We start from the raw sequence: 120,960 nt of genomic DNA, 5'->3' as shown, positions 1-120,960 counted from the left end.
CATGTCACTTTTTTCAGTGCCTTTCAGTGGTGGGTTACAGGCGGTAGAGTGTACCGGAGCCTGCCTGGAGCACTGGGTACCGTTTTAGTACGGTGCTCCGGAGGGCCCACCTGAGCTCCTTACCTGTCCGCCTTTGGCGCTTCCGCGCATGGCACATACAACACCTGCGTGACGCTCCGCCAAGCAGCTGGAGTATCGCAGAGGCTTGCTGGAAGGTATGGCACATGCGCACGCCGCGGGCGGAACCCACCACTGGTGCCTTTGTAACTGAATGGTCACCAAACAAAAGACTGTAAGTTGAGGACTACCTGTTTTCTGTTAAAATTCTGAAGATATAAAAGACTTCACATTAATATTCTGGGTAAGGTGAGATCATTTCTGATCTCCTTTTGCTAATATATAAATCTGTTACCCTGCTTATTTTATACATTGGAGAAACTGCAATTTATACATTAGATAACAAATTTGAGCTGTAGAGTATACATATTGGAGTTTTAGATTATGAACATTCTTAAAACTCTATATTTTAAGATTACCTGGTTTTCTTACAATATGGAAGATATTCTACATCAACTGAGAACATTAGTGTATTATTTAGTGTAAGATTTGGACAGTTATTTTTTTAGGCATTCAATTTCAATTTTTATTTTATCCGATAACTTTAAAAAGTGCCCATGCGCTGCTGTCCATAAGATGCCCCTGCAACTTCTGGATTCAGTTTGGAAAGTGGAGGTGGTTTGGACCTGCAGGCCCTTTCTGGGGATCTAAGCCGAAGTATCATTGAGGCTCAGTATTTTGGGTGGTTGCAGTTGCAGGGGGGAAAAGGTGGCTGAGAAATGGACCACACCACAGAGAGAGAATAGAAGGGAAAGGAATAGGGAATAGAATACAGCATACCACAGCACAGTGCAAGGGTGTCAAACTCGATTTCATTGAGGGCCACCTTGGGAGGGGGGCTAGGGTGGGTGTGGCCAGTTTGATGACACTCGTGTCTGGGGCCCAAGCGCTCTGCCAGTGAAAACGGGCTCCCAAGGTCTGTTTTTGGCTGTGATGGCTTCCTGCAACCCTTTGCCAGCGAAAACGGAGTTTGGGGAGGCCACACATGCCCCCCCCCCCCCCCGGCCAATGTTTGGTCACAACAGCCTCCTTCAGCTCACTGCCAGCAAAAAGGGATCTCAGGGGCCATGCGAGGACAAAAACGAATTTTTGCTGGCAGAGGCACTGTGGAGCCAATTTGTTTCCAGGGCGGCCCCACGGCCAAATCCAGCCCACAGCCCTTGAGTTTGACACCCCTGGAATAGAGTAACAGAGTTGGAAGGGACCTTGAAGGTCTTCTAATCTAACCCCCTGTTCAGGAAGGAAACCCTATACCATTTTTAAATAAATGGTTGTCCAATCTCTTCTTAAAAACTTCCAGTATTGGAGCATTCACAACTTCTGGAGGCAAGTTGTTCCACCAATTGTTCTCTCAGGAAATTTCTCCTTAGTTCTAGGTTGTTTCTCTCCTTGATTAGTTTCCATACATTGTTTCTCGTCTTGCCTTCAGCTGCTTTGGAGAAGAGTTTCACCCCGTCTTCTTTGTGGCAACCCCCGAGATATTGGACCACTGCTATCTTGTCACACCTGGTTCCCCTTTTCATTAAACTGGGCATATCCAAATTCCTGCAACCGTTCATGTTTTAGCGTCCAGTCCCCTAACCATCTTTGTTGTTTCTTCTCTGCACTCTTTCCAGAATGTCAGCATCTTTTTTACATCATGGCGGCCAAAACGGGATGCAATATCCCAAGTGCGGATCTTACCAAGGCATTATCAAATGGCATCAACACTTCGCCCGATCTTGATTCTATCCTTCTGTTAATGCAGCCTTGGACTTTTTTGGCAGATGCAGCACATACTGCTAGCTCATTTTTTTCCCATTAAAACAGATGGCTGGAAAAGCCCCCCCACCCCCCCACCCAAAAATCGGACGAGCCATCCGGGCAGGCAAATTTGGCGGTTGCCCTCTGGACAGACTGACGACGAACAAATGAAGAGTGAAAGGCGTCCCGGCCTAAGAACATATGTGTGTGGGGGAGAATGGCACCGCAATTCCCTGGCGAAGCGTTGCCTCAGGTGAGGCGCCTAACCCCCCTCAGAGCCAACCCTTCCCGCCACTTTCCGAGCCGCGCAAGGATCGGAGCGCCGCATCCCTAAGCAACCGGACTCGCCCGTTTGTCGCGTCACAAAGGGCGGGAGAGGACGGGTTAAGGCGCCGCCCCTTCGCCGCCGGGCGGAGGGAACGGGCCCTCCCGTGGGGCTGAATGTCTTCCGCTCGCCGTCGTCTTCTCCGCTCCATGGCTGCCTCGGCAGCTCCCTGAAAGGGGGAGGCGGCGCGTCGGCCCCTCCCGCGGGGCCTTGCGTGGCGGGAAACGGCAGGTGAGGAGGACGGGTCTCCACACCTGGCCGCCTTGGGGAGGGGGGGCGAAGCAGGCGTGGCAGCGCCCGCCCGTTTCTCCTCTTTCCCCCCTCAGCGTTCCCCACGAGCCGGTGCCCCGGTGGCCATCAAGGCTTCAATGGAGGCTCCGAAGTGGGGCCTGTTATCTTCCTTTGCCTGGGAATAGTTAGACTAGGGAGGCCGCTTTCTTCCCTTCGGGCGAGCTGGGAAGCGAGAGGCTCCCCGGGAAGGGCCTGCTGGCGAAAGAGCCCAGCCCTGTAAAGGACAGTTTAGTTCCCTTCGGCGCTTCCATCTTGAGGCTTTTTGTTTATGGCGTCCTCTTGATGGTTTCCTGGGTTTCGGGGCTCTTTCCCGCCCTGGCCGTAACAACAAAAAGGGTCGCAACTATCAAGTTTTTTTTTTTAATTTCCCCGATCCTGGGTGTGTGGGGAGGCTGTTTCTGCAAATGGAGTTGGCACCAGGGTTAAATAATCGCACCAAAAAGGCTCTTATTTATTCTGCAGGTTGGCCTATTCTCTATAATTGTAGATGGGAGAGAGGAGGGTTGAGTCAGAAAAGGCCCGGTTCTTTTGCTGGATAGTTCTGTACACTCAAAACATTGGAGCTTATTTTATTTTTTATTTTTCAGTGTGGCATATGCAGTAGTGATGATTAGAGATAAAGAACATAAGTAACCTTTGGTAATATACAGGTAGTCCTCGACTTACAACAGTTCATGTATTGACCGTTCAAAGTTACAACGGCGCTTGAAAAAGTGACATGACTATTTTTCATAGTTACGACTTTTGCAGCATTCCCATAATCGCATGATCAAAATTCAGATACTTGGCAACTGGCTCACGTTTATGCCCGTTCCTGTGTCCCAAGGTCATCTAATCACCTTTTGTGACCACCTGACCAGCAAAGTCAATGGGGAAACCAGATTCACTTAACAACCAGGTTTCTAATATATCAACTGCAGTGTTTTACTGATCAACTGTGGTAAGAAAGGTGGTAAAATGAGGCAAAATTCACAACAATTGTCTCACTTAACAACAGAAATGTTGGGCTCTATTGTGGTCATAAGTCAAGGATTACCTGTAGTGATTATTAGAGATAAAGGACATAAATAAGGTTTGGTAATGCACAGGGTTAATATACCTGCATGACTACGCATGGTGGAGGGCAAGAATTATTTTGACTCAACTGATAGATTGTCAAGTCCATCTAAAAAAGCCGGAAACCTGTATGTTAACTTAAGGCAAAAAAATCACAAGAGCTTATCAATTTCTTTGGTTCCATGGAAACAATAACAGTTTTCTACTACTTGACTGTTTGTGAAATCACATATGTGATTTTCCAGAGTGCTTAGCATGGGATCGATCAGCAAGACCAAAATGGCAATTGTAACTCAGTAACTGAATTCTGGCTGTGTTTCAAACATTTTAGTGCAGTTCTGCATCTTATTTTGCAATAAGAGCTTTTACAAAAACATACAGGAAACAATTTGTGCCATTCAGCATAGGTAGAATATTCTGAGTACACTGCTGGCAGGAGTACAAACATCTTCCATTTGTAATAGTAAATGGTTCACATAATAGTTTTTTATCTTCTATGGTTATATAATTCCCAATTGTAATGATCATTATACTACACTTGATCTTTATTATTTTCATTGCTTGGGAATTGGCTGTTGACATTAATGGAAATGCTTTTCTCTATTGGCTTGTTTTTCCGGGAGCAGTATTCTAACCTCACAAATGTTTAGATTCTTCCCACATGTAGGAATTTTGGGCTGGAAATGTTTTTAAGATATCTATTACAAAATTGATCTCAGTTGATTCAGTTTCCTAAATTATTAGTGTAATGTAGATTTCCATCTACTTATTTGCTTGCACTATAGTGGTCTTTTTGTAAGGAAAATCTTAATTATCTTTCTTCGGTGAGACTTATTTTCATGCGAAGAATTGCTCTGAATCATAATATAAATATAAGGAATATAAGTCCTTCCTTTCCCCACCATTCAGCCATAACTGAAGAAGCTTCTCGGTTGAGAAGCAAAGCATTTTCAAGAGAAAAAAGCTAAAAAAGTTGAGTAGCCTTTTGAAAAGCATCTTTTGCACAACCATGACCTGGATGATTGAGAATCTCCATAGACAATTATAATTGTCTGAATTTTAATTTTTAGTGTAATTTTTCTGTTATAATAATAAATTAATAATATAGTGAAAGAAGTCATTTATTTACAGGTATTTACATTTTTTGCCTTTAAATGTGTACTTCTGGTGAAAAAAATAGAATGAAATTTGTTTTGTTGCTTTAGTACATTTACTAAAGAATGCTTTAATAGATGTTAATATTATTTCCTAAATGTTATGACAACAGATCTTGTGTTATTCTTAACCTTGAAACATGAACAAAACCAAAGATTTCCTGTTTAGAGCTGACTTGAGTTAAAATTGAGATATAATGCCCAACTGATTTTTTTCACAAGGAATACTAGAATGGCCAGCAAGAAGGAGCCCCCTTTCTTCAATGAGGATAATGTTGGATCATGTCATTGCAAACTTACTTTCTATGAGACCATGGAGCTCTTCATTGAAACTCTTACAGGAACATGCTTTGAATTGCGAGTGTCTCCTTTCGAAACAGTTATTTCTGTGAAAGCTAAAATCCAGAGACTGGAAGGTACATGTTCGTTTTACATCAGGATTTAGTTTTGAAATTTAAAAGTACAATTTTAGAGGGAATACCAATAGAATTAAATGTCTGGTCAAAAAATTGAACATAAAATATTTTATATTGACGTTCTTGAAATAAATTTGGATGAAAATTTAACAAATATATAATTGCTTGGGTCAAAATATCAGTACAAATGCAAAAATATTTGTATTTTTATAAAAGCTCAAATTATAATAACATTTGTCAATCAACAATATGAGGTAAGGATGATGAATGACTGTTCTGTGTAGGATACCTTTTGCAAACACAGGTAGTCCTCATTTAATAATCACAATTGAGACCAGCAACTTGGTTGCTAAGTGATGCAGTCACTAAAGGAAATCACATGACCACAACTGATTTTAGCTCAGTTTTCCTTTTTCTCCCCCACCCTTTTAGATGCTCATTGGAATAATTAGCAAAAAGAAAATTGATGTTTGTATTTAGATTCATTGGAAAGAAAGGGAATGCAATAGTATAAGCAGGCACATGGTAGGAAATGCAGATCCAAAGGAATGTTCTAGCACCAGCATGCTTCCAGCTCCCAGTCCCGAGCATAGTAGGCAAACAGCCAGAGTAGCACATTCATTTCAGTGTGTACCTGATTGTGTATCTGCTTACTATCTTATAATCTCGTTTTCTCCAACCTCTCTGTTCTGTGAGGGGACAAAAACCAACCAGGCCCATTATATGTACTAACTAGTGGCAGATATGTGATTATGAGATGCTACAAATGTCCTGAGTGTGCAAAGTTATGTTCTCAGCATCATTATAACTTTGATCACTGCATAAGGCAATTGATAAGTGAGGTCCATCTGTAATGTTTGTTCTTCAAATATCCTTCTCAAAAACGTTCTTGCAATGGATCATATCAACTCATTTTTGAAGCTCATGAAATGTGAGATAATATGAAAATGATATAAATTTCAGCATTCCATTGTAGTGAAGCATTTATTATGGCCATAGATTTATAAGTAATTATTACAGAGTACTTTTTATTTTATTTCTTTTATCCATTGCATTATGTCAATATTTTTTGGCTTTATGACAATGTCACTTAGCGACAGGGTTCTCAGTCCCAGTGATTATTACCTAAGGGCTACCTGCATATTATGTCTACAGAATTCCACAATACACCAGAAAATTAACCAAAAAATACAAGTAGTCCTCAAGACACAATTATTCGTTCAGCAATTGTTTGGAATTACAATGGTGCTTAACAAAGGAACCAGCCCAACCAGATGTTCCAGCTGTTGCATGCCCCCACAGTCACATGAACAATATTTGAGAGCTTGGCAACCAGCTTGCAGTTTTGATTGGTTACAACATCCTAAAATAACAGGATTGTTGTTGATCTTCTGCGCCAGCTTCTCATTAGCAAAATTAATGGGAAGTTGGCAGGAAATGTGACAAATAGCCTAGGTAAATGTGTCCCCTGCCGCCCATCCTTTCTTTGCATGCACCAGCACCCTCTTTCCCCCTTTGCATGCTCACACCCGCCGTCAGCCTCCTTCCTGGTCTCCCTGCACCCACATACAGGCATGCATCCACCAACACTCTCCTTCCCTGGATCTCCACATATTTGTACAGAGGAATGCACCCCCGCATCTTCCTTCCCTATTCCTCACTGCACTCGTACAAGGGTACTCTAGATTTTTTTACAATTGCTTTTTGCAGCCTGTTGGACAGCTAATAAACTGATTGCTGTTTTTTTGTTTTAAACATATCCCAACTTATGCAAATAAATTTCCTAGCATTTGTCACCCATACCAGCTCATTGTCATCTTTAGCTCTCCTATGTAAAGAATCCAAACCTTTGCAGCTACATTGAAATACAACATTTTTACCTTCTTATCAGTGAGAAAGGAGGTTAGAAAACAGCAGTGAGCAATCGAATTCTATAGTACATGAACAGGTGAGTCCAGGAGGGAAGTGAGCGGAATGGGGGGGGGGGGTGAGGGAACAAGCTATTCCAGTAGAGGGTTGTTTTATTGCAACGGTCGCGGGGAGGGGGGGATGCGAGGACAAGAGAAGATCACAAGGTCGGTTGGGAGACCGTGGCTGCTGGCTACGCCCGGTCGTTTGTACCAACCCCCGCAACCTAGGTGGTCGGGAACTACAGAGACAGGGCCTGCGGCTGATGCTTTGCAATGCAAGGTCCGTGACCAATAAGGCCCCCCTCATTAATGAGTTGATCTCTGAGGGGGAGCTGGACCTTGCAGGAATAACGGAGACCTGGTTGGGTCACGAGGGTGGTTTACCCCTCGTGGAAATGTGCCCACCAGGTTTCCATGCATTCCATCAGCCTCGGGCCCTGGGTAAGGGTGGAGGGGTGGCGGTAGTTATACGGGATGGTCTAGAGCCGAGGGAGTTCACTGTTCCTCAGATATCCGGGTGTGAGTCACTTGGTGTGAAATGGGGCCCAGGGAGGCAGTGGGGTTTGCTGATTGTATACTTGGCTCCTCGCTATACGTCAGCAACCCTGCCCGAGCTCCTCGAGCTGATCTCGGAGACAGCGGTGGAGATCTCCAAACTTTTAGTTATGGGGGACTTCAACCTGCCGTCGACGGGAGCAGCATCCGAGGTAGCTCGGGAGTTCATGGCTTCCATGACAGCCATGGGCCTGACCCAACTAATTCAGGGCCCCACACACGAAGGTGGTCACACACTGGACCTTGTTTTTGTATCTGAGCAGTGGACGAGTGATCTGGGAATAGGGGATTTAGATATTACCCCCCTGTCATGGTCAGATCACTCATGTCTCCGTCTGGACTTCCCTGGCGCTACCCCCCACCGCGAGGAGGCAGAGCCAGTTCGTCCAAGCTGGTACCGCCCCAAGCAGCTGATGGAACCAGATAGGTTCCAGACGGAGCTTGGGCCATTACCTGTAGCCCTGACCCGCGCTCGGTCAGAGGACCTAGTGGCTGTCTGGAATAGGGCGACAGCTGGGGCCTTGGACCGGGTTGCGCCTTTGCGACCTCTCCTACGGCAGCGACTCACCCGGGCACCTTGGTATACCGAGGAGCTCAGGGTGATGAAGCACCATAGAAGACGTCTAGAGAGCAGGTGGAGGTCCTCACGCTCCGAGTCTGACCGAACACAGGTAAGAGCCTATTTACGGACCTACCTTGTGGCATTGAGAGCGGCCAAACGTAGACATTGCGCCGCTCTTATTGCGTCTGCGGATAACCGCCCTGCCGCCCTGTTTAGGGTGACCCACTCCCTCCTGGTTCAGGAGACGCGGGGGGCACCCTTACAGGGAAGAGCAGAGGAGTTTGGAGAATATCTACAGAACAAAGTCGCTCAGATCCGAAGCGGATGGGCCCCCTCCAGTGGTCTGGACGGGCCGTCAACAGCGAGTCTTGTGAGTCCACTCTGGGAGGAGTTTGACTCTGTTGCCCCCGAGGATTTGGACAGGTTGCGTGGATGGCTGCGACCCACCACATGTTCATTGGACCCGTGTCCCTCCTGGTTGGTACTGGCATCCTGGGAGGTGACACGAGGCTGGCTTCTGGGCCTGGTGAATGCCACGTTGGGGGAGGGATCCTTACCATCTGCCTTGAAAGAGGCGGTGGTGAGGCCCTTACTCAAGGGGTCTTCGCTTGACCCAATGGAGCTAGCTAATTATCATCCAGTCTCCAACCTTCCCTTTCTGGCGAAGGTTGTTGAGAATGTGGTGGCGCAGCAATTTCCACGTCACCTTGATGAATCCGACTATCTAGACCCACGCCAGTCCGGCTTCCGACCCGGACACAGCACAGAGACAGCCTTGGTCGCGTTGGTCGACGATCTCTGGAGGGCCAGAGATAGAGGTTATTCCTCTATCCTGGTCCTATTAGACCTCTCAGCGGCTTTTGATACCATCGACCATGGTATCCTACTGCGCCGGCTGGAGGGGATGGGAGTCGGAGGCACCGTTTTGCGGTGGTTCGGCTCCTACCTCTCCGGCCGGATGCAATATGTGTTGACGGGGGGGCAGAGATCGACCCTGAGGCCACTCTCTTGTGGAGTGCCGCAGGGGTCGGTCCTCTCGCCCCTTCTGTTCAATGCATATGTGAAGCCGCTGGGCGAGATCATCCGTGGTTTTGGGGTTGAATACCATCTGTACACTGACGACACTCAGCTGTACATTTCAACCCCAAGCCACCCCAACGAGGCTGTTGAAGTGATGTCCCGGTGTTTGGAAGCCGTCGGGGTCTGGATGGGGGACAACAGACTCAAACTCAACCCCTCCAAGACTGAGTGGCTGTGGCTACCGGCGCCTCGGTTCAGCCAGCTGACCCCACCGCTGGCCATAGGGGGCAAGCAATTGCCCCCTGTGGAACGGGTGCGCAATTTGGGCATCCTCCTAGATGCCCGGCTGTCAATGGATGACCATGTGGCAGCCGTGGCAAGGGGGGCGTTCCACCAGGTTCGCCTGGTGCACCAATTACGCCCCCTTCTGGATCGGGATGCCCTACGCACAGTCACTCATGCGCTGGTGACGTCTCGCCTAGACTACTGTAACGCTCTCTACATGGGGCTTCCCTTGAGACGCGCCCGGAGACTGCAGCTAGTCCAGAACGCGGCCGCGCGGGTTGTCATGGGGAGCTCTAGATACTCCCATGTAACACCACTCCTGCGCGAGCTGCACTGGCTACCTGTGGTTTTTCGGGTGCATTTCAAGGTCCTGATTACCATCTTTAAAGCGCTCCATGGCACAGGACCTAGTTACTTGCGGGATCGCATCCTCCCACATACATCCCTGCGGCCAATCCGCTCTCACAGGGAGGGGCTTCTCCAGGTGCCGTCCACTAGGCAATGCCAGCAGGCGGCGCCAAGGAGTAGAGCCTTCTCTGTGATGGGCCCAACCCTCTGGAATGACCTCCCCCCCAATATCAGAACCACCACAGACTTCCGCTCCTTCCGACAAAAATTGAAGACTCACCTATTTCGATTAGCTAGCCTGGCATAATTATAATTGTGACAACTGTTACCTCCTGGAAACATATTCTTACCTGGTTATTTATAGGGTACGGTTTTAAATTTAACTGATTTTAGGGTTTTTAGAACCATATTTATATTCTTCCGTACAGTTCTTTTAAATTTTTAACCTCCTCCTTATGTGTATTTATATCTGTATTTATATTTATATTTAATACTTGTTATTTGTTGTGTGGACTGTACACCGCCCCGAGTCCTTTTTGGGAGAGGGGGCGGTCTAGAAATGCGAAGAAAATAAAATAAATAAATAAAGTATAACAATCTTGGATTTAAGACAGTTCTCTTAAGTATCATTTTCATGTAATTAAATGAAAGCAGAATAAAATGCTAGTAATTTGCAAATTACTTCATTAAGTGAGAAGCATTACTGCATTTTCTCTCAGAATACTGCATGCTGATCATAAACCTGATCATTTTCTTTATTCCTCACTTACAAATTGCATGTTGTTGTAAATACAAGAACTAAGGACTAATTTGACAAGCCCTTCCTTAGGGTTAATGTGGATTATTCTGACTGGGAAAAAATATTTTCAAATCCTTAATTCCAAATGAATTTTACCAAATGTCTTATAATACTTGCAGCCTAATTACTTCATCGAGCTACAAGGATAAAATGAAAGGAACAATCATATATACTACCTTGATCAAATTGAGGAATTGTAGGGCAGTAGTTAATGAAATTAACCCTGATGTTGGTGAGGTAATATAAGATTATTGTTATTTCTTTCTACTAACCAACTGGTATTAACTGCCTTACTTAAAGGCAATTTTTACTATTATTTGGATTTAATCTTGGCCCTAAAAATAAGGAGTTTAAGTCAGGAATGTTGTCCATCATACAAGTTAAAATCATTTTTCATTTAAAATGTGATAATTTTTTTTAATTTTCAAAACAAACATAACACATCCTTCTTTACATACTGTAGAAAGTGTATCAGTTGGTTACAAAAAGGCTTTCGTGCATCTCTTCCACAGTCAACGAACATAATTCATATCAACTCAAGTTTTTTAACTCAGATATTTATAAATGTTACCATCATCATACCTCCATTTTCATTTGACTATAATTGTTTAAACGTCCTTCATCATAAAATATACCAAGATTTAATATATAACCACATACTGGCATTTCATTTACTATTTCTAAAATCCTCCAATAACACTGAATCCTTATGTCCTATTCTAACTAAACATCCATAATATTTAATAACAAAATTTTCTTATCCTCCTTTCCAAATCAGTGTTTACAATCTACATCCAGTTTCCTTATGTTGTACCCATACCTATATATACATTGTTATCATTATCCCTCCTTTATTTAACTATATCCTGCATCATAACATTTTCCCCCTAATCAAGATTTAACTGTATCTAATTTAGTTCTTTTTTATTAACCTTTATATATAATCCAAAAGGATTTCTAATCTTCCTTTCATGGATACCATTCAATATTCATATCCAATTATTCTCATAACACTACACATTGTATACATTATTATCATTATCAGTTATTTATTTAACTTTATCTATTGTCACTAAATTTCACTAAGTTTAACTAGTTTTAAATTATACTCTTCCATCTATCAACCTGTATCTTTCCAGTAGCAAAACAGTCCCACATCTTTTGCCATTTGTGGTGTCAGTCCTCTAATCATCTCCTTAATCAAATTTGTATGGACTCCTCTTAGCAACTCCTTGCTTATAAAATCTCATGTAATTTCGATGCCCTTCTGTTTCCTTAATCATCTTATCTTTGTGGTAATTTCTGAGGAATATATATCCAAATAAATATATATTTTAGTAATTTTAGTCATAGTTTTGCAAAGTAAATATATCCATTCAATTTTACTAATATTTCAAGGTATCCCTGTATCTCAGCAGCATTTAATCTGGAATAATGTGGAGTTGGAGGATGACTATTCTTTGAATGATTACCAGTGAGTATTCAAATGTGATTATTCAAGTGTTTCTGAATATGTCTTGATTGTATTAAAAAAGAGCTGGAAGCGACCTTGGAGGTGTTCTAATCCAATCCCTATACCATTCTGAACAAGTAGTTGTCCACTCTCTTCTTAAAAACCTCCAGTGATGGAGCACCCAGAACTTCGGGGGGCTAGTCATTCCACTGATTAATTATTCCCACTAACAGGAAATTTCTCCCTAGGTCTAGGTTGGATCTCTCTCTTTGATAAGTTTCCATCCGTTAAATTCTTGTTTTGCCTTCAGGTGCTTTAGAGAATAAGTTGTCCCTCTCTTTTTTGTAACAGCTTCTCAAATATTGGAAAACTATTATCATGTCAACCCTCATTCTTCTCTTTGTTAGATTAGACATGCCCAGTTCCTGCAACCATTCATCATATGTTTTAGCCTCCAGACTTCTAATCATCTTTTCTCTGCACTCTTTCTAGAAGAAAAACTTACAAAATATGTCTCATTGATTGTTTACAGCATTTCAGAAGGATGTACTTTGAAGCTGATCTTAGCAATGCGTGGTGGTCCTATTAATACAAAAAGAGGTAGGCCGTTTTATATTTAATCTTTGTGTTTTTACAGAGAGCATAAACTAAAATTATGCTTATCATTTCCTAATGAATGGGAAAAGATTAGGGCTAGTACAGTGTATGATTTATCTCGCCATCTGTTTTAATTTAATAACATACTACCATATGCACTATAAAGGTAATTCCCATTTAGCTACCACATTTGGGACCAGCAGTTTGGTCAATAAGCAAAGTGGAAAAAAACACCTGACCACAACAGTATTGTACGTTAGCTTTCCTATGTTTTAGAGTGATAGAAGTCTACAACGTCAAACAGATAAATAAGGCCAAACTACAAGAAACCTTTTCAAAACTTGAAGCCAAATCTTATTATCCTTTTTCCTTTATTCCCTCATGGTGGAATGTTCACCCCAGCACTGGGATGATGAGGATGATTTATTAAGAAAATTAATGTTTGTGTATACATTAATTGAAAGAATTGCTCTTAAAAGCAGACACACAGTGAGCAATACACATCCAAAGGAATGCACTGACATTGGCTATTTTCCTAACATGCTAGCTACAGGGATTAAATATTAGGGTCTTGTCAGTTTCAAGAAGCAGCTGCAAGAAAGCTAATTACAAGTAATCCTCACTTAACACCCCAATTGGTTCTGGAATTTTGGTCACTGATGTAGATATTAAGCAATCATTATGTGATCAGACCCCATTTTGCGACACTTTTTTACCACAGGTAAGGGGATCACATGGTTGTTAAGCTTCCTCAATTGACCTTGCTTGTCAGAAGCCAACTGGGCAGGTTACAGATTGTGATCAGGTGATCTCATCAGATGCTGCAACAATTGTAAAAATACCTCTTCTCACCCAACAAGGTTTTTTGAGCCTTCTCTACATATTAAAGACATAGACAATTTTGCCTAAACAATTTTTGAGATCATTTCTTCATGTGAAAAGTTGCAACTCCTAACTAATTAAAATCAATAGGTAAAATCCAGTTTAATTTTTGGTCTTACTCCAGTCAGTTATTGAAGTATATTTGTAGTATACAATTCAAGCTATGAGCCTAATCTAAATAAGTTGCAACTTCTAAATTATAACAAAAAGTACTGGTAGAGCACCCTGACGTTTTATCATTAAATGTTACAGCGCTGGTGAATTTCAAAATGACTAATTCAGCAAATACAAATATTTGTTCTCTCTGTCAATCTTTCAAGATAGACAAGAATAGAAAAATCAAAGTTCTGAATTCTAATACTGTTTTCACTTTATTTTTTAAATTCATTTTACTTTTAGGATTACAGTTAACAGAATCTTGCAAACCAGAAAGTGCCTCCCTTTATTTTTAAGAAAACTAGGGAAGGTTACTTCTCAGAAATTTTCTTAAATTGCATTTTTGTCTTGGGCTTACATTTTTTTATCTGACCATTGTCTTGGTTGCAGCTTTTCCTCTTCTTTCTCAAGGGCTATTCTTATAGCCCATTACATCTTCTGAATCTGGTTTAGTTCTGTGTGAAAGATTTCACACCATATGTCTGTAACCAATATACTGAGAACGTGTTCTAATGAACATTAATGAACCATTATTATATCTCATCAAGACTGATGGGAGAAAAGAGTACAGGCAGTCCTTACTTAATGACCGGTCACTTAGCAACTATTGAAATTACAACTGTACCACAGCTACTGTATTTTTTGGAGTATAAGATGCACTGGAGTATAAGACGCAGCAAGGTTTGGAAGAGGAAAATTTAAAAAAAAACTTTTTGCACTCTGCAAGCCTCCCAAAAATGGCCCGTTTTTCGCGAAAACAGGCCCATTTTTTCCCCAAAAAGGGGCATGAATAGCCCTTAGGAGGCTTGTAGAGTGCTCTGGAGGGGAGGCAAAAAGGAGCAAAAAATGGCCCATTTTTCACAAAAACGGGCCCGTTTTTTGTCAAAAAAAGGGCATGGATAACCTTTAGGAAGCTTCGGGGGGGGGGGGGGCAAAAAATGGGCAGTTTTTTGCTCATTTCTGCCTTCCCCAGCCCCCAGGAGATCTCTGAAAGCCTTCTAAAAGCTATGCATGGCCATTTTGGTGAAGGGGCGGAGTTTCAGGGAGCAAAAAATGCTATATTCAATGTATAAGACGCATCCAGGTTTTCAGCCTCTCTTGAGGGAAAAAGGTCTGTCTTATACTCCGAAAAGTATGGTACTTTGTTTCAAAATTCAAGTGGTTGCAAACACATACACCCATGGTCACGTGATCTCAGTCACCCAAGACTGATTTTTGGCAATTTGGGATGTATACTTCTGGTTTCTGGCAAAAAACCCACCCATTATGGAAAACATGTTTGCTTAACCATCACCACCACAAAAATGCTAATAAAATCAAGCGCAGTTATGTATTGATCCACTTAATTTCTCAATTATTACGATTGTAAGTCAAGGACCACCTGTACACAATTTTGTTACATGTTTTCATGGCTGTGACAACAAATTTTTTTCTTATTTGTTTCACTATGTCACTTTTATGCTTGAATGGAAACACATAACTTGTGAATTGTGGATTGTAGTACATCAGCAAAGACTTGGAGAAAATACCAGGTTATGAAGATTATAGCTATCACTTTTCCAGAGAATTATGCAATTATGAAAAGGGCGTTGATGCTGTTGGTCTGTACCTGAAAACTTATATGCTCCATGATGCTTTTGATGTTACTGATCTTCCTAATATAAAAAGAAAACTTTAAATTTTGTAAAGCAGTAGAAATGTTAGTTGATATTCAGCACCTTCAAGCCAGTTTTATTTCTATTTTAAAATAGGGTTTTGTGACTAAATCTGATATATTTAATAAGGTTGCATAACGCTTTACTTGGTTCATTAGAAACAAGAGTTTCTGTAAACATGTCCTTCATGTCAGCATTCAGATGCAAACGTAGTCCCTTTTAAACCATCTTTTTTCTTCATGTTTCTTTTCTTGGTAGTTCCTTTGGAAGACCCAATTAAAGAAATAGCAGAATACATGGGGCCCTGTCGAGATGATGTCTGGGAAAAGGTTCCATCCAGTAAACATGTTACATTCTTGGTCTACCAGGAAGGAGACCAGCTGAACTTTTTTCGAGTTGTGGACAGGGGAGATGGAACTTTAACACCATTATCTGAATCTTTAAGGTATGTTATTTGTAATGTTAAGGATAGTCAAATGTTATTGAAAAATCTAAGCACACTTGCAATTAACACAGGTTCCAGTGCATTCTGCTCCTGGAAGAACTTTCAGAGCCATTATATGTTTAGCTCTTAAAATAGTCATAAAAGCATAATATGAACCAGTGACGTGCAGTGAGGTTTATGACTGGTGAGGCTGGTGACGTCATCAAACCGCATGGTTGCTCCGATTGCACGGGCGCAGCCCAAACGGAGAAGTTTCTCTTCTCAGAAATGTCAGAAAGGGACAGACAGGCTGCCGCAGCTCCGCTGAGAAGACATTTCTGAGAAGAGAAACTTCTCCTTTCTCCTCCTCCCCCCCCCCCCTCTAGCACTGATGATGTTACCTAGGCATTTTTTGCATTGGGCGAGCCCGGGATCCTTGTAAGGGGAATGGGACCACGTGTGCAGGCGGCTCCTCAGCAGCGCACAGCCTCAGATTAGCACAGCCGTGATCCCCTTCCCCTGCACACGTGGTCCCATTCCCCTCCTTCCTAAGCCAACATGAAGGGGACCGCGGTTGCGCTGATCTGAGGCTGGCATTGAGAAGCCACCTGCACATGTGGTCCCATTCCCTTTGCAAGGATCCTGGGCTTGCCCGATGCAAAAAATGCCTAGGTAACATCATCAGTGCTAGAAGGGAATGGGCAGGGAGAAGGAGGAGAAAGGAGAAGTTTCTCTTCTCAGAAATGTCAGAAAGGGACAGACAGGCTGCCGCAGCTCCACTGAAAAGACATTTCTGAGAAGAGAAACTTCTCCTTTCTCCTCCTCCCCCCCCCCCTTTCTAGCACTGATTATGTTACCTAGGCATTTTTTGCATCGGGTGAGCCCGGGATCCTTGCCAGGGGAATGGGACCACGTGTGCAGGCGGCTCCTCAGCAGCGCACAGCCTCAGATTAGCACAGCCGCGATCCCCTTCCCCTGCACACATGGTCCCATTCCCCTCCTTCCTAAGCCAACATGAAGGGGACCGCGGGTGCGCTGATCTGAGGCTGGCATTGAGGAGCCGCCTGCACACGTGGTCCCATTCCCCTTGCAAGGATCCCGGGCTCACCCGATGCAAAAAATGGCGAGATCGGCACACTTGGGGCTGCTGCTGAGATGTCCAGGGAGGCTAAACCAAGCCGCACGCCTCTCCCAGCCACTTTCACGGCTTCCCGGAGTAATTTTTTTTATTTTCATGATGAGAGCGGTGAGGCTCTGCCTCCCCTGCCTCCCCTGACTGCACGTCACTGATATGAACTGAAGAAAACAAGGTACATAATAAAGAATAAAAATGTTGCTATGATAAATGCGAGATTAAGCACATTAGGGCATCAAAAATAATGATCAGATTGACTGATATTAAGAAAAATAGTAGAAATAGAAAAAAATACAATGCAGAATTAAAGTTAAAACATAAAATAAAAATTCAAACAATAAATAAAGCATATAAATATAAGAAGTATATAGGTGGCCCTAGTTTAATAACCACGTTCAGCAAATGTGTAAACTTGCAAACTAGCTGGTCCCAATTACAGTAGCATTGTTAGAATGAGAACAATCTCTTATATTACTAAAACTTGCTTAATATTACTTAAAATCTAAAAGCCCATAGGAATAAAAATATTTTTACTCGCTGGTGAACATGTATTCTCAAAAATTGTTTAATGCCAATTGTGTGATAACAATATCTTGTCCTGGTTGATTTTTAATATATTTGTATTGATTAAACAATGAAAAATGACCAGTGAATGGTATCTGAAGGAAAAGAGAAAAGGAGATTGTTACATTCATTAAAAATGTCTACAATGTTTTTCCTACACGTGTATATATTCGCATATAGAGAGAGTCCCTTTTTTGTTAGAAGGTGCTATTTCATTTGGCACATACAAGGGCAGGTTCTCAAGTAAAAATTAGATCTAAAAATATTTGATATAAAAGTGCTTTTGAAATATAAAAATATCACTATTTTGTTTCAGAAACTCTTTTGCTATATTTTTGTAATTCTGACTTACAAAGTGTTAACATGTACAGTACTAGACCACATCTGAATTTTCTTCTTGCCACAGTGGTGGTTCTGTTTATAATTTTTATGCTGATGACGATGAAGATACAGAAATATCTCCTTCTGGGCAACAGATTATTGAGAACTCCATTACAATGAATAAAATGAAGCTGCTAAAGGCAAAGATGGAAAACATGAATCTTAATAAAAAGGTAAAGTCATAAAATATAAGATCATCTCTAGATATCAGTAAAGAACAATGAAAAACCTCTTTAAATAACTTGTCCCATAACAGATATTACTCAATAAAAAGTATAACATCCAAAATTAATTTATATAAGCTGTACACAATCCATGTGCCATATTTTACCATTATAATGTACTTTTCCAAAAAAAGAAAAACATGAATCTGTCATGAAATTACCATGTCAGGAGACTATCATACCAGCTGTCATTTTTAAAAAGTTTTTTATTTTTAAACAAACACAAACCAAACAAAAAACAAAACTATCATCCATTACAAATTGCAGGTTGTGTGTCGGTTGGTTGCAAGATTTATGTGCATCCCTTCCATAGCCATCACTTACATTTCTTATCAACTCACATATTATTAAATCAAATATATTTATATACGTTACTATTATTGTACCTCATTTATATCTCATTTAATTGACTATTACCATCCCTCTTACAATTTAAACAAATTCTCGTATCCTCAATCCAATATATATATGTATGTATGTATGTATGTATGTATGAATGTATGAATGTATGTATTTGTGTTACAACCCCTGGTATGACTAAATATGGGAGGAAGGTCACTACTCCCTCTTTCTGTCCTTCGGCTTATCACAAAGACCATGCAGGCAGAAAACCATATTTTTATTTTTACTGTTGCCTTTTTATATTTGTGTTGTAATTGTACTGATAAATAAATAAATAAGTAAGGGTATGGCTAGCTGATGAGAGCTAATTAGCTCAAAATAGATCTATCCTAGTCTCCCTTTATTTATTTATCAGTACAATTACAATATATATATATATATATATATATATATATATATATATATATATATATATATATATATATATATATATATATATATATATATATATATATATATATATATATATATATATATATATATATATATAATTATTAAACATTCATTTGACTATAACTGTTATTACATCCTTTTATATAAAATATTCTAAATTTAAAGTAAAACTATATAATGGCATTCCATTACATCCTCCTAAAATCATCCAGTGACATTTCATCTTTATAGCATATTCTAATTAAAAATCGATTGTATTTAATAGCAAGACTTTTAAGCATCCTCTCATAGTCCTCATTTACAATTTATATAAAATTTCATATTATCAAACTAGTATACATGTATGTGTGTATGTATGTATGTATGTATGTATGTATGTATGTGTGTTACAACCCCTGATATGCCCAAATATGGGAGGGAACTCACTGCTCCCCCTTTCTGTCTTTCGGCTCACTGCAGGAGACCATCCAGGCCATCACACCAGCTAGCTGATGAGAGCTAAATAGCTTGAAATAGATCTATACTAGTCTCCCTTTATTTATTTATCAGCACAAATACAACATAAATATAACAAAGGCAACATTAAAAATATGGTTTTATGCCTGGATGGTCTCCTGCAGTGAGCCAAAAGACAGAAAGGGGGGGCAGTGAGTTCCCTCCCATATTTGGGCATACTCAGGGTTTGTAACACAAATACATACCTATTTCCCTGGCTCAGCTGGTAAGGAGGAGAGCCTGTGGCTTAGTGGCTAATACATCTGCCTAATATGTAAGCACAAATACAAGACACACACACACACACACATACATACATTATTATGTATATCAACAGAGGGATAGAATCAAGATCATGTGAAGTGTTAATACCACTTTATAATGCCTTGGTAAGGCCACACTTGGAATACTGCATTCAGTTTTGGTCGCCACAATGTAGAAAAGATGTGGAGACTCTAGAAAGAGTGCAGAGAAGAGCAACAAAGATGATTAGGGGACAAGACTAAAATATATGAAGAACGGTTGCAGGAACTGGGTATGTCTAGTCTGATGAAAAGAAGGACCAGGGGAGACATGATGGCAGTGTTCCAATATCTCAGGGGTTGCCACAAAGAAGAGGGAGTCAAACTATTCTCCAAGGCACCTGAGGGTAGAATAAGAAGCAATGGGTGGAAACTAATCAAGGAGAGAAGCAACTTAGAACTGAGGAGAAATTTCCTGACAATTAGGACAATTAATCAGTGGAACAGCTCCAGAAGTTGTGAATGCCCCAACACTGGAAGCCTTTAAGAAGATGATGGATAGACATTTGTCTGAAATGGTATGGGGTTTCCTGCCTAGGCAGGGGGTTGGACTAGAAGATCTCCAAGGTCCCTTCCAACTATTGTATTGTATTGTATTGTATTGTTATCATTGTTACTCATTTAATTGACTATAACTATTATCACTCCATTTTATACATAATGCTCTAAATGTAACTAAGCGTAACTTGATTTTTATTATGAACTTTCATTACATCAATCTGTGTCCTTCCAATAATAGTGCAGTCTTATATCTCTTGCTATTTGTAGTATTAATATTCTGGTTGCTTTCTTGGTAAGTCTTGTATGGACTTCTCTTCGCAACTTGTTGCTCATTGCGTATCTTATAAAAACTCGAGACCCTCCATCTGTTCCTTCCATCAGCTTGTCTTTGATTATCACCGATGCTTCTGTCAGAATTTCTGTCCTTTCTTCCATCCAATTTTCTCATTTCTTCTTCTATACTTTGAGGTCTGAGATAGAGTTCCAATCCATCGATCCCCCCTTTCCATATTCCACGCTTGCCATTTCCAACCCAGCTCAATTTACTATTGGTATCAACATTTTTTTTATCTCTTTGCTCATTTTTTCTTCAATTTTTAGAACTCTGTCCTCAACTTTCATCATTGAATAAGCATCCTCAGTTTTTCCATCTATTTTTTGCCTTGAAATATACAGTGGGGCAAAAAAGTATTTAGTCAACCACCAATTGTGCAAGTTCTCCCACTTAAAAAGATGAGAGAGGCCTGTAATTGGCATCATAGGTAGACCTCAACTGTGAGAGACAAAATGTAAAAAAAAAAGACCAAACAATCACATTGGCTGATTTGGAAATAATTTATTTGCAAATTATGGTGGAAAATAAGTATTTGGTCACCTACAAACAAGCAAGATTTCTGGCTCTCACAGACCTGTACCTTCTTCTTTAGGAGGCTCCTCTGTCCTGCACTCATTACCTGTATCAATGGCACCCGTTCGAACTTGTCATCAGTATAAAAGACACCTGTCCACAACCTCAAACAGTCACACTCCAAACTCCACTATGGTGAAGACCAAAGAGCTGTCAAAGGACACCAGAAACAAAATTGTAGACCTGCACCAGGCTGGGAAGACTGAACCTGCAATAGGCAAGCAGCTTGGTGTGAACAAATCAATTGTGGGAGCAATAATTAGAAAATGGAAGACATACAAGACCACTGATAATCTCCCTCGATCTGGGGCTCCACGCAAGATCTCACCCCGTGGGCTCAAAATGATCCCAAGAACGGTGAGCAAAAATCCCAGGATCACACGGGGGGGCCTAGTGAATGACCTGCAGAGAGCTGGGACCAACGTAACAAAGGCTACCATCAGTAACACACTACGCCGCCAGGGACTCAGATCCTGCAGTGCCAGACGTGTCCCCCTGCTTAAGTCAGTCCATGTCCGGGCCCATCTGAAGTTTGCTAGAGAGCATTTGAATGATCCAGAAGAGGATTGGGAGAATGTCATATGGTCAGATGAAACCAAAATAGAACTGTTTGGTAGAAACACAACTCGTCGTGTTTGGAGGAGAGAGAATGCTGAGTTGCATCCAAAGAACACCATACCTACTGTGAAGCACGGGGGTGGCAACATCATGCTTTGGGGCTGTTTTTCTGCAAAGGGACTAGGACGACTGATCCGTGTACAGGACAGAATGAATGGGGCCATGTATTGTGAGATTTTGAGTGCAAACCTCCTTCCATCAGCAAGGGCATTGAAGATGAAACGTGGCTGGGTCTTTTAACATGACAATGATTCCAAACATACTGCCCGGGCAATGAAGGAGTGGCTTTGTAAGAAGGTCCTGGAGTGGCCTAGCCAGTCTCCAGATCTCAACCCCATAGAAAACCTTTGGAGGGAGTTGAAAGTCCGTGTTGCCCAGCGACAGCCCCAAAACATCACTGCTTTAGAGGAGATCTGCATGGAGGAATAGGCCAACATACCAGCAACAGTGTGTGCCAACGTTGTGAAGACTTACAGAAAACGTTTGACCTCTGTCATTGCCAACAAAGGATATATAACGAAATATTGAGATGAACTTTTGATACTGACCAAATACTTATTTTCCAGCATAATTTGCAAATAAATTATTTCCAAATCAGCCAATGTGATTGTTTGGTCTTTTTTTTTACATTTTGTCTCTCACAGTTGTGGTCTACCTATGATGCCAATTACAGGCCTCTCTCATCTTTTTAAGTGGGAGAACTTGCACAATTGGTGGTTGACTAAATACTTTTTTGCCCCACTGTAAATGATCAAAGAGAAGAGAGAAAAAACAATGTTTCCAAGCCTCCAGCCTCTAAGTGGCGGTGTTACTTCTTTTTCCTCTGTTGTTAGAGCCCTCTTTATATTCCAAGCTTGAGGAGAAAAATTCTTTTTAAAAAAATCCAATCAAGTATTGTGGAAAAAAAGAAATTTTTAATCCATAGGTATATATATATATATATATATATATATATATATATATATATATATATATATATATATATATATATATATATATATATATATATATATATATATATATATATATATATATATATATATATATATATATATATATATATATATATAAACTAAAGAAAAACTAACCCATCCAATTTAAAAAATAGTAAACATTTGTGAAGATTCCATCCGTAAAAAGAAAACATTAAAAAAGATAACACACTCAGTTTAATATGGCTTAATCTCGTCACTTACTCTCTTCTGTCTTCAATTTTAATTTAACTTTTAATTTTTTGGGGGTAGTCTCTTTTCTAATAATAAAATTTCCTCACCAATTCGACACACTTTCTCTTCCGCTTTCCTTCCATTCTGGAGCTGTCTCAACTTCAGCAGTTTCTATGACTGCGTCTCTGTCACTGGAGAAAAGAACTTCTCCTGGATCAATCAGGGACTTTGCGGTGTCCCTGAGATCAGCAGGACGTGCTCTTCTCTGTCACCGTCTCTACGGGACGGTTTAGGTCCAAAAGGATCATCCAGCAGCCAAAATATCAACTGCGATCTTGGAGCTCCAAGATCATGTGTCATATCATTGCTACGTTAGCTCCCCCCCCAGCTGTCATTTTTAATGATTACTAAATATTGTGATATTTTCATCATTCCAATCCAGAGTTTTTCCAACTGATCTATAGAACCATATTGACAAGTACAATTGGACAAGAAGTCAAGGACAAAAAATAGTTCACTTGAAATCAGTCTATTTTCTACCGTTTTTTGAAGAAACATCTTCAAAAGACATGCCTTTTGATCCAGATTTTTTTTTACCAAATAGATTCAACAGCCTGAGAAACGTTGAAAATCCTCTTCCAATTGGATAGAGATTACTGATTAGAATCACTATTGAAAGGAAAGCAAGTTATTTTTGAGTCTGGATATCGAATAATATTTAAGTATTATGAAATTCTTCAAATTGAAATATAAAAGAGAGTTAATGCTACAGTGCAAAACTAGTGGAGAAATACATAGGGCTTCTGTAGTTGCGCTATAGTTAAAACTAATCACTTTTCCATTTTTTCCCCACAGCCTAAGATCAAAGTGAACCCCCATTCTCCAGTGGTCCTTCATCCATCTAGTGGCTCGCTTGCAGCTGTTCGTCATAATTTTCTACGAGCACTTCCTCATATTGGGCAATCTTGTCTGCCTCCTGAAAATTTACATAACTCAGGAATATCTCCGAATGCCTTTTCAACCCTAGCACATACTGATAAAAAAGTGTCATCCATTACTAGAAACTTTCTTAAAGAAAATGACAAATGGGAGAATATTTCATCATCTCAATCAATTAACAGCATGGCAATGTCTTCCAAAATATCATCTGTAGAAAAGGGAGAGGCAAAACTTTCTGAAAACAATGTAGTTCCTCAAGTGACAACTGCACTCGCAAATTTGGAAAAAAATGCACAAAGTGGTGTATCATTCAATGAAAGATGTCCTTTCTGGTATCCAGATCTCACAAATGTAAATCTGTATACTGCAGAAAAAAATGTTCTACCAAACAAGGAGTCTCTTGCCTTGGTATCAGAAGCAACTTGCAGTGACTCATATAGCAAAATGCCTGGATCAGAAGAAGGGAATACCACGCTTCAGTTACCGCAGGAGCATCAAAACAAATCCATCGCAAAAACTTTGACTTTTGGAACAGCAGATAATAGTATTTTTAACTCTCATGAATTTAATCTGAAGAAAACACGCCTGTCACCTCTTCATTGTTCATCACAGATGGCGCATTACAGTCCTCAGAAATCTCAAGCTCACTCCAAATATTTTGAAGAAGCTGGCTTGAGGCCCACTATTTCCCCAAACATTCTACAGTCATTGGAGGTGCACAGTTTAGCAGATTCCTCTTATTCAAGAACATCTAGATTTCATGGCATTGGTTTGGATTTACCTAGCAAAAGGCCTGATCCCCATTCTAAAGTGGAAGCAAGGGATATCACAGAAGTAGCAATTAAGGCTTCCAAAGACCCTGTTGTTTCTGTAAATAACATAGGTTTGCTAAGTTCATTTACCCGAAGCACAAATAGAGATGGCTTACCGAATTCCTGTGGCACAAGCAGGTTTCGGACTTCTGGTATTTCATTAACTACCAACTTTCAACATTTTCCAGAAGAAAATTTTAGAACAGCTTCTCCTCCCAATGACATGCCTGGATATTTTTTAGTAAGTATTCATACTTTTATTTATTTATTTATTTATTTATTTACTTACTTACTTACTTACTTACTTATTTATGATTTGTACTTGTAGTAGGGTTTACTCCCTATGTATTGGTCAAGAATCAAAACTGGCAACTTGTCAAATTGGAAAACCTCAATATATATCAATATTTAAATAAGCTTTAATTTTGGCTTTCAAAATTTTGACGTTACCATTCAATAAATGTTCCATTCTTGGATGTGTTAGTTTTTTTAAACAATGGCCATTTTTCTGAGGCAGATTAGTCATGTTTTATTTTTACGGACAGATTTGTAAATTATGTCTGGTTTTCTAGTAAATACTGTAGTTTACTGTGAAGTTACTATATAAATATTCCTTCCCTTAGAAGAATCGTAATACATTTCCAAAATGATTGAGACAGCCAATTTTAGATTTTTTGTATTAGAACATTCTATTTTCAAAGTGCTTTACATTCAAATGTTTGCACATATTCATTAACTGTGAGTTTTATATTTTAACATGTTGACAATATGTTTTGTATATTTACCCTATATTTAGCTAATGTATATGTTCTGAACTTTTGTTTCTCAGACATGTTTCACTGAGATTGAAGGCATTTACCTCCCAATTTTAGATAAACAGACATCGTTCAGATGTCATTCAGTAACTATTTCCAGATAATGCTCACTCACAGCTTGAGGGGGAAGATGAAAAGAAACAAAAGCATGAATTTGTTTTTTCTTCATATATAATCTGACCTTAGACTTGAATGGAAGAATCCTTTTACAGAACCTATTCATATATTTTCCATTTATTTGATTAGTGATCACATGCAAGAGAGCAGAGAGGTTCTCAGGCCAGAATAACTAGTTAGTCCTCAATTTACAACCACAGTTGAGCCCAACATTTATGTTATTGTTAAATAAGAAATTTGTTAAGTGAATTTTATCCCATTTTACGACTTTTCTTGGCACATTTGTTAAGTCAATCTCTGCAGTTGTTAAATTAGTAATACGGTTGTTAAGTGAATCTGTCTATCCCACTGACTTTGCTTGTCAAGAGGTTTGCAAAAAGTGATCACATGACCCTGGGACACTGCAACAGTCATAAATGTGAGTCAGTTGTCAAGCATCTGAATATAAATCACGTGACCATGGGGATAACTGCAATGGTCGTGTGAAAAATAGTCATGTCACTTTTTTGGTACTTTGTAACTTCAGACGGTCACTGAGTGAACTGTTATAAGTCGAGGACTACCAGTATTTCTTAGCATTTGCTTTCACTATTCATCCATTGGCAGAAAATCTGGGGAAAAAAGCCTGCAAAATTTCATATGACCTCCCCCATGTGAAAAGAAGGAACTAATACATTGTGAGAAAGGATCTTCTGCCCTATTTTCCCCCAAGAATGCATCAGACAAAAAGGGCACAAATAGAACAATTTATAAGAAGCAATAAAGCAGAAAGGTTGTTTTTATGTGCCAACATACAAATTATACAAATAGGACTTCAATGGGAGATAGCAATGACTTCATCATTAAAAACTAGGAGTTCAGATTATTCATAATTAGAAGCCAAGGACATTAAGGATAATTCCACAATAAAATAATCAGTGAGTTAAGTGCAAGAGGTCAATTAAGTTTACATTACTGATTTTGCAGAGCAATTTTTTTAAAATTACAATGAAAAGCCACAAGGCAGGAAGAAACACAATGCAGAAAATGCATTCCTGCATCATTTCCTACCTTTTCCCTTTATTATGGCTTGCAGCACTGGTACTAATAAAAAGGATGGTATGGCATTTGTAGTTACGTTGCATGATGAAGTGGCGGATATGTGAATTAGAGAAAGGATAAGCAATGGCATGACTGCAGATAGGGAGACATGAAAGTCCAGGAAAAAGTGACAGTTGGAGAGGGAAGGGGCAGAAAAGCCAGGGATAGTATCAGCAGCCCCCTTCAACCAGTAACAGACATGGCAATTAAGCCAGTCTATTCAAGTCAGCAATACTAGGAGCAGCTGCATTGTCCCAGCAATGGAAGTGCCAATCTAGCCACAGCCACAAGTCAACAAGACTGGTTTTTGCAACAGCAGTCAAACACTGTCTGTAGCAGCAAACCCCTGACAATGCCAGAAAGCCCTGGAAAGTCTGGCAGGGGGCCCAGTGGTACCAATAGGCAATAAAAGACCATCCAATAGCAGTGCTTGTCCAAAGGAAGGTTGACTAAAAGTTATTTGAATTGGACCTGAGAAGATTCTGCTCTCATTCCCAAAGTTTGGGCTGAATCAGCAAGAGATTGTGAAGGATGCTGGGAAAAGAAAAGGAAGCAGAAGTAGAAGGTACTCAAATGAAACTTAAAATAAATGATAATAGTGAATAGAAGTTTTTATAGGAATAGACTATAGCAGAAGTCCACAACCCCTGGGCTGTGGCCCCTTCAGAACTGGGTCACGAAAGTGGCAGGCAAATAGCACATGTGTTCACAACTCCCTTGTGTGAGCAGCAAGCAAATGCACGAACACAAAGCTCCATTGTGTGAGCGACAAGTGTACATTCCCACCGCTTGCCCAAATGGAGGTGTGCACATTCACCACTCGTCCAGACCATTCCCTCTCCCCTCTTTCTTGTCCATGCCAGAAAGGTTGGGGACCTCTGGATTGTAGGACTATCATACAATTTATTGATAGGTTAATGGTGGGTAGAGACAATGTTGACAGCATAGATTCATACAATCAATTACACATTTATAAAAAAGAGTATTTAAATAATAAAAATATATCTGTTGGAAATCAAAAGTCTTTCCTGTATATGTTCAATGTATCATCTCAAAAAAATGTTGGTGAAGAAAAAGAAAATACAGGAAATCTCTACAAAACCCAAACTGTATAAACCACTGTTTCCTCATTTTGGCAGTTTACAGGTGTGTGGACTTCAAATCCCAAAATTCCACCACCAGCATGGACATTAATGAAAATTCTAGGAATTGAAGTCCACAAACATAGAAGTTGCCAAGGTTGGGATACAGTGATATAAACGATAGATGAGAATGAACCGTAGATAAGATTGAAATTCAGGGGATGTCAAATGCATCTCAACTAAGAGGGAGGAAGAGAGAGAGCATTCCGTATCACACAGTATGGCATTGGGGCATTCTGCAGGTGATGCTTTATTCTCAAGGGAAGCCTCATGAAGATCAGATTGTAATGTGGTGGTTCATGTGGCCCTTTGGAAATGTGAATAACCTACATATGCTCCAAGGACACACAGTGGTATGAAGCAGCCATCCCAAACACCTGGGAAGACCCAGCCAAGCCTCCCTAGTTACCATACACTCTGTACCATGCCAGCTGACCTTCACCACGTTCTTTGTCCCACTATTTAGAAGGTGCACCCAAGGTAACTCTTTGTGAACAAGAAAAATAAATGCTAAAATAATATACATTATATATTAAATTAAAAATGTATCTTTAAGAGCTCTTTCCCTCCCATGTTAGTATGCTTGAAACCATCTCTGGTGCTCCACCCCACCTGGGAGCAGAGGAAAGGGGCATTTTAAGACATTAATGAGTGGCTGCCTTCCTCAATTATTTTTCTTCCTTTTCCCCCGGAAAGGGCCAGGCTGGACATTCCTCAGTAAATAGTGAGATGAAGAAAGTGGTGAAGGTCAGTTGACATGGTACATTGCAGGTATCTCTGCTGGGCTAGAGTTTTCCACCTTTTCGAGGATTCATGTGTGTTTGTGTGGGAGTCTTTAGGGTGTTTGGAACTTCCTGCAAAGCAACTGCTTTGGTCCCACTGTGGAGACTTCTGGGGCTTGGTTGTATATGTGTGTGTGTGTGTGTGCTTTGCCTTGTGCTACTAAAGCTTTCCTTGCATTTTTAAATGCATAGATTAGGGGGAGAGATAGGCAGGTGTGAAGAATTGCAGCACCTCTGCAGGTGGTTGCAGTTTTGATCATGTAACTATGGGGGTGCTGCAACAGCCATAATTTCAGGAAGTAGTTATAACTCCATTCACCATCATAATTTTGAACAATTGCTGAACAAGCAATCATAAGTTGACCTCCTGTGTAGTACCACGATAAATATATGATACTAATAATATATACACCATCTCTTGGCTGCCTATGACTGTAGCACATCTGCAAGAAGTACATATAAAATTTTACATGCAGAACTGTAACTCTGTAATTTAGCCATTTTAGCTCACATAAAAACCTCTTGGTATAATGCCACTGCCTGAAGATGCTCATATTTTTTCGTGTATGTCAGTGGTGTCAAACTCAAGTCTGCAGGCTGCTTAGGTCTGACCTGCGGGGCCATCCTGCTAACAGCGAAGGACCAGCCTGCAGTGCCTCTGCCAGTGAAAACAGAGCTTGGGAGGGCCGCGGTCGGTGAACTTAGCTTGCAAAGAATACAATGAACATGGTTTCTGGATTTAAGCTGAGCTCTGGTTATACTTGTGGCACACTCACCAGAATGTGATCATGCTGAACAGTTTGACATCCTGCTATTACAAGGAAGTTGGATAACTATAGATAATAATAAGTCAAGCTTTCCTCTTATTTGGCTTTTAAAATGTTTTACTCAACCAAACTGATTTATCTTCTCATTGTTTGACAATTTCATTATATATCAGAGAGTAATAATAAGAGGCACCTCCATTCACTACAGCAAAATGTGGTCTGAGGTTTCCTGGTGATTCACAAAATCTAAATTATTTGCCAGCCTATGTTAAAAAATAATACAATATTAAAATCCCATCAAACAATTGTGAGAGCGAATACTGCAATATTAATTTTTAATATGGTAAATATTGATTAAATAACCCATAGAAATAAAAGAATATCTGGAAAATGAAATGAAAAATTTTTTTTTTCAGTTTTCCAGCATGGAATAAGGACTTCTGCCTTAGGCAAGAGGTTGGACTAGAAGATCTCCAAGGTTTCTTTCAGACGTATGATTCTATGACGTTGTGCCTAGAATTGTACAACCTCATATGAATCTTCTGGGAAGAAAAACTAGGCATAAACTAGGAAACAATGGAAAGTGCTCATATGTGCTTAAGGAAATGGAAGACTAACACAATTATCAAGAAACCATATAGCAAGTAGTTAATACTTGCGGATATCAAGTCATAAAGGCTAGAATGCAACAGGAATGTAGACTCACAAGAGAAGCTAAAGTCAACAATGTCAGTAACAAAAGAAAGGAAGGGGTGGGGCCACTGTGGAAAAATAAGATGGTAACTAGTGATGAGATGGCAGAGCTTCTCAACGACTACTTTGCTTCGGTCTTCTTTCTAAAGGGAAAACTGTTCAAATGAACCTAAGAAGACCAATTAAGGAGGAAGTGGCAATCCAGGTAAGTAAAGAGATTGTTAGGGAACATCAAAGAAACTGAAGACTACAGTACCAAATCAAATACATCTTAAGAATTTCTGAAGATTCATTTCTGAGAACCTTTCACATCTTTGACAAATCATAGCAGTCAAGCGTAGTGCTGGAGAACTGAAGAAAGGCAAATATTGTACCTCTTTTCAAAGAAAGAGAAAAAAAAGAGGATCTGGATAACTGCACCTAATATGGGCAAAACTCTCGAACAGATTGAGTTTGCGAAAATAATAAATTGCTTAGCAGAAATTATCATGATTATAAATAACAAATCATTTTACAAATCATTTTTGGTACTCATGCACTTTCCAGAGCCAATTAATGATAAGTACTGAGGTACCATGGTAGAAGGCAGCTTGAGTTGTGCAAAAAATAAGTGAGATATAAGTTTTAGTCAAATTCATTTAATGCTTATGTTTAATTGGATTTTTAAAAATCCTTCATGCTATGCTAAACGTGTGTGATGTCCTAGCCACTTGTATTCTCTATTTACATGTTATACAATGAACTTTATTAAGTTGTGTACAGAACACATTTGCATTTCTTTTTTTTCTCTACTATTAGAATTCAGTTGTTTGCAATCAGACATTTAATATTCAGATTTGTAGAAGAAATTTATTTAAAATATTTTAATTCATTTATTCATTGCTTGTGTTCACATTCATTATCCTTTCCACCCTTTATATTTTAGTCTCCTGGAGTTGGATTGAATGGAAATATTGTGGCTTCAGGAAAAAGAATGGGTGAGTAACCAATCTGGAATCTTCAGAAATTGCCATTTATAGTGGTTCCCTATTTAAATAAACACAGGAAGGAGAATTGTATAAGACTTTTCTGTAAATCATAGATTTATCAAATGTCACATACTGTATCTGCAAGTGTAGAGGCTCCTTCAGTTAGCTGCTGCTAACGCATCAAGTGCAGATACGTGGCTTTCAATTCCCATTCAGTGTGAAAAACAGTCTCCATAACTAGCCAGTGTAAGACAGAATATAGATAGTCTCTGAGTTACAACTGCAATTAGGTTCAGTATTTCCACTGCTAAGCAATGTGTTTGATGTCACATGATTTCATCACTTAACAAGGCAATCCAGGAAGTCCCGTTACCTTTGTAAAGGCATGCAAGTACAGGGAGGCCCAGGGAAGAGAATGTGTGTGAGAGAGAGAGAGAGATGAGAAGCTTTGGGAAGAAAGCTGAGACATATACCATGCTGAGCAGATCCCATTAGAGGAGCCAGATGTAGTGTCTCCCTCCATAAACAATATACAATATAATATAAGTGTACAATGTAAGTGTACAGATACCCATACCAGATCACTTGTCACCAATGCCAACAAGCACTGCATTAGGTGTTGGGGTTTCTGGGCATTTGGTGACAAATGAGGCTATAAGACTCAAAACTATTGACCAGCAGCTGCAAGACCACCGGAAGAAAGGTTGCTTGCCTGTCACAAATGTACAAAGACTTTTTAAAAAGCAATAATCTATGATTACAAATAAAATCCAACAAGAATATCTGAAAAGAAGGCACCATTTCTGGGGAAAAAGAGCCAACATGCAAAAATTATGGAACAGGTTAGCAGACCAAAGTTGATTTATAATATGAAATATGGTGCCAGCTCTCCTTCATGTGTGGAAGGGAACTCCTTTGGCAAGGTACAGAACAGAACTCAGATATTCAGGGACAAGAAGAAATCCTCTTAGCAGGTGCTTTCAACCTTCCCTACCAGCTTCCCCAGTGACTCTCTGGAAGCCGGCAGAGAAGATTGCAAATGGCGAACATACCATTTCAGAGTGCTTGTCAACCAGTTGTAAGTGCAAACAGGTTGTCAAGTACCCAGATTGTGATTGTGTGACCACTAGTGGGTCAGCATAATGTTTTATGATAGCTGGAAGTGCTTTATGGACCACCCTTTCTCTGGCCATACTAACTTCAAACAGTCATTGAACAACTGGCCACAAGTCAAGAACTACGTGTAGATAGTTCATGACTTCAAAAAACTATAGTGGATTAAAGATTTTAGGTAGAGGAAAGATGTACAGGCCAAGATGATGCAAAATGTGAGAGTAAAAATACTGAAAGAAACTTTGGAAGCATAAAAGCAGAAAATAGTAGCCAAAATAACAACAGTGTTAGTAATGATGTCTGTTTTTAATAGACTTTTGGGGGGGGGGGAAGTTTGACTTCCTCTTCTTTGTGGCAACCCCTGAGGTATTGGAACACTGCTATCATGTCTCCCTTAGTCCTTCTTTTCACTAAACTAGACATACCCAGTTCCTGCAACCGTTCTTCATATGTTTTACTTCTAACCATCTTAATCTTTACTTCGTTCAAATACTATCATGTAATTTGATTTATCTTCATTTCTTAGTTGTCCCATTTAACAAGCCTTTTTTGTAAATCCAACAGGAAAAAAATTAACCAGGACACTCCCTTGGTTTGTCATTTGCAGATATAGTAAAACACCCTTTTCTAAATAATTCTCTTGGTCTGTCAATTGTAAACCAACTTTCAATATCTCTATCTTGCCAGATAAAATTTGTTCTACATCCAACACATAAATAATATTTCTCAAAGCACCAGAAGGTAGAACAAAAAGCAATGGGTGGAAACTAATCAAGGAGAGAAGCAACTTAGAACTGAGGAGAAATTTCCTGATAGAACAATTAATCAATGGAACAACTTGCCTCCAGAAGTTGTGAATGCTCCAACACTGGAAGTTTTTAAGAAGCTGTTGAATAACCATTTGACTGAAGTGGTGTAGAGTTTCCTCTCTAGGCAGTGGGTTGGACTAGAAGACATCCAAGGTCCCTTCCAACTCTGTTATTCTGTATTCTAAAAGGAAGAAATATAGAATTGGCTTATTTGATGAAGGTTAAAATACCCAGAATTCTATTCTTTAAATAAGGCAGAATCTTCCACACTTACAGCTGATTATCATCCCATTGGTTGAAAAACCTGACTAGTTTTAAATGAACTGATAATCCTAGCAGTTCTCATACTTTTGCCACATACAAACATCTAGCTTTACATCATTTTCTACAATAAATAAATGAACCAATTTGCTTTTGACTCATTTGTTTAATTACGACTTTGTCTAGTTTTATGATTTGTATGTAGAACACATGACTCATTTTGGGTCATATTTATGCAGAAATACTGAAAATTAAAAAGCATTCACAAACTTTTAAGTACATATAGATAAGCTAAATATCATTGTTGGTTTTAATTATATGGAACTGTAAATATATTATCTCCATCTTCAAATGAAGAGTAGCTTCTATACTATAAAGTATCACTGTGGTTTATTGTCTATCAAATATTTCCATGAACTTATTTAACATGCCAACTTGTATTCTTTCACCAATCCATTGAGTAAAACAGAAAAGTTCCATGTGGGCCCTTTAGACAAGCTTTGCTCAGTCTGTGTCTCCTCAAAATAAGATATTCAGTAACCTTTGATTCACATAGTAGGTCCCAATAACCCAGTGGTGGGTTCCTGCTGGATCGCACCGGATCGCGCGCGCTCCCTTTCAGCGCTCCACCTGGCTTGCGCGCTCCCTTTCAGCGCTCCACCTGGCTTGCGCGCTCCCTTTCAGCGCTCCACCTGGCTCTCGCGCTCCCTTCCGGCGCTCCACCTGGCTCTCGCGCTCCCTTCCGGCGCTGAAACCGGAAGTACAGTTTTGCCCGGCCCTGGCGAAGCAACGACGCCTGCCTGCGCTCCACCAGCTCGGCTGGGAACGGAGATGTTTCCTCAGCGGAGCGGAGCGCCTGAAAGTCTTTTCAGGCGCTCCGCTCCGCTGAGGAAACATCTCCGTTCCCAGCCGAGCTGGTGGAGCGCAGGCAGGCGTCGTTGCTTCGCCAGGGCCGGGCAAAACTGTACTTCCGGTTTCAGCGCCGGAAGGGAGCGCGAGAGCCAGGTAGAGCGCTGAAAGGGAGCGCGCAAGCCAGGTGGAGCGCTGAAAGGGAGCGCGCAAGCCAGGTGGAGCGCTGAAAGGGAGCGCGCGCGATCCGGTGCGATCCAGCAGGAACCCACCACTGCAATAACCCCTATCCTGTTTTTGTTCATAGAATGCTTAAAGCATAAATTTCATTTTTATAATACTATACTAGTTGTCAGGTTGAAATTGCATATTTAACAATACAAATCCTAAGCAAGAAGCAGTTCACCTATCTCTTAGCATCATCTCTATCTGTATCTTGTCTTTATGAATGGAAACATTCTATTGAGTTTTCTTTTTTATTACTTAATTCAGAAGAAACGGAATGAAGTTGGAGAAGTAACCTTTTGATGCTTTACAGCCTTTGTAAACTCAAGTATAACTGATTTCTCAAAAACCACAAGCAGTGCACAAAATGAATGTTGATGGTTTTGAATTAGCAAATCAGCACTATACTATTAATCCATATTGATGTAGAACTATCAGTACAATAATTTTGTAAGTTTTTTAAATGAACAGGTTTTAATTAACAGGTATGGTCCAACAGATATGCAATATAACTTTACAGTTGTTTAATATACTATATTAACTTGTTTAAAAAAAGGTAAATTAAACATTTACTGCTGCCTGAGAAAACCAGTAATATGCCATATTTTGATTTTTAAAAAAACCCATAGGTGTTTCTTGACAGCTGCTTTTCCCTTGTATCATTTATTTCATAGCAAATGTACAAAATAATTATGAATATTTTACTTTTTTGAAAGCAGGTGATACAACTCATCTTCCACCTGTGAATTGTTCTATTCAGCATAAAAAGAAAATTGCAAAACATTGCTTCCTATGTGGAAAGAAAACTGGATTAGCAACTAGCTATGAATGTAGGTAGGTTGAATTTGCATCCTAAAACCACTTACCATTATTCAAGTAAAAAAATGGAAAGAGATTAGTTGAGATAAGTGCTAAATTATTTATTGAGATAAATAATGCTGCCAAGACCAATCTTTCACTTTTCAACCAGTAGATTCTAAAATAAAAGGAATTTAACCTGTAATTAAAAATTAACAGAAGCAGGTTTCTTCTCCGCCATTCTCTTTCATTGTCTCTATGTAAATATGAAGGTGACCTTAAATTTAGCAGTGCTTGACTATAATTGAAGGGTTATTGTATTCACTGCTAATTCCATGAACTAAATTTACATCAAGAAATATCCTGTTTCCTTACAAATTGGATTTTATTCCCTCTAAAATAATAACTGTTTCCAAATAGAGAATTATTATAAATAAATGAGATGACACGAAACCAGCAGAATGGTATGAATAGAAAAATAGCATATATTTTGAATTAAAAGGGTAAAATACAATATTTAAAAATCTGTGTTTACAGTTTCTCTTATCTGCCAGGTTTGTTGTTTCAAACATTGGAAAATTAAACTAGTAATTTCCATTGGTTTAGTATATTTAAAAAATGGGGAATTGCTCGGACAAGAAAGTTATAGAGCAAAGTTTTGAAAAAACTGACAATGGAAAATAATTTGTTGAAATGTGGTCTCTATTGCTTTATTTAACTTTTTTTTCTAGTAAATTATATGTTTCTGCATAGACAGAAAGGTTGAATATGAGTGTTTGAAATGTTAAAATGTTCTTTTTATAATTGCATACTCACACACCCGCTTACATCCATGCCCATACAGTTTGAGTTGCTCTTTTTTTTTGTCTTGTTTTTGAAGATTTGTAAACTTTTTTTTTTGTCTTCATATTTTCTAACCCTTCGGGTTTTTTTCTTCAGATGTGGAAACAACTTCTGCGCAACTCATCGCTATGCAGAGACTCACACCTGTACCTATGACTACAAGAATGCAGGAAGGAGATTCTTGCAGGACTCCAATCCTGTTGTCAGTGCACCAAAGCTTCCCAAAATCTAAGCATAATTTTATGATCCGTGACTGAACTGTTTTTCTTTACTGTATTTCAAATCTAAAGATTGGCAAGTAACAAGATCATCCAAAGCTCTATAATTCTGAAGAATGATGTAACACTCTTGTAACTGACATCTTTTATTCTTTAGTGAATCAAAATTTAAACATTAGTTTTTAAAAATGTACATTCTGATTTAACAATTATTATATATCTTGTGTTAAGTATTTTATAATTGAAAATGTCCTTTCACTCGTCAAGTCTTAAAAGATGCACTTTAGAATACATGCATACATACAAATATATATGTATATATGTGTGTGTGTGTCTGTGTTTGTATGTACACAGACACATTATAAATGAGACTTGACAGGATTCTGTATTGAAAATATCTTATAATCCCTTGGTTTTCAAATATGTTCTTTTAGTTTTTAGTATGGAGGTTTCATTGTACTAGGCCAACTTTCTCATAGTGAAGGGCCTTGTATTCCATCAAACCAGCTGAAAACCATGTTTCTGTTCTGGAAGTAACATATCATGTTAGATCATTATTCTTATCTGGCAGATTAAAAAGCAAAAACAAAGGAAGGATTTTCTTGTTATTAAATAGAAGATGCTTTAATTATTGTGATTTGTGTTTTTTTAAGGATCTTACAACACTGTTTCAGATATTGTTATAAAAAAGAATAAATATGCTTTTTTATGTAATAAGTAGAGTAAGTGACTTGCTGTTTTACAGCATGCTGGCAGTTGGAGGAATATAAAAAATGCTTAAGGCTTGGTATCAAAGGTGCTTTTTCAAAAGGCAACTGGAATGTTTTTCCTTGAGGAAGAAGAAAAATGTTTTTTTTCATATCCACTAAGCATCGGTTGTGATGGTGAGGTGATGGAAGGATAGATTCTGACAAGATGGTGGGTGGGGATGGAAGGATGGTATTTCTTTGCAGCTATCTGGTTGTTAGCATTCTATCTGAAAGCTGTTGAGGCCACTTGTGGGGTTTATCTGTGCACTAGAGATCATCTGAATCAGAATGCAATTGTGGAATTTTCTTGGAACTGCGAAAGGGCTGCGTTGTAGACGAGATAAGTAGTGTCTTATTCCTCCCCCTCTGTTGAGGGAGGGGTGTTTAGTTCTAAGATGGATGGATGGATTCTTTTACTCTTCTTTCAAACAATTGGTCCTCTGTCTGATATGTGGACTTTGCTGTCTTCAAAAAAGTGACCTTTGTCTTTCAAATGCAGATGGGTCGCTGAATCTTGTCCTGCCGTGCACTTATGAAGTGGTTTTGTTTCATCAGTGTACAGATTTGCACATCTCACTGCATTGAATTGCATATATCACATTACTCAGTTTGCGTTGGGTGTTTTATCCTTAGGGTGGACAAGCTTCTGTATTAGTTTATTCTTGAGTGTAGGGTCTACATGTATGATGTGCTGGTTGAAAATTCTCCTGAACTTTTCAGATATTCCTGCAATGTATGGAATGACAATGTTGCTACGTTTATTGTTCCTTCCCCCCCCCCCCCTTATAATGGAAGAGTTGGATCTTTTTTTTTTAATTTGATGAAGACCCAGTTAGGATAAGTTCTAACATATTTTAGTTATTTTTCTTTTCCCTGGTAGGCAAAGTTTCAGCCTGGTGGTTTAGGGTTCTGATCACTCCCATTTTTGTGCTTCAAGGGGTGGTGAGAATGAAAAAATATTGATCTCTGGGGAGGGGGGTTTCGGTAAACCTCAATGCTAAGGCTGTTGTCTTCCTTAATGTGCACTGCACAGTCCTCCTTCAACAGAGGAGGAATAAGACACCACCTATCTCCAGTCTACAATGCAGCCCTTTCAGCAGTTCTGTTCTTAACTTAGCAGAACCAATAAACAGACTCCTTGTCCCAAAAAAACCTTTTATTTATCTCCTGTGAATTGCATTCACCCACTGAAAGTCCAGGCAATAGTCCTGCAAAGAGTTAACTGCAGTAACTGACCTTATCAGTTCTTTGAGATAATTGCCAGACCTTGAGCTCCCAGCAGAAATGCTGCAAATTAAGTTCTGGCAAGCAATCTCTAAGGCACAAAACATGATTCAAATCTTCTGAAATCCAAACTGATGTCTCCTACGACCACCACTCCGCTTTTCTTCTATTTTTCCCACAGCCAGGGAGGGGCCATTCAGCATCCAATGTGTGCCTTGCTTCCCAAGTCGACTCCTTATCCTCAGTTGTTCTCCTCTCCTAACAGTTCTCAGCCTCCATTTGCAACTGACTCTCTAGTGGCTGCGAAATGTCGGACAGCACTGGCTCTATCTCTGCATCCGACGCAGAACATCCATCAGAGCCTTCCTCAGACTCCAGAACTGTCCCAGGTTCCTCCCCAACCTCCTCATTGTCCGAGTCTGCCCCCAACTCCAATGGTAGCTGGCGATGATTCACAACCAATTGCACTCTGATTCAGGTGACCCTGAGGCCAGATAAACCCCCAAGTGGCCTCAATGGCTCTGAGAGAGAGTACTAACGAGCAGATGACTGCAAAGAAATACTTCCATCCCCACCCACCATCCTTTCAGTATCTACTTCGTCAAGGAAAAATAGTCCAGTTGCCTGTGAGAAAGCACTTTTGGGATGACGATGACCTGAATGACTATCTACTCACATTAAGGTTTGATAGCAGACCAATGACCCAGAGCATATTAATGCTGGTGCAGGGTGGATAGCGCTGGACTGGTAGAAGTCAGTGAATAAATCTTATCAAGACTTGGACCAATCCAAAAAAGGATTCTGACCTTTTCCAAAACTTCCAATCAGCACACAGGGCCATCTGTTGTTTCTATAACTGCATAGAAAGGGCAAAGCCAGCCTTAGAAATGTTTTTGTGTTGCTTATAATGAAAGTTCTTGATTGTCGATTCTGATCAGGGACAAATGTGTTTTCTTCTGCCCAGAGTGAGCTAATTTTAGGGAAAGGGGGTTATTTTTTCCTCCTGCTGAGACTTGTAGAAGCAGTTCGTCCCTCTGGTCTGGGGGAATTATTTGGGCATAATAATAAGATGGTGACACTGATTTTCTCAGTACAAGTTCACCTGGAGCAGTGTCATAGAGTCAAAAGTAAAAAAGCATCTCACAGTGAGTGTCCCAATGGAGCATATAATAGAAAATACATGTGCAGTTCAAAGTTATAGTGCTGAATAATGAAGATTAAGGGCTGTTTCAGATGCAATCAAAAGAAAACTAAGAAATTAGTTTCTCACCAAATGTTAACTAGAGAGAATTCAAAGATAGAGCTATGTTTTGGCTCCATTCCCTCCCATAAGTATGTACTGGTGTATGTTGAAAATAGAGGATAGTGGATTAAATTGAACAACTTTCACAATGCACATGTCTTTTTTTCAAAGTTCTCACCTTTTTATTTTTAGATCTCAATAATTCTATTCAGCATACTCGTCATACCTTTCTCTTGAAATGATGTTCAATGCCTCTGTATGACCAAACTGGCTTGAAATACATATTTCCTGCACTGGCTGTTTTTGTATTTAGTCCACTTCCATTCATCACCTGTTTATTCTTAAGCCTATCTCTAGTTTTACCATACATCTTAAGTAACCCCTTCCTATTGCACTCCGCTTTAATATCTGTGAACAGATGCAGCTCCTTTCTAGAGAGGAGCAAAACTTTTATTCAACAGCCACCACCAAACTGAAAAATACTTTAAAGCTATTTTAATGCATCCACAAATAAAATGAGAGAGATTTGAGGCAGAAAGGGTGTCTTTTCCAGTTAGACCAGACAGATGACCCAATTCTACTTTATAGCAAAGCTACATTAACAGTCTTGCAAGTCTGAATGTACAATTTTCTTTACTGTCGATGCAACAATGGAGTTACAGTATATCCAGTTAAAATATGCTTGACCTTTCAACATGGATCTGACGCTTTAGCAACTTCTAAAATACTCAATATGTTATTAATACTAAATAATTAATTTCAGAATCCAAACCTACTTCTTTCTTTTGTCAAAAGTTAAAGAAATGGTTTAAAATATGTACAAGCTCAAAATCAACAACTGGAAACTCTGGTTCTGTCAAAGGACTCAATGGATTTGTGTTTTGAAAAATACAAAGTTTATGCCCTATGAATTAAAGCTTAAATTAATCCATCAAAATATTAATCTCTATGGGACAGTATGTAGAATATTTTGTAAAGGATGGATTATCATTTGTTAGTGTTGCAAGAAATTCAAGAACATCTTAACTCTCACGTTTTGATCATGTTCTTTATATCCCCTTTTGGAGTAATGTTATAAAGTTGATTGATTGATTGATTGATTGATTGATTGAATTGGTTTCTGTAGCCGTCCCAAATCAACAAATGACACTGGGCAGTGTGCATAATAAAATGTTACTGATCTGGCTAGAACTAAAGATTAAATGGGAAAATGGGGGTTTCTCCCTGAGGATGAAGATATTCACTGTAAATGTGGCACTATCCAAACAAGTATCTATTTTTTACAGTGCCCTCTGGGACCGATTTGCACACAGAACGACTTGCTGGCCGGAAATGTTCCTGCCACTAACATGGCCCATTCTTGAGCTAGAATTATAGCAATAGCACATATCACCCCATGGTTCTTCCCAGCAATCTCTGGGCATATTGCCCACAACCATCTGGATGCTCATTTTACCAAAGAACGTAAGCCTGAGATAGTCTCGAGCCCCATCAGGATCAAACTACAATCTATGGACAGAGTTGGCCTGCAGTACTGTATTGTAACCAGAATTTTAATTATGTTTTATGAAAGCTTTTAATTTTTTAAATATTAAATAATGTCCCTCCTCTTTCTAGATCCTGCATTTCTGACATGAGATAAGACATAATAAAAGCAAACCTATTAATAAAACAGTTCAAAATAAATATAAATGACACTGACTAAAAGTGTTCTTATAGATGCAGCCAGCAAACAGGGCTCTTAACACACTCGGGTCCCCAGGCCCAAGTAACACAACCAAATCTTCACGACCTTACAAAAAAGCCAAGATCAGGGTCATCCTAACATTTCAGGGGAGAATATTCCAGAAGGATGGGACCCTAGTAGAAAAGTCTGATGTTGGAAAGCTTCATATTATATCGAATTACATACAATTATACAATACTAACGGCCCTCATAAAATAAAATCATTGAAGAAATTCATCTGGAATATCTGCTTAAATGAAAAAATATTTTAAAATATTAAAATGCATTTATTTGTCTCCTTTTTATTTGAAAAACATAATATTTAAAAAGTACCACACATTTGTTTTGAAAACTAGTATTACTTATAATAGCTAATTTTTGTAAAGCATTATAATTCTAAAAACAGCTGCCAGTTAGTAGCCATATCTAAAGTGTAAAGTAGTTCAAGAAATCAGAAATTGAGTAGTAAATGTCTAATAAGCAGCAGTATATCTAGAAACAATTTTGTCTTAATATACAAACAGTGGTTCCAGTTCTCAAAGCTTCATTTAGCATCATTTGTTGAGCTTTATCTCTAGACATAAGACCATGCTGAAGCATTTTAAATTGCTGTTGTCGACTTTCTTCCAATTTCTTCCAGTGATCCTCTCCTCGAGATTTCTGTAAAAGCAAAATATAGAGTATGCTAATATTAATTCAAACATGTTAAATAAAATAATCATTACATGCTCTACATGAGGCGGCTCTTGAAGGCCATCCAGATGTCGCAAGTGGTCCACAATGCTGATTGAGGTACCCCACCATACACATTTCCTTCAACATCCCTAAGGTTTGTTAATACATCCCTAATATCCTGCACCTGGGTCACCTGGTAATGGTTTGACTACAAAGTCTCAGTGAAACTTGGAAAAGATTGGGAAGACACAAGAAAAAATAACCCTTTTATGTGACCCTTCATCAAGCTATCTAAAATTCTCCTGATTGTTTTATTGCAATAAATTGAAGTGGCCTCTCTTCTTTCTTCATTGGGGCAGCTGGTATTTGGTATTCCAAATATTTCCTAGGTACTTGAGTGACAGGAAGAGCTTGAATTTTTCAAGCCCTGCATTGTTCACCTTTATCACTTTCTGGAAAGCCAATTCAAATAAACTCCCATGGACTGAACTTCTCAGATCAAAATGATCACAGAGGGGTCAGGATTTTTTTAAAAAAAATACTAAAAAATGCAAACATTTGCTAACAGTGTCATTCCTTGCTTCAGTTCTACATGCACTACATTGCCTCCTTAGAAATTCTATGTCAAAAGAATGAAATGCCATTTCCAATCTGAAACAACTAAGCACTGGACTAGGTTATCTCAACAATGAACTGAGAGTGAGATCAATGTAATGTGGACACATCCTGCAAAAAATAATTAGTTCAGGGATGCCATGAAGTTCCTTGTGAAGGTGAGCTTGCAAATGTAATTTTAGACCCCTTTCTCTGAAAGTTCCTCATGCAAATGGATATGGTAATAGCAATAGCACTTAGACTTATATACTGCTTCATAGTACTTTCCAAACCTCTCTAAGCGATTTACAAAGTCAGCATATTGTCCCCAACTGGATCCTCATTTTACCGACCTCAGAAGGAAGGCTGAGTCAACCTTGAGCCACTCAGAATTGAATTGCAGTAAGCCGTGAGTTATCCTACAGTACTGCATTCTAACCACTGCGCCACCACGGTAACATAGGATGGGAGAAGGTGCTGTTGTTTTGTCTTCAAATAACAGGAAAAAAGCTGTTATTTGAAAACAACAAACTTAAGACAAAATTCTAGAACCGACTATTAAGCAATTACTATGTAGGCATTGAGGGATGCGGTTGCTCAGTGGCTAAGATGTTGAGCTTGTCGATCAGAAGGTCGGCAGTTCAGCGGTTCAAATCCCTAATGCCGCGTAATGGAGCGAGCTCCTGTTACTTGTCCCAGCTTCTGCCAACCTAACAGTTCGAAAGCACGTAAAAAAATGCAAGTAGAAAAATAGGAACCACCTTTGGTGGGAAGGTCTTTGGCTTAGAAACGGAGATGAGCACCGCCCCTAGAGACGGAAACGATTAGCACGCATGTGCTATGTAGGCATTTTAAAATTAAAGCATTGCTTGTCAGAAAGCAAAGCTGTGTGGAATTGCGAGTGTCCTCATTAAGTGTTCAGCAGAGCACTTCTCTCCTTGCTCATCAGGTGAGATAGACCCAGAACCACCAGTGAGGAGAGGATGCTTCTTGTGATTGCCCTATTACCCAGCAGCAGGCTACTGTTGCCAATTTAAATTCAAAAAACCAATATTTTCCTCCAGATGAAGATGTCATCTTAAAGCCAATTCTGCAAATCCCACTTCACCAATGGTTTCACCTTGGCTTGAACATGCGCATTGCTTGCCTTGTGCCTTCTGAAGGAGGGGCAAAGAGAAGAGTGATACCTTCCAAGCAGTTGGGATTAATGTGTACGTGATGGCTACTCCACTCATCTGCACTGATGGAATAAAATTGGGAAATGATGGCCTTATAGTAAATTTGAAAAGCAATTAAAAGAGAACAAAAGGACAAAAATGCTCTTTAGTTATTTAAGAACATTTTTTGTCCTTTCTATTTTTCTCTTTGAAAATGTAAGTTTCAAAAAGTTTCAGATATTAATCAAGTACTGAAGTATGTGTTGAAATTATACTTTAAATTTCAACATATATTTACACGATTAACATTTGAATCAGCTGTTTTATACAAATTTTAACTTTTTTGAAACCTCATGTCATATTTTCATGCATATTATGAGTGTTACATATGAGGAATGGAAATGTATGTTCTACGACCAAGATATAGAATATATTAAATGTATGGGTGTATGCTTAATTTTTTAAAGTGTAAAACAAGAATATAGAATTTTTCCAATTTCCACACATGCTTCAAAGACCCATTAAATTAAGAGAGGACAGTCTGATTGTTTTATAAAATGCAAAAGAAAGGGCTATTTTCCTTTCCTTACTTTGTCTAACTTCCAAAGTTGCTTTGATTTCCCATTAGACTTCATAGATTTAGTTTTTAAATATTCAGATTGCATTTTACGTTCAGTAGACTTTTCCATAATTTTTTTCTGTAGATCTAAAACTTGTTCCTCTTTTAAAATGGCTTCACGAGGCGACACCTTCGTTTTCTTTTCCTCCTGTCTAAAGAAAATGATACAATAAATAACACTTTGCAATTAGTTGTTATCCAGAAACAATGACTTAATTACAACTTAACGAGAAAGACATACAAGAAGAAAAATACACATCCAAGCATGGTTCCATTCTAAACAAAAGGCATTATGAAACATGCATCCACTAAATTGTGCCCTTATTTCTTCATAAATAAATTAAAAGCAATTAAAGTTGTAGATCTATAGTCCTGGCAGAGACTTCCAATTTCCTCAAAAAACACACCAGGAATGTCTTCGATTTAATGGAACTCTCATATACGTCTTTTGAATCAGTTGCAACAGCAAAATAGTTATCTCTCCATTTTGCCTACCATAAAAAAAGCCAGCAATAAATAGGTAGGGAACACACATTAGCTGAGATTGCTTTTCAGGTTACATAACTTCCAACTGTACAGCAATCTGATTAATGGCAAGAAACGTAAGCCAATTCCTAAAGCTGAGTGCTAATTTAGAGTAGCCGATTCATCTGAAATACAGATAGCCATTGATTTATGGCCATTTGCTTAGCAACCAAAGTTACAACGGTGCTGAAAAAAATGACCCACTACCAGTCTTTGCACTTATGCTATTGCAGCGTCCCTGTGGTCGTAGGATCGCAGTTCAGGTGCTTGGTAAATTATTTTTGACTGATGAAGTGTTCCAGGGTCGCCTGATCACCATTTTCAGCTTTCTCAGCTAGCTTCTGACGCATAAAATCAATGGGGAAAGCAGAACTCGTTTAATGACATGATTCATTCAACAATCGCAGCAATAAAGGTCGTAAAATGTGGCGTGGTCATATAATGGTTCACTTAACTACATCCTAGTGACAGTGGTCGTTAAGTCGAGGATTATATAAAATGAAGGGCAACTAAAACATCAATAGCCAGAACAGTTCAGTGCAAAGGAAAACTACAGCACTTTGGAGTTGTGATGAAATCTTACCATGAACACACATTTTTCCATGAAATCTTGAACTCTGCCCTTTGGTTCTATAGAGTTACTCACACTGACAGCTGTCTATAAGTTGTCTGTAGCACATTCTGATCATTATCACATTATGGAGTGGAAGGGCTTCTCGGGGCTAATTATGTGATGAGCTCTGTGCATGTTTGTATTGCTTTGTCTAGATTCCCATCTTGTTTCCCAAGGTAGACATATACTTACTGGTAATTATATCTTGGAAAATGGAGCAAGAGTAAAAGAGGAATAGAAAAAAAATAATGTCCATGTCAGATCATGCATCAATCCCTCTGAAGATATCCTTATCTCCTATCCTTGGGGCAATACCCAGAGAAGATGGCAGCAAATAGGGGCAAGATATACAGAGGATATAAAAAGTCTAAACATCCCTGTTAAAATGCCAGGTTTGGAGAATGTAAAAATATCAGATCAAGATAAATCACTTCAGACTTTTTTCTAGCTTTTAACATACAAGCTGTACAATTTGATAGAAAAACAAAAATCCGGGGGGGGGGGGGGGAGATACAATAAAAATGTAAAGTAACATAATTGGGTAAGTGTGCGTAGTCCTTAAAACTAATATTTTGTTTTTTTATTTTATGACAGCATTCAATCTTTTGGAGGAGGAGCTTTTTGGCACATCTTTTCTTGGGAACATTTGTTCATTCTTTCTGGCAAAAATGTTCCAAACCTGCCAGATTACGACGGCAGCTCCTATGCAGTCCTCTTCAAGTCAACCCACTGATTTTCAATTGGATACATTCCAACTGGATAGCTGGGCCACTCCAAAACCTTGATGATCTTCCAGGGAAGCCACTCTTTTGTTGATTTGGAGGCATGCTTTGGGTTGCCGTCATGGTGAAACGTGAAATGCCTCTTCAGGGTTTTAGCTGAGGCTTGAAGGTTTTGTGCCGAAATTGGCTGATATTTGCAACTGTTCATAATTCCCTCCACCTTGCCCCAGTTCCAGTTGAAGAAAAGCAGACCCAAAGCTTAATGCTGCCACCACAATGCTTTAACTGTCACCTGTTTTTGTCAGACTTGATGTAGGTTTTTGCAAAATGTAGCTGGCTTTGGATGTTTTACATGAAGAATACGGTAGACTGTTTTCATATGTAGTACACATACAGTGCTCACCAGAAATTCATGCATCTCCTTTAATGTTGTCGTAGACCTCTTGGCAGTTTCACGGACCAAGTTTTCTTCTTTTTTTTCATCAATTGTAGAGGGACATCCAATTTTTGGTAATATCACTATTATGCCATATTTTCTCCACTTCTTGATGTCTGTCTTCACTGTGTTCCATGGTATATTCAATGCCTTCGAAAAATTTTTGTACCTTTCTACTGAAGGATACCTTCCAACAATGAGATCACTTTGATGCTTTGTAAGCTCTTTGCAGACCATGACTTTTACCGTAAGAGGCAAGCAAGTAATTGTTCTAGTAAATCCTACTACAACAGCTGCACAGTGGCTTTGTCAGAGTCCCCTTAATTAGTGGCAAACTGACTACTATTTAACATTGGTTAATTCTGAACAGTCATATCCTTATTTCTAAGAGGGTATGCACTTATGCAATCACATTATTGTGTGTTTTATTGTTATTTTCCCACCCAAAGGATTTTTGGGTGGAAAAAGGATCAGGTTTTTTTCAATTGAATTGTACACTTTATTTATTTGTCTATGAGATTATTAAATAAATAAATTTAGTGTGCACACTTTTATGGCATGTGTTTCATCATAAATAATGGCATTGCTTAAACAATGGAGTCTGCATAAATGTTACCGTATTTCAAACTAACTTTAATGCAGCTGCTCTGCCGAATTGTTCTCTGAACATACAGATTTGATCCAATTTATCCAAAAGAAGTTGTTCCTTCGCTTGTTTTTCATGGATTATCAGATCCCTCTTCTCTTCTTCTGCTTTTTGCTGGGATTCTTTCAGCAAAGCTAAACGTTCTTGAAGTTCCACAATTGACATCTCACCAAGTACACCATGGTTACCAGTCTGTGGAAAAGAAAAGCAGAAGCACCATGTTTCTGTTGTATCTTAATTTACATTAGAATCCACATGGAGACACAAAAAAAATTAAACTTAGTGGCTGGAGCAATGAGGTTGTGCAGTGAGCCAGAACATAGTTGTGGTTGATTGGTTGGAGAGTGTGGACTCCTGTGTGAGGCAATCTGCGCTGTGATTGGCTGCTGTGGGCGTAGAGGGGGAGTTTCCCGCTTTTCCTGCCTTTTTCTTCTGTGTATCCTGACAATTTATCTCATAATGCTCCTGTCAGTCTACCTTGTCTGTTGTAAATATAGATGTAAAATGTATTTATTTATATAAAGTTCGTGTCAGCGTCTCTGACTTCATTTGTACACCTGCTGCACAATTCCCTGACATGTAGCCAATGTAGCTATATAAAAGGTTTAGTGAAGATCTGAAAACAGAAAATAATGCATATAGTAGGTGGAAAGACACAGTATAGTTACTTTACTTACCAAATAAAACAAGAACACTGCATTCACATATAATTTTTTTGAGAACTGAAGTATAAACAAAAATAACCAAGGTAAGCAGCAGCAATTTGTGGATTATCTTTGATTTTCAATGGGAAAAAATATATGGCAAAACATGTTACTTTCTTGGCTCCTGATTTAGTATTTAGAATCAGTCATTAGTATTTAGAATCAGTCTGAGGAATAAAGGAATGCAACAGCTGGCATATGGCCAATGGACCTTTGGTTTAATGGTTTAATATTATGAATGAACACAAACAAACAAATATCTTATTAGTAAAACAAATTAAGATTCATGGTACTGAACTAAAAGGGCCGTTATTTTAATCTTCTTTCCTGAAAATTTGGAAGGAACAAATTGTCCGGAATAAAAGTTTAAGAAAGGTGGATTGCCAGAAAGTATCCAAGATACAACAGATTTCATATTCCTGTCATAAAAAATTACACTCAGCCACAAGATGCTCACAAAAAATGAATGGCTAGGTCGTTTCTAGCAATGCTATCCAACATTTTAACAATGCTTTCTAAAACTCTGGAGAAATTAATAGAAAAACATTTTTAGAAGTTATAAGATGGGATTCATAAGTTATAATAAACAAAATATCTTCGTTTTCTAATTCACTGTTGGCTTAACCATACTATTTTATTACGAATTTACCTTAGTTAAGTCAATAAATCTATTTTTCAGGAATGGCACATATTCTATAGCTCTTATTTGCTGAATCAGTTCATATCTTTTTTTAAATTTCTCTTCTTCATCTTTTAAAACTTGAAGTAGCATGTCCTGGCTTTTTTTAGATACCTCTTGAACTAGAAAAACAGAAAAAGATATAAACTTTACTAATATACTATTGGCAAAGATAAGTAAATACAGAAACGATTTGCAAATAGAATGAATTCTGGTGTAAATTGTAATTGGAGGTCTAAGTAATTAGAGAATATATTCAAAGAGCTCTTGCTACTCTGCAACTTGAATCAATGGTCAGTGACAATGTCATCAACATAGACCCCAAAAGGCATATTTGTATTACATCCCATTCCATTCCTGCAGATGACATCTATAGACACCATAAGGGTAGCAGTTTCTTTAATTGTTTAGGGGCATTTAGGGATTCCACAGATTAAAAGCATCACCAGGGAGTATAGGGAATCCATTTTGTATAGAATGAAATCTATCAAGAAATCTCTGTTCTAAAGTATTCAAGAGATGTTTTAAAGAAAAATTTCAGAGGCTTATACATTGGGGATGGTAAAGCTTTTACGTGCAACCTCTTTTAAGTGCAACCTCTGAAACCAATCAGTTTTCTCGTTTTGTCTTCTCAAGTAAGATAGCTGAGTCACAGAATAGCAGCTAATGGTGGGGTATGGGGAGAGGAGTACATTTATGATCAATTGGGTTCCTTTTTTGTCTCCCTCCAGTGGGGCTCTTGGCCCTCTTCAACATTCAACAATTCTGTGAACTATGGGGGAGGAATCAGGAGAGATGAGCCAAGAGGGGGCACATAAGTATGCGCCTGTCACTCCTCCAGCCACCTTTTGATTCCAAGCTATGGCCAAAGCCTCCACAGCAGACATCCTCTGGATATCCCCCAGTTCACTCTGGAGCCACGGAGGATCCATTGGTTGCTGAGGATGGATTATTCAAATATATCCGGTCTCCCTGCAGAAGGGGGCAGCACTGGAAAATTTCAAGGCCACTATGGAATGGCCTGACCATGACAGAGGAGATAATGATAAATCTCCCACCAAATCTCGTTGCTACTGCTCTGACAAGAAGAATGCTTATGAAATGACATCATTTCTCTCAAGTTCATAAATGCTCCAGTTGCTAAATAACTTAGTTAAAACTCTATAGATCTGACACTCTTAATACCTATTTGCTGTTTGCATTTGTGGAGTTTCATTTGTGCTTGCTTCACATTTTTATGTCCCTCTGCTACTTGCTGAGCCTTTTTTTCTTTTTCCTTCCTTTCTTGAAGGCATCTTTCTGCACACTGGAGCCGCATTTCTTCTGTCTAAAATCCAAAAATAATTTCCAAGTACGGTAAGCAAATAGACATAAATCGACCGTTGACTTACCTGAACAGTCCCTCTATGTGCGCTGCGAGGGGAATCCAAGCATGGGTTAACTTTGTCCATTAGCCTAGAGACTGAGTTATGTAATTGTTGACCACGCCTCCTCTGACTGGAATAGTTCAGTTTTGTACGAAGGCTCAGCCAATCCAAGAGATGGAATAATTGTCATGGAATGCAAATAGTCAATGAGGTAAGTAACCATATGAGTGAAAGTGTAGGCGAAAGTCAAATGCCCGGACCAGCCGAAGCCGAGGGCGGGTTTGGATTCCCCTCGCAGCGCACATAGAAGGACCGTTCAGGTAAGTCAACGGTCATTCTCCAGTGCGCTGCTTGGGGAATCCAAGCATGGGACATGCCAAAGCAATGAGAGTCAAGGGCGGGAGCTAGGCTGGTCAGGGCCCTAGGTGGTGAAAGAACCCTTTGCAAGACTTGCCGCCCAAAGGAAGCCTCTGCCGAGGCGTACATGTCTACTTTATAATGTCTGACAAAGGGCGACGGTGATGACCAAGTCGCCGCCCTGCAGATGTCCTCCACTGAGTCCTGCATCGCCCAGGCCGCCATGGCAGCAACACTCCTGGTGGAATGGGGAGTGATGTGTCTGGGAACCGGTTGGGATTGACTGTTGTAGGCAAGGGCGATACACGCTTTCAACCAGCGTCCGATGGTATGTGACGACACCTTCTGCCCCATGGATGATGGCTGAAATGACACAAACAGTGCCTCCGGCCTTCTAAATGATGCAGTGCATTTCACATAGCGATGGAGCGCCCTGCGAACGTGAAGGTGATGCCACGCCGCTCCTGTGGATGTGAAGTCTGCGGGCAAAAGTCTGGAAGAATGAGTTCTTGCACCTTGTGGAACCAAGAGTTAATTTTCGGAAGGAATGCTGGGTCCAACCGCAGAACGACTCTGTTCAGATAGAAGATACAGAGGTTCTCGTGGACCAATAGCGCTGCCAGCTCCGACACCCTCCTAGCCGATGTAATTGCTACCAAGAACAGTTTTAAGGGTCAACAATTGGAGACTGATCGTGTGAATGGCCTCGAATGGTGCAGCTGTGAGGGCCCTAAGCACCAGAGACAAGTCCCAAGTAGGGTTGCGATGCACTACCGGCGGCCTGAGGTTCGATGCGCCCTTCAGGAATGATCGGACCCTGGGGTGTTGTGCCAGGGAATGGCCCTGCCCGCCGCCAACCACAGTTGATAGAGCCGCAATTTGGCGGCAGAGGGTGTTGGACATTAGTCCCTTGCCCATGCCGATTTGCAAGAAGTCCAATACTTGTTGTACGGATGTCTTGATCGGGTCAGCACCGGCTGTCCAACACCATCTGCAGAAAGCCTGCCAAGTGGCCTCGTAGATGTGAGTTGTGGATGGGCGTCGCGCTGCCTGGATTGTGTCGATGACCTTGTCAGAAAAGTGTTGTCGAGTCAAGATAGCCCGCTCACATGCCACACAGCTAACTGTAACAGCTGGGGGTTCTGATGAATGAGAGTCCCCGAGAGAGGTGTATCCGATCGTCCGGGATGTTGGATCTCAGTTCCATTAGATGCCGTTTTATTTGACACCTGGGTACGGGGCACCTGATGAAACCTCTCGGGGGAATGGTGAGAAATTCTAGAGTAAGGCCCTGCCTCACTGTCTGGATGGCCCGGGCGTCCGGGCCCCACCCTGTGTGAGTCACTGGTATCTAGGAAAGGACCGGTTGTTGGCACCACAAAATGGCCACCACGCCTGAGGGTGTTGCTGGTTCTGCTGCCGGCCTCCATCTCTGGTCCCAGAACGGTTCCTGAGCCCTATCCTGTGATTGTGTATAAGACCAGTTGTACTGGGAGTTATATGGGGCGGTAGTGTGCCCGAATCCCCAGCCTGAAATGGCTGCCTTCTGTTGTAGGGCTATTGTCTCCTGTCTGTAGATCTACTGGTCGACGGAAGGACTTTATGTTTGTCCCTCGTCTCAATTAAGATAGGGTCTAACACAGCACCTTCCTCATGCCTCAGCCCAGCAGGTGTGGGGGTAAACGTGGCTGTAGGCTCTGAACGCATGGGCACTGGAACTGAGGCTGGACTGGCCTCAGAAGGATCAGGGGAAGATTGAGGCCCCAATCCCCCCTCCTTAGTTGTTAGTTCTGGGGGGTTAGGGAGGTCCAGAGACCAACCCTGTATCTCAATCAAATGAAGGGGAGAACCGGATGAGGGGCCTTCAGCTACTAAAGCCAGAGGTGACCTGTTGGTGGCCATGGGGGCTTTTTATTTACCTTTGTCTTTGCGCTTGGCGGCCCTAACCGGAGCCCCGGATGAAGCGGGATACCTGTGGCTAGCAGCCCTAGGGGTGACTCTCCCCACCATAGTACTGGCCCCAGCGGCCTCGGAGTGCACCGGGGAAAAGGTAGAAGCCCCAACGCTGTCTCCGGAGATGGAACGATCGACATAGTTAGTAACAGGGAGTTGAAAGGCTCAGCTCACGTCTCAATATCACAGGTGATTGCCGGAAAGGCCGAAGTGGAACAGCTCTGAATACTTTGCAAGGCACTGGAGCAGAGAGATGGTGAACTGACCTCCTCAGCTCCCAGAACAAGCAGTCAGTGACGTAGGGGCCATTTGTGCATGAAACGCTAAGCATCCCCCTTCCGGCTGTACCTCGGCGCCCAGAATAGCGGCTTCAAAATGGCCGCCGCTGCAGAGAGAAATGGCACAAAATTCAAATGTCTTCAAAATGGCGACCGCTCGCCTACAGAAAGCTCTGCAATTTGCAGCCGGCACAACAGAAGCCGACAACAAAGGAGACGGCAGCGCCGCAAATGTGAGGCGACGAAATAACGTTGGGCTGATCGCACTCTCTAAGCGGATCATGGCCACCCAAACCGACGCAAGAGAGGCGAACCTACCCTCACTGCTGCACCCGCGGGAATGCAGAACGGCGAACCGACTCACATCCGCGGCAGCTAGCTGCTGCAATCCTTTCAATGCGCTGGTTCCCCCGGCCGCAAGAGCCTCAAGGGAAGCTGCCGAGGCACCAACGGGAGCGAATTTAGCCCAGCGTAATTACAGCCTGTCGGAATGAGTAGACAACGTGGTTTACTCTGTCTTGAACCACAATATTCAGCCCAAATTGAAATAAATCCAGAAGTAATTAAATCCAGAAATAACAACTAAATAATAATGAGTAATTTGTCTAATGTCCTAGAAGAAAAATTTTTACGTCTCTTTAGGCTGGACTGAGTTAAAAAACTGAACTATCCCAGTCAGAGCAGGGGTGGTCAACAATTACGTAACTCAGTCTCTAGGGTAATGGACAAAGTTAACCCATGCTTGGATTCCTCAAGCAGCGCACTGGAGAACTAGTAGTTTAATTGGAATAAAGATCGTTTTAAATGATTTCACAATAGTCTTCCACATCTTAATTCAAATGTTAAAATGATTAGAAAGGAAGTTACAAACACAACTTTATCCCAGCTTCTCTGCAAATCTTTTGTGGACCGTGCACGAAGACTTGCAGGGATCTGCAGAGAAACTCAGGTAAATGCATTAAAATCTTTTTGATATTAAAACTGATTAGCTTTTTCATTTTTGAATTTTCTGGAAGAGTGGTTTAAAGTTGCTTTTGCTTTATATGCTGTTCATTTTCCATGTGAGAGCATGAAAAAAAATTCACAGACATATATATCAAGATAAAAGGAGTGTTTTTCCTTCAGCTTTTTGTTGGCTGAGTTCAACTAAAAATACTCACGTCGTTCAACTCTTCACTATTTTCTCGCCATGTACATGTATACATCTGAACTAGACTGTGTTGCTTCTCTATGTCATATATGGGGGTATATACATAATTTTGTATTTGTTTATTTATTCTGTCATGGTTATGTAGTGTATATTGGAGGTGGTGATCTTTTGAGCTGTACACAACGAAATTTCATTTTAATGTATGCTGATTAGTATACATTCCAAGTGAAAATAAACTTAAAATTATTATTCTATTCTATTCTATTCTTTACTATCCTTTTTCAATGTCCCGCTTAATATCCAGTTCATTATTTTACTGATACAATTTCATTAAGGTACAGCATTGTTTATGGTGGGGATTCAAAGATAGATACAAATAAATAATTTGTTGGAGAAGTAAAGATGGTAATATTTCTAGGGAGGAAAATAATGACACATTTAGACAAATTATAAAAGATACTGATATTTCAAAATAACAAATATTAGGATGATTAGGACAATATAATCCAATGAAGGCTGAATACTAAGAAAGGGGGGGGGATAAAGACCTGTACAATAGACTGTAAAGAGAACCAATCAATTCTGGACCTGCTGTTTGTTTGAGAACCTTGAGCGTGAAGTGATATGAACCGAAACTGAACTAGAAAAAATTATATGTTTAGCATTGAAGGTAGTAGAAGAAAGAGAAAATAATGGACAATGTGAGTGGATAAAATTGAAGTGATTCCTGGAATTTCCTTATAATAGTAATAGAATTTATCCAAGGGTCACCGGGAGTGAAATTCAGATCAACATAATTAACTATTCCTCATTGTTTCTACATCTTTCTCTTTAATCTCTATATGGATCCTCTGAAGCCTGGATTAATCATAAAACTTTCCATCCAGGCACTTCTGTGGTTATCACCCATATTCCTCCCTTAGAATTAATTATAAAGTCACCTTCATAATTCATAATCTCAGAATGTTATCACTCTCTTGAAAATTGGAGGAGAGAATATTACGCATACTATTTTGAGCTCGTCTATCTCTCCAATTAATGTGCTGCCATATCTTCTAGATTTACAGTAGTTTACAGCTTAAATACAAATGCTGACATACAAAACATTTCCTATGTGTGTATGTAGTTTGTATTTTATATAGGCATCATCCTTTATCTTGGTTAAATAATTTATTCTGAAAAGAACAGTAATGGAAGGAAGTACAAAGGAATGAAATAAACTCCATAAAACAAGTAATTAAAAGTTGATCAACATGTAAGATATTGGAGATCTGAAATAAGATAGCAATCTATAAGATATTTAAAAAAAACATTTTCAAGCCATGAAGAAATATCTAGATGTAGCAGTAAATTTCACAAGAGTCAATAAATCGAAATTGCATCTTAGCAAAACAGAGGCATTATGAATAGAAAGAGGGAGATTGTGTAGTTTTTTTTATTCTTACTAAGTTTGAATAAGAAACATTATGTGCCTTATGCATGATAGCCTTTACACACAAATCCTTTTGGGATTGAAAAAAGAAGAAAGGGTTATTTTTATGAAAAGCATTGTTTTTCCTGCATACCCCAAGAATCTACTTAAACTCCTTTTTCTGTCAAATGCATTTATCTATAATTTAATAATGTATCTATAATCTATAACCCACATGTGCAACTCAAACCCATATAAAATCTGAAGAGCACTCAGTACCTCTTCTCTCTTCTGTTCAGCATTTTTTTTCTTTTCCTGAATGCAATATTGGCGTGCCAAAATAGCTTCCTCATAGCTTAGCTTTCCTTGTAGTTTTCTACATTCTGCTTCTGTCAGCTGTTGGTCCAAATCTTTCCTATGCATTTGTTGCTGCCATTCCAGAAATTTTGATGGATCCTGTGCTCCTTGGAGAAGATGTTCGATTCTATAATAAAAATTAAAACAGATTTTTGAAGGGAAACAGTACAACTCAAACACTGCTATCTTATGTGAAAGTTAGAATAGTTATAAGTGGGGGCCTTTGGCTCATCTCCCTCCTGCCTCTTGTTTTCCTAGCATTTCCAGCCTTTTTCCTAGACAAATATCAACCAAACACCTTAAGGGTAACCGCTAGGTAAGTTATCTGCACCTCTTTTAGGTTGAGAAATAAGCTTTTTTCACCTAACACCTAGAAGCAAGCAAAGTTATAACCAGAAGCCAACATGGGTAGATCCCATCAAACAAATCTTTTTCCTTCCTTGACAAAGTGATTAATTAATGGACCAGAAAAATGCTGTGGACATAATATACTTGAAGTTCAGTAAGAAGTTTGACAAAGTAGACCACAATCTACTTCCTGATAAAATCAATGTGAGATAGACAGCATCGCCACCAGATGGATTTGTAACAGGCTGACAAACTGCACCCAACATGTAGTCCTTCCCCAATGCTCCAGGTTCTTTGAAAGATATGGTACAATGGTTCTGACATAACATCTGTGTTCCTTTTTGGGATGCAATCCATCAGGTCCAAATGATTTGAATTCATCTAGATCAGTCTCTTAATATTTTCTTGCTTATTTTAATGTTTATTTCTAGACTCTCTTCTATTATGTTTTGTTGAGTTGGACTAAATATATTGGTGATAGATGATATTTTGGATAGAGAGGGGAGGCAGGCATATAGGCAGACAGATAGACAGATAGATGATAGACAGACAGACAGAGATAAGCAAGTAAGCTGGGTCTTGTACAACCGGCTGGATCCTTGCCCAATCTGGCTTCTTTAGGAATGACTGACTGGATTTGGGAGGTCATTGGTGCCTCTTTAAACGAAGGAGTGGTATCTATCTTCTTGAAAAAGGCAATGATATACCTCTATTTGAAGAATGTCTGTGGAGATTCTCAGTAACTCTGCTGTGATTTCTAGCATGTTAAATTGATTTTACAGTTGACCCGAAGCTTGTACAAATGTCCATTATCTCCAGTCTCTCACAAGTGCACCTCTTTTAATTACAACTGTTAAGAAACACACATCTGGTTCTTATACCCTAAGCTTGGAATCAACGTTAGCAGAGGTTGTTGGTCAATCATCAGTAACAAAGTTTAAACATGCCTGGAATAACCACGTGTCCATCACCCAACAAAAAATGAAAATAATAATATTAATAATAAATAAATACATAAATTTAAAAACCAGAAAACTCAAAGGGCAGACTCAATGGACAACTAGGTCTTTTTCTGCTGTCAGTTTTCTAATGCTATGTTTCTATCTTTATGTACCATCGACTCCTGGAGATTGCCTAGAGAAGTCCCTGCATCCTTCCTAGGAATAAATGGTTATTACTGGCCCAAGCTCACCCACTGGCTTTGTGCCTAAGGTGGGACTAGAACTCACAGTCTTCCAGCTTCTAGCCCACTTCACCAAACTAACTCTCCTCAGATAGGAGAACTGAAACTACTAAAATAGTTATGCCTTGGATTCTTCTTATGTTCTTATTCAGAATTCCCACAACTATTAATATATCTCAGATAACATAGCCTGACCTTTATTAATAATCCTTGGAATCTTTTACATTTTGAAAGAGAGGAGACTAATTTTATTATAAACAATAGATAGTATCTTAATTTCCTTTAATGCAATGCAGTCATTCTTTAGAAGACATAAAAACCCTATCAAAATCTGACACAGATTAAGTACCTCTTAAGCTCCTGTTCCACTTTTCTTTCGTACAGAACACCTTCTCTTAAGATTGCTGCTGCATTTAGCTTAACAGGAGTACTGTCAGTCTGTTGGATAAATTAATGCATATTTTTAGAAGCAAAATTGCAAAAGAAATCTTTAACAGTCAATAATTAATATAACAGTACCATATTCCCTAATTATCATATTTTTCAGAGTATAAAACGTACCTTCTCCCCCCCCAAAAAATAGGGTGAAAATCTGGGTGCATCTTATACACTGAATACAGCATTTTTGGCCTCCCGAAATCCCGCCCCCTTTGCAAAAATGTACGTGCATCGCTTTTAGGAGGCTTCCAGAGTGATCCTGGGGGCTGGGGAGGGCAAAAATGACCGAAAAATGGGCAGTTTTGTGCCCCCTCCAGCCGCCAGGAGCACTCTATAAGCCTCCTAAAGGCTATGCATGCCCATTTGACAAAAAAGGGCCTGTTTTCACAAAAAACAAACTGTATGTGGGAGGTCTGCAGAGTGCAAAAACTTTTTTTTTAAATTAGCCTCTTCAAAATCTTAGTGCATCTTATACTCCGGTGCGTCTTATACACCGAAAAATATGGTACATTTTAAAATGGTTATTTAGGTTTCTTTAGTTATTAAATATGTAGTTGATGATAAGTTGTATAGTATCTAATGTAAAAAAATCTATTCCTATTTTCATCAGTGACATATCCTCCCAAGTATGATTAACAGTCAAACTATATTAAGATCTATTAATTCCCTAAAATGTTTCATTTCACATTTAGCCTATAATCAAATCTTATTTAGTTAAAATAAGTCATATGAAAATAAGTGGATCTTTTTTTTAGTAAGATATTTCTAAGATCCTATTGTTAGTTTTAAAGTAAACTAACATTAATAAAAATATGAAGAGGCCATGATTTGGTTCAGGAATTCCATTAATTCATTGGTTGATGAACAGTGAGGTATACATTCCTCCTTTACATATCATTTTCACATAGAATGATATAAAATATATGGAGTTTATGGTCAGGAAGGAAACTATATTTACTTCAGTAAACTTAGATTATGGTTCAGCCATTTATAGCACAACCCTTTCCCCTTTCCCCTCCTGCCTCACTGCTCTTTTATTTATTTTGTGTTTTATAATACTTTATAACTTAATAAACAATTGTTTTTAAAAAAGAAATAAACATTAAGGAAGTCCTTGGCCACCAAAAAGTTACCTGTCTGGTTTTAAATTGATTTCAATTGAATTTTTTGAATCTCACCAATTTAAAACATTCGGCTACCCAGAACTGCTCACCTTGTACTTGATCTTTTGGGCCTCAAATTTTTCAACAAGGTTTAGGGTTTCCTTCATCTACAAGTAAAAAATATTGTAACTTTATTATATAACTTCTTCTATTGAAAAAAGCATATTTCAAAATCAAATTATGCACTTGATTATCCATGGAGATTCTCAGTCATCCAGGTCATGGTTGTCCCAAAGGTGTTTTTCAAAAGGACTTTGGGGGGAAAAACAATGGAAAAAAGAAAGTGAAAAGCACCTTTGAGATAGGCATTTGATTATGCAAAGTATGTAAATATTTGCCAATAATAAATTGGATAAATAGAAGAAAATAAAGGAGGGTAATATATTGGCACTTTTGTTATTACTAGTGCTGATTAGTTCTCTTCTTTACCAGCAGACTACCAAGACTCTGGCCATCTTACAAATATAAATAAGAGCAACGACTCACAGCTTACGTGCTGTTCTCAGTGGTGGGCTGCTGCCAGTTCAGACTGGTTTGGGTGAAACAGAGGTGGGTTCCTACCAGTTCGGACCAGTTCGGCCAAATAGGTTGTAAATCAGCCTGCCACACCCCCGAACTGGTTCTATTGCCGGTGGTGCCATCTTGATTTTAGGTTCTGCGCATCCGCAGAACAATCTTCATACGCAGAAATGTAATTTGTTTTCTTTTCTAACGTTGTGCGCATGTGCAGACCTTTTTAGGTGCATGGAGCACACATTTGGTGTGTGTGCGAGGGAAGTGAGCGTGCATGTGCAAAACATTTTGCATGTCGAACCAGCATAATGCCGGCAGCAACCCACTCCTGGGGTAAACCAGTAGTTGTGACCTATGGGTGGCCCCAACCACACACCCGGGCGCAATCTCATCCTATATCATTGTGTATTTGATGCCGCATGCATGTGCAGAAGGCGCGTGAGCTAATTGTTGTGTTTATTGATGCTGCACACATGTGTGAACGGCATACACAAGCGAATTGCCATGTTTTATGACGCCATGTGCATTTCCGGTGCTGGGCAAAACGGTTGTTACAGTATGTGACATCCACCTCTGCCTGTTATGCAATTGCTAAACAACTTCAAATTGTGTCAGCATTAAAAGTGAACTTAGAATGAGCTCATAGCCTATGCTGCAAACCATTATCAATATCAAATAAAAAATTATTCAAAATTATTTAAATACCATTACAATAAATAAATCTTATTACATTACATTCTTCCATTTACTCATAACTACATTCATTTCTTGATTTCTATTTTACTTACACTGCTTTTGTAATCAAACTTTGGAGCTGCACAATTGAACTGATTAATATTTGCTTCTAGAAGCAGTTCCTAAAAGAAAATATAAATTTAATAAATAAATAAAATGTAATTTTAATGCCATTAATTAAATGCTGGTATGTGACCATACTAAAAATTGATTACTGTCATTAATTCTTTGGCCAGAAATTTAATGTTTATTCTTTAACATACAAAAGCAAATACTCTCTTTATCTTTATCCCTCTCTCTCCCCCTCCCTCTCCGCACTGTAAAAGCAACAGCTGTTTTCAAGAAGATGAATAAAATGTGGTCCTTGTTGTCTATATCACTGAAAATTAAACTGATCCCTTTTATAGTGATCCCAGGAGCCATTAATGCCAGTGAAACTTGGAAGGTGTCAAACCAGTATTAACAAGTCTTAATATCTCCTAATAAATATGGCTTTGCAGAATCCTAAGGATTCACTATTTTGACCATATCACTAATGAAGATGTGCTCCAAAAGAATTTCTCCCACAAACTATATAACATTATTGCACCTAGATGACTCTCAACTTGCAGGTCATATTCTCAGCATGAGGAACAATCTAAATCTGAAGGTGATAATGAGATGGACCTTCCCCCCTACAAAGATGAACTTGTCTAAAATGGGCTGGCGTTCTCTTGCCATTTCCTTGCCTAATTTGGTGTCTTAGCCTTTTTATGAACAGTAAAAATATGTAGCAGTAGTGTTTAATCAACTATCACATAAGTAGGAATCTGAAGCAGAACCTTGAAAAGCAATTATTCAAATACGTGGTTAATTATATGATTATGACTTTTGAGCAATTCCCTGGAAACCACACTGATATCTCAAAATACAACAAATATGGGTAGATAAATTCCAGAAAATATAGTGAAATAAATAAATAATTAAAATACTAAACTTGCCTCTGCCTGCTGGCGATTCTTTAGTTTGATTCTTTCTAGATGCTGCTTCATTTTAGGAGGTTTGTAAGTATTCTTGGGAACCTGAGCATAAATACACAGACAGAATCTATAGATAGTCATCGCTAACAACTGCTTTATACGGTAAGCATTCAAAGATATGATGGTGCTGAAAAAAATAGCTTTATGCCCAATGCTCACATTTACTACAGTTATCTCTCCACTCTGGAGGGAGCAAGAATAGGTCAAGCAGTCTTCCTCCTCCCCACTTGCAATGCAGTGAGTTTGGAGAAGAATGGATTATAAGAGAGCAAAGTTTAAGGGTTTTTTTGAAATACTTTCAAAAACCAATCAAGCTTCTTTTTTTTTCTTTTTTTTTTTTGGACAGAAAAATACAGAACTCACAGGTTTTGTTTTCTCTTGTCGTGGAATTTGCTCGGGAATCAGTATAGCTCGTGGATTAGGGACCGTCAAATGAAACTCATTTGGTTGAGTCGTCTTTAAAGTTGTAATAGCGTGTTTATCGGCAATATTATCCAACTGACTGATCAATTGCTGTATTTTCGGCTGCCATCTTCCAGGAAGCAAAACAAACAAAGAAAAAACAAACAAAAATACAATTTTATTTTTCTGGTTGGGTTCCATCTGCTTAATTAATACTAATATAAGCAATTTAAATTATTTTATAGAATCTAAGCATTTAGATTGATCCTGAACTGGAAGTCCAATACAAAGAATTAACAGTGCCTATCTCTGTGATGTGGAGATTCAAATGAACAATATTACTTGAGATGCATTCAAACAGGAAATCATGCACATTTTTGAGAAATATGTCCTGACAATGAATTGGGAATTACTTCTGAAAAAGCATGTCTGCAATGCTTCTATTACTTACTTTTCCAGTGGTTCAATCCAATTCTCATTTACATAAACCGAATCATAAATCTGACTCCATTCATCTTTTATCCATGTTTGCAAATTCACCAAATTGAAAAAGAATCTAAGGAACTGAAAAGACTGTATGCATCAATGAAAGAAGCTTAATCAAAAAAATATCTTTGCCTTGAAATTAGATCACACTTTCTATTTTCAGCAGTAACTTATTCATAATTTCTATAGAAATATTGCCTGGAGCACTAGACATGACCATAGTAGATTTTCCCATTAGAACTGAGGAAACGTTTTGGAAATACCACTTTTCTCTATATTTAGTTTAGTTTAGTTTATTGTCATTGTACTTCGTACAACGAAATTAAGTGGCATCTTCAGTGTACATTATAACTATAAAAATAAAACACAAACACACATCTGCATTCTATGCAACTGAATTGAAAAACCCCTGATATTGCATTAATACTGCAGTATTCAGTAGGAGTCAATATAGTTACTGCTCTGGGATAGAATCTTTTTTTTCAGCCTATTTGTCCTTGTTTTTATTCTCCTGTGCCGTCTGTCAGATGATAATAGTTCAAAAAAAAAAAGGGTGCCCAGGATAAGATGGATCTTTAAGAATGTTTTGAACTTACTTAAGGCAGCAGGAGCTATAAAGCTCTTCCAAAGAGAGGAGAGGGCAACCAATGATCCTTTGGGCAATGATGTTAACTCTCTGGAGCGCTGTCCTATGCACTGCTACTGTGCAATTGGCAAACCATACACAGGTGTAGTAAGTTAAAATACTCTCTATGGTGCAGCAGTAGAAGGTCACCAGCAGTTTTTCATTCAGTTGTTGCTTCCTGAGAAGTCTCAGGTAGTATAATCTTTGCTGGGCCTTTTGACCAGTCCTGCAATGTGAGCACTGACCCAGGTCAGGTCCTCTTTTATGATAACACCCAGAAATATTTATATTCTGCAAATATGTCCCAAAATTTCAGAACCCCCCAAATAGTGTACAGTCTGGAACAAAGAACTGCAGAAACACTATGGATATTCTTATCACCACAATAATAATACAATACAAGGACTGAATGAAATGTAATGCCTCCAGTGTTCTAACAGATAGCAATAGCAATGGTGGGAAGTTGCTGTGAGAAAATGTGTTGCTATTGTGATACGGAAGCCTGCCATGCGTACTTGTCAGTAGTTCAAACAATGTGGAGTGTTTGGTTTTCTCTGAGGCTGGTTGTTTGCTTGTACATATTTTATTACACAGCTAGATAACATAAATTAGTGAAAGCAAATGTGGGATTTGCTCCCTGTTTATATTCAGTAACTTTCCCTGTCAATTTTGGTGACTGTATGATTTTCTCCTTCAGAGTTCATTAGGGTATTACAGGTAGCCCTCGACCTACGACCACAATTGAAGCCCAACATTTCTGTTGTAAAGTGAGACATTTGTTAAGTGAGGTTTGCCCCATTTTACGATCTTTCTTGTCACAGTTGTTAAGTGAATCACTGCAGTTGATAAGTTAGTAACCTGGTTGTTAAGTGAATACGGTTTCTCCATTGACTTTGCTTATCACAAGGTCACAAAAGGGGATCATGTGACCCCGGGATGCGGCAACGGTCATAGGTATGAGTCAGTTGCCAAGTGTCTGAATTTTGATCACGATTATGGGTATGTTGCAAGGCTTGTAACTGTGAAAAATAGTCATGTGTCACTTGTTAAAGTGCCGTTGGAACTTTGAACAGTCACTAAATGAATTGTTGTATATCGAGGATTACCTATATTTTCTGTTTGATTGTTTATTGGTTGTTAATCTTTGCTTATCTGGGTGTTCACTGCCAGAGAGGATGTGTTCTGGCCTGAAACAGCCATTTTCTTCTAGAAGATTAGAGTTCATTCTGATAAGTATTTCCCAATCTCATAGTCTAAGCAGGAGTCGGCAACCATAAACACTCAAAGAGCCACAAAGGTCCCAACCGGAAGCCCCCTGTTCAATTCTTGAGCTGACCAGAAATCCGGTTCCCCCACCATAGAGTCTCCTCCTAGCACGGCGTCCTTTTTCCTCTACCTTCCCTAACCAAAAGCCCTATCAATTTTGGAGCTGACCGGAAAACCCGCTCCTTACATGAGACTCTTCTCCTAGCATACCATGCTTCCCCACCCCAACCGGAAACTCCCCTCCCAAAATTGTGGCACCGACTGGCAACAGGGAGCCACAGCAAAAGGATGAAAGAGCCACATGCGGCTCCAGAGCCACAGTTTGCTGACCCCTGGTCTAAGGCTTCCAAATGAGGGGACCTAGGGCTTCCAAGTGAGGGAACAAGCTAAGATGTCTCTGAAAGAGGAGAAACAACACTGTAGCCAGACTGACAGACCAGTGACTTCAGGACCACAGAACCTCTCCAGAGAAAGAGAGGACAATTACCCACTTGAGTTCCAGATAGCTGCTCTTTACAAGAATACAACAGGACAAGCAGTTGATTCATGGTTTGAGCATTGGAAGATGAGAAAAGCCATATGGATATTGGGTTTGTGAAGCCTCACTTTCTAAACACTTTTGGAATATACTGTAACTATTTTTAAAGCAACAAGTTTAAAAAAACTAACTAGTGAAGGAGCCTTCACTCCAGAAATAAGAGATACAAAGTATAGTGCAAAAAATAGGTAAGAATTTAAGAAAACTTGAAACCAACTAAGGATCCAGCAAAATTTAAAAGTTTAAAACTTTTGAAATATTCAAAATATTTCATGAAAAATGATAAACTGTTTTTTTTAAAAAAAAAAACAAACAAAATAGCAAAAGAATTAAGATAAACCATGTGATACAGAAGTGAGAAACTAGAGGGGACTAAAGATCCAGGCAAAAGGAGGGAAAAGAAAGAAAACCCTGTTTTTGACTTTTGAATTCGATGATTAGTAGTGACACAGGTAAAAATGACACGTACCACATTTCTTAGTGTAGGATAGACAAAAGGGCAGAGATGGGGGGGGGGGCAGGGGGAAAGATGGAAGTTTCTGGCTCTTTGGCAGATAATGCTCTGACACTCAGTTGCACTCACTGTGAGCATTCCAGGGTAGAAGCCTTGCCCAGAGCCTAGATCTCAGATCAGCAGTAGAAGGAAGACGACAGGGAAAGTGAGTTGGGGGTGGCAGCAGGAGCTGACAGGAGTATATGGCAGAGTGCAGAGCAGCCAAAAGAGCAGAGATGGGCAGGAGGGAAACAAGGAGAGAAAATCAGAGGCAGGTGGTTCAGAATAAGAAAAGTGTGAGATTCTTTCCTAACGCAGAGTCCTGGCAACTAAGACTGCCAGGATTGGTTTTGTTAAGCAGCACGGTAATGTGATGTTTTGCTTAACAAGTGTTTCACTTAGCAACATAAATCCCAGTCCCAATTAAGTTCATAACCCAAGGACTACCTGCTTTGGCTTGCATTTTAGTATGCATTATTTGATTTCACCTAAAATCAAAGTACCACATGAACTGAAACCCAGTTTCTTTCAAAACATACATTTCTTGGTATGTTGCAATGTATTCTCGTTTTAAGGGATGTACAAAAAAACATAAGTGGAAGATTCTAAATGATGAAAATAAAGTACCGGTAGTTGCTTTTTCTTCTTTTTTTCACAGTAGATAAAAAATGCTTCATAAGTAGTAGCATAATTTTCAATTGTTAATAGCTAGATTTTCTTCCAATGTAGTTACAGTGGCTTTATGTATGGTGCTAAGGAATTTGGCTTTGTTTTAGCATCTTATGCAGTCTATAAGCCATGCCTCATCATTTAGCCCTTGATGCCAGCCCTGTGTTGTTTTAAACATATTAATTTTATAAATTGCCATTTGAAAATTCTGAATATATGTATAGTTTGTAGTAGATGAGGGATGTGTTTACAACTACCAACTTGAAGACTTTTCCACTGCAAGTACAAGATAAGTACTAAAAGCAGTAGCTTTGAACTATTCACTATTTAAAATATTCATTAAAATTCCATACAACTTAAAACCCAATAAAAAATTTTATTTAATTCTGATGAAATGCAAATATTTTAATTACCTTACATATCTTAGCAGCATCCATTGATTTGATGATTTTGCTGAACTGATGAAGTCCAAGTTCCTCAAGTCGAAAAGTAGCCAAATAACAAATAACTAGAAAAGGCACATACATTAATGTTAAAGACAAAGTGAATAATTAAGCCTATTAAAGATTTCTACAATTTCTTACTTGCCTTCTCCAAATATAGTTATCTAAGAGTGGAAATGGAAGGCAAGTTAGGCAAATGATAAAATTCATCACAATGTATTATATAACACCATGACTTAATATTCATATATCCACTATACAAAGCACTGAAGGTTTATGTTGTGATGATACGTTTCACATCTTATTTTTTGCATTATTGCAAGTTGTACTTGATACCCATATATATAGCTGCTGTTATTAGTAGTATATATACAGGAGAGTAAAAATCAGACTCATTTTCTAACACTATTATATTCTCTTTATATAAATGAATACTTACCAATATACATGTTACGCTCAGAAAATAGGCAATTTTTTCCATCTCGGATATAAAATGCATCGACTACCACATCCAATAGAGTTTTATACTCTAAACAGCCACACAAGATATCCATTACAGGTACAGGGATTTCATCTGTTACTTTGAAAGGCTACAGAAACAGAATTAATTTAAATGTAAAAACAAAAACTTAATGTATGTAAATAAATGTCATCATTCAATGTAAAATAATAGTAATAATATTAGCTACTGTTGTCCAAAAGGTATAACCAAAATGTACAAGTAGTATATATTTTGAGCAGTACAAAATGTACAAAGCATAATTATCCACCATAAATTAATCCAAACGACGTTTAAAGTAAAATAATTTTGTGATAGCTTGTCCAAGAAAAATTGTATCATCGAACTCGTATTTATAATAGTTGTGATGTCCAGGGTTATGTGATCATCTTTTGTGATCTGGGATTGGTTATGTGCAATAAATGAAACTTCTTTACCAGTTTAATTGTTTTAGAGATTTTGGGAGTTTGGATGTCCAGAATTCATTAAAGTCCTCTTTGTCTTCCTCACCATTGAAGAAATAATTAAAAAATCAAAAAAGAAAAAAACCTAAGACTACTTTAGACAGATTTAATTGGTTAGAAAATTAGTTTAAAATTAGATAATTAGGAACAAATGAAAGATAAAAAGAACTAGCTAGTGGAGGTAAGAAGTCTTGCTGCACTGCCCTACCACATGGAAATAAAAAACCAAAAAGAAACAAATGCTGCCCTTCAAACAGTTTGTATCAAAGATCCCAATGCAATTCACAAACCAAATTTATTTTGCCTACGGTGTGTGTGTGTGCGCACGTGCATGCGTGCACACGCGCGCGCACTTGTAAACACACACACACCACATTTTTCAGACTATAAGATGCACTGGTGTATAAGATTTCGAAGAGGTAACTAAGAAAAAAAAGTGTTTGCCTTCCCTCAGCCCCCAGCTTCAGCAGGGCTGGGGGAAGGGAAAAACACCCCCCGTTTCTGCCTTGCCTCAGCCCTGCTGAAGCCTGCAGAGGGCTGCTAAGGGCTGAGGGAAGGCAAAAAAAGCCTGTTTTTGCGGAAAAGGGCTCGGTTTTTGTAAAAATGGGATGTGGGGGCAGGGCTTTGGGAGGCCAAAAATGGCTGTATTCGATGTATAAGACGCACCAATATTTCCACGCTCTGTTTTGGGGTGTGGTAAGGAAAGGTGCATCTTATACTCCGAAAAATACAGTATATATAAACATGGCTCCTGACATTTAATAATACAGTATTTCAAATGTGCATTTTCTGAGCGCTTCAAAAGTCATCTCATACCTGTAAAACTTTAGCTGATTCATTCAAGAAATGCCCAACATTCTCATTTTCAGGATGGAATTTGTTAAGCTGTTGAATTATTATTTCAATGTGTCCCAATGGGCTAGCCATCTTCATTCTGCATATACCTGGAATCATTAAGTGTCCACATTTCATCAGTTGCCATTTAGTTTTAAGCATATAACCATTACAGAAAGTAATATAATTTTGCTTGAACAAATTGTCTCCTACTACAGATATAAATACTGGTATACCTGAAACCACTTGAATTAATTTGTTAGATAAGCACATTCATTTATACATTTATTTGCTTTTCAACTATAACTGCTCTTCACAGTGAATACTATAAGACTTTTCATTTTTAATAGAAAATAAATCTTGATTATTGAGGCAAATAGTTAATTCAGAAGTGTTAACTATCTGCCATTTACTTAACATTCATCATAGACCAACCAGAAGTGTAACAAATTTGGATATTTTTGATATTAGCATGGCACAAATAAACTAACATTTAACCAAAAGTGCTATGAAATCAGAAGACCTTCTCCCTAGACCTTGATGTACAAACAGGGATATAAAAGAATTATAGGGATATAAAGGAGTCTTCTCTTTTAAATCATTTTCAAAGCAGTAAAGTCTTTCACTGTATTTGACTGGAAAGAAGTCTTTAATATTAATTTTGAAAAACAGTGCTAGAGATCATTGTGTTCTGAGTTTCTCAGACAATAGGATTCAGAAACCGATGAGCTAGAGACTACTTTCCAATCTAGCAGCCAACTTCCCATAAATGAGTCCATTCAGGTTCAATTTGGTCTCCCTTATATCCTAATATTTACATGAAGCTCCCTGGAGCAAAGTCACATTTTTAAAAACTGTAAGCCTTCTGCAGACTCTATTTCTACAGTACACAAAGATAAATATATGTAACAATTTGGAATCCTAGATGGTTAACCCAAAGTTCCAATCTCCTTGCCATCTCTTGGTCCATATTAAGTAATCACTGTTGAATTTTCTATATGCCACTCTTTGTCCTAACTTTTTAACAATGCTCCTAAGCCTCTTATCATAATTGTATTATAAGCAGCACTTTTTAAAGGAAATATTAAAGCTGTACATTTGCCAGTCCTACAAGTTAGCCCTACAATGGCATGTTTATTATGACAGCTACAGCAATCTTGCATGTCTGAATGTGCTTCCCTCCCCATTTCTGTGAACTGGAGATACTTATGTTGTTGGTTTGAGCTCCCAGCTTGGTGATTTGGTTGCAAACTCGAATTGGTCCACATTCGAGGAGACATCTTCAGTGGAAAGCACACTAAAAATGTCTCCTCAAATGGGGGACCAAACATTTGCAAACAAATTGCCAAGATGGGAGCTCAAACCAACAACATAACTACTAACCCAAGCTATTCATATTCAAATACTTTTCAAGGGGGATACTCTCCAAGATCTCTTCTTCTCAAATTGTTTTCTCTATTGGCTTGGTGGTAGTTCTTCCTCTCCATCCCCTCTGCCCTCTCAACCAATGGAACAGAAGTTGCCTTCAGAAGTTGTGGGAGCTTCATCACTGGAGGCTTTCAGGAAGAGATTGGACTGCCATTTGTCGGAAATGGTGTAGGGCAGTGTTTCTCAACCTTGGCAACGTTAAGTCCTGTAGACTTCAACTCCCAGAATTCCACAGCCAGCTGGCTGGGGAATTCTGGGAGTTGAAGCCCACAGGACCTAAAGTCGCCAAGGTTGAGAAACATTGCTGTAGGGTCTCCTGCTCCCAGGGCCGGATTTTCCTATAGGCTAACTAGGCTTCAGCCTAGGGCCTCAAGATCAAGAGGGGCCTTTTATTTTTATTTATTATCCGTGCCACATTTTTATACAGGTTAGTACCAATTACAACATGTTTCATTTAATATATTGATATATATCACAGTAATGATGCATTTTATTATCACTCATGTAATTTACAAATTTAAAAATGGGAGGTGAAAGGGCCCCTTAAGTGGAATAGCCTAGGGCCTCTTTTCATCTAAATCCGGCCCTGCCTGCTCCCCTCTCTTGTGGGGGGGGGGGGGTTGGATTAGATGAACTACAAGGTCCCTTCCAACTCTGTTAATCTAATCTAGCATGAATCCAAAATCAAAGTCAGTGTTTTGTACCGATGCAGATTCAGATACCTTTATTCTGTGTAGACAGATATGGGCTGTGATTCGACCAAGGTGACAATAGCAGCAAAATCAAATGCTGATTTTGCACCACAGCAGCACCAAAACTTTTTAAAGTTCCGCCACTGTGCCCCAATCGGCACCATCTGTAGCAAACTGTAATATCGTGGATGCCAAGCACAAACCATGCAAATCATAAAAGGATTTGCACCTCGGGTTCATGGGTATCACGGCCGGGGTCAAAACCGGACGGGGATAGAGCGATGCATGCAGACTCATGCTTGTATCCACAGAACACATTAAAAAAATTAATTTACCAATTACTATACAGAGATTTAAGCTTTAAATCCGAACGTCTCTTACGTTTTACAAGTTGTAATCAAAGGCGTCTCACAGAGTTGTTTTCAACGGACCCGTCCCGTTTTCAAGGTACACTGAGGCGAATTATTCACTTTGTTTCCTACTCTCCCTCTCGACATTTGCTTCTCAAGGCTGCGAAACGGCCACTCAAGGCCGGGACGGAGGCCCCGTCGAGCCCCGCTTTGGCGCGCGGGCTCCAGCTTCTGGCCTCGCCACCCGGCCGTTGAGCCGGCGTAGAAGAGCGCGAGCCGCCGCTTGTCCGTCGCCTAGCAACCCTTGAGACGCTTTCGGTGTCGCTTAGCAACCCTTGAAACAGCGAGGCAGCTGCAAAAACCGGGACGGGTTATATTATAGCAAGCCGGACGGGCTCGTTTTCTGTAAAAGCATCGCCCGTCCGAAGTTGAAGGGACGGATGAGGACAAGATTCTTTCAATAACTTTTAGGGACGTCCTCCCGAAGCAGGCTTAGAGGATCCAAAGTTAATATTAGCGAATTGACTTCACGCATGACTTTAAATCCTCAGTTTGCTTCTCCACTGAATAAGGCAATAAGCAGGGATGATCCCATGCAATTTTCTCTTTGGACCTGTGTCAGATGTCTTCTTTTAGACTAAGGGTCACCAACCTTTCGGACCACAGGCCCCACTAAATTCATAATTTTAAATCCACTAATATGATTTCTTTTTTTTAAAAATAGTATTTAGTGCAATGTAAAAAATGCAAATAATTTTTCTGCGGACCACCAAAATTTCTTGCAGACCATTAGTGGTCCATGGATTGGTGACCGCTGTTTTAGACTACGTTCTTTGTAAAAGCCTTGATGGGCTTTCAAATTCATTGTCATCCTGAAAGAGATAAATACACTAACATTTTAAGACTGCAAGCTTTTGAAACGTTTCGTCTAAAGAAGAGTTTGGTCCCTGGAAATGAATCAAACTGGAATATTAACCTTAGAGGAAGTGCTCAGTTTAGATTTGCTTCTTCCTACTGAACTTTTGAACTGAATGGAGGCCTTTGAACTCTGGCGCTGGAGAAGACTCCTGCGAGTCCCTTGGAATGCAAGGCTATCAAACTGGTCAGTTCTAGAGGAGATCAACCCTGACTGCTCTTTAGAAGGCCAGATCCTGAAGATGAAACTCAAATACTTTGGCCACCTAATGAGAAGGAAGGGCTCACTGGAGAAGAGCCTAATGCTGGGAACGATGGAGGGCAAAAGAAGAAAGGGATGACAGAGAATGAGGTGTTTGGATGGAGTTAACGAAGCAGTTGGCTTCAGTGAGCTTAAATAGACTCTGGGGGATGGTAAAGGACAGGACGGCCTGGAGGAACGTTGTCCGTGGGGTCACGATGGGTTGGACATGACTTCACAACTAACAACAACTGAACTCCTAATGTGTTGTGCTAAGATTTATGTAACACATATACATACAGCAGCAGTATATCAGAATATTGATATTTAATCAAACTGATGTCCCTTTCTAAGTCAGCATTTCCAACAAACTTTGTCATCACTTCTTGATCTGAAGATATTTAAATAAAACCATTATCCCTCAATTTAGGAGGGCCCTAATTTGGCATGGTTCAATGTAGTCTCATCAACAAGGTCATCCAATACACTTCTTTCAAACAACAATAAGAATAAGAATAATCATCATCTTCATCTTTGGAGAAGATGAAGCATTTTGTTGGATCATTCTATCATGAAAAGGTCCTTGCTTTCTTTTCCCCCGTTTCCCCCCCAAAACAAAGAATACAAGTTTAATGAAGAATTATATATATTTATTGAAGAATACAAAAAATTAAAATCCTGTATGAGAAAGCTACATGAACAAAGTTATAATTGCATTTGATGAAGAAATGTTTATGTATTAAGTATTCTAAAATAACTTAGAACTTTGTGATGCAACTTTACACCATTCAAAGGAAATAGTATTTTTTTTTAATGCTGTAGAGCCACCTTGTGGTCAGAGAATGAGAAAAATGCAATTTTGAAAACTCTGGAAGTTTGATGTATTCATGTCTTATGACAAAACTAGTTTAGTCTAAAATGAAAACTAATATTGTGATCAAAACAAGAAGGTGAGTAATGTGGTTAAGTGAATAATATGGTTGTTACGTGAATCCGGTTTCCCATTGACATTAGTGGTCAGAATATTGCAAATGGAGATCACATGTCCCTGGGACACTGAAACTGTATAAATATGAGTCAATTGCTAAGTATCTAAATATTGATCATGTGGCCATGATGCTGTAACAATTGTAAGTGTGAAAAACAGTCATAAATCACTTTTTTCAATGCAGTACCGTTGAAATGATACTAAATCAACTGTTATAAGTCAAGGATTTGCTCTAAAATTATTATTATTATATTTAATATTGTAATTAATTTCATACTTAATATTATAATAACATAATATTATGATGGAATTAGGAATTCTATTCCTAAGAGTTCCATAAAGGGGGTGTGCATAAGCACACCAGCGTGCTTACCATCCCTGTCCCATTTATTTGCCCTCAGTTCATGTCCATGTTTATACTTATACCTTTATCTTGTACATGTTTGACAAACTAAATAAATAAAGTAAAATAAATCCTTACTAAGTATACTAAGAATACTAACTAAAATTTAATTGTACTTCGAATTGGAATTCAGCATTCAATATAATGGGCCTCCTAGTTATGCCTTGGACTATACTATATAACGAATTCCAATTCAGTTTTGAATCCTGGGTACCAAGTGTGTTTTCCTAATCCCTTATACCTAAAATAAATAGAAAATAGCTATTATTCCACAAAAAGCTTGCTTCTGTGGACCAATATCTGTGCTTTTAATCGCCGAGTAAAAGAATAGTAAACAGCAATATTTGATTTAGATGGCATCAAGAGGTTGCTTACACCCAGCAGATGCAGTTTGCTTTATCAAGACGTCCGTCTCAAAACTGAAACTCAGTCACTATGGTGGTTCCTGGCTTTGTGGACCAAGGGGAGGAGAGGGGATGGAGCCCATGACTTCTGTAGCCAGGTTCCGAATGGCTCAATGCCAGTTTAAAATTATGAATTAGACCATCTCCTGAGACAAGGTAATGATCCCGGAAACAATTAGTTTTTCTGGTTCTCCTGACCAGGGAGAACATGATTACATATCTCTTTTTCAAATTTGATGTTTGTCTGAAAAGGAAAGCTTAGTGGCTGAATAGTATTTTGGTGTTCTCTATAACAGGCTTCCTAGTAATTTGAAGGTAGGCCTTGCACTGCCTCTTCAGAGGTACAGCAGATCTTGAAAATAACTGGATTTCCTGACTCTCAAGCGCAAGGAACACGTGATTTTGTGACTTTTTCAAATTTTATGTTTGCCTGAAAATGGAAGCTTAATGAATAAATGGATATTCAGCATGGTTTCAAAGGCCCTCCTAACTGAAAAGTATGCCTTGTGTTAGATACTTATTCTAACTACTGTGGTTTCCACCAAGGTCCTCAGTTCCGGCGGGAACAGAAGTTTAATCCTATTGGTCGAAGGGTCTGACAGCTCCCTATAAAAGGACTGCTGTCAGACTCAACCTTCGCTGGATTGTTCTCACTTGTTGTACTTAATAAAGAGCTGTTGTTACCGTTAAGCCTGTATATGCCTATCCATTACCCAATCTAACACTAGCAACGAAGGTGGGATTAGAAGGCAACTAGGCAAACCAAAAAGAGCGTAGCAATCCAGCAAGTACATCCAGCCCAGAGCTCAGCGCGGCTTCGAGCAGCCATTTTTGAGCAGCAAACTCAAAACGCCCTCTGAACACAAAATGGCCATGCACGCCCCATCAACTCCGTATGACCCCGTCACCGAGCACTGGGACTCGTACATGCTACGATTTGACTGCTTCCTCGAGGCAAACGACCTCATGAGCCTATCTGAAGGCCGCAAGAAGAACATGTTCCTCGGATACTGTGGCTGGGAAGTGTTCGAGATGGCAAAAATGGCCTCCTCTGACCCCCGGAGGTCCTCTGGAGGCCGGAAACAGCTGTTTTCCAACTTCCCATGGGCCCGGTAGGTCTGTTTTTCACCCTCCCTAGGCTCCAGAGGCTTTCTAAGAGCCTGGGGAGGGCAAAAAGCAGGCCCAACGGGTCAACCAGAAGTTCGTTTCCGAACTTCCTGACTCTCCTTTCCAGGGATAACATGATTGTGTGGTTCTTTTTCAAATTTGATGTTTGTCTGAAATGGGCAGGTTATTCGCTAAATGGGAATTTGATGTTCTCTATAATGGGCTGCCTAGCAATTGCAAGTTAGGCTTGTACTGCCTCATCAGAAGTAGAGCGGATCTTAAAGTTCAAGTCCTTGCCCAGCACACACATGTCCATCACATGATCCAACCAGGCACCATCCAACTCTGGAGATGCCTCCCAGTTACACTATCGCAGCTGCAGGGCAATATGTCCTTGACTCTCTGAGAAAGGAATGTTATTTTGACTATATATCTCCACATAATCCCCCTCCCAGTTTCCCACAGCATTAAATGTGGCAGGCCTGAAGGCCCAATGTAAAAAATGGGTTCTTAGACTGACAGAGTCATAGCATGTGAATCCTGTGTGAATGTCGATGTGTTAATCCTGAAAACACTGAGGAAGGGGAGATTTAGTTATTATATGAATGTGAGAGGGAGGGGGAAATCCTGTTAAGGTGCATTTTAATTGGAGACCAAGACACACTTTGAAACAAAAATGATTTATTGACAGATAAAGTACTGGAAGGCACTGGTTTGTAGAGGACTAGGGTTTAGTGTTTGTATTAATGTAATGCATATTAAAACACAGGTAGATTAAATGAGACCATTCATCTACATAATAAAGCCTCTACTTAACAACGGGTCTTAAAATCTGCCCTAAAATGTTAATTTTACTAACCATTTTTTGAAAACCTTTGGTTCCCAACACTAAAATGCTGGCAGCTCTCAGTTGCTGGATATCCTCCTTACAGCTGGCTTTCATCCCTTTGCAGTTTATCACTTCAGATATGGTCGTGGATCCCAAGGGCTTTACTTTAGCTGAGTCTATAGTACAGTCAGATAAATCATTTCACTAGATCTGCAATATCGTACATAAGGTTGAGATACAAATGAAATTCCTAGAAAAACTCCTACAATGGAAAACTATAAGGAATTCCACAACTGGAGAGTGAGTGAAGCAGAGGGCATGTGCCCATGTGTTTGCCTGCCACTTGTGCAAAACTATCCCCCCCCCCGGTCGGTTCTCAAACCTGGAAAGGTTGGGGAACTCTGCCTTAAAGGATAAAAAGTTAAAAATCTCTTCCAAAAGAAACTCAATTCATGATGGGAATGCACCCGTTGTCTTATTGGCAACAATATATATAGACTGTGTGTATGTGTGTATATATATATGTATATGTATTTGTGTTACAACCCCTGGTATGCCCAAATATGGGAGGGAGCTCACTACTCCCTCTTTCTGTCCTTCGGCTCATTACAGAAGACCATCCAGGCAGAAAACCATATTTTTATTTTTAATGTTGCCTTTTTAAATTTGTGTTGTATTTGTGCTGATAAATACATAAAGGGAGACTAGTATAGATCTATTTCAAGCTATTTAGCTCTCATCAGCTAGCCATACCCTTACTGATTCGAATCCCAGTAACACAAATACATATATATACATGTATGTATGTATGTATACATACATACATACATACATACATACATACATACATACATACATACATACATACTACCGGTTTGCTTGTGCATGCTCGTGCGACACTTCTGAGTATTTGCGGAAGCATCCGAGAAGATGGATGGAGCCTCCCGCCGCCGCCACTACCGATTCACCCAATTTGGGGTGAACCGGCGGAAACCCACCTCTGCTCTGCTTGCACAAGGGGATGCACATGCATGCTCATGTGCCACTTCTGCGGCCTGGTTTTGAACAGCTCAAGGCCAGTAGTGGCCACAGACCAGGGGTTGAAGTCTCCTGTCCTATAGAGTTCCCCAACCTTTCCGGCTTTGCAGACTAAGAGTGGGAAGAGGGGATGCTTCCCCACAAATGGTGAGTAAGCACACATGCACATACTTGCCCATTGCTCACAGAAATGGGGATCACATGCACTCACCCATCACGTCTGTAGGCTAGTTCCAAACGGTTCAAGGCCCGGTAGTGGGTTGCGGCCCTGGGGTTGGGGACCCCCCTGTGCTATACATTTTTGTAATGCAGTAAGGTTACTGGATATATTCTTGAAACCATGATTAGTTTTATTTTGTGTAGTGTCAGGTTTCCTTATATTTTATCTATGATTTAGTGCAATTTCAAATAAATGTTTATCAGTTTCATCTTAACCTACAAATTGAGTTGATAAAAATAGAACTGCAAGTTTTGAAACTATTTCCAGTACCTGAGTCTTATGCTGAAAGAGAAGGTTGGCAGGAATCATGTAAGTTTAAGGCTTGTTCATGTTACAAAAACATTCAGATTACCATAACACATGAATGCAACCACTATTTTTTTTCCACTTTAATTTTAAAATATTTCTCCATATCAAGGTAAATTCTTTACAATACTGTTCATGTAGGTTCAAAAGAGAAAAGAAAAATAGGTATCCATATTTATAGTAAACTATGCAGACTGTGTCTAATATAATTCCATAATATTATGTGCTATAATATATGCCTTATATTATTTAATAGTTTATTTTGAATTATTTGAAAATGTATTATTGATAAGTACAAGTACTTTTCAATCATAAGAGTTGATGTTTGACTGCAGATCATATGAGGATGTACCTATTTTCCCATATCTGTTTTTAAATGATTGCATCAGAATGCTAACAACCTGACTTGGCCTTTTCAAATGACCATAATATAACTAAAATAGGAGTAGAAGAACATATTTCGCAATACCATTTTCAATGGAGTGACTAAAGCAACTAAAAAATTAGGTGGTTTACACCTCTGTACATGCACCAATAGCAGATAAATATATATAAAGGCCGGGCTTGGATCCACAGTTGTACCTACAATTTTGGCCTTTTGATATTTCTTTGTAGCTGACCCTGCTATATTGACTTTAATTTTAGACAGGGGCAATCTCTATAAAGAAAATTTAGTAAAATGTTTAAAAGCAAGCAGAACAGACAGAAGATGAATTTTCTTGCAAGCAATAACAGTGTTGGAAGATACTTTGGAGGTCTTCTAAACAAATTCCCTGCTCAAGCAGGAAACCCTATACCTTATCAGATAAATGGTTGCCCAATCTGTTCTTTATAATCTCCAGTGTTGGAGCATCCACAACTTCTGGAGACAACTGAATTGTTCTGTCAGGAAATGTCTCCTTAGTTTTAGGTTGATTCTCTCCTTGATTGTTTTCCATCCATTGCTTCTTGTCCTGCTTTCAGTTGGTTTGGAGAATAGATTGACACCCCACCCCGTCCCAATGTTCTCTTCCACAGAGCTACAGTATAAATGGAGGTGAATTGAAGCAGACTCAACATCTAGGGATCATTAATAATAGGAAAACAATTGTTCTTAAACACATGGACTCCAGTTGATTTCATCTTGCTTGTTTTCTGGCAGCTTTCGTGGTGATTTGGTTCCTCTCAAAATCAACAGTCCCAACCAAAGCTGCAAAATCTCTATCTCTTAAGAATTGCTGCAGCTAAAGAAGAAATTTCTATCTATATGATGAACACTTACATGCGAATTTTCAATGCATGAACACAAAACAGAATATGTTAAGCAGAGATGGTTATCTTCATATGCTGTATTTACAGTACAACACTTCACGTCCTTATTCAATATAATGCTACAATCGTAGACATTTCTCTTGCTAACAATGAAAGCATCTAGGAACATTCTAAATACATACGTTATTTTTCACTTAGACATAATCTTATTTTATGCTCAAACGCCGAATGTGGATTTTTAAAATATCTTATTCTAAACAAAAAAATACAACTTTCAGATACAAATGAAGATAGCTGGAATATCTGAGAATGTTTCATCAGAGTTCATTAATGATCAGTAAGTCCATCTGGCTGTAAAGGATAGAAAAAAAAACACTTAGAAACACTAATGTGAAAATTAATGGTTCCTGAGCTTAAACACATGTTGATAAAATTAAAACTTCTAAACATATTTGATACATTCCCATTAAGTACTTCAGTAAGTGCTGATAACTTTAAAATTAGCATATGACTCCAAGATTTGTCAGTTCACTAGGATTAATCTGGCTGGCTGGAGATGTGTATGGGTGTGTGTGTGTATGTGTGTGTGAACGTGTGTGTGTTTCCTTCTCCCTCATCATTTCTGTGTGTCCTGAAAACTACAAGCTTAGTGGTATTGACAGAGCCATTGTCCCAAATAAGTTCTTTGTGCTCATTCTTTGCTCCCTCCCATCCTGCAGACTCTATAATAATTTCAAAGAACTCTGACAAAATGTAGAGATACAATCCAAACATTTTTTAAATTTACAAGAGCCTCGGTGGTGCAGTGGTTAGAGTGCAGTGGTTACGTAGAGTGGTTACAGGCTACTTCTGCTGACTGACTGCTCACTGCAATTTGGCAGTTCAAATCTCACCAGGCTCAAGGTTGACTCTGTCACTGCGTTAAATGTTTGCTAGTAGAACTGAACTGAATAGTTACTGAAAGAGTTACTGCGCAGGTCATAAGCCTTATCTGACAATGATTTATTGCGCATGCTTAACATGTTTATTACATCACACATTCCAGAGACTTCTTTTCTTTTGTTCTTTGTCCGTCTGCCAGGAAGCTGGTAGACAAAACTGCTCTTGCCAAAATGTAACAATTAGATAGATTTCTTTATTTCTTTATTTCTTATTTTTGTATTAAAAGTTTTGTTTCTCATTAGAATATGTTTCCGGGATTTTGTTTTCATTTTTCGCACCTTAAAGAAAATGCTGTTTGGAAAAGCCGCGATCTAAGACCTCATCTAGTTCAGGGTGAAATATTTTCCCCTGACAGACTCAGCCTTCCATCCTTCCGAGGTGGGTAAAATGAGGACCCAGATTGTTGGGGGCAATAGGCTGACCGCTTAGAGAGGACTGTAAAAGCACTGTGAAGCGGTATATAAGTCTAAGTGCTATTGCTATTTATATATGCATGCAAAGAGAAAAAAAGCAGTTTTTTTGTAATCTGGGGTTTGTAATAAATACATTTAAATCAATTTATATGAACTTTAAACTAAAATCCTACTTCATTCACATTGTGCTTTTACATTTTTTAAATTTTATTTCAGTCGGGGAGGAGAGAATCTCTGACTGATGAGATGAGATCCTTTATTTCACTGTCTCTCAATCAGTGGCAATTTGGTTTTCCAAAGTGTGAACTGGAGTTGGAAAAGTGTAATTGAAAAATCGGAGGAAAATATTCATTTAGTTCCTACTCTGAATGTTAAATATTTACCCACTTTTGAATTAACAGAATCACACTTATACATTATGTTGTGGTTTCAGACTTTGAATTCCTTGCTCCCCAGTGTAAAACCATTTAATCAATGTGAAGTTTATTCTACTGTCATTCCCCTGACATTTCCAGTGTCTGCAAGCTTGCATGGCGTTTCTCCTAATATTCACATTTCGTGTCACCACTTTTCCTAGTACGTTTAATTTTTTTCAGTTATTTTTCTTGAATATATTAATTTCTACACCTAATTTCGTTAGCGTGTTATTGCTTTTTTTTCCAATTAGGAGCCACATTACATTTTTTTAAATGAACATGAGGGGAGGGGGTAAGGACATTCCCCCACTCCACCCCACATCCTGCTATACTGCCGCATATGGTGGGGGGAAGAGGCTATTCCTGGGAGGGATGAGCAAAAAATATTAGGAATGTATGTCAAGAATATATGCAGGATCACTCAAGATGTGAAGGTCAACCAACACACAAGCAGACACCTCTTTTGAGCAACGGTGATATAGAAAGATCTGGAGGTTGAAGATTATTTAGTGACAATGGCAAAGGCCTAAAAATATACTGAGTTGGAGAAGGCAATAGTAAACCACTCTTGTACTTTTTCCAAGAAAACTTCAAGCTGAGAGCTGAAGAAGCTTCTTGGATAAGAAGCGAAACATCTTCAAAGAAAAACCAGAAAGTCCAGTTGCCTCTTGAAAAAGCACCTTGTGGTTGAAAAGAGCTGACAATGAATTGATGACACATAATCAATCAGCAATTCAGTCCAGAACATTCCAGGACACATGTATGTTTAAGGAAGCCGCAGATTGGGTACATTTCTACAAAAATTCAGGAAGAACAAATATTTCCCGAATACTTCATATTGGAAGTTACTCTGAATATAGCTTACCTTTAACTTTAGAATAACACGGTGAACAGTGCACTATGTTCTTGTAAATCCAGATACTATCTCCTGCCTTCAAGTTTTCTAAAGATGCATTGCAGATTTCACACTTAAAAGACATGGAATTTAAAAAAAAATTAGTGGCAAAAGCCAGACAAAGAATAACATATCTGCCAGTCATTTTTAATACAATTGCCTCTTGCCTTTATTTCCATATAATTTTACCATGATTTAAAATATTTCAGAGAAATTCAGCATCAATACTCATTTTCTATATGAATGTGCTTAATTATTGGGCTAGCATCTACTGAACTAACACTATAATTTTTCCACATTTTGGCTACGTAACTTTACAATTATCCAGCATTCTAAAGATAAATGATAAATTAAGGAGAGATTTTATACCGAAGCTTAACATTCATCCAGGTCAGTGAGAATGCAGCTAGCAGTGATGGTCCAAAATCTCAAGTAAAGATTTCTCTTATTCCTTTGATTATTTTAACTGGGTACGCCAGAACAAACTTCAAAAAAGCACAAACCTCGTTATTGAATTTCTATGTGGTTCCATGATTAGAACCATGATTTCAGATTTGCCTAATTGCATTCAGTTTAAATATATCTTTTCTCCATGGAGCTCTCCAAAGCTGATTTAGCAAGTTTATAGAGAGCTGTAACGAATATGTCCAAACACGAAAACAACTATGTTTATTAGATTTTTATCCCATCTCACTACTTTGTATGTAACTCATGCTAGCAAATACATATAATACTCTTTCCTGTTCCTATTTTCCCCAACAACAACCCTGTAAGGTGGGTTCGGCTAAGAGAGTGACTTGCCCAAAGTCACCCAGCTGGTGCTAGGGACTAGAACTAACTCTTCTGGTTTCTAACCTGATGCCTTAACTTCTAAACCGAACTGGCTGGCTTACTGTGCTTCCAGCAATCACTCAAAAAACTCATCTCTTTCACAATCTGAAATATTAATACAATCAGGATTTTATCACCATGTTCTAGAACTTTATAATTCATGGCTCTTGAAGCCTTGAATAATGTCACACCGCAGTACAAGAAAGCTTGGACCAAACGGGAGGAGACCACATTTTCATGATTAGCATGAATTTCTAGGCCAGCATCTTAACCACTATACCAAAATGTGTGTCTATGAACATCTATGTATGCATATCTATATACATTTGTATGTGTACATTGGCCTATTTTAGGACAGTCAATGTAACGACATTCTTACCTTGAAACAAGTTGCATGACAGCAAATATTTAGAGCTTCGAGAATCATTTTAGTATCCGTGCCCAATGGCTTCCGGCAATAGGTACACAATTCTTTGTCAATAATAGCCCTTTGTAAAAAGAAAAAAAAGGTATAGATTTCTCATAATTATTGGAAGAACTAGTGCACACAGCCACCACTGATGTCCTAAAGTATTAGCATCCTCAGAGACTCACCCTTGCTCTGATTTCACTAATTATGTGGATAGTAAATGTTCTGAAGAGGAAATTCAGGCTAATCCAGATAGTTGAAAACAAAGCTATTCATATTTTAGCCTTGATAAGATAAGGTTGCAACTTCTAGTGTCATGGATCGATACAATATTTAACACATCCTGCTTGTGTCAGAATGCACTTTTTCTTCAAGTTCAGCTCAGCTCTTGATCACATACGTAGTTTTTTTTTTTTTAAACAACAGTGGTTTTGCTTCTGCCTCCTTCTGGGATGTTTTCAATTATCCCACTCAAGACAACCATGTCTAATACTGTTTCTCCAAAAATCAGACAGGGTCTTATTTTCTTTGCCCCCCCCCCCCCGAAATAAGCACTTGGCCTTATTTTCAGGGAGGTCTTACTATTTTTGAGGTGCAGGAGATGGTGAGCGTGGTCACCTTATGGCTGCTGCTGTGTTGCAATATTTTTGGGGAGGGCTTATTTTAGCCCATGTGCTCAAAAACCTGATTGGGCTTATTATTCAGGGAGGCATTATTTTCAGGGAAACAGGGTAGTTGGGGAGATCTCTGGAGAGAATGGTGGACTTAGGAAACTTTGCTTTTAGAGGAACCAAGAATTCCAGTAGAAAGTGGTGTCAGTGAAGCAACCAGCTCCCTGAATCCCTCTCCGAAGATGGACTTGAGATTGCCCAGAGGACCCCTTACACATGTTCCCTTGATGAGAAGGTAAACTAGCAGCATTCAGCATGTTTTATAGCTCTGGGATTCAGGAGAGAAACTTTTCTCAAGCTATGGCCAGAGCCTTTCATAAGGATACTGAGTTCACCCCACCTCTCCTTTTAATCACTTATATTGGAAATGGCTTGTTAATAGCTTTTGGAACATTAAGAACTTCCAGAAGGACAGGTTTTATTAAACTGGGTGTTTTTCCTCCAACCTGCAGCAAAAAAAGATTTATGTAAGTTTAAAACTTGAACACTTTTTAAAAATTTGCAGTGAAAGGATGATTGGAATGCTAATTATGGAAAGTTTGCAAATGGACTAAAAGATAAGATTGACTGGAAACAAAACTTTCAAAAAGTTACAAGAATATTTGCTGCTCTTTGTTTAAAATCCTATTAAAATATATATGGAGGTCTGACTTTAAGTGTAAGAAATCTCTTCCTCAGAAATGCCCTGTATCAGAGAAAAAGCTGATAAAATGTGGACCTTAGTTGCTAAGGGGAACCAGAAAGAATTAAAGATTATAATTAAAGGAAAAGACCCACTAATACAGAATGGGGCAAAATATTTTAATTCTGGAGCAATTCAAGAATGCTTGGCAACAATATTGGTGCCGATGGCTGCCTTGGTGAAATGCAATTTTGATGTTTTTTAAAAATTATTATTTTTTGTGACTCACTGCAAATTTCATATGCTGTACAAAGGATGAGATTTTGAACATCGGACAGAGAATTTTAAATATCAACCAGCTTTCTGGGATTATTCCTCCCATCTTTACAAGTGTGGAGGACATTCTGATTGTGGGAATGGTGTCTCTCTTTCAGCACAGAGCAGAAGAAACGAAAGAGAAAGAGGGGAACAAGAGGGAGGGGCCAGTGAGGAAGGGTAGGAAAATCTCCTTTCCCATTGCTCCATTTAACTAATCTTCACTCACTCATAAATAAGATGGATGAACCGCTCCTTTTAAATAGAAATAACCAGGGGTGGGCTGCTGGAGGGGGTTGCAGGGGTTCGGGAGAACCTCTAGCTAAGATTCTGTGCAGTTTGGAGAACCCCCAAAGGAGCTATTTTGCCAAAATCAGAAGCAAATGCCATGTTATTCCCTTTCAATTTCTATTAAGACATTCTATCAATAGTGCAACTTTGCAGGAATAAGAAAATACTTTTAGAGCCAATCATTGCTCCTGGCATAAACTCCAAATTGTATCGTTGTAATACAAAATGCCTCTGGGATCTGGACTCACTTTTGCACTTCCTTATGGTCTTAAGTTGAGGACTACCTATATTTGGTTTCACATTTAGTATTTTCCTGCTCAAGTTATACCATATTTGTGTCTAACCACAGCAATTAAATTAAAAGTCACAAACTGAAAGTACAGACTTACCTTTGATTGTTTTTATCTTGGACTTCAATGAAACTGTCCAGGTCAGAGCTGATTTAGGAACAAAATAAGATAAGTACAAGGGACTGCAAAGATTCCAATAATTATTGAGCAGAAGGTTTTCCTTTATTTTAATGTATTTGTTTTAATATTATTATTTTTTATATTAGTATCATTTTAGTATTGCTCAACATGAACATTGTTTTTGGTGAAAGGATGGAATATAAATTTAACAATTTATCGTAAATGTGCATCATAGTAACAATGTTTGCAAGTGTATGTATGTGTGTGTATGTGTGTGTGTGTATATACACACACACATACATATACACACACATACACATACATACATACACCATACATACATACATACATACATACATACATACATACATACATACTGTATATATTCAGTGAATCCTTATTGGATTTCAGTATAATTAACTCTGGATGCAATAGATCTTTTACAATGATTTGTAGTACTTGCATAATGAAGTAATTATGCAAATAAAATAATTTGTGATCTTTGTGATGCTATGACATAAGTCCAATAGTTTAATCATTTACTTTCTTATAACTAGATCAGTGCCCCCCCCCACCTTTAGAGCACCAGGGACCGGTTCTATGGATAGACGTTTTTCCATGGACCGGAGGGGGCATGGTTTCACATGGTGCCTGTATCCTGCAGATGGGGCTTCGCTTGTTTGCGCTGCCCAGTTTCTGGCATGCCCTAGCCCAGTGCCAGTCCACAGGTGGGGGGGGTTAGGGACCCCTGTACTAGATCCTAAGAGATTCTAGGTTGTAGCTATCCTGAAACTCTTTCCCATTCCCCCATCCAGCTCAGGACTCTACAGTCTCTTCATCTGGGCAAGCTCTGTGTTGCCAAAACTCTCCCCCCATTGCTTCTCCAGGTGCACTTTTGATCACAGATGCAAATGGTACAATGTTGTTTTTTGACTATTTACAGTCCTTCACACAATAAAATCATGTAAATGATGCAAAACACACCGATGATACATTTTCATATTTAAAAGATTAGTGAACGTTTCATTGATTTTTACTCCTAATTAGTCCTTTAAAGCAAGGTTTCATTTATATATACTAACAATTCAGTAAGAAACTATAGCGTTGGTCAGTTTACGAAAGAATGCCTGATAAAACAACTATCACTGATATTTGATTCATACTATTTTGAAAGAACGAGATAATTTTTCAAAACTAGATTCCTTAATATAATGTAGATGCCTAATTCAACTGTACAATTTAAAACTTACCATCTGCCTTTCTGGTTTGATATACGATTCACTTCAATGAGATCATCCACATCCTGATATCCTCTAAAATGAAAGAAAAACCAAGGTCATTTATTCTTCATAATATCTGAATTTTGTCTAATACAGAGATAAAACAGTAGGAGGAAGTACTACTGATGTGTCACGCATTGGCCACGCCCACACCTGGTTTAGCGAAAAGGGAAATGTCATGATACATCATGTGACAATGCCGTGATGACGCAAGTTTGACACCCCTGCTCTAAAGCTTATGGTTTGATCTTACCACATGAGAGCAACTTTGCAAGATTAAGCAAGTGTTTAGGTTTGTGAGTAATGTACCCACTGATGATTATTAGTAGAAAATGCTGCTAGAGGTGAAAAATAACAGGGAGTTTTCATATTGATGTGGTATGAAATATTGTTGCTGATAAAAAATATATATAATAATGCATTGTTGCATAATTCATGCTTTGGGAATTTAGCAGAGCCAGAAAACTTCCTATCATTGTGGTATTCTATGTTTTTCCCCCTAGATACTGAACTGGAGCAGAAACGGAGACTTAACCATGATTAGTTTCATCTTTGACTTTAGAAAAAGTGTCCAGGTTATGCTTCTTTCGAAATGAAAGTAGACAGGTAATTTAATTGAAATATTGTACATTTCAATTAAATATTTCATTGCTTTTAATACATCAGTAACAATATTGAATTTATCTGCATTGTCAGCATAGTTTGAATCCAAGTATCAAGAAAAAAAATGTTTCTTTGACTTGACACGTTTCAGAAAATATTCCTTGTTTCAATAGCACTGTATAAAGAGAAGTAATAAAGATCAAAAATCACTTACAACATGAACAAATTATAATATAGATTAAAAGGGGGGCCATGTCTCCTTATTTATATTCAAAATAATTAGGTAAAAATCTAAAAAGGATTAACCTTATGATACAGATAAAATCAAATAATTTGACAGAGATTAGAAACATTTTGATCTTTATTTGTAGAAATCAAATGTCAAAAACAAGTATACTGCTAGAGCATATATTGTTTCATATACAGTATACACATGCGGGCACACACAGACACACTTTTACATTCTTGGTGTGCATTTGAGTTAGTGTTGACTACTGACAACTGCCTGGCCAGGTCCCTGCAGCTTATTTGGCAAGAATTCAGTAGTTCACCCTGGCCGCTTTCCTAAGGTTGAAAAAGTGATTGGCCCACAGTCATCCAGCTGACTCATGGTCTCCTGTTTCTAGCCTGGGGCTTTAATCACTATACCAAATTGTAGGCAGGAGGATGAGAATGGAAATCAGAAAGTCCAGAACCAAAGAGTTTAACCTTTTGAGTCAAATGAGCTTAGGAATCATAGAATCATAGGGCTGGAAGCGACCTTAGGGGCCTTCTAATCCATCCTCTGCCTAAGTAGGAGTCCTTATAGCAATAACACAGACTTCACAGTGCTTTACAGCCCTCTCTAAGTGGTTTTCAGAATCAGCATATTTCCCCCCAACAATCTTGGTTCTCATTTTACTGACTTTGGAAGGATGGAAGGTTGAGTCAACCTTGACCCGATGAGACGTGAACTGCCAAACTGCTGGCAGTCAGCAGAATTAGCCTGCAATACTGCATTCTAACCACTGCACCACCATGGCTCTTATATCATCCTGGATAAATGAATGTTCAATCTTTTCATGAAAACCTCCAGCTATGGAGCACCCCAAAACTTCAGAAGGCAAGCTATTATTGAGCTTCCACCCAATGCATCTTGTTCTACCCTCAGGTACTTTAGAGAGTACGTCAACTCTCTCTTCTCTGTGATAGGGTAGGAGATGACCCATCTGAGCCTGAGGGTGGCTCCAATGCATTTTCAGTTTGGAGTTCCTATGCCCCCATCAGAGTTCAGCCCTTCCTTGAAGTCCACTGACTCTTATTTGATGCCAATATGGCATGACCAGTAGTAGATTGGATTCTTGTGTATAAGTTGCATGGCATAAACTCCTAGTGGCTTTGAACTCTATCCTGGCTTCTAATTTTCTATGCCTGACAAACAACTTCTGATAGTATTGGTAGACAGTTACCAAGTCATACTAATACTTCTCTTCATTAGGCTAGCTAGACACATCTAGTTCCCTCAAATGTTCACTGTATGATTTAACCTCCAGACTTCTTATCATCTTCATTGTTCTTCTCTGCACTATTTCTAGGGTCTCTGCATCTTTTTAGTATCATGATGATCAGAACAAGATATGATACTTCAAGTGTGGGCTCACTACTTTAGTACAGAGGGATACTATCACTTTTTGTGATCTTGATGCTATCCTTTAGTTGATGCAGCCCAGAACTACGTTGGCTTTGTTGGCTCATACTTAAATGGTGATCCACTAGGAAACCTAAATCCCTATCACAGTCACTACTGTGAACCAGATACCACCTATTACAATCAACTAAATTCCATGCAGCAGCTGTGACCCTCAATTTCTTTTGTATGTGTTTTGAGGTCCCATGCACTTAATAAAAGTTGTAGCTTCAATCATATGGAAGCAACTGCCATCTTCACTTTTTTACTTTCCCTGCGGATGCCCACGGAAAATAAAGCTTACAGTTTCATAAGAAAGTAGAAATTGACATAACACCCACTCACCCCCACCCACCCGGCCCCCTTAGCTATCGTAAGATTCGGTAGAGTTTGGGGGAGGAGGGTGGAATAAAGAGGAACATGAAATTTTACAATTTTCCAACTAGATTCAGAGTGTAATACAGGTTTCTGGTTTGAAACTTACTCCTTTCTAAACTGGTTAGACATATGATTCACTTTGATGAGATCATTTAGGTCTTGGGATCTGTTAAGGCAAAACAAAAACAGAGGCAGTTTGCAGTTTGTATATTTTTGTGCATTTGATACCTGTGGGAAAGAGTTTTCATGTCGGATTGGTTACTTGCTTGGTCTGTTCTCTGTGCCCAAGCTTACATTAGCACATAACTTGTGGATAAAAGGAACACTGTTCTGGCACTCAGAGATTATTGTTGGATATGTGAGAAACCCTTTGAAAAGTCGTTAAAGTCCCTTAAATGGAGCCAAGGGCCACCTCATTTGTATTTGTCCATGTTTATGTGAATGCCAGGAGAAGGAGCAAGCCATTGCATGGGAGGAAGGAAAACTGCTGATTAGCTGTTGCTTAGTGTTAAGAGATGTACACCGAAAGGGGATGAAAATGAGGGACAGATTTAGGAATAGACTTAGGAATAGAGGTTGCAGCAAAAACTCATGGGATGCACAGCAGGAGAGCCACCTCAGAATGGTGAAACTGGGCTTCTGAATGGAAGGGAAGGCAGGTTACAGCCTAACCAAAAAGTTCAAAAGATCCTCAGTGCCTAATCAGCTGCTAGTAAAATATCCACTCCCCAAAGTGCTTTCTCCATAGACATTAAACATATCCACTGTTTTCCAAGATTAATTGTGCTGGTAAAATCACATCTTAGTAATATAGGTAGTCCTTGACTTGTGACCACAATAGAGGTCAAACTTTCCATTGCCAAGCAAGAGAACTAAGGTACGTTTTAGGACCTTTCTTGCCACTGTTGTTAAGTGAATCACTGCAGCTGTTAAGTTAGTAACATGATTGTTACTGGTTTCCCCACTGATTTTTTCTTATCAGAAAAAGGTGATCACGTGACCCCCTCAAGACACTGCAAATCATCATAAATACATGCCAGTTATCAAGCATTCAAATTTTGATCATGTGACCATGGGGATGTTGCAATGGTTTTAAGTGTGAAAAATAGTCATAAGCCACTTTTTCCAGTGCTGTTATAACTTTAACTAAATGAATGATTGTAAGACAAGGTCTACCTACATTAATATAGAAACTTGGCCATCAGTACCCTGGACAGTTCCTTTCTCCCAGTTTTGGCTAGTAGCAATAGCATTTAGCACTTAGACTAATATACTGCTTTATAGTGCTTTTACAGTCCTCTCTAAGCGGTTTACAGAGTTAGCATATTGCTCCCAACAATCTGGGTCCTCATTTTATCCACCTCGGAAGGATGGAAGGCTGAGTAAGCTATTCTGGACAATTAAGATGGGTGGTGAGTCATCTCAACTCAACCTGAGTTACATTTCCACCTGCTACTGTAACTCTGAATGCACACTGCAGTCTTTGGATAGTCAAGACAGCAGTGGGAAATTGTTGTATGCTGCCTATGCTGATGCTTAACAGTCTTCCTAGGCTAATTAAGGTACCGTATTTTCGGAGTATAAGACGCTCCGAAATATAAGACGCACCTAGCTGTTGGGGAGGAAAACAAAGGGGGGAAAGTCTGCCTCTGCATCCCAGAAATTTGCCTCCTTACAGCAAACAGCAAACAGTAAAGAGGATATACACTGTTTGTGGTGTTACATTTCAGACTATATTTCTACAGATACTGTTAAAATTGATGTTGCTTTCTGGAAGTATACTTTATTCTCTGCTATTTAAAAGAAGATACAATAGCACTGGGCCTCTTCAGATCAAGCATTTATTTTAAAAAGCTTCTTCTTTTTGTTAAGTTGTCCAGAACAATAATAAAGCAGTATTTAAAAAATAAGTTTAATAATTTGAACATTATATAGGTATTTATAGTTATTGACTTACTTCCTTGCAGCAAACAACAAACAGCCTGTTTCAGTTTAGTCTGATTAGAAGAAAAAAAATCTGCCCCTGCCTCCCAGCAATTTGCCTCCTTGCAGCAAACAGCAAGTTTCACTTTCAATTTCAGCAGGGCCTCCCGATGATCAGCTGTTTCAGGCTGCAGGGATTGCCATAGCCTATTGCCGCTGCAACAAGCTCTATTTTCCCATTTGCTGGAAGGAGGTAAATTGCTGGAAGTCAGAGGCCAAAGGGTGGGGACCCTTTCGCCTGTGGGCGGGTGGGTGGGCGGGCGGGGTTACATTGGGTGCATAAGACGCACCCAAATTTTCACCATCTTTTAAGGGGTGAAAAGGTGCATCTTATACTCCCCAAAATATGGTAAATGTCTCTGTGTGGTGTTATAATATGAATCTGAACTGCTTGCCCAGAAGATTTCAGTGTGTTCAATCATGATTTCATGACTAAGGACGAGTCCCAAAAAATATTTGGTCCTACACATCAAGCAGGGGAGAGACTAAATTTAGTTTTCTTTTCAAGTACAGCTATACATCTGCAGGAGATCCATGCAGCTGTTTTCAAGGAAAATCATTCCCTGATCAGATGCAAAATGATAGCTAATTAAAATCTCTGCAGGTACAGGACTAGTTAAAATAGCTCAGTCACTTGGTAGCTTCCTATACAGTACATGCTTGGGAAATCTCCCACATCATCTCTTAGCAATATAGATAGTCCTCGACTTACAACAGTTCACTTAGTGACTGTTCAAAGTTACAATAGCATTGAAAAAAGTGACATGACCATTTTTCAGACTTCTGAGCATTGCCCCATCCCCATGGGCATGTGATTTACATTCAGATGCTTGACAACTGTTACATAGTTATAACGGTTGCAGTGTTCCTGGCTTATGTGATCTGCTTTTGTGACTTTCTGAGAAGCAAAGTCAATAGGAAAATCAGATTCACTTAACAACCAGGTTGCTAATTTAACAAGTGCAGTGATTCACTTAACAAATGCAGCAAGAAAAGTCTTTAAATGGGGCAAAACTCACTTTACAAATTTCTCAGTTAGCAACATAAATGTTGGGCTCAATTGTGGTCGTAAGTCGAGGACTACCTGTACTGTTTTGATGGCTCGAGTGATCTATAGAATAGGGATCACAGATCAGTGGAATACAAAATGCAAGTCAGCCTTGAAAATTCAAATCATTGCTTGTTTATTGTTAAAACAAAATTAATATTGTGAATTTAATTTAAATTGTTCCCGAGTACCTTCTTCCTTCTTCTGGTGCCAAGTCCTTTATTTATGAGTAAGTTCTGAGTGATGAAGCACAAGCTATCCTAACTGGAATATTAACTGAAGAACTCTCAGCTTATTTGAGAGTTAATACAGAACAAGGGACACTTTCTTTAAAATACCCATGCGAGAATTAATTCTCACCCCTCTGAGAACTGTCTAATTACAAGCCAACCTGTAATTCTGTTTCTAGAAATATAAAGACTGGCTTTATATCTTCAGATGCATATGAATGTTAATGACCTTCTAAAACCATCTTAAATAGGATTTCAATTCAGATATGGTACTGAAACTGCATTACTCACCCAAATGGATAACCTACCAAAATAAAATGACATTCAACCCTGGAAAATGTAGCTGTTATTTCTGTTGGATTTCTGGTCGATTTTAGATGTCATCAACTATTTTGATATCATCCCACCCCTCGGCTGCAGTTTTACAGTGGTTCTACTTCTTCCTCCCAGGATGGGGATTTGTCATTCAACGCTTTATCTATACTGTTCTTCCAGGATTATAGCCTGCATCCCTGAGAAAAAGCCATCTGCAGTTTTAAAACAGACAGACAGCTGATCCTTGCGCTTCAGCTCCAAGAAAGCACTTAAGGGAGCTCTTTAATAGAGGGGTGGGGTTGTGCCTTTGAGTCAGTGTTGACACCTGGCAATTGTCCCTGCAGTTTTCTGGGTAGGATTTTTGGGAGTGGCTTGCCACTGTCTCCTTCCTTAGGATGAAGTAGGATCATTCATCCAAGTAGGTCATCCAGCTGGCTTCAAGCTTAAGATAGGAGCAGAACTCATGGTCTCCCAGTCTCTAACTTGGTACCTTAACCACTACACCTGTTTCTCCTTAAATGTTAACTCAAAAATGGGCTGGACATGGGAGGACCAGAAAAGGAAAGGTGTTATTGGAAACTGGCGTCAGAGTTTAAACTGGAGCTATAATTTTGTAATTAATTTTATAATCCGCATTTTAAATTAAGTTATCTGACTGAAATACATGCAAACACACACATGCACATTTTGTGCGCTGATCTTTGATCACAATAAAAGTTGAATACCATTTATTAGAATGGAAAAGATATTTAAGGGATATAAATAAAATAATGCAAGATTTATCCGGGGTTTTGGCAGACGGGGACTGGGATGTATAATGAAACATATTGTTTTCAACACTAGATTAGAAATGTAATACCCATTATGTGATAAAATGTGAGCCCGGTGTGGCTGCAAAACTCACCTCCTGTCACACGGCTCATATGTACAATTCACTATGATGAAGTCATCCAAATCTTTGTTTCTGTGAAGAAGAAACAATGGCCATTTATTTTTAGTATATTGTGAAATTAAACTGATATAAAGACATAGGGGGAAGGGAACATCCAATCTCTAGCAGCAGACCAAGATTTAGCTTCCTTCAAGCAAATGAAGTCTTAAAATTTTTTCTATCTTACCTTATACGATCTGCAAATTACAGTAGAAACTGGCTAAGTATTGAAGCACTCTGTATATGAGCATTTTCAAAGCATAGCCTTGCAGAGCTTGTGCTGGGCTGCATCCCCCATGTGCCCCTTCAACACCTTGCAACAGCCACCTTCAACCCAGCAGAGATCACACTATGCCAACCTCTTGTAAGCCTTCCTGCCTTCTGCAGCAACACCCCCACTTCAGAGGTGGCATTCAGCAGGTTCTGACGAGTTCTGGAGAACTGGTAGCGGAAATTTTGAGTAGTTCAGAGAACTGGTAAATACCATCTCTCACTGGCCCTGACCCCCATCTATTCTCTGCCTCCCGAGTCCCAGCTGATCGGGAGGGAATGGGGATTTTGCAGTAACCTTCCCTTGCCAGCTCACCAAGCCACGCCCACCAAGCCATGCCATGCCACACCCACCAAGCCACACCCACAGAACCGCTAGTAAAAACGTTGGAATCCCACCACTGCCCCACTTGTACCATGTATTGTGGCCTGTCGGCCGCCAGCCCCTCTGGCAGCCGAATCAGGTGAAGAGGCGGCATGGAAGTCAGGGCCACCATCAAGGCAATCTGAGAGCTCCGAGGGGGAAGGGGGAATGGAGCTGGCAGAGAGAGTGAGACAGAGGCGGAGCCTCAGCTGTCTAACAGCCCTCAGATGGAGAGTCAACAGCCTCCAGGTCTGGAAGTGGCTGATGAGGAAGAGGAGGAATAGCTGGGTCCAGTGCTTGACACGTGGCTGCGCAGAAGGCAGAGAAGAGGAGAGCAGCCGGAATCTATGGGCCAGTCCTCGGGATGGAAGAGCCATTGCTGCTGGCAAAGTGTGGCAGCCAACTATTCATTTCCCTGCCATTCAGCCACTGATAGCTTACACTTCCGAATCCTGTCTGAAAATTATCAGAATTCTTCTTGGAATCTGCAGTGCCTTCTGAGCATGTGTGTGTGTGAGTGTGTGTGTGTGTGTGTGTGTGTGTGTGTGAGTGTGTGTGAGTGTGTGTGAGTGTTTGTGTGTGTGTGTGCTGCTAGAAGAAAGTGAGTGCACCCTTCAAGGACTCCCTTTGCAAGCATGTAAAGAGAGAGAGAGACTCCTGGTGTACTGAGGCCATTTCACGAGGAAAGGGAGCGAGCATCACTTTCTGCAGGACTTAGGGACTTCATAGCCTGCTGTGAGAGCGTGGCTGCTGGAGCTCCTAATAAAGGGAAGGTTTCATTAAATGCAAAGGGCTTGGTATGTTTGGGAGCTGGGTCAGAACACCATGCTGCCATTTATGGTTCCCTGTGCAGCCTTCCCGAGTAGCTTGCCTGTCAGCTTGCTTGTGAGCCGCCTGAGACTTGCAACGTCTCACTAATTTATTACAAGCCAACAGGAAATTGCAAATCTTGCTCAATGGTAGCAAATGGGGATTGTAGGCAGCAGTGGGATTCACTTAGCTTCCCTATCAGTTCGCAAATGTGAGCGCGCTCACCTTCGCTTCACTCTCACGGCATGCTGCACCTGCGCATACGCCACCTTCTGCGCATGCACAGTTCTCATGCATTACATCAGGGTGGGTGGGCGGAGTCTGCCTCAGTCACTGCTACCGGTTCTCCCAAACAGGAGAGAACTGGCTGAATACCACCTCTGATTGTAGGGCATCGCCATTGCTAAGCAATGTAGTCATGTGTCCTTATACTTTATATCTGCATTCCTTACCAACAGAAATTCCAATCCTAACTAGGTACCACCCTTCTCCAAGGATTTCCTGAATACTCTTCTGCAGCGTCAAAAATGGTGGAAAGTAGTACAAATTAATACTAAGTACAGGTAGTCCTCAACGTACAACCACAAATGAGCCCAAAATTTCCATTGCTAAGTGAGACAGTTGTTAAGTGAATGTCGCCCCATTTTACTTACTTTCTTGTCACGGCTGTTAAGTGGATGACTGCAGTTGTTTGTTACTAACAGGCTGATTAATTGAAACCAGCTTCCCCATTTTGCTTGTCAGAAGGTCGCAGAAAGGGACCACATGACACACACACCCCGCCAGGACACTGCAACAGTCATAAGTATGAGCCAGTTGCCCAGGATCTGAATTCTGATCAAGTGAACATGGGGCTACGGCAATGGTTGTAAGTGAGAAAAATGATCGTACGTCACTTTTTTCAGCGATGTGATGCTGTAACTTTGAACAGTCACTAAATGAACTGTTGTAAGTCGAGGACTATCTGTACCTATACCAGAAAGTGAATGGAGACTTACCCCTCCTTGCTGTTATCATCTTTGACTGCAATCAGACTGTCCAAGTCGTGGCTTGTTTAAACATGAAACAAAATCAACACAAAGATTTCAAGCAGGTAGAATTATTATTGAGCTTTAATTCCCTTTTTTTTAATACATTTAACGTCTGAATTACAATCCTGCATTCTATCTGCAAGTAGCTGTTATTAGCAACACTGGTTTATTTGAATGAAAAGACAAGGTATAAATTTAACAAATAATGTGTATGAACAATATATAGCTACATAATACTTGGAAAGAAGTGGGTATGAATGTATGTTTTAAAGTTCTACAAGGAAGCATAAACAGGTAAGCATTGCGTCCTTATCAATGTTAGCTTCACATGGGTTTTTTTGGGGGGGGGAGTGACAATTATTGTATAGTGGGCTTCAATAGGCAAGAACCAGACCAGCATAGCTGCAACAGCTTTTATTGACTCAAAATGGACCCGGGGAACTGCAGGCAAATGCCTGTGATTTATACTCTAGGCCCACAGGGCCTAAACCAATCATGGAACAAGAAAAAGCCTGCCCAAATATAAATGTTCTACATCTCCCTACAAAACAGTTGGTGTCATCTAAGGGTTAGTTTCACTTTAGCATAGTTAACAGTTAAGGTCATCTAAGGGTTAGTTTCACTTCAGCACAGTTAGCACAACTGTATACATCCAATTCATAACAACAACGACTAGGAAAAATTAAAATAATACTCTTTTCAAAATACAATCTCAGTGCTGATTTCACTTGAAGACTTACCACTTCTCTTCCCATTTAGAGGTACGATTCACTTTGATAAAATCATCTAGGTCTTGGTGCCTGCAAATTTGAAACAAAAGTGAAGGCGATTTATTCTCAATATACACTGAAATTTAGCTGATAACCGAGAAGCACCAAAACTCTCTAACCGCTACCTTCTAATGGCTATGGATCTATCCTTTTAGCAATTTACAAGACAAACCCTGCCAAGCACAGTCCATCCAGGAAATCATTGAAAATGATAGTGTCCATGTTCAGAGGATGGAGGAAGCCACAAAGGGAATAGCTATCTTTGATTTAGTGGGATGCAGTGGCTCAGTGCCTAAGACACTGAGCTTGTCGATCAGAAAGTTTGGCAGTTCGGCGGTTCGAATCTCTAGTGCCGCAGAACGGAGGGAGCTCCCATTACTTGTCCCAGCTTCTGCCAACCTAGCAGTTCGAAAGCATGTAAAATTGCAAGTAGAAAAATAGGGACCACCTTTGGTGGGAAGGTAACAGCGTTCCGTGCGCATTCGGCATTTAGTCATGTTGGCCACATGACCATGGAGATGTCTTCAGACAGCGCTGGCACTTTAGCTTTGAAACTGAGATGAGCACTGCCCCCCCAGAGTTGGGAATGACTAGCACATATGTGCAAGGGGAACCTTTACCTTTTGATCTTTGATTTATTAAAGATTTGTAAAGATTCAACCAGAAAAAGTGAAGGCACTTTGTGAAAAGTGAATCAGAAATCCTCTTCCTGAGGCAACTGCTAGAATTTATTGAAAGTAAATGTCGCACCGTCGCAATATAATAGCCACATCTTTTGAACATGTCCGTGACACACACACAAAAGGGATGGAATTTGCAGTGTCAGTTTTACACTACTTCTGTATGCATCTTCCCTCTCTACAGATGGCCCTGCCCTCCTCCTCTTCCATATTCACCCTCTCACTTCAGCCGTCTGCCAGTCCTTTGGTAGATCAGATAAGGAAACAGACATTGCAAGGACTATGGGAATTCTGTGGGAATCTGCCAGACATTCCCTCTGCCTCCACTTATCCTGTACAGAATCAAGGCAGGGTTATTTTGGGTCTCCTTCTCACAATCCCTGTGTTTCTCAGGTACATGATGTTGCTTACTGTCTCCTTTATCTGTGAATGTTTCTTGTCTTCCTTACACCATCACAACATGGGCTCCTGATTCCAACACATGAAATCAACCTTTCAGAGACTAATTAGTTACAATGATAAATTATCTAAACTTCCTGCAATATTTACAAGAGTTCCATATTGGCAATTTACATGTATATATTTATATGGGCTTGTTAAACTAAGACAGGGGTATCAAACTCAAGGCCCACGGGCCGAATCCGGCCCATGGGATGCTTAGATCTGATTCGTGGGGCTACCCTGGAAACAGCGAAGGACTGGCCCGTGGAGCTCCGTTTTCACTGACAGAGTGCTTGGGCCACCACAGGCGCTCCCCTACCTCCGACATGAGTGATGTCAAGATGGCCACGCCCACCCTAGCCATGCCCAGCCCAGCCCCCAAGGTCAAACACAACCCTGATACAGCATTCAATGAAATTGAGTTTGACACCCCTGAACTAAGAACTAACTGCTGCTAAGACCATTCACTTAATTTTGTAACTAAAATGGAAGGGAATTTTTCCTGGTCAAGACACTGCATGATTAAAACTCATTAGATGTTACACAACTCATAGGTGCAAACAGCACCATCCAAGATGTTTGACTACACATTCCCCATCTGCCCTCCACTACTATTTGTAGTCACAGGAAGAATGTAATTCATGGCTCTTGGAGAAACTTCCTTTAGTGGATCAAACCAGAGGCCACACTTATTTTGCTAAGAGGAAATACACACAGATCAGGGGTAGGTTCCTGCCAATTCTAACCTCTTATATAGAAGAGGTTCCACAAATCTACAGCTGAGTTCACCCTTTTTTAAAGCCATTTTTCGCCCTCCCCAGGCTCCAGTGGCTTTATAGGAGCCTGGGGAGGGTGAAAAGATTCCCCCCCCCATGCCCTCCGGTGGCATCAAGGAAGCCTCCGGACAGTCCCTGAAGCCTTCGGAGCGCTTAAAACAACCCTCTGAGCAAACCAGAAGTGACTTCCGGTTTGCTCAGAGGGTCATTTTGAGCACTCCAAATGCGTCAGGGAAGCCTCCCGGACGGTCCCTGAAGCCTTCGGAGCACTCAAAACGACCCTCCGACTTCCGGTTTGCTCGGAGGATCGTTTTGAGTGCTCCGAAGGCTTCAGGGACTGTCCGGAGGCTTCCCTGACGCCACCGGACGGCATCCGGGGGGGCGGGGGAGGCTGTTTTCGCTCTTCCCCGGGCTCCTATAAAGCCTCTGGAGCCTGGGGAGGGTGAAAAAAGTATGTAAAAATGGGGGGGGGGGTGCCTGTAGTGCGCGCATGTGCACTGGGGGTCACGCATTGCATTATGGGTGCGGCATGCCCGCACATGACCCCCCTGCGCTCCCCCCACGTATGGCACACGAGCCAAAAAAGGTTTGCCATCACTGCCATATAGGATACCCAGTTCACCTTACTAATTGTTACACTGAGGTGGCATGTCAAGAAAATGAACTGCAATTCCTATCTTCTCGTTCTCTCCGTAGTGGCATGCAGGTAGTCCTTCAGTTGCAACAATTGAGCCCAAAATTTATGTCACTAAGTGAAACATTTGTTAAGTGAGTTTTCCCCATTTTACGACCTTTCTTGCCACAGTTCTTAAGTGAATCATTGCATTTGTCAAGTTAGTAACATGGTTGCTAAGTGCATCTGGATTCTCCGTTGACTTTGCTTGTCAGAGGGTCACAAAAGGGGATCACGTGACCCCAGGATCCTGCAATGGTCATAAATGTGTGACCCAATTGCCAAGTACCTGTTTGCAATGGTCATAAAGTGAGAAACGGTCACTAGACCATACCTACTTATTTAACAAATCAGGCTTTTTTATAATGTTAACTATTTTTGTGAGATACAACTCATAAAATTTATCCAGATCTGAGGAAGGCAAATAAGCTATAACAAAATTTAAAAGCTCAGTCTCAGAAAAGTTACAAGAAAGTTACAAATCATCCCCAGCTGATGCTACATACCTCTTATTTGTCCTGCTGTCTAAGATGGGTGAGGTGTTTACCTTATTAGTATCACTTCTGTCAGGAATCCTAAATAGCAAAGATAGTTTTCACCTTAAATATAAAGGGTACTAGCTTTTACAATGTGAAAAGTAGCTTTAAAATTAAAAGCTAGTATTTCCTTGAAAGTAAAAAGAAACCATTAGCTTTTTCATGCAGTTCCCCAGTGACCAGCACCATGTTACTTAGAATTTTTTTTTCTAATGTAGTAAAATATTATTCTATCAATTGAATTTATTATTTTTCTTGAATTAGTATTCCATGGCAGGTAAATTAAAATAGTCTACCAAGTCCTTTAACAAAGAAGCAAAGCGTCTCTGCAATTAAAGTGAACCCTTACCACTTCAAATGTTCCCTTAATCATCAAACATAATTGACTGGGAAGTTTACTGCAAACTAAAGACATAGACAACTCTCTTTAAAACACAGTCATTACACCGAACCAAAGAGGAAGTTATGTTTAACACCTATTTCTTTTAAGCCAACAAAATTACACCAAAGACAAGACATAAGCCCTTTCCTGGCACGTGTTTGCAGTTGACTTAAGCTTGGTCAGGGAATTAACCCGATTTCCTGTATTCCCATGACATTCAAACACAAACCCAGCATTGCTTACAGCTAAAATGGCTGTTGGTTTGGCTATTGGTCTCTGACTGAGTGAAGAGAATGTGGCTGGTTCTTGGACCTCTGAGCCCCAAAGCGAGGAAGGGGCACCCCAAACTGCTTTCGCCTTGTGCACAGAAAGTTGCTATTGTGTGGCCACAGCAGCCCTTGCACCGTCTGCACTGAGGTGATTGTGATGTTGGAAGAAATGTCTATCTGGGCTCAGCCCCAAGTGGGGGGAAAGACACTGGAGACATGGAGGCTGTTTGGAAAGATGGTTTTAATGGTGGACAGGCCACATGGCTTGAGGTCCTGAACAGAAAAGGTGATCACATGCTTCAAAGATGTTGAGTGAAGAAAAAGAAGGGAAAGGGGCTTGCTGAAAGTTCCTGAGCTTTTTATACCCTCTGTTCAGCCCCAGTCTCTGTTTCCTGTTCCTGTGTAAGAAATATATTCTGATTTGTTGTCAGACTCTCAGGAGTGGGTGGGTGGTCTTAACTAATGATATAGGTTGTGTGTCTTTTGAGTCCCAAGCTTGGTTGAGTTCCCAGATGCCATGTGGTGGAGTTTCTGTTGCAGATGCGTCTGCTGAAGGAGGTATATCTTTGTTATGTAGAATAGACTGGGTCAGGCCTTTTAATGGCCCAGTGGCAAAGGTGGGGGGAGCTGTTAAGATTGAGCCTGTTTCCTGCCTAAAACATGTTTCTCTGGCTCTTCATGGACAAAGGTGGGGCAGGAGGGAATGAGTTTCTGCCTCCCTTTAGGGGGAAATATTCTGCCCTTTTAATATTTCCTAAAATATTTCATTTTCTAGGAGAGGGGTGGATGCTATCATCCTACAGTGAGAAGCCTTACACCTGCGAAGGCAATCTGAAGATGGGCACATTGGGTGTCCTCTAGCATCACTTGTAGAAAATGAAGAACAACAACTCAGAAGAGGCAACATTTATGTCTATGACCTGTTGGGAGCCACTTATCACCACAACTATGGCATGGCTATGTATATTGGAAGGAATACAGAGAATACCTCCTTATTGTCAGTCTCTACAAACAACAATACACAGGAAGTAGTTTTCAAACTAGGTGATCTAAAATTAGTGAATATCTAAAAACCACCTCTGACATCAAGGCCGCAGCATGTCTTGAACATCAAGCCACATTAAACAATCTACATGGGCAATTTCAATAGCCATCACATTAATTGGCCATTCTACTGATGACAACAATGAACAATTGTCCAATTGGGGAGTAGCAAAGTCCAACTGATTTTCAACGCTAAAGATAAGGGCATGTTTAAATCAGTGGAATGGAACTGATCCAGACTTGTGCTTTGGCCAAACTTGCAGCCAGTTCCTATAAACCACTAAGTAATGGATATATTCCCGCACAGCCAATACCATCGTATTTTGCTAGAAGTTGGAATCCATATTCCCCTAATTCGCTCTACCCTTAGATCCAGAAGGAACTTTCAAAAAGCCAACTGGCCCAAATTTGCCCAAAATCTCGATAAAAATAGATATAGCGGATTCCACCAAGTAGTCAGCAGTATCATAGATTTGTGAAGGCAATAATCACCTTGGTGAAAAGACATATACTTCAAGGATTTAGAAGAGAGTACATCCCAGGATGGAATGAAGAAACTGAAGGTTCTACCACATCTTCCTACAAAGCAGTGATTTGGAGTTCCCCAATGATCTTTTACACAACTTGGGTCCAGTGTGATGTAAGAAGTGGGAACAATACACAGAATCACTAAATTTCAGCAAACTCAGTAGGAAAGCTTGGAGGCTACTAAGGAAATTGGACACAGGTAGAAAACTTGCACAACATACACTCAGTGTAAGTCCTGACCAAATAGCCTCTTGAATTGTATCTCTCTCCAAAGTTCCAAAGGTGAAAGGACACTCCTTTCTCATCAAGAAAGCACTTTCAGCTTTTTGGCAGTCAGGCTGAATACTTTCTGAGTACTCTTGTCCCTCCTCTTTAAAGGAAATTGACACTGTCATTGATAATCTAGAATATGATAAAGCACCAGGCTTTAATGGCATTCATTTAGATGTCCTGATAAATTCCCGGAAGTACACATGGGATTGGATTGTTAAATTTCTCTCTGATATAGAGACTAAACTCATTTGGACCATACCAAATAGATAAATTCTTTTGACAATCATTTTTCCATTAAGTAATCGAAGCAAGTTAGCATTTTTCTATATTAAACTGGACTTGATTTTAACAACTGTTTCTTTGATACATTACACATTCTGGTTTTTTTTTAAGGTATCCTAAACTCGAAAACTGCATCGCAATACTTAAGAAAGTGCAAAATACAGGAGACAGCTAAACTGTAGCCCAAGCTCTAGTCTGAGAAATATAGAACTGATAATTTTATAGCATAATTTTGAGTCAATTAATTTCTTCAGACAACCTGAGATGAGAATCTTCAACCTGTAGGAGCTGAAACAGATTGTTACAGATTGTTTATATTCTACCTATCTTTCAAGTCGCTTTGAGGATTGTGAATCTTCACAACAACAACATTCAAAATTATCTTAGACTAATTCAAGGGTGTCAGATCTGTGATGCAAATCAAGACAACTACCTTATAAAGTAGGAGCAGAGAATTAAAGCCTGTTTCATAAAATATATTGGCTTAAGTCACTTTTGAGTATGCACCTGTATTGAATTGAATTGCAAATGAGCTTAAAATTTAGCAGCGAGATTTAATTCAAATATAAAACTATGTTACATCATAGTCATAAAATATAATTGAAATACTTAAATTAATAAAGCTTTTTAAAGAAGAAATTTGCTTTCATTCAGATTGCATAATACTATACAAAAGCAAAACAAAACAAGTGTACATTAATTTTTTACCTGTCTAAAGTAGTATCAGATCTGTATCGATTAAGAATAGCTTTCTCATCATCCTCCACTTCCATGTTCCTATTATTAAGAAAGGAAGATAGTTCATGATAGTTAATAATTAATAATTAGTTATCCTCTCACAGATGTATGGCAAATACCAGCTGTTTAGCCTATATAAAATTATCTTTGGAACTATGGAATAAACTAAAGTATCACAGCATCTCTGCTAATAAAATTAATAAAATAATATTTAAAATAATATTTTATTAAATAATATACATTTAATATTATAAAATTATCTTCACAATTAAGTATGCTATAAATAAGAAAAGTGTAATAAGCTTATTTATGTCTAAATTGTATCAATTTCAATTAATCTATGTTGCATCCAAGACATAGCAACAAATTCTCCCTGAGGTTTCAGCATTCTCAAATTTGTTATTTGCAACATTATTGCAGACTGTCGCTATTACAAATGACAGGAAATGCTTGAATCCAATTATACAAAATTAGGAACATAGAAAATAGGGAAGTGATGGCAAAAAACAGATCTAATGGCCCATCGAGTTTGTCCTTTGAGTTTGTTTGTTGTTTTCTTTTTAATTAATTTATGATTTTTATATCTTATTAAATTTTATTTTATTTTTGTTGCACGATGGACATGTATTTAGCCCAAGCATGCTTAAACCATATAGTGTTTATCCTTAAGATAAATAAAATCACTTCTTTCCATAATTTGATATCTTGTATGTGAAAACAAAACTAAGATAAAATCATTTTCTGTTATGGTTACCATATTTGAGCTGAAAAAGTTATTTTCTGAATGGCCAGAAAAGGAAACAAGGAATTTGTATTTCCTGATCTGTCTTCTATTGGTCATCCAAAGATTTGCAGCCTAGAAATGGCAACCATAATATAGTCATGTCGGTCACATGATCACCGAGATGTCTTCGGATAGCGCTGGCTCTTCAGCTTTAAAATAGAGATGAGCACCGCTCCCTAGAGTCGGGAACGACTAGCACATATGTGCAAGGGGAACCTTTACCTTATTAACACCAGCAATATCAGATCTCAATTTAATGAATAAATTGTTCAAGAGACAGGAAGTAGTACTTTTTTCTGTCCTACAAAACTCATAATAAAAGGAGATTCCACTTTTATTACAAATTCAATGCTAATTATTTCCTCTTAAAACTCTTCTTAAGAGATTAGTGGAATCAATTTTTTAAAATTATATAGTGCAATTGTTATCAATTAAACTACTCATAGGGCTGACTATCAAAATGTCTCATATCATGTTTTAATTGGTAGAACAGACTTCATGATTACTTTAAACAATGAAGAAATTACTACATTACAATCAAGTAACAGAAAATGCCAGTGTCTGAATTAAACCAAAGGCCTGACTTTGCTCAATTAATAGATTAGGTTCTTATCACAGTACATTATTAACAGTACAATGAATTGCAACATTGCAGATGAAATGGGCATAAGGAAAGAATATATACATTAAAATGATATTGTACCTGTGCAAGTTCTCTTGTGATTTATACTGATTAAGAACCACTCTGCCATAGTTTTCATTGGTGCTGCAATAAACAAAAATTAGATATCACCCTTAAATATAGGACAGACAGTCCTTGACTTACAACCACAATTGGACTGGAAAATTCATTGTTCACTGGTGTGATTGTTCAGTGAGGCCTCACGTGGCTGCACCTGATTTTATAACCATGATCGTTAAGTGAGACATCACTTGATCACGATTTTTTAAAACTTCCCTGCTGGTTTTCCCGTAGAGTTTGCTTATTGGAAACTGGGTGGAATGATTGCAAATGACAATCATGTGACCTCGGGACACCGCCACTGTCAAAATTACATGCTGGTTTCCAATGCTTGAATCGCAATCATATGATTGATCACGGGGATGATGTGGCAGTTCTAAGTCACTCAATATAGTCTTAACTTTGCATGGTTGCTAGATGAATGTTCATAAGTTAAGGAATATCTGTAAATTGAACTATGCATCACAGCAAAAGTTTAGGAAACTGGGTTTTTTAAAGCTGTAAGTTTCAATGACGCTTTCAACTCTGAGTAACGCAATATGCTTTAGTTACTTTAAAGTGGACCACAGTAAGAGGAGAAAATGGAAAGCATCCAATCCAAGTTCACCGCAATTCAACTCTGTCCAAATAAACTCTGGATCTTCATGACGTCCAAAGGAAACTAACACTTTAAATCCAGAACTGAGTAATTTGTGATTCTAGAGTGATATATGATTTTCAATCTCTTAGGTTGCTTTCAAACTAATCTCATGCGTCCTTTCCAAAGAAGCACTTCAAACTTTTAGTAAAAGTAACCAATCCTTTTCTTGACAACCTATTACATCAAGAAGTAAGAAAGGGAAAATCCCAAATGCTTATACTGTTAGACTCATATACTACACTACTAGACTTTTTGAATGTTGAATTAGACCTACAGTTTAGTCTCTCACCATTGATTATTTTAGCTTTAATCAGTGGTGGGATCCACTTACCATCCCTATCAGTTTGCAAATGTGAGCGCATGCACAGAAGGTCACACATTACGTTGGGGTGGGTAGGCAGAGCCTCCCACAGCTACCGCTAACGGTTCGCCCGAACAGGAGAGAACTGGCTGAATACCACCTCTGGCTTTAATACCTTTGATTAATCATTTAGAATTAGGTAATAGATCCTTTCATGCCATGTGACCCTATTGCCAAAAAGCCAGTGGGTACTTTCCTTACCCTTCCTCTTCAGGCCTTTTCTTTATCCAGCTATTATCTTGCAAAAGGGTTCTTCGCTTGTTGACCTCATTAATAACTTGCTGTCTGCTCTTCATCGCAAGGGAAGCATTCTTGGTATCTGTAAATATATCAGCAGTATATTAGACAGTACATAGTACAATGTAATTAAATCTTTTTGGAATACCACAGACTTTAGTTGCCCCAGGAGTCATTCCTCCAATCTCTGAGTTGGCAGAAAACTGTGCCAATTTAAGTTTGGATGCCTCAACTGCCAAGCTTAATTCTGTCTCAGGAATGATGTTGGTACAGGTTTTTAAAAAAGATTTAAAGTTTATTGTTTTTATATGTTGTGAATTCTTCTAGTATTCTGACTCTACTGAACATTGTCTGCTGGTGGGAAAAACATCAATTGCGGGATGGGGAGAGAATGGGTTGGATTAAAAGGGAGTTTGGGATGGGGGGGGGCTTAACCATCTTTCAAGTTGCCAAATGACATGTGGTTACATCTGGATAGAATGCCAAGCCTCTATCCATAACTTATACTTTCTTCCAGAATTGTTTTTAGCTTCCTGGTCTAACGTACCACGCTAGCTACCCATCCAACTATTAACTTAAAATATTTGTTTAGCTTTGCTGCTTAGCTTCCAAATCTAGAAAAAGTCAACCTGAGGTCATTAGTCTTCAATGTATTTGTTCCTTCATTGTTTTTCTTCTCAAACTCTTACAAAGTGCAACATTTCTGCATATCTATCTAAAAGTAAACCATTCTGACGTTATCTATTATTAAACTTACATGCTGTTAAGTACTGAAGTTCCCTGCCATTCACTTACATTGCTGTTTCCTGATTGGCTAAGACGCGAGCAGCCTGCTGGCGGGAGAATCTAGCTACCCGATTGGCTAAGCGCCTGACAGCTCTAGTATAAAAGAGCTGTCAGCTGTCATTTGCTCCGCTGTTTGCCGGTTCGAGGTTTGCCTTACATTTGAGCTGTTTGTCACTGCTAATAAAGGTTGTGTTAGCTTCAACCTGCCTTGCCTCAGTCCCTGTCTGCCTCGTTCTCCGTACAGAACACGTGCCACCAATCTCACTCTGAAAGGTGACCGATTTGATAGAACAAAGTTTCAAATTAGCTTGTGCAAGAATGTAGCCAGATACATTATTTGAAATGTGTCCAAGATACATTTTGGCAGCTATATACACTTCTGCCATTGTAAAGAACACAGAATTACTGAATTGAATTGAAATGCCTATAATTTGCAATTCAAGCATTGTATCTGCTGATCTTCTTGACTTTATTTGCTGCTTCATTATTTCCAGTGCTTCCTTGATCTTCCTTGTTTCTAAGTGACATTTCTGATCAGGTCTTCTTTGGTCTTTTTTTTAATCTCTAGCTTCTTTTCTTTCATCTGTTCTAGCCTGCTTGCATCTCATCTCACTTTGCTGGTCCCGATCTTCTATTTTGATGATGCGTTGCTTGGCTTTTTTTCCCCTTCTTTGTCGATTTTGCATCCCAGGTATTCAGTTAGATCTGGAACTGCTATACATTACTTGGTTTGTATCTAGCGGTGAAGTGGTGCTTTTATTTCTTATTACAGTATTTGCATCTTTTAATGCTATTTGTGTTAACTATTTCTTTGGAACTAGCTTCAATATAGGCAACCTTATTCTGTTGTTTTCTGCTGTTCTAGATACTCAGTATTCTTTATTTCAAATCTTCTTTAATTGAAGAACTTTGTTCTTTCTGAGGAAGAGATGAGAGTGCCTGGCTTCAAAATGAAAACAATGCAATAGCTTTGCTGGTTTCCTCTACTGCCAACATTTCTATTCTTCGTTTGGTTTTTTGGTTTTTTTTGTAGGCAATTTTGATTATGGTTCATTGCAGAGTCAGCCAGGTGTTCAGAATGGATTTGGCATTTTTTGTTCACCTATTGAGTTTTTCCCAAGAACCTGGGATAGGCAGATGTGCGTGTTTGATGATGCTAAAAGTATCATCACTGGATGTAAGCTGTTCCTAGCAAAACTGCTTTTTGTAACAGCAGAAAAATAACAGAATATGGTTGCCTAACTGATGGTGAATTGGTCAATGCCAATAGTATTCAAGTTGTTATTAACATTATTATTAATTAATTGTCAATATTATTATTAACAATTAACATTATCAACACTAACAATTTTTTAAAAGGCTTCCTCCCTGGTTAAAATATTTAGGCTTGACCACTGTCTTGTTTGCACCAATGCAAGCAAAGCTTCAGGTAATTTTCTGAGTTTAAAATCAAGCTGCTAGTTAACCACAGTGTTTAACAGCTGCTAAACACATTGCTAAAATAACTTTTACAGCTTAAAAGTGGTGAAAGAAGTTGAATCAATGCCTTTGCATTTGTTTTATTCTTAATATGGGAAAGCACCAATCTGCCCTACGCACATGCAGACTCGTTGCAAGGCATTTCAGTTCTTCATATTTCCTTTTTTGTGATCAATCAGTGCAATTGAAACAAAACTGAAAGAGGGATTATGTTACCATTTTTGTTATGCTGTGGTTTTCCTACAGTGAATGTTGACATTTTATTCAGGGCTATATCCAGTTTGTCCTAAAATAATGTAAAAACACAAAACAGAAGTGATCAAAAATCAGAACATGGCATCAGAATACATCCTTTTCCTGTACTACCCACATGCAAAAACTTTGCTGGATCAGATGAAACACAAACTGGTTTCTTTTCCCATAGTGGCCAACCAGTTATATTTAATCAGGATATGAACCCAATAATTTCCTTTAATGCTCTTGCAGCTAGTGCTAGTTGAATTTTGCCTCCAAGCCTGGAAAGAGCATAGCCAAAATGACTTACATCTGGAGTTCTGGTCCCAACTGTAGTCATTTAGTTGAGGACTGCTTTTATTCTGTGATAGTGTCCCAAGGCCTGCAACATGCCTATAATTTTAGAAGTGCCCACTCAAATATGAAAACCTTAACTGCCCTGGAGATAAACTTAAATTAAATCAACAAAAAGTATCATAATTTAAAATAAAGCCCATCTCTTATGGATTCAATGTCAATTTATCTCCATGGGAGAGTGTACAAAACAGAGAGAACTGTCCATGAAAAATATAACAAGCTCCAAAGGATCAACTGCTTGCAAGATTATTCTATTTTAAGTTCACGCAAGGAAAATGCCATTAGTAGGCTTCCCCCCCAAATTTCTGCTTATGCCACTTTCATCTGGATTATGTTGAGAAACACCTTTTCCTTCCCATTTTCACTGGTGGGACATAAAAACATTGTCTGACTCAGTGGTGGGATTCAGCCAGTTCGCACCTATTCGGGGAGAACCGGTTGTTAACTTTCTAAGCAGTTCTGAGAATTGGTTGTTGGAAGAAATCTCATTTTGTTTTTTTCCACTTTACAGGGCTAATCCTGTAAGGAAGGCAGGAAGGAAACATTCTGGTATTGTTTCTAGCCTAATCTTTATTGCCCTGCTTACAGAAACTGCTTCTCCCGCTAACCCTTATTACACTGTAACCGCTAAGGCAAAGCGCCCATCGATGTGAGTGATGTTGAGTTGGCCACGCTCACCCAGTCACATGACCACCAGTCACGCCTACCCACCTGGTCATTAGGGCAGAAAACTAGTTGTTAAATTATTTGTATCCCACCACTGGTAAATGTACTACCTGCAAATGTTTGGAATGTGTCTTAGACATTCAAATTAAAAATCAGACATTAATTTCTACACTTTTGATTTTAAAAGCCTCAAATAAGCCTATGAATATTTATCTGCACTTCCTGCAGGCATGTCCCAAGCCAATTTGTTTGTTCCAACTCTAGTCATAGAAGAAAAAGTCAATATCAGGTAGAAATGAAACACTACTCTCTCAGCAGCTGAGAGAAGAATCACCAGTAAACCAACAGCTACAACATTCAACAATGTTCAAGGAGATTCCAGCAGGATCCCTGAAATATTAATGGCCCATGATGGTGCAGTAGTTAAAATGCAGTATTGCAGTCTAATTCTACTGACTGCCAACTGCCAGCAGTTCAACAGATGGGGTCTCACTGGCTCAAGGTTGACTCAGCCTTCTATTCTTCGGAGGTCAGTAAAATGAGGACCCAGATTGTTGGAGGCAATAGGCTGACTCTGTAAACTGCTTAAAGAAGGCTGTAAAGCACTGTGAAGCAGTATATAAGTCTAAGTGCTATTGCTATTAAAAATATTTTGGCACCTTTTCATTTTAAGTGTGAAAATGATTGGGAGGCACAATCTGAAAAAGTTGGTGTTGCTGTGCTGACTTCAAACATGTTTATATACAACTTAGAACTTAAGCTCTCTGATCATAGAATAAACAAACATATTTTTCCTTTCCATTTATATATTATTACAAAACCATTCATTCATGTAGTTTTATCAGAAGAACAGGGGACTTGGAACCTTTATTTCTAAGTGCAATTGCTCAAGGCTTATAGAGTATAATGTAAGAAAATGTGAAAAGAAAAAAATTGATATAACATGCCAAGCATTCTGCCAACGCAGGGCATTTCCTTAGAACCACAGTACTTACAAGCTTTTGAAGTTTGGATGTTATTGTCTCAAAGCCTTTCCTCACTGCTGAACTGCAGAAAACAATGTGGGTAAGAACTTTGCTGTCCCCCATGGCTGTTCCTTCCCCTACCTTGATCATTTCCCTTCCCAGGGCCTAAACTTTCTGGCAAAATAACAGCTGGCAACCTTTTTGGGACTCCCCTTGAACAGCGCTAAGGAGAAAACTGCCCTTTGTATGAGATCAACAAATAATGCAAATAAGCCATAAAATTACAAATTACAAATTCTGAACTCAATGTCAAACTGCAAATAAAATATTAGAAGCATACTTGGCTATTTATTACTTTTGTTATTATCTCAGGTTATTTTTTTAAAATCCACATGAGTTTACTTTTTGGTTTTTATAAGCATATCCTGTTTGCACAGAGAAATATTACTAGGGTATGATAATTAATACAGTACAGGAATAATACTTGGAGATGAGATGGAAGGAAGGAATGTAAAGGATGTAAAAGTTATTATATGAGGGGGGGGGAGGACGAAGGCAGTTAAAAGTCATAGAATCAAAGCATTATGTCAAAAAGGTAATATAGACATTCCTTGAGTAATCAATCTTTGTTTAGTAAGCAAATAACTAAAATAATAAACTTACAGTTTATCTACATTTTGTTCTCAGTTTCCTCGTGTTGTAACAACGGTTACTTGAAAATAATTATAAATGAAAATTTTGTTTTGAGACTTGATATTAACTAAATAAATATTAACTAATTAACTAAAAACTGATGTTTTGAGACTTGATATTAATTAAAGCGTTCTAACTGCTCTAATTGACCTTGCAGTGTCTGGATTTCATCTATAGCAGGGATGTCAAACTCAATTTCATTGAGGGCCACAATTTGTAAATAAATTTGACCTCGGGGGGCGGGGGGGCATGGACAGGGTGGAAGTGGACAGCTCAGCATCACTTCTGTTGGGGGCACCTGTGGTGGCCTGAGTGCTCTGCCAGTGAAAACGGGCTCCAAGCGCCGTTTTCGTCTGCGACAGCCTCCTGCAACACTCTGCCAGTGAAAACGGAGCTCGGGAGGGCTGCGCATGGCCCTTGCAAGCTCCATTTTCTGCTGCAACGGCCTCCTGCAACCCTCTGCCAGTGAAAACGGAGCTCGGGAGGGCTGCGCATGGCCCCTGCAAGCTCCATTTTCTGCTGCAACGGCCTCCTGCAACCCTCTGCCAGTGAAAACGGAGCTCGGGAGGGCTGCGCATGGCCCCTGCAAGCTCCATTTTCTGCTGCAACGGCCTCCTGCAACCCTCTGCCAGTGAAAACGGAGCTCGGGAGGGCTGCGCATGGCCCTTGCAAGTTCCATTTTCTGCTGCAACGGCCTCCTGCAACCCTCTGCCAGTGAAAACGGAGCTCGGGAGGGCTGCGCATGGCCCTTGCAAGCTCCATTTTCTGCTGCAACGGCCTCCTGCAACCCTCTGCCAGTGAAAACGGAGCTCGGGAGGGCTGCGCATGGCCCCTGCAAGCTCCATTTTTGCTGGCAGAAGCACCATGGGCCGGTCCTTCGCAGTTTCAGGCCAGATCTATACACCTCGCAGGCCGAATCCTTAAGTTTGACACTCCTGATCTATAATATGACAAGAGGAAGAAAGAAAGGACCTACCACTTGGAAAAGGTGGCAAGGTGACAGGAAGAGGAAAGAGCCCTTCAACTCCTATTTCACTGCAGATACTTGAGATTTTGACTTGTAAGTCCATTTCTTCACCAAATACTACAACACTAGACAATGATAAGAACAAAATCCCTGTTCTCTGAAGCCAACCTGAACTTTAATTAAATTTTAATGAAAAGGAATTAATTAATTAATTAATTAAAAGGAAAATATCTATTTTATTTTACATGTTTTATCTATTACGGCATATATTTTGTAAAATATATGAACCATAAGTGATATAGTCTAGTCAGGCATGCAACTAGTTAAGTTAAAGAAGGAAGACAGAGGCATTGATATGGAGATTGTCTAGGGGGCTCCAGCCTTCAACTGTTTAGCCTCCGTGATAAATACTACAAGCCAGCCTTCAAATGACCCCCAAGCAAGTTCAAAAGAAGAAAATGCTGGCCTAGAAACCAGGAGACTGTGAGTCCCATATTAGGCATAAAAGTGGTCTTACAATACAATACAATACAATACAATAGTAGAGTTGGAAGGGACCTTGGAGGTCTTCTAGTCCAACCCCCTGCCTAGGCAGGAAACCCAATACCGTTTCAGACAAATGGCTATCCAACATCTTCTTAAAGACTTCCAGTGTTGGGGCATTCACAACTTCTGGAGGCAAGCTGTTCCACTGATTAATTGTTCTAACTGTCAGGAAATTTCTCCTCAGTTCTAAGTTGCTTCTCTCCTTGATTAGTTTCCAGTCATTGCTTCTTGTTCTACCCTCAGGTGCCTTGGAGAATAGTTTGACTCCCTCTTCTTTGTGGCAACCCCTGAGATATTGGAACACTGCTGTCCTGTCTCCCCTAGTCCTTCTTTCTCTTAAGCTAAACATACCCAGTTCCTGCAACCGTTCTTCATATGTTTTAGTCTCCAGTCCCCTAATCATCTTTGTTGCTCTTCTCTGCACTCTTTCTACATCTTTTTTACATCGTGGCGACCATAACTGAATGCAGTCTTGATAGCTTTGGACAGGTCTCTCTTTCTCAGATTAAACCCCTTACATTATTGCTGTCATAGAGAAAATAGGAGGAGGAAGGAGTATTAAAGGTGGGATAAAAGCTAAGAAATAAATACATAAATGTAAGGCAGAAAAACTGGATTCTTGTGCGTTAATTTGGATAGAGCAAGTCAGTTGTAATAGCGCTGCTTATGGTCCATTAAAAGAGGAAGCAATCTGTCATTTTTTTAAAGAGAGAAACAGCTGTGCACTCTTGGCAACAGATGACTGAGTATAATTGCTTCTTTAAAAATATCAGTTCACAGAGTCATAGGAGGAGGAACAAGTCCAACAACCTCCAGGATTCACTACATATCCAAGTAGAGTAAACGATCCAGTCTATATTTGAAAAGGTCTGACAAAGGATTTCCTTCGGAGGAATTCATAGTCCATAGTCCACATGAATGCTGGACAGGTTTGTTTTTGGGTTATTGAATATGACAAATCAGGTAATTCTCGACTTACGTCCAAAATTTCTGTTGTTAAGTGAGACATTTATTAAGTGAGTTTTGTCCCATTTTACAATTTTCTTAGTAACTGAATTTTGATCACCTGATCATAGAAACGCTGCAAAGGTTGTAACGATGAAAAACGATATAAGTCACATTTGTCAGTACCGCTGTAATTTCAAATAGCCACTAAACAAACTGTTATAAGTCAAGGACTACATGTATCCCTTTTCTGACAGCCACATTACAGTTAAACGATTTTGTAGAGTTGCACAGTTTTAGCTTCCCCTCTTATAATATATAGTCCTGAAAGACTCCAAATTACTTTCCATACACTTTCAACATTTTACGGAGCCCTCATTGTGTGTATAGCATTACCCTGAAGCTTTTTTATTCACTATGGAAACCAGAACTTAATAGTTGAAGGTTTATGATCAGGCCAAAATCTGTATATGTCAGAGTAGTCACCTTGAACAATCTTATAGGATGGAAAAATCTTAATTATCTGGCAATTATGTAAAGTATCAGCCAACAATATTACAAATATTTATCTATTGAGACTCTTGGATAATATTCAACATCAGGAGGTATAAATGAAATGAATGTGTTTTGCAATATTGTATAGTTTTCAATCACCTTGACATTTCAGTCACATTTCAGTAATAAAATAAGCCAGAGAATATAGGGCTAAGCAAAGGTTCAGATATTGTCCAAGTTTGCCTGAGCTGTTTGAGTTATGCATAGGTAGTTCTAAAACTCAAACAGGGGGGGAAAGATGACCCAAGTAACTACAGGGCTGTTTCATGTCAAAGCCAAACAAACTCTAGAACAGATTACTAAACAGTCAGGATTGGGTTTTAGAAGAGAAGATGGTAAAGCATGAACTGGACTATACTGTATTAAATACGGTAGATACAGGACTGATTTAAGAATTGTACTCAATGAACGTATGTCAGCGACTTTTTGTCAAGCAGAATGGAGGTGTTGACGCTCTCATTCCAAGCCCTGCAAAGTTCAATTTATTTATAAATGATTTGGAAGAGAGGTTAGAAAAATAAATATATTCACATTGAGGATGACAGAAGGATTGTGTGGATATCATTCCTATCTGTGACGCACGAGTACTCCCTCTACTGAGTCAATGATAACTATTGTCACTCAATGCATTCTAAAGTTTACTAATAAAATTAAAATGACACAAAGGTTATTACACTTGGCTTGATAATTAAAGGTTGTGGTTTAAAACCCGGGGGAGTTTTTTAATGACTATTTTTCTTTCCCTGGGCTACAAACTTTGAGACTTTTTTTCTCAGTTCAGCAATTTATGTTTCATAACTTCTCCTGTCAGCTCTGCTATCTTGCGCTAAGCTTGCTGGCATCATGCCATAAATGCAGGGGAGCAAAGCAATTTTGGGGAAGACGTGCAGGAGGGAAGGAGGAGGAGGCAAGGGGGGGGAGGGAATGGTACGGAGAGGAACCAGAAATGTTAAACCAGATTGATCCAGCTGCCCAAGGATGCCTGGTCTGGGAAAGAATGTGAAAATGTTTCAAGACGCACTAACCTCTCAAAGCAGTTCCCAAAACATCATAGTGGGGTGCTGTTAGACCCTGAGGATCTGACCAAGGGGGGAGTGCCATGGAAGGAAAAAACTTGTAACTTGTGTGCGGGAATATTCAGTTCTAGCCTTGCTTTGGCTGCATCCAGTAATCTTTAGTAAAAGAGCCTATCACTTCAATCAAATGGAGTTGAGAGTCTTTCTTTTCTAGGGATTAGAGGTGGGTTGCTCCCAGTTCATCCCAGTTCAGCCAAACCAGTAGTGGAATTTAGGCCTGGGTTGCAGAACCGGCAGCGGCCCAGGCCTGCCATGCCCCAGAACCGGTTACCAAGGGACTGCCGCCATTTTGGTTTTTAGTGACTGCGTATGTGCAGTTTACTGTAAATTGTTCAGCGCATGCGTGAAAAACAATTTACATTGAACAGTGTGCACGCGTTGCGGGCGGCTTGCAAACCGGTAGTAAAACTGGCAGCAACTCACCGCTGCTAGGCACCTAGCTGAGGTAGACCTGACATCTCCTATTCTTCAGTTTCTACATTAATGACATGGCAAAATGGTTAAATGAACTAAATCATCACACCCCTCACACGCACAAATAGGGGATCAAAGCATTACCCTGTTGCTCTACATAGACAATGCAGTAATCCTCTCCAGGACACTTGCTGATCTTAAAAGAGCTCTGTGAGCCCTTATCCAGTATTGTCATAATGACAAACTGGACATAAACTGCCAGTCACTTGAGATAAAAGTGATTGCCTCTGCATTTCTGTCCTCATACAATACCTTGAAATATAAAGTTTAAGTTTGAAAATATGTAGCAAAATTGTGATTATATTAATAAACCATTATATTATGTGGCAAGTATGACTTTGGTACTATACAGTACTATAAAACATGCAGGTGCTCATTTTGGTAATCAAAAAGAACTAAACTAGAAATGGATCAAAATGCAGTTGTCAAAAGCAAGATTTTTAAACCATGTAGGAGCTTTGATGTCATGGCTTTTGTACCTTGTGTTAAAACTTTCACACAGCAGACAGTGCAGTGGTGGGTTGCAGGCGGTACGCCCCGGTACGGGTGTAACGGTGGCCTGCCCAGAGCACCAGGTGCCGTTCCAGTACGGTGCTCTGGAGGGCCCACCCACCCACTCGAGTTCCTTACCTGTATTTAAGTTCTTCAGCGCTTCCACGCACATGCATGGAGCACACAGCACTTGCGCAATGCTCCGCCAAGCACCTAGAGCATTGCGGAGGCTCACAGAGGCATCGCAAGAGGTAAGGATGCATGCATGCACTGCCCGCATGTGAGCGCATGCTGCACACATTCATGTGGTGGACACTGGGCCCCGTTGCACTGTACCGATTGCAACAGGATCCAGAACCCACCACTGAGACAGTGGTACATAAAATCAAGGTAAGTGAAGACAATAAGTTACCTGCAACTGATCACTTTTTAACCTATAAACATTTTCCCCCTACCCTCATGCTGGTGTCATTTCTATCCTAGGTCATATCTTAGGCAAAAACCTGCCCTATTATGTTCTATACTTCAGAGCACCAGTCAGCCATAAAAACACAGTGGAGAGTAAGAGTCCAGACAATTTCTAACTATCTTGACAGCAAGGGCTGGAAACCACAACTTTAATTCATCTGGAGAAGCTATACATGGAGAAATCTAAGACTGTATTTAAGACAATATAAATTTTGCAAGATTTAAATATCTCCTTTGAGCGTTAACCAAAATCAGTTTTCAATATTATCATCTCCCCAGTTGTCTCATAACTTTGAGACAACTCATTCACTTTCTATATTATTAACTGGTGTACATCTCTGTTTACACTTAGAAATTATATTCTCTATGTCGGTAACCATTTTAAATCCAATCATAAAACAAGATTACATATGCAGAAGAATGCTACTTGAATGCTACTTGAACACGAAACTAGAATAAAAATCCCTTGTCTACTCAGTACAAAGCAAGCTGCAGGAACAGGTTTTTCAGGATTTGGGTGGAGATGAAGATTCAGTCTTGAAAGAATTAAAATAGTAACTAGCTATGGGATGAGATAGTTTCTCTGTACAATTTTTGATATGTGTGAGTTTTCTGTTAACACTTTAATTGTTCTTTTTTTAAAATGAAAACGTTTACACCCTCAAACTTAATTCTTTATTATAGTGAGAAAACAAACTATGTTTCTAAATAGTGTATTATTCTCTTGCAAACTAAAGCAGAATAAATAGTGAATACTTCCTTTAAATCATTCTTTTGCCTGTAAACCCTTACTTTTTCAATATCTAATACTTTGCCTGCGAAAGACAGATAGTAGTGTAGTTTTGCTATTATGCCATAGAGAGGATATAACTTGTGTACAATTATACTCCCATGATTAGATCTCCCTGGTGAGATTTTAAGATTAAAAAAACCATCTTCTAAGCAACTCTTTTGATAAGCAGAAACAAAGTACGAAGGATCACAGCGCAAAACGTCTTAGGTTTCCAGAGGTTTTAAAGGCATCATATTTGGTCATCCTGCCTGAGCTTCCGAGGTGGTAAATCAAATCCAAATAGAGAGAAGGAAAGTTCATCAATTGCCCTTCTAAATATCATAAACGGAACTCTTTTGAAAAGATCTCATGCCGATCTATAAATATCTGCTTACCTCTTTATGCAACCAGAGTCCAAATCCAGATTCCCCAGAAACACAGTTGTGCAGTTCAGCTTACAAAAAAGGAGTGTTGTCTGCACCCGACGGTCTTCACAGCTTTGTGGCTTCTTCAGTAGGGATGAGTCACACTGGGAGGAGGGGGAAGGTGTGGAAAAGGGAGGGCACGTTTTTTACAGTATAAATACACTATAGTAACTTGAAGTTGTTTATTATTGTTTTACATTGATACTTGCTTCATTTCCAAAATGGAACGTGCGTATCTGTGTGGTAGAATTCTACCATAAGATAAAGAATGCGTTCGTGTATATCTATATCAGGGGTCGGCAACCTGTGGCTCTGGAGCCATATGTGGCTCTTTCATCCTTCTGCTGCGGCTCCCTTTCGCTGGCCGGCTCCATAATTGATAGGGCTTTCGGTTAGGACGGGTAGAAGACAAAGGATGCCGTGCTAGGAGGAGACTCTATGGTGGGGGAAACTGGACTTCTAGTTGGCTCCAGAATTGAATGGGGGGGCTTCCAGGTAAGACCTTTATGGCTATTTGAGTGTGTAAGGTTGCCAACTCCTGATCTATATATAATGTAAAATGTATGTGCACACATATATCAACAACATTTTTGGGGGAAAACAGGCTTTATTTGGGGGGAAATTACATATAATACAAATATTAGATACAAATCTAATATTGCATATTGGCTGTAATGGTTAAATTGCTGCTAAAATAAATTATCTCTCCTCCCCCCCCAAAAAACAGAACATGGGAAAGCCTGTTTATGTACTAATGTTATATAAACAAAATAATTTAGGGATTATACCAATAAATGACCTATTTATTAATATGGTGCATCCTTAGCCTTTCTCACTTTTCTAAGATGAACCCCAGCTAAGCCTCTGCAGTACTTCAGTGCCATCTGCCCTCTTTGTTCTTGTACTGGGGCTCCATCTTTCCTCAACGTTTCCTTCATGTATGCGTTCTAGTTCAGGGTCCATTTCTCCAGTCACTTTGCCCTTTGGAACCACTGTCCTTTTGCTTTTCAGAGGGCAGCATGGAAAAAATTACCCCAAACTTCACTCCGGTATGCAGGGCATTTTAATCTACACTTAACTATTGATTCTTCTTTTCCTCACAGAAGCTGAATGCAAGCCATAAATATCCTGCCAACATACCAGCTCTGGAATGGGACAATTGAACATGGCTATCTTAGCGTGCCTACTTCATCTCGGCCCTCCCATCATTGCTGACCCAAAACAAGCACTTTTACTTGGATGGCTCTCCACCAGAGCTCTTCTCCCGCCACTGATCCACCAGCATTCTGACCCCATCCCTTCATCCCGGGCGTATCACACAGAGGTGGGTTCCTAGCGGTTGGGACTGGTTCGGCCAACTAGGTAGTAACTCATCTGGCCACACTCCTGAACCGGTTCTATCGGTGGTGCCATAGGCACCACCATCTTGTTTTTTGTTTCGGTGCATGCGCATGAAGTGTCCCTGAGCGAACCGACAGTAATAGAAGTCAGAACCCACCCCTGGTATCACAGAAGAATACTTTTCCATGACCAATTAGCGGCATGGGACATTTAAATGTGCATCAAGGCAGCCAATTCCTGTGCTGAGGAATGGGTGGCCTTGGGCACGAGGAGGCAGGGGACTCAGTAGTTGCTTTGTTGTGCACCCAAGAGGAGGAAAAGGCAGCCCGTGGGAGGGTGGTCAGGGGCATGGCCTTTCCCTTCCCAGCTGCTCAGGAAGCTGCCTTTCCTGTTGGCATAATGACAGGTTTAATAACAAGCCGATCTGGCAACATTCAAGATAAAGGATAAGAGAACAATTAGTAAGGGTGAAGAATTTACCTGTGAATGGTTTAATTATTATAGAATTTTTGAAAGATTTAAACTTGATTTTAAAAAGTTTTGTTTTTGCAGGAGTTAAATCTGAATCTGATGTCAGCTTATGTTCTGGACATGACCATTTGATCACTAAAATATATAAAATCAGTGGTGGGTTCCAGATCCCACCAGGCCCGGCATTGTCCACATGGACGTGCGAAGCGCACGCATGCGTCTTACTGCCTCTGTGATGCTCCAGCTGCTCAGCAAAGCATCGCATAGGCACTGTATGTGCTGTACGCACCGTGCACAGAAGCACTGAAGTCTTAAAAGACCGGTAAGGAGCTCGGGCGGACAGGTGGGCCCTCCAGAGCAATGTACCAGAATGGTATCGGGTGCTCTGGGCAGGCTCCGGTACGCCCTTACCGGAGCATACCACATGCAACCCACCACTGTATAAAATGTTACTCAAGATGAATCTGGAAGACAAATACGTCAAAGATTGTATGATAAAATGGGCAAAAAAATTTCGATACAACATAATACTAGGAAAATGGAAGAATGTATGGACTAATGGATTAAAATTCACATTGAATTATAACTTGACATATTTTTTTACAAAATGATGTATCTTTGATATTTGACCCTGGATAGACTAGCAAAAGTGTACAGGTAGTCCTCCACTTACAATCACAGCTCAGCCCAAAATTTTTGTTGCTAAGTGAGACATTTGTTAAGTGAATTTTGCCCCATTTTACAACGTTTCTTGCCATGATTGTTAAGTGAATCTGACTTTCACATTGACTGTGCATGTCAGAAGGTTTCCAAAGGTGATCACATGATCCCCCAGGACACTGAAATGGTTATAAATGTGAGTCAGTTACCTAGCATCTGAATTTTGATCACTTGACAATGGGGATGCTACAATGGTCGTAAGTCTGAAAAATTGTCATGTTACATTTTTTTCAGTGCCATTGTACCTTTGAACCAGAGGTGCGCTGCTCCCGGTTCGGCCGAACTGGTAGTGGTGGCGGCAGGAGGCGCCGCCCACCTGCCCGAATGCTTCTGTGCAGAAGCGTCGCGCGAGCACGCACGAGCAAACCAGTAGCACAGCAATTTGCAACCCACCTCTGCTTTGAACATTCACTAAATGAACTGCTGTAAGTCAAGGACTACCTTCTAATAAGTGTTGGAAACGCAACCAAAATCCAGGTATATTTTATCATATGTGGTAGTCTTGTAAAAACATATTGGGTAAACACTATAACGCAAAAAATACTTAAGATACGAATATTAAGGGAACCTGAAGCTTTTCTTTTAGATATTATGGATAACTCTGGAATGAGCTGCCCCCGGAACTTTGCATAATCCCTGACCTCCGGTCCTTCCGACGCGCCCTAAAAAGTTGGCTTTTCCAGCAAGCCGGCCTGGCCTGTTAATTTTAACTTATTTTTTAAATGTATTGTTCTATAAATTCCATTTGTTTTTTTGGATATATATTTAATTTCTTTTTAACTTTTCGGGATGTGTGTTTTTTAATGTTGTACACCACCCTGAGTCCTTTGGGAGAAGGGCGGCATATAAATCCAATAAAAACAAAACAAAAACAAACAAACAATAAACCAGTTGAAAAACAATTTGGGGTGCTATCCCTTCACATGGTGACCACTGAGAGGATTGTACTTGCTAAGCACTGGAAAGGAAAAAAATGCAGCATGCACCTTAAGAAACAGGAAACAGGAAAAAGAGCACTAGCAAATTAGCAAGCCCATAGTTTAGATGCCAAAAGATCTTTCAGTGACTGTAGAAAAGGCTTTTGGCAATACATTTCTTTCCCGCAAATTTCAAGAAAACCCATGAGTAGATAAATATAAGCTGAATGCATGTAACGCCTCAGCTGTCAACTTCTGTGTCAAAACATTAAGGCAACTAACAATTTCAAATGCTCTGATGAGAGGCAGCAAGAAACTTTGAATCACCCCTTTTTAAAAGTGTATTGAATGCACCACAGGCATGTGGAAAGCAGCAGGATTTCTGTCATCTTCCTCGAGGCTGCCATTTTGATGCTATTGAACCCTCTGGGGATGCTTCCATCCCCTTTGAGGAACCTCGTGATGGACATGTGGCAAACAATCTTCTCCCATGATATATAATATACATAGCATTGTGTGTGTGTGTATACACACAGTATATATATATATATATATATATATATATACATACACATACACTGTACACACACACATACACATACACACAAATATAGAGAGATACAGATACAGATATAGATATATAGATACATACATATATAGTATACAAAATTGTCTACTACAACATCATACCTGTCAACGACTACTTCAGCTTCAACCACAACAACACACTGGCAAACAAGTGATACAAACTCAAGGTAAACTGCTCCAAACTCGATCGCAGAAAATATG

At 39.4% G+C, this 120,960-nt stretch overlaps 3 protein-coding genes across 11 annotated transcripts; 1 reads left to right on the top strand and 2 right to left on the bottom strand.

Annotated features, from left to right (window-relative positions):
• Positions 1–2,012: 2,012 nt before the first annotated feature.
• ZFAND4 (zinc finger AN1-type containing 4) lies at positions 2,013–36,695 on the top strand. Of its 7 annotated transcripts, XM_081947297.1 has the most exons (11): positions 2,206–2,416; positions 4,442–4,504; positions 4,909–5,102; positions 11,980–12,055; positions 12,567–12,634; positions 15,583–15,769; positions 17,854–18,001; positions 23,692–24,828; positions 30,909–30,960; positions 34,925–35,038; positions 35,946–36,695. In XM_081947297.1, exons 3-11 carry the CDS (start codon positions 4,919–4,921, stop codon positions 36,104–36,106), a joined length of 2,127 nt encoding a protein of 708 aa, XP_081803423.1. In that variant the 5' UTR covers positions 2,206–2,416; positions 4,442–4,504; positions 4,909–4,918; the 3' UTR covers positions 36,107–36,695. The 7 variants fall into 7 exon arrangements, with proteins under 7 accessions (XP_081803419.1, XP_081803421.1, XP_081803418.1 ...); XM_081947293.1 differs by lacking the exons at positions 2,206–2,416; positions 4,442–4,504 and adding an exon at positions 2,013–2,113 and having other exon boundaries at positions 34,928–35,038; XM_081947295.1 differs by lacking the exons at positions 2,206–2,416; positions 4,442–4,504 and adding an exon at positions 2,013–2,113 and having other exon boundaries at positions 34,928–35,042.
• Positions 36,696–36,833: 138 nt separating this feature from the next.
• Positions 36,834–70,082, bottom strand: CFAP99 (cilia and flagella associated protein 99). 2 transcript variants are annotated; one of them, XM_081947299.1, is made up of 16 exons: positions 69,872–70,082; positions 67,353–67,480; positions 66,013–66,163; positions 65,544–65,638; positions 61,505–61,617; positions 61,015–61,183; positions 60,613–60,693; positions 59,686–59,754; positions 58,435–58,491; positions 57,133–57,221; positions 55,175–55,379; positions 49,565–49,706; positions 48,350–48,501; positions 46,983–47,188; positions 44,026–44,206; positions 36,834–41,669 (listed from the first exon to the last, which is right to left on the bottom strand). In XM_081947299.1, the coding sequence occupies exons 2-16, from the start codon at positions 67,467–67,469 to the stop codon at positions 41,502–41,504; spliced, it is 1,995 nt and encodes a 664-aa protein (XP_081803425.1). In that variant the 5' UTR covers positions 67,470–67,480; positions 69,872–70,082; the 3' UTR covers positions 36,834–41,501. The 2 variants fall into 2 exon arrangements, with proteins under 2 accessions (XP_081803425.1, XP_081803426.1); XM_081947300.1 differs by having other exon boundaries at positions 65,544–65,611; positions 66,016–66,163.
• Positions 70,083–76,350: 6,268 nt separating this feature from the next.
• On the bottom strand, positions 76,351–116,801 carry SCEL (sciellin). 2 transcript variants are annotated; one of them, XM_081948946.1, is made up of 15 exons: positions 116,693–116,801; positions 107,304–107,373; positions 104,787–104,904; positions 103,546–103,608; positions 102,029–102,097; positions 98,513–98,581; positions 95,407–95,466; positions 94,634–94,684; positions 92,165–92,224; positions 87,791–87,850; positions 85,008–85,070; positions 83,737–83,784; positions 81,419–81,527; positions 80,179–80,281; positions 76,351–77,893 (listed from the first exon to the last, which is right to left on the bottom strand). In XM_081948946.1, exons 2-15 carry the CDS (start codon positions 107,344–107,346, stop codon positions 77,877–77,879), a joined length of 933 nt encoding a protein of 310 aa, XP_081805072.1. In that variant the 5' UTR covers positions 107,347–107,373; positions 116,693–116,801; the 3' UTR covers positions 76,351–77,876. The 2 variants fall into 2 exon arrangements, with proteins under 2 accessions (XP_081805072.1, XP_081805073.1); XM_081948947.1 differs by lacking the exon at positions 98,513–98,581.
• Positions 116,802–120,960: the final 4,159 nt, after the last annotated feature.

Source organism: Natrix helvetica (genome assembly GCF_964273705.1).
Source record: "Natrix helvetica genome assembly, chromosome: 3".
Lineage (NCBI taxonomy): Eukaryota > Metazoa > Chordata > Lepidosauria > Squamata > Natricidae > Natrix > Natrix helvetica.
This window is presented reverse-complemented; position numbering and strand designations above follow the sequence as displayed.

Coding starts and splice junctions, on each gene's coding strand:
- ZFAND4 (XM_081947292.1), top strand. CDS start 2,028: ATGAAGAGTGAAAGGCGTCCCGGCCTAAGAACATATGTGTGTGGGGGA. Junction 18,002..23,691: donor ACATGAATCTTAATAAAAAG/GTAAAGTCATAA, acceptor TTTTCCCCACAG/CCTAAGATCAAAGTGAACCC. Junction 30,961..34,924: donor GGCTTCAGGAAAAAGAATGG/GTGAGTAACCAA, acceptor CTTTTTTGAAAG/CAGGTGATACAACTCATCTT.
- CFAP99 (XM_081947299.1), bottom strand. CDS start 67,469: ATGAAGATGGCTAGCCCATTGGGACACATTGAAATAATAATTCAACAG. Junction 59,755..60,612: donor AGAATCGCCAGCAGGCAGAG/GCAAGTTTAGTA, acceptor ATTTTCTTTTAG/GAACTGCTTCTAGAAGCAAA. Junction 58,492..59,685: donor AGTTTGATTACAAAAGCAGT/GTAAGTAAAATA, acceptor TTTTACTTGTAG/ATGAAGGAAACCCTAAACCT.
- SCEL (XM_081948946.1), bottom strand. CDS start 107,346: ATGTCAACATTCACTGTAGGAAAACCACAGCATAACAAAAATG. Junction 87,851..92,164: donor TATGAGCCGTGTGACAGGAG/GTGAGTTTTGCA, acceptor TTGCCTTAACAG/ATCCCAAGACCTAAATGATC. Junction 80,282..81,418: donor GTCATGCAACTTGTTTCAAG/GTAAGAATGTCG, acceptor ATGTCTTTTAAG/TGTGAAATCTGCAATGCATC.